General features: G+C 45.4%; 1 protein-coding gene across 1 annotated transcript; it reads left to right on the top strand.

Moving 5' to 3' along the window:
• Positions 1 to 9,613: 9,613 nt before the first annotated feature.
• Positions 9,614 to 100,332, top strand: LOC138663813 (zinc finger protein 182-like). Its single transcript, XM_069750154.1, has 11 exons — positions 9,614 to 9,675; positions 23,001 to 23,149; positions 23,273 to 23,452; positions 23,536 to 23,659; positions 23,742 to 23,839; positions 82,338 to 82,487; positions 82,617 to 82,796; positions 82,880 to 83,003; positions 83,083 to 83,180; positions 83,375 to 83,465; positions 98,563 to 100,332. Exons 2-11 carry the CDS (start codon positions 23,093 to 23,095, stop codon positions 100,092 to 100,094), a joined length of 2,634 nt encoding a protein of 877 aa, XP_069606255.1. The 5' UTR covers positions 9,614 to 9,675; positions 23,001 to 23,092; the 3' UTR covers positions 100,095 to 100,332.
• Positions 100,333 to 144,179: the final 43,847 nt, after the last annotated feature.

Below are 144,179 nucleotides of genomic sequence, written 5' to 3' on the forward strand. Positions count from 1 at the left end.
GGCTGGACCACGGTGAGTCATTGGACGTGGTATATCTCGATTTTTCCAAAGCGTTTGATACCGTGCCGCACAAGAGGTTGGTACACAAAATGAGAATGCTTGGTCTGGGGAAAAATGTGTGTAAATGGGTTAGTAACTGGCTTAGTGATAGAAAGCAGAGGGTGGTTATAAATGGTATAGTCTCTAACTGGGTCGCTGTGACCAGTGGGGTACCGCAGGGGTCAGTATTGGGACCTGTTCTCTTCAACATATTCATTAATGATCTGGTAGAAGGTTTACACAGTAAAATATTGATATTTGCAGATGATACAAAACTATGTAAAGCAGTTAATACAAAAGAAGATAGTATTCTGCTACAGATGGATCTGGATCAGTTGGAAACTTGGGCTGAAAGGTGGCAGATGAGGTTTAACAATGATAAATGTAAGGTTATACACATGGGAAGAAGGAATCAGTTTCACCATTACACACTGAATGGGAAACCACTGGGTAAATCTGACAGGGAGAAGGACTTGGGGATCCTAGTTAATGATAAACTTACCTGGAGCAGCCAGTGCCAGGCAGCAGCTGCCAAGGCAAACAGGATCATGGGGTGCATTAAAAGAGGTCTGGATACACATGATGAGAGCATTATACTGCCTCTGTACAAATCCCTAGTTAGACCGCACATGGAGTACTGTGTCCAGTTTTGGGCACCGGTGCTCAGGAAGGATATAATGGAACTAGAGAGAGTACAAAGGAGGGCAACAAAATTAATAAAGGGGATGGGAGAACTACAATACCCAGATAGCTTAGCGAAATTAGGATTATTTAGTCTAGAAAAAAGACGACTGAGGGGCGATCTAATAACCATGTATAAGTATATAAGGGGACAATACAAATATCTCGCTGAGGATCTGTTTATACCAAGGAAGGTGATGGGCACAAGGGGGCATTCTTTGCGTCTGGAGGAGAGAAGGTTTTTCCACTAACATAGAAGAGGATTCTTTACTGTTAGGGCAGTGAGAATCTGGAATTGCTTGCCTGAGGAGGTGGTGATGGCGAACTCAGTCGAGGGGTTCAAGAGAGGCCTGGATGTCTTCCTGGAGCAGAACAATATTGTATCATACAATTAGGTTCTGTAGAAGGACGTAGAGCTAGGGATTTATTATGATGGAATATAGGCTGAACTGGATGGACAAATGTCTTTTTTCGGCCTTACTAACTATGTTACTATGTTACTATGAAATAAAATCCATGGAAATATGCGTCCAGGGCCTCTCAGGGACCGGCAAAGGCAAAAGCAACCCACTAGCGCGGGAACAGCAGGGCTTGGCCCGGGCACAAGTCCCACAGGACTGCACAAAAGCACGCACATCCCGCGACAAGGAAGGCCACCAAAAGGACCTAGCAACCAAATCTCTGGTACCAAAAATCCCAGGATGACCAGCCAACACTGAACAATGAACCTCAGAAATTACCCTACTTGTCCATCTATCAGGAACAAACAGCTTCCCCACTGGACAGCGGTCAGGTTTATCAGCCTGAAATTCCTGAAGCACCTGCCGCAAATCAGGGGAGATGGCAGAAAGAATCACCCCTTCCTTAAGAATGCCAACCGGCTCAAGGACACCAGGAGAATCAGGCAAAAAACTCCTAGAGAGGGCATCAGCCTTAACATTCTTAGATCCCGGAAGATACGAAACCACAAAATCAAAACGGGAGAAAAACAGGGACCATCGAGCCTGTCTAGGGTTCAGCCGCTTGGCCGACTCGATTTAAATCAGATTCTTATGATCAGTCAAGACCACAACGCAGTGCTTGGCTCCCTCAAGCCAATGTCGCCACTCCTCAAATGCCCACTTCATAGCCAACAACTCACGATTGCCGACGTCATAATTGCGCTCCGCAGGCGAAAACTTTCTGGAAAAAAAAGCAAACAGTTTCATCAAAGAACCATCAGAATTCCTCTGAGACAAAACGGCCCCTGCCCCAATCTCAGAAGCGTCAACATCAACCTGAAAAGGAAGAGAAACATCCGGCTGATGCAACACAGGGGCAGAAGTAAATCGGCGTTTAAGCTCCCGAAAGGCCTCAACAGCCGCAGAGGACCAATTTGTCACATCAGCGCCTTTCTTCGTCAAATCAGTAAGGGGCTTAACCACACTGGAAAAGTTGGCAATGAAACGGCGATAGAAATTAGCAAAGCCCAAAAATTTCTGAAGGCTCTTCACAGATGTGGGTTGAATCCAGTCATGAATGGCTTGGACCTTAACAGGATTCATTTCCATAGAAAAGGGAGAAAAAATAAAACCAAAAAAGAGACCTTCTGAACTCCGAATAGGCACTTAGACCCCTTCACAAATAAAGCATTATCACGAAGGATCTGGAATACCATCCTGACCTGCTTCACATGAGACTCCCAATCATCGGAAAAAATCAAAATATCATCCAAATATACAACCATGAATTTATCAAGATAATTGCGGAAAATATCATGCATGAAAGATTGGAACACAGATGGAGCATTAGAGAGCCCGAATGGCATCACAAGGTATTCAAAATGGCCTTCGGGCGTATTAAATGCAGTTTTCCATTCGTCACCCTGTTTAATACAAACAAGATTATATGCCCCTCGAAGGTCAATCTTAGTAAACCAACTAGCCCCCTTAATCAGAGCAAACAAATCAGAAAGCAAAGGCAAGGGGTAATGGAATTTGACCGTGATCTTATTAAGAAGACGATAATCTATACAGGGTCTCAAGGAGCCATCCTTCTTAGCAACAAAAAAGAAACCCGCTCCCAATGGTGACGAAGACAGCCGAATATGCCCCTTCTCCAAAGACTCCTTAACATAACTCCGCATGGCGGCATGCTCTGGCACTGATAGATTGAAAAGTCGGCCCTTAGGGAACTTGCAGCCAGGAATCAAGTCAATAGCACAATCACATTCCCTGTGCGGTGGAAGGGAACTGGACTTGGGCTCATCAAATACATCCTGGAAATCCGACAAAAACTCAGGGACCTCAGAAGAGGGGGAAGAGGAAATTGACATCAAAGGAACGTCACTATGTACTCCTCGACAACCCCAACTAGTCACCAACATAGTTTTCCAATCCAGCACCGGATTATGTTCCTGTAACCATGGAAAACCCAGTACAACAACATCATGCAGGTTATGCAACACCAGAAAACGGCAATCTTCCTGATGTGCTGGAGCCATGTACATGGTCATCTGCATCCAGTACTGAGGTTTATCCTTGGCCAATGGTGTAGCATCAATGCCCCTCAAAGGAATAGGGCTCTGCAAAGGCTGCAAGGAAAAACCACAGCGCCTGGCGAATTCTAAGTCCATTAAGTTCAGGGCAGCGCCTGAATCCACAAATGCCATGACAGAAAAGGACGACAATGAGCAAATCAGGGTCACAGATAAGAGAAATTTAGGCTGTACAGTACTGATGTGTTGTGAATTCTGTTGTCGAACTCCCTCCTGTGGTCGTGAATGGTACTTCGGCGAGTTCTGTCCATGGACTCCCTCGGGTGGCTGTGAGTGAAGCTGCTGCTTCTGAGGTTCCTTACACAGGTGACGTGGTTTATCCTTTGGTTGGCTGCTCTATTTAACTCCACTCAGATCGTTACTCCATGCCAGCTGTCAATGTTCCTGCATTGAATCAGTTCGCTCTTGGATCTTCCTGGTGACCTGTCTTCTCCAGCAGAAGCTAAGTTCCTGATAGTTATTATTTGTTCATTGTTTCCTTGTCCAGCTGGTTATCATGAATTTGTCTTGCTAGCTGGAAGCTCTGGGATGCAGAGTGGCATCTCCGCACCGTTAGTCGGTGCGGAGGTCTTTTTGCACACTCTGCGTGGTCTTTTGTAGTTTTTTGTGCTGACCGCAAAGATACCTTTCCTATCCTCTGTCTGTTTAGTAAGTCTGGCCTCCCTTTGATGAAACCTGTTTCATTTCTGAGTTTGTGACTTTCATCTTTACTCACAGTCAATATATGTGGGGGGCTGCCTTTTCCTTTGGGGAATTTCTCTGAGGCAAGGTAGGCTTTATTTTTCTATCTCTAGGGCTAGCTAACTCTTAGGCTGTGAAGAGGCGTCTAGGGAGTGTCAGGAACGCTCCACGGCTATTTCTAGTTGTTGTGATAGGATTAGGGCCTGCGGTCAGCAGAGCTCCCACATCTCAGAGCTTGTCCTGTGTGAGTTTAACTATCAGGTCGTGCCGGGTGCTCCTAACCACCAGGTCCATAACACTGATGGTAACAGACCTAGCGACCCTCTTAGTACGCTTAGGGCAATCAGAAATAACATGAGCAGAATCACCACAGTAAAAACACAGCCTATTCTGACGTCTGAATTCCTGCCGTTCTGTTCTACTCAAAATCCTATCACATTGCATAGGCTCAGGACTCTGCTCAGAGGACACTGCCATATGGTGCACAGCTTTTCGCTCGCGCAGACGCCGATCAATCTGAATGGCTAGAGACATAGATTCGCTCAAACCAGCAGGCGTAGGGAAGCCCACCATAACATCTTTAAGGGCATCAGAAAGACCTTTTCTGAAAATTGCAGCCAGAGCATCCTCATTCCATTTAGTGAGCACAGACCATTTTCTAAATTTCTGGCAGTATAATTCTGCCGCTTCCTGACCTTGACACAAGGCCAACAGGGTTTTTTCTGCATGATCCACTGAATTAGGTTCGTCATACAATAATCCGAGCGCTTGAAAAAATGCGTCTACATTCAGCAATGCCGGATCCCCTGATTCAAGGGAGAATGCCCAGTCCTGAGGGTCACCACGCAGCAAGGATATGATGATTTTAACTTGCTGAATGGGATCACCAGAAGAACGGGGTTTCAAAGCAAAAAACAATTTGCAGTTATTTTTAAAGTTCAAAAACTTGGATCTGTCCCCAAAGAACAAATCAAGAGTAGGAATTCTAGGCTCTAAAGCCGGAGTCTGGACAACATAATCTTGGATACTCTGTACTCTTGCAGCAAGTTGATCCACACGAGAAAACAAACCCTGAACATCCATGCCAGAGCATAAATCCTGAACCACCCAGAGATCAAGAGGAAAAAAAAGACAAAACAGAGCACAGAAAAAAAAATGGCTCTGAATTTTTTTTCTTCTTTTGAGATGCATTTAATTCATTTTTGGCCACTTGTACTGTTATGAACTGGTGGTTTAGGAGCAACATGGGACGAGCTCTGAAGGAGGTGGTATCTGTACTGACCGCAAACCCTGAACCTAGCAGCGCAACTAGAAATAGCCGTGGGGGGTACCCCACAAATATTGACGGTGAGAGGAGAGGGAAATAACATATGCAGAAATGAAATGAGATTTTAGCATAGGAGGCCATACTAGCTAGATAGATAGGACAGGACAGGATACTGTGCGGTCAGTGTAAAAACTACAAAAAATCCACACAGAGTTTACAAAAATCTCCACACCTGACTAAAGGTGTGGAGGGTAATTCTGCTTCCCAGAGCTTCCAGCTAACAGAATAAATCTTTGCTGAACTGGTCAGGATATCAGGGAAATCCAAGCAGAGATGTGAATCCAACCAGGAACCATTGACAAGTGGCACTGGATGAAGGGAAGAGCCAGGCATAAAAGCCGAGCAGAAAGACAATCAGTGGAAGCAGCTGCAGACTGCTAAATCCAAGGAGCAGCCATACCACTTAAAACCACCGAAGGGAGCCCAAGAGCAGAACTCACAAAAATGCCACTTACAACCACCGGAGGGAGCCCAAGAGCGGAATTCACAACAATATCCTATGGAGCATCTTATGGGGGCCATAAACCTTTATGGAGCAGTGTATGGGGCATATACTATGGAGCATCTTATGGGGGCCATAAACCTTTATGGAGTAGTGTACGGGGCATATGGATGGGAGCAGCAAATTACAGAACGGTGGCGCAGGATGGGAGCACATGACAGAATGGGGGCGCAGGATGGGAGCAGCACATGACAGAACGGGGACGCAGGATGGGTGCAGCACATGTCAGAATGGAGGCGAAGGATGGGTGCAGCACATGTCAGAATGGGGGCACAGGATGGGTGCAGCACATGTCAGAATGGAGGCGAAGGATGGGTGCAGCACATGTCAGAATGGGGGCGCAGGATGGGAGCAGCACATGACAGAATAGGGCAGCACATGACAGAACGGGGGTGCAGGATGGCAGCAGCACATGACAGAACGGGGGCGCAGGATGGGAGCATCACATGACAGGATGGGGGTGCAGGATGGGTGCAGCACATGTCAGAATGGAGGCGCAGGATGGGTGCAGCACATGTCAGAATGGGGGCGCAGAATGGGAGCAGCACATGTCAGAATGGGGTGCAGGATGGGAGCAGCGCATGTCAGAATGGAGGCGCAGGATGGGTGCAGCACATGTCAGAATGGGGGCGCAGGATGGGAGCAGCGCATGTCAGAATGGGGGCGCAGGATGGGAGCAGCACATAACAGAATGGGGGCGCAGGATGGGTGCAGCACATGACAGGATGGGGACGCAGGATGGAGCAGCTCATGACAGGATGGGGACACAGGATGGAGCAGCACATGACAGGATGGGGACGCAGGATGGAGCAGCACATGACAGGATGGGGACGCAGGATGGAGCAGCACGACAGGATGGGGACGCAGGATGGAGCAGCACATGACAGGATGGGGGCGCAAGATGGAGAAGCACATGACAGGATGGGGACGCAGGATGGAGCAGCACACGACAGGATGGGGACGCAGGATGGAGCAGCACATGACAGGATGGGGACGCAGGATGGAGCAGCACATGACAGGATGGGGGCGCAGGGTGGAGCAGCACATGACAGGATGGGGACGCAGGATGGAGCAGCACATGACAGGATGGGGACGCAGGATGGAGCAGCACATGACAGGATGGGGACACAGGATGGAGCAGCACATGACAGGATGGGGACGCAGGATGGAGCAGCACATGACAGGATGGGGGGGCAGGATGGAGCAGCACATGACAGGATGGGGACGCAGGATGGAGCAGCACATGACAGGATGGGGGCGCAGGATGGAGAAGCACATGACAGGATGGGGACGCAGGATGGAGCAGCACACGACAGGATGGGGATGCAGGATGGAGCAGCACATGACAGGATGGGGACGCAGGATGGAGCAGCACATGACAGGATGGGGGCGCAGGGTGGAGCAGCACATGACAGGATGGGGACGCAGGATGGAGCAGCACATGACAGGATGGGGGCGCAGGATGGAGCAGCACATGACAGGATGAAGACCATATACCAATATAAATGCTCGCCACCTGGGCGTAGAACAGGTTCAATAGCTAGTATAAATATATGTATATATGTGTCTCACAGACATATGTATATATATATATTTAGACTGTATATATGTTTTTAATAATTTTTGAGGCCATGGATCTATTCTATGTCCGTTTTGCAAGCCAGAGAGAAAATTTCGCCGTTCGGATGCCATACGGATGTCACACGGATAATTTGATGCAAGGAAATCGCATCCTCGCACTGCACACGGATCACTGTTTTGTAAACATTTGTGTGATTCTCGTCCGTGTAAAACGGACCGTATTTTTATACGTTGTGTGTGTCCCTGGCCTAAGAGTGGTAACACACTAAATCGTGTAGTAATACCATCAAATATTAACAAATATATAAACACAGAAAGTATATGGATCGAAACATAATATATCATACTCCCTACACACGCACAACTCTGCTCCGTACACCTCGTACACGCACGGCTCCACTCCGTACACCTCATACACGCATGGCTCCGCTCCGTACACCTTGTACACGCATGGCTCCACTCCGTACACCTTGTACACGCACGGCTCCGCTCCATACACCTCGTACATGCATCGTTCTGCTCCATACACCTCGTACACACACGGCTCTGCTCCATACACCTTGAACATGCACGGCTCTCCTCTGTACACTCACGGGTCTCCTTTGTACACCTCGTACAGACACGGCTCCTCTCCGTACACCTTGCACACACTGTTCCAGTCCGTACACCTTGTACACATGGCTCCGCTCCGTACACCTCGTAAACACACGGCTCCGCTCCGTACACCTTGTACACACACGGCTCTGCTTCATACACCTCGTACACACACATAGCTCTTCTCTGTACACCTCGTACACACACATAGCTCTGCTCTGTACACCTCGTACACACACGGCTCCACTCCGTACACCTCGTACACACACGGCTCCACTCCGTACACCTTGTACACACACGGCTCCGCTCCGTACACCTCGTACACACACGGCTCCGCTCCGTACACCTCGTACACACACGGCTCCGCTCCGTACACCTCGTACACACACGGCTCCGCTCCGTACACCTCGTACACACACGGCTCCGCTCCGTACACCTCGTACACACACGGCTCCGCTCCATACACCTCGTACACACACGGCTCTGCTCCGTACACCTCGTACACACACGGCTCTGCTCCGTACACCTCGTACACACGCGGCTCCGCTCCGTACACCTCACACACACGGCTCCGCTCCGTACACCTCATACACACACGGCTCTGCTCCATACACCTTGAACATGCACGGCTCTCCTCCGTACACTCACGGCTCTCCTTTGTACACCTCGTACACACACGGCTCCGCTCCATACACCTCGTACATGCATCGTTCTGCTCCATACACCTCGTACACACACGGCTCTGCTCCATACACCTTGAACATGCACGGCTCTCCTCTGTACACTCACGGGTCTCCTTTGTACACCTCGTACAGACACGGCTCCTCTCCGTACACCTTGCACACACTGTTCCAGTCCGTACACCTTGTACACATGGCTCCGCTCCGTACACCTCGTAAACACACGGCTCCACTCCGTACACCTTGTACACACACGGCTCTGCTTCATACACCTCGTACACACACATAGCTCTTCTCTGTACACCTCGTACACACACATAGCTCTGCTCTGTACACCTCGTACACACACGGCTCCACTCCGTACACCTCGTACACACACGGCTCCACTCCGTACACCTTGTACACACACGGCTCCGCTCCGTACACCTCGTACACACACGGCTCCGCTCCGTACACCTCGTACACACACGGCTCCGCTCCGTACACCTCGTACACACACGGCTCCGCTCCGTACACCTCGTACACACACGGCTCCGCTCCGTACACCTCGTACACACACGGCTCTGCTCCATACACCTCGTACACACACGGCTCTGCTCCGTACACCTCGTACACACACGGCTCTGCTCCGTACACCTCGTACACACGCGGCTCCGCTCCGTACACCTCACACACACGGCTCCGCTCCGTACACCTCACACACACGGCTCCGCTCCGTACACCTCATACACACACGGCTCTGCTCCATACACCTTGAACATGCACGGCTCTCCTCCGTACACTCACGGCTCTCCTTTGTACACCTCGTACACACACGGCTCCATTCCGTACACCTCGTACACACACACGGCTCCGCTACATCCACCCTGTAAACCCCTCTTGACCCCACACAGAAACTTCCCCTCATCCAGCACCATGACAACCAGCACAGCAGAGTCCTGCATACACTGAGGCCCCTGATCATGTGACCCCTGACTCCTCCCCTCCTGTGACCTCATCACAGGTCCTGTGCACAGAGCAGCCATATATGTGGTGTGCGGCTCTGCAGGTGGAGGTAGGTGCTGGAGATTCCCCATTACTAGGGGGGGGCAGTAACCCCTTCAGTGCTGAGACTATTCTGGTGTTTTTCTGTTGTACTCCGTAAGGATCATACATTTTTTATTCCTTTTCCTCTAATAGATATGACCCAAGCAGGGCCGGTTTTAGGCATAAGTTTAAAATGAGGCCCCAAATACTAACATATTGCACATCACACAGAAACATTTTGGTTGTAGTTACATGCGCTGACTTCAGGCCACGTAACGAGAGTGATTAACAACATTGAGGTCATTCGCCGCTTGTTTCCCGGCCTCTGTACTCCGGCTGAGGAATAATGATGGGGACCAATGTGGAATTGCATATTGTTCCAGAACATTTTATGGTAAAGTTAATATCATTCACATCTACAATTCAATGGAACAATCAAAATGGCTCTTGGATAAAAAAATCAAAGCGCAAAAACAGAAAATGGCCAAGTCCTCTAAAGAGGTTTTCTGGTTTCAAAAATCCCTGTCTCCAGGCGCAGTTTTGTTTTTTTAATTTTGCTTTCCTCGCCGTAATCGGGTCCTGTGCTGAGTTTCTGCGGCTTCTCCCAGCACTGTGACATCACCTTGACAGTAAAAACAATTTACCAAAAAACCTAGGTTACTCACTATATATATATTACGTTCTACTGTGCTGCACATTATCTGGCAATCGTTATAGGCAGCTTTGCATTTATAATATAAACTAGATGGTGGCCCGATTCTAACGCATCGGGTATTCTAGAATATGTATGGCCTCGTAGTATATAGCCCAGTGACGTAGTATATTGCCCAGCCACGTAGTATATTGCCCAGCCACGTAGTATATTGCCCAGCCACGTAGTATATTGCCCAGCCACGTAGTATATTGCCCAGTCACGTAGTATATTGCCCAGCCACGTAGTATATTGCCCAGTCACGTAGTATATTGCCCAGCCACGTAGTATATTGCCCAGCCACGTAGTATATTGCCCAGCCTCGTAGTATATAGCCCAGCCACGTAGTATATTGCCCAGCCACGTAGTATATTGCCCAGCCACGTAGTATATTGCCCAGCCACGTAGTATATTGCCCAGCCACGTAGTATATTGCCCAGTCACGTAGTATATTGCCCAGCCACGTAGTATATTGCCCAGTCACGTAGTATATTGCCCAGCCACGTAGTATATTGCCCAGCCACGTAGTATAGTGCCCAGTCACGTAGTATATTGCCCAGCCACGTAGTATATTGCCCAGCCACGTAGTATATTGCCCAGCCACGTAGTATATTGCCCAGCCACGTAGTATATTGCCCAGCCACGTAGTATATTGCCCAGCCTCGTAGTATATTGCCCAGCCACGTAGTATATTGCCCAGTCACGTAGTATATTGCCCAGCCTCGTAGTATATTGCCCAGTCACGTAGTATATTGCCCAGTCACGTAGTATATTGCCCAGCCACGTAGTATATTGCCCAGTCACGTAGTATATTGCCCAGCCACGTAGTATATTGCCCAGCGACGTAGTATATTGCCCAGCCACGTAGTATATTGCCCAGCCACGTAGTATATTGCCCAGCCACGTAGTATATTGCCCAGTCACGTAGTATATTGCCCAGTCACGTAGTATATTGCCCAGCCACGTAGTATATTGCCCAGCCACGTAGTATATTGCCCAGCCACGTAGTATATTGCCCAGCCACGTAGTATATTGCCCAGCCACGTAGTATATTGCCCAGCCACGTAGTATATTGCCCAGCCACGTAGTATATTGCCCAGCCACGTAGTATATTGCCCAGCCACGTAGTATATTGCCCAGCCACGTAGTATATTGCCCAGTCACGTAGTATATTGCCCAGCCACGTAGTATATTGCCCAGCCACGTAGTATATTGCCCAGCCACGTAGTATATTGCCCAGCCACGTAGTATATTGCCCAGCCACGTAGTATATTGCCCAGCCACGTAGTATATTGCCCAGCCACGTAGTATATTGCCCAGCCACGTAGTATATTGCCCAGCCACGTAGTATATTGCCCAGCCACGTAGTATATTGCCCAGCCACGTAGTATATTGCCCAGCCACGTAGTATATTGCCCAGCCACGTAGTATATTGCCCAGTCACGTAGTATATTGCCCAGCCTCGTAGTATATTGCCCAGTCACGTAGTATATTGCCCAGTCACGTAGTATATTGCCCAGCCACGTAGTATATTGCCCAGTCACGTAGTATATTGCCCAGCCACGTAGTATATTGCCCAGCGACGTAGTATATTGCCCAGCGACGTAGTATATTGCCCAGCCACGTAGTATATTGCCCAGCCACGTAGTATATTGCCCAGTCACGTAGTATATTGCCCAGCCACGTAGTATATTGCCCAGCCACGTAGTATATTGCCCAGCCACGTAGTATATTGCCCAGCCACGTAGTATATTGCCCAGCCACGTAGTATATTGCCCAGCCACGTAGTATATTGCCCAGCCACGTAGTATATTGCCCAGCCACGTAGTATATTGCCCAGCCACGTAGTATATTGCCCAGTCACGTAGTATATTGCCCAGTCACGTAGTATATTGCCCAGCCACGTAGTATATTGCCCAGCCACGTAGTATATTGCCCAGCCACGTAGTATATTGCCCAGCCACGTAGTATATTGCTCAGCCACGTAGTATATTGCCCAGTCATGTAGTATATTGCACAGCTCACGTAGTATATTGCCCAGCCACATAGTATATTGCCCAGCCACATAGTATATTGCCCAGTATGTAAAGAAGCTGCGGAGACACCATCACGTGTTTCTCGACGCAAGCAGTGAATAGCCAGGCCTTTCCCCGGGAAGGAACAACCACGGGAAGGGCAGCATCCTATGAAGGAAAGCCACCTATGCCAAGCATGGTATCCATCCACAGACAGCTGTTTCGGGGTTTTTGCCCCTCATCAGTGTGGAGTAGGAATCTGGCTATTAGGAGCAGTGCCTAGTAAAAAGGCTATAAAGGCACAGATGATTGGCCTCGGGGAGACCAAAACATCCAACACCGCGGAGACACCATCACGTGTTTCTCAACGCAGTGATTCCAGAACACTGCCCCCACAGTGTGGAGGGGCAAAAACCCCGAAACAGCTGTCTGTGGATGGATACCATGCTTGGCATAGGTGGCTTTCCTTCATAGGATTCTGCCCTTCCCGTGGTTGTTCCTTCCCGGGGAAAGGCCTGGCTTTTCACTGCTTGCGTCGAGACACACGTGATGGTGTCTCCGCAGCTTCTTTACATGCATCTGCATATTTCCCATAAGGGATGGGGGCAGTGTTCTGGAATCACTGCGTTGAGAAACACATGATGGTGTCTCCGCGGTGTTGGATGTTTTGGTCTCCCCGAGGCCAATCATCTGTGCCTTTATAGTATATTGCCCAGTGACGTAGTATATTGCCCAGTCACGTAGTATATTACCTAGTGACCTAGTGACGTAGTATATTGTGCAGCCATGTAGTATATTGCCCAGTTACGTAGTATATTGCCTAGTGACAAGGTAGTATACAGCACAGAGCCACATAGTATACAGCACAGAGCCATGTAGTATACAGCACAGAGCCACGTAGTATACAGCACAGAGCCACGTAGTATACAGCACACAGCCACGTAGTATACAGCACAGAGCCACGTAGTATATTGGCCAGTCACATAATATATTGCCCAGTTACGTAGTATATTGCCTAGTGACAAGGTAGTATACAGCACAGAGCCACATAGTATACAGCACACAGCCACGTAGTATACAGCACAGAGCTACGTAGTATATTGGCCAGTCACGTAATATATTGGCCAGTCACGTAGTATGCACCATATCCCTGTTAAAAAAAAAAAAAGAATTAAAATAAAAAATAGTTACATACTCACCTCCTGGAGCCTCCGGATCGAAGTGGCCGGTTCCAGATGCTTGTCGCTCGCTCCGGTCTGAAGATTGCATTGCGGTCTCGCGAGATGATGACGTAGCGGTCTCGCGAGACCGTACGTCATCATCTCGCGAGACCGCAATGAATGCAGCGGTCACCGGGTGGTCGCGAGGAGCGGGAGAGACCGGTTCCTGATCCAGGGGGGCCACCGGAGGGTGAGTATGTAACTATTTTTTATTTTTTTAATTAATTTTTAACATTAGATATTTGGCATAGGCAGCATGAATAGTAAAAAGGTGGTCACACAGGGTTAATAGCAGCGTTAACCCAGTGCGTTACACCGCGGTCAACGCTGCCATCAACCCTGTGTGAGCGGTGACCGGAGGGGAGTATGCGGACGCCGGGCACTGACTGCGGGGAGGAAGGAGCGGCCATTTTCTTCCGGATTGTGGCCGTCGCTGATTGGTCGCGGCAGCTATGACAGGCAGCTGCCGAGACCAATCAGCAAATGAATAACCGTGACAGAAAGGACAGACAGACAGACGGAAGTGACCCTTAGACAATTATATAGTAGATTAGTTCTCCTCCAGAAGTTGGCACTTCAATAGGTGGCAACAGAGAGAAAGCTCTCATTCTTCTAATGTGCATACCTTTTTCCAAGGATCATGACCCATCAGTCTCCCTTGAGCTGCACCAGGCAGTTCAGGACAAGAGACTGCCCTGGTAAAGTGCCAGAGTTTTGTTTTCCCTCCATGGTTATTCCGGGTGGCACAGCTCTTGTCCAGGTTAACGTTAGTGGTCAGGTATCACATAGGAAGGTCCTGCCGCTGAACAGCAGCTGCCAGCCCAGGACACAGTATAAATTATAACCCTATAGCCTGCTGCAGAGTGAGGATGGACGGCCATAGCGGAAGAACACGAGAACATGCAGAGCGCAGGTCAGGTCAGTAGAACACGCCTGACTGCTTCTGCCTCGGGGATTGCAGCCGACATTACAATAGATAACACAAGGCAGTGCAGCGCCGCCAGGAAATGCTCACATTGCAGAACAGATAAGACAGTTGCACTTATGTCTGCCTCTTCTGCAAAGCGAAGCACTGCCTTGTGCTATTTTAATTGTAAGCAAGCTCCATTGTAGAACCAGCAGGGGGCCCTTGGAGGAGCGGGGGCCCCAGGCAGCTGCTTGGTCTGCCTGTGCATAACGCCGGCCCTGGAACCAAGTATGAAAAGCAGGAAGTAAGGAAACCTATTGCTCACATAGTACAGTGCCACTTTCTCCCCCCACACACAGTATAATGTTCCCACAGTACTGCCATTTTCCCACATACAGTATAATGTTCCCCCAGTACCGCCATCCCCCCACACACAGTATAATGTTCCCCCAGTACCGCCATCCCCCCACACACAGTATAATGTTTCCCCAGTACCGCCATCCCCCCACACACAGTATAATGTTCCCCCAGTACCGCCATCCCCCCACACACAGTATAATGTTTCCCCAGTACCTCCATCCCCCCCACACAGTATAATGTTCCCCCAGTACCGCCATTTTTCCACACACCGTATAATGTTCCCCCAGTACCGCCATAGGCCCACACAGTATAATGTTCCAATACCGCCATCCCCCCACACACAATATAATGTTCCCACAGTACCGCCATCCCCCACACACAGTATAATGTTCCCCCAGTGCCTCCATCCCCCCACACACAGTATAATATTCCCCCAGTACCGCCATTTTCCCACACAGTATAATGTTCCCCCAGTACCTCCATTCCCCCACACACAGTATAATGTTCCCCCAGTACCGCCATAGGCCCACACAGTATAATGTTCCCCCAATACCGCCATCCCCCCCCCCACAAACAATATAATGTTCCCCCAGTACCTCCATCCCCCCACACAGTATAATGTTCCACCAGTATTGCCATCCCCCCACACACAGTATAATATTCCCCCAGTACCGCCATTCCCCCACACATAGTATAATGTTCCCCCAGTATCGCCATCCCCCCCACACAGTATAATGTTCCCCCAGTACCGCCATCCCCCCCACACACAGTATAATGTTCCCCCAGTACCGCCATCCCCCCACACAGTATAACAGGGGTGTCAAACTGCATTCTCCAGGGCTGCAGACAGGTCATGTTTTCAGGATTTCCTTGTACTGCACAGGTGATAATTTAATCACCAACTCATTATTTGTGTAGGTGATTAAATTATCACCTGTGCAGTACAAGGAAATCCTGAAAACATGACCTGTTTGCAGCCCTTGAGGAATGCAGTTTGACACCCCTGCAGTATAATGTTCCCCCAGTACCGCCATCCCTCCACACACAGAATAATGTTCTCCCAGTACCGCCATCCCCCACACACAGTATAATGTTCCCTCAGTACCGCCATCCCCCCACACACATTATAATGTTCCCCCAGTACCGCCATCCCCCCACACACAGTATAATGTTCCCCCAGTACCGCCATCCCCCACACACAGTATAATTTTCCCCCAGTACCGCCATCCCCCACCACACAGTATAATGTTCCTCCAGTACTGCCATCCCCCACATACAGTATAATGTCCCCCCCAGTATCTCCATCCTCGCCACACACATTTTGATAGTACAAGTTGCCCCCCACAATATGGCACCACCCACCCTCCTTCTAATAAATAAATCCTTCCTTCTCCCACTCCTGGTTATGGTTGGAGTTATAGCTAGGGTTAGGTTTGTGGCTAGGGTTATGGTTGGGCTAGGATTAAGGCTAGTTTTAGAGCTAGGGTTAGGATTGGGACTAGGGTTAAGGTTATGGTTAGGGCTGCGTTAGGGTTAGAGTCAGAATTGAGGGGTCTCCAAACGCAACATGGCGCCCGCAATTGATTCCAGCCAATTTTGCATTCAAAAAATCAACCGATGCTCCTTCCCTTCTGAGCCCTGCCCTCTATACACAACATATTGCACAACAAATTTTGTTCATTTTCTTCTGCTACCCATGTGAAAAGAAAAAAGTTTGGGTCTAAAGTAATTTTTTAGTGAAAAAAAAGTAAAATGTTCATTTTTTTTTTCCTTCCACATTTCTTTAGTTCTTATGAAGCACCTGAAGGGTTAATAAACTTTGAATGTGTTTTTGAGCACCTTGAGGGTGTCACTTTTGGGTATTTTCTTTCACATAGACCCCGCCAAACTCGCTTCAAATGTGAGGCGGTCCCTAAAAAAATGGTTTTGTAAATTTTGTTGGAAAAATGATGAATCGCTGGTCAACTTTTAACCCTTATAACTTCCTAACAAAAAACAATTGTGCTGATGTAAAGCAGACATGTGGGAAATGTTATTTATTAACTAATTTGTGCAATATGGCTCTCTGATTTAAGGGCACAAAAATTAAAAGTTTGAAAATTGCTAAAGTTTCACAATTTTTGCCAAATTTCCATTTTTTTCAATAAATAAACCCAAGTCATATCGAAGAAAAATTACCACTATCTTGAAGTACAATATGTCACGAAAAAACAGTCTCAGAATCACCAGGATCCGTTGAAGTGTTCCAGAGTTAGGACGTCATAAAGTGACAGTGGTCAGAATTGTACACATTGGCCGGGTCATTTAGTACAAAATTGGCTCTGTCACTCAGGGGTTAAACATAGTCTCTCACGTCATTGTGCTACCATGCGCAATAAAGAATTGAAGCATTTGAGAATATTTCCTATAGAGGAGATTCCCCCATCCCCCCCCCAACTACCGGATGGAACAATTAAACTGGAACTAAGTCTTCTGGATTTATAAACTGAATACTCTGACTCCAAATAACATATTTTTTTTTTATGACCATTTCTATCTTCTGACTCCATTTTTCTATGTATTATTTATTTTCATTTAAATTTTCAACACCAATTATTATATTTCCTACTTTTGGTTTCTAACTCATTTTCACTACATTCTCGCAATATCACCAAATCCCCCTTACCCTTCATTCATGTTAGTGGGACTACACAACACTTAAATATCCCCCTATTTTACAAATTCTACTGATGCCAATATGTGACATTGAAATTGTAGACTTCAGTTTTTTGTTAGTCGGTACTAAAAAAAATCCTTTTTCCCCCTTATTTTTCGTGTTCATCCTACTTCTCTGATACTCTCCAGGCTGCCAGAACTCTTCGGTATTCGTTGCATGCTCTTCCACATCTTCTTTTTTTTGTTGGAAGTTTTATTTTATTGGTTGCCACCTCCACACCCAGACAGAATGCGAAATAATTGATATACTCAGGTGGATGGAACCTGTTCTGGTGTCTCTCCTTCTATTCTTCAGGCCTGATATTACGAGCACGCCGCTAGGTTCAAATAGGGGCGGGACCGGTCTCATGGATTCTTTGGAACTCTGGGGGGACTGTTAGGACGGCGTCACACACAGCGTAAAACAATACGGTCCGTATATTACGGCCATAATACGCTGAAAAGTCCCGAAAATAGTGGTCCGTAGCTCCTCCATAGGCAGGGTGTGTCAGCGTTTTTTGCGCATGGCATCCTCCGTATGTAATCCGTATGGCATCCGTACTGCGTGGTTTTCTCGCAGGCTTGCAAAACCAACATACCGCTATAGAAGTGATCCATGTGTCCCAAAAAGAAAAAAAAATATATATATACTGTGTGTATATATATATATATATATATATATATATATATATATATATATATATATATATATATATATATGTCAGTAGACACATATATGTATATATATTAATATTTTTTCCAGCGCTATACAGCTTGAAAGCCGGTAATTCAATTACCGGCTTTTTCTTTCTCCTTCCTAAAACCCGACATGATTTGAGACATGGTTTACATACAGTAAACCATGTCTTCTCTCCCTTTTTTTTGCAGATTCCACACTACTAATGTCAGTAGTGTGTATCTGCAAAATTTGGCCGTTCTAGCTCTTAAAATAAAGGGTTAAATGGCGGAAAAAATTGGCGTGGGCTCCCGCGCAATTTTCTCCGCCAGAGTAGTAAAGCCAGTGACTGAGGGCAGATATTAATAGCCTGGAGAGGGTCCACGGTTATTGGCCCCCCCCTGGCTAAAAACATCTGCCCCCAGCCACCCCAGAAAAGGCACATCTGGAAGATGCGCCTATTCTGGCACTTGGCCACTCTCTTCCCATTCCCGTGTAGCTGTGGGATATGGGGTAATGAAGGGTTAATGCCACCTTGCTATTGTAAGGTGACATTAAGCCAGATTAATAATGGAGAGGCGTCAATTATGACACCTATCCATTATTAATCCAATTGTAGTAAAGGGTTAAATAAAACACAAACACATTATTTAAAATTATTTTAATGAAATAAAAACAAAGTTTGTTGGAGTATTTTATTCTACGCCCAATTCAGTCACTGAAGACCCTCGTTCTGTTACAAAAAAAACATAATAAACCAACAATATACTTACCCTCCGCAGATCTGTAACGTCCAACGATGTAAATCCTTCTGAAGGGGTTAAAACATTTTGCAGCAAGGAGTTCCGCTAATGCAGGCTGCTCCTTGCTGCAAAACCCCGGGGAATGAGGCTAAATATAGATCAATGATCTATATTTAGCTTCATTTGCGGTGAGGCGCCCTCTGCTGGCTGTTCATAGATCGTGGGAACTTACCTAGAAAGCTCCCAGGCTCCCAGGCTTTCTAGGAAAGTTCCCACGATCTATGAACAGCCAGCAGAGGGCGCCTCACCGCAAATGAAGCTAAATATAGATCATTGATCTATATTTAGCCTCATTCCCCGGGGTTTTGCAGCAAGGAGCAGCCTGCATTAGCGGAACTCCTTGCTGCAAAATGTTTTAACCCCTTCAGAAGGATTTACATCGTTGGACGTTACAGATCTGCGGAGGGTAAGGATATTGTTGGTTTATTATGTTTTTTTTGTAACAGAACAAGGGTCTTCAGTGACTGGATTGGGCGTAGAATAAAATACTCCAAAAACCTTTGTTTTTATTTCATTAAAATAATTTTAAATAATGTGTTTGTGTTTTATTTAACCCTTTACTACAATTGGATTAATAATGGATAGGTGTCATAATTGACGCTTCTCCATTATTAATCTGGCTTAATGTCACCTTACAATAGCAAGGTGGCATTAACCCTTCATTACCCCATATCCCACCGCTACACGGGAATGGGAAGAGAGTGGCCAAGTGCCAGAATAGGCGCATCTTCCAGATGTGCCTTTTCTGGGGTGGCTGGGGGCAGATGTTTTTAGCCGGGGGGGGGGGCCAATAACCGTGGACCCTCTCCAGGCTATTAATATCTGCCCTCAGTCACTGGCTTTACTACTCTGGCGGAGAAAATTGCGCGGGAGCCCACGCCAATTTTTTCCGCCATTTAACCCTTTATTTTAAGAGCTAGAACGGCCAAATTTTGCAGATACACACTACTGACATTAGTAGTGTGGAATCTGCAAAAAAAAGGGAGAGAAGACATGGTTTACTGTATGTAAACCATGTCTCAAATCATGTCGGGTTTTAGGAAGGAGAAAGAAAAAGCCGGTAATTGAATTACCGGCTTTTTGCTATATCGCGGCTGTATGAAGTAAGAATATATATACATATATGTGTCTCACTTACATATATATATATATATATACCTATTCTATGTGTACATATTTATTCTACCTATTCTAATGTCAGCTGTCAGTGTGATTTTACTGTACACCGCACTGAATTGCCGGCTTTTCTCTCTAACACCGCTGCGTATTCCTCGCAAGTCACACTGCTGGTCCGTGTGTAATCCGTATTTTTGGGGCTTCCATAGACTTTCATTGGCGTTTTATTTGCGCAATACGGTGACAAACGCAGCATGCTGTGATTTTCTACGGCCGTAGAAAGCCGTATAATACTGATCAGTTTAATACGGCAGATAGGAGCAGGGGCATAGAGAGTAATTGTGCCGTATTTTTTGCGAGTTTTACGGACGTAGTTTCTGCGCTCTTACGTCCGTAAAACTCGCAAGTGTGACGCCGGCCTTACTCAGAGCGACCATGCGCTTCAGCTTCCTCTGGCACAAGATGGATCTACTGCTCACACAGATACAATTGATTGATTCCTCATTAACATGAACAGTGTAGTTTAATGTCACAACACATTCAGTACAATTCAAGTCTCTTAAGCACAGGCTTTATAAACCGTACAGCTGCTTCTTAGAGGCACATTGACTGACAGTCTCTTTTGATTGCACAGATCAAGACTCTTTACAAAAGCACAGTAGTACACAGCATTCCTTCTAGCACAGTGTAATGGAGGGTTTGCTGAGGGAGATTATCCCTCTAACACAACTTCTTCCATATCTTCCTGCTCCTGATAGACTTTCTCAACTCGCAGTACAGGGGGGTTAGCCCAACTCCACTCTGTAATGGAATTCCGTGTCCCTATCTGAACTATTGTGAGAGATAGATCAGACACCACTCATCCCTTTGGCTGCTGCCAGAACAGTAAACTACTAAACAAGTTTCCCCCAATCCTCTTGGTGTTCTGCTAACCACTCCCTTTCTTCTATGACTGTTAACCCTTCTAGTTGCTGGATACTTTTGAAGCACAGCACTTAGCACTACTTCTGCATGTCACACCTATGTGCACGTTATCTGCTTCCTGCATGAAGCCATCAGGTTTTGTATTGATCTCACCAGCACGCTCACTAATTGCTTCATTTCACAACTGGTTCAGTTTTGTCCCCCACAGCTTGTTTGTCAGCATATATCCATCTGCCTTAATGGTGACAGTCGGTAACTACCACAGAATCTAGCTGCACTTTCACTCCAATATCATCAGCCAGTTACACCACAGGCTTAATACTTTCAGATGTTCATTTGAACACCAGTTCGTAGCTCACACAAGATGATACTCAGGCAAATAAACATCGTTTTAATAAGAAATAATGCTTTATTTTAGAGCCACCCTTTTTATACATTTATAATTTTTCCAATCGCTTTAGATCAGGGGTGTCAAACTGCATTCCTCGAGGGTCTCAGACCATGCGTGTTTTGAAGATTTCCTTTGCATTACACAAGGTGCTGGAATCATTCTGTGCAGGTGATTAAATTATCACCTGTGCAATACAAGGAAATCCTGAAAACATGACCTGTTTGCGGCCCTCGAGGAATGCAGTTTGACACCCCTGCTTTAGATGATCTTGTTCATTCAATTCAGAGGTTTTTACCATATGCAGTTTGTTCTATGCAGTGCAATATAAGAGTTTTTGTGATGCATTTGTCTATAAACTTTGACATGTCATGTGCCCAGTTTGTTGTTTCTTTTTTTTTTTTTTAAAGACTGCATATAAGACATACAGATTTGATAGGTCACTTATAAGGTTTTGTCCTGAGGAAGAGGACCCGTGTGACTTTGAAACTCGTTGACTTTGAAACTTATTTGAAATAAATTTTTTTTAAAAATATCATCTTGCTGGCAGTCTTCCTCAGCAGTTCAGAATTTTACTCATGATAGCTGGATTTAGCTATAGGTATATATTACTCCCATCAGCCTACTCCTGCTGCCGCTGATAACCGTGAGAGCAGGCGCCGGCTGTGCTATAAATAAATTAAACTGATGTGGGTTCCCCTCTATTTTCTATTACCAGTCACACAAAACTCACATCTGGGGGCTGCAACCCTCAGCTGTCAGCTTCAGCAAGGCTGGTTATCAAGAATAAAGTGGTGCCTACACAGTTTTTTTTTACAATTATTTAATTCTAAAAACAGCGTGGGGACCCCCATTTTTGACAACCAGCCTTGCTACAGCAGACAATTGGGGGCTGGTAAGGGGCAAATGATATAGGCCCCCCTCAGCCTAAAAATCGCAGCTTGCATCTGCCCAGAAAAGACACATCTATTAGATGCACCAATTCTGTCACTTTGCCCAGCTCTTCCCACTTGCCCTGCAGCCACCACCTGTTGTCGTTGTTATCAGTTGAATATAACTCTCATCATTCTCCCCTATTTGTGCTGATTGCCGGCAGAGCAGGGGAGAAGGATAAGAGCCGTCTTCAGCACCCGTCGCCACGGAACAGAGCTAACTGTACCACTGCTTCTCAGGCACCGGTACATGTCACATGGATGACATCCCTGGGTGTCATTCGTGTGCAGGACGTTTTGCAGCCCGTGCTGCTGTTAAAAACCTGTCAGCATATTTTGCCCACGGACACACGGTCTGTGGAAACAAACTGACGTGCACAGACCCATTCACTTGAATGTGTGTACGTGTGAAAACTGTCACCACACGTATCGTAGACACGGACATGAGAAAGAGACCTAAGTGAGTCGAGAATTAGCACTATGGAAGATGAACTATGAGAAACGTATTCAGCTGTGGCCTAAAATATATGGGATTTATTAGTAGATATATAATTCTTATCATCTACAGTAATTGTATTATTACACAGGATCCTTTATGATGTAACATCTAATCTTTTTCCCTTTCAGATTCCTACAATATTGGATCTGCTCAGTGGAGATTTTCAATATCAGAGGATTTTTCTGATTTACCTATCACGGAGGAAAGGGACAGGGACAGCATGGCGGAGAGGATATTACACCTCACCCTAGAGATCCTCTTCCGGCTTACTGGAGAGGTGAGAGATTCTGATGACGTCACCTTACATCATTCTTATCTATGGGAATAACAGAGAACTGGAGAGGTGAGGACTCTGGAAATGTCTGTTGTGAGATTTATTAATGTGTCTCTCCATAACCAGGATTTCACAGTAGTGAAGAAGTTCGCTAGTGAGCGCTGTCAGGACCTTGTGTCTGAGGGATGGGGAAGAGCCATGAGCCCAAAGACTGAGCCTCCACCTCACATCCTGATATATGAGGACTTCAGTGACAAGAAGATCCTAGATCTCACCTACAAGATGATTGAGCTGCTGACTGGAGAGGTGACACTGCTGGGAATGCTGGGACATTATATAGTAACGCTATGAAGGGATCAGGGTGATGACTGTATCATTGTGTGTGTCAGGTTCCTATAAGGTGTCAGGATGTCACCATCTATTTCTCCATGGAGGAGTGGGAGTATTTAGAAGGACACAAAGATCTGTACAAGGACATCATAATGGCGGTTCTCCAGCCCCTCACATCATCAGGTAATAGACAGGACTAAATACAACGGCCTATAATTATCTGTATGTAAAGAATGAATTCAGTCCCTGTATGTGTTTCCTCCAGATCTATCCAGTAAGAGGACAACACCAGGGAGATGTCCCCATTCTCTCCTTCCACAGGACTGTAAACAAGAAAATCCAGATGTTCCTCAGGATCATCAGGTAGGCGGAGAAAAGGTGTCATGAGATCTCCCCTGTGATCCATGTTTAAAATATCTTGTGTTCAGTCGTCTTTTATCCACCAGTATTACATGTTTTATACTTGTGGAAATGACAGGATTAGCGCTGATCATAGATCATAACATGACATCATGACAGAGAACATAGATTACGACACCTGCTTTTGGGAGTTCTGTGCCTAAAAAAAAAAAGCTCTTTTTCTACTCTGTACCCGTGTCTTGGGGAATACTGTGCAACAAATCCTCTGTGTACTCTGCACCGGTGTCAGGGGGAGTACTGTGAGAAACAGTGGGTGGTTGGAGCTTACCACGCTTGTAAGATTAGCGTCCATGGGAGACAAAACCGGTGGTTGCCATGTCTCCAGCTGGTGCAGCACAGCAAAAATAGAAGGAAAAAAAAAGAGGGAGAGTGGCACTTCCAGTGGCTCAGTAAAACAAGGTGTAACTAACGGAAACTAAGGCACAGATGTTGCAGTGTACATTCCTTTATTGCAATTTTTGTGGAACCAATGGACCACGGTCCAGGGGGCTCGAAAGGGGGTGTGACTATGCGAGTCTCAGACACCTGTAGTAAGTCCCCTCAAACGGGGTTGGAATTAAATGCCTGAGGGACGCAGGTGCCGCCTCCAGTTAGACCCTGGACATGTGGACCCAGTGGAACAGGCGGACTGGCAGGAGTTGCGGGTAGCGGTGAACTCAGCAGAAGGCAAGCGGCAGAACCAGGCAGCAGGCTGGAGTGGGTAAAAACTGGCACCGGGAGTTCAGGCATCATCCAAGGAGACGTAGGAAGGTACGGCTGGCACACTGAGGAAACAGAGAAGATTGGCAGGATACAGGCGGAATACTGGCTCAAAGGTACGGGGAACCTGAGATTACGGGGAACCTGGGAATAGCAACAGGAAACACTTGTTGCTCAGCCACCTCCCTTAGGGCAAAGGTGCCTGAAATAGTATGGGTCACTGGGCCATTGGTTGAGACCCTATCAGGAAATGCTGCGATGTCTCTTTAACCCCTTAAGCCCCAAGGGTGGTTTGCACGTTAATGACCGGGCCAATTTTTACAATTCTGACCACTGTCCCTTTATGAGGTTATAACTCTGGAACGCACAAACGGATTCTGATGATTCTGACATTGTTTTCTCGTGACATATTGGTAAAATTTCTTCTATAAGATTTGGGTTTATTTGTGAAAAAATTGGAAATTTGGTGAAAATTTAAAACATTTAGCAATTTTCCAACTTTGAATTTTTATGCCCTTAAATAAAGAGATATGTCACAAAAATACATAATAAGTAACATTTCCCACATGTCTACTTTACATCAGCACCATTTTGGAACCAACATTTTTTTTTGTTAGGGAGTTATAAGGGTTAAAAGTTGACCAGCAATTTTAAATTTTTACAACACCATTTTTTTTTTTTTTAGGGACCACATCTCATTTAAAGTCATTTTGAGGGGTCTATATGATAGAAAATAACCAAATGTGTCACCAAGTGTGTCATCATTCTAAAAACTGCACCCCTCAAGGTGCTCAAAACCACATTCAAGAAGTTTATTAACCTTCAGGTGTTTCACAGGAATTTTTGGAATGTTTAAATAAAAATGAACATTTAACTTTTTTTCACACAAAATATATTTCAGCTCCATTTTTTTTTTATTTTACCAAGGGTAACAGGAGAAAATGGACCCCAAAAGTGGTTGTACAATTTGTCCTGAGTACGCCAATACCCCATATGTGGGGGTAAATCACTGGGTGCACAGCAGAGCTCAGAAGGGAAGGAGTGCTATTTGACTTTTCAATGCAAAATTGACTGGAATTGAGATGAGACACCACGTTGCGTTTGTAGAGCCCCTGATGTGCCTAAACATTGAAACCCCCCACAAGTGACACCATTTTGGAAAGTAGACCCCCCTAAGGAACTTATCTAGATGTGTGGTGAGCACTTTGACCCACCAAGTGCTTCACAGAAGTTTATAATGCAGAGCCGTAAAAATAAAAAATCATATTTTTTAACAAAAATGATTTTCCGCCCCCAATTTTTTATTTTCCCAAGGGTAAGAGAAGAAATTGGACCCCAAACGTTTTTGTGCAATTTGTCCTGAGTACACGGATACCCCATATGTGGGGGTAAACCACTGTTTGGGCGCATGGCAGAGCTCGGAAGGGAAGGAGCGTCGTTTGACTTTTCAATGCAAAATTGACAGGAATTGAGATAGGACTCCATGTTGCATTTGGAGAGCCACTGATGTGCCTAAACATTGAAACCCCCCAAAAGTGACACAATTTTGGAAAGTAGACCCCCTAAGGAACTTATCTAGATGTGTTGTGAGAGCTTTGAACCCCCAAGTGTTTCGCTACAGTTTATAACACAGCCATGAAAATAAAAATTATTTTTTTCCCACAAAAATTATTTTTTAGCCCCCAGTTTTGTATTTTCTCAAGGGTAACAGGAGAAATTGGACCCCAAAAGTTGTTGTCCAATTTGTCCTGAGTACGCTGATACCCCATATGTGGGGGGGAACCACCGTTTGGGTGCATGGCAGAGCTCGGAAGGGAAGGAGCGCCATTTGGAATGCAGACTTAGATGGAATGGTCTGCACGCGTCACATTGCGTTTGCAGAGCCCCTAATGTACCTAAACAGTAGAAACCCCGCACAAGTGACCCCATATTGGAAACTAGACCCCCAAAGGAACTTATCTAGATGTGTTGTGAGAACTTTGAACCCCCAAGTGTTTCACTACAGTTTATAACGCAGAGCCATGAACATAAAAAATCATTTTTTTTTGCCCCCCAAATTTTTATTTTACCAAGGGTAACAAGAGAAATTGGACCCCAGAAGTTGTTGTCCAATTTGTCCTGAGTACGCTGATACCCCATATGTTGGGGTAAACCCCTGTTTGGGCGCACAGGAGAGCTTGGAAGGGAAGGAGCACTGTTTTCACCGCAGAATTGGGTGGAATTGAGATCGGACGCCATGTCACGTTTGGAGAGCCCCTGATGTGCCTAAACAGTGGAAACCCCCAATTCTAACTGAAACCCTAACCCTAATCCCAGGCCTAACCTTAGCCCTAACCCTAATGGGAAAATGGAAATAAATACATTTTTTTAATTTTATTATTAGTCCCTAACTAAGGGGGTGATGAAGGGGGGTTTGATTTACTCTTTATAGCGGGTATTTTAGCGGATTTTTATGATTGGCAGCCGTCACACACTAAAAGATGCTTTTTATTGCAAAAAATAGTTTTTGCGTCTCCACATTTTGAGAGCTATAATTTTTCCATATTTTGGTCCACAGTCACTTGAGGTCTTCTTTTTTGCAGGACGAGTTAATTTTTTAATGATAACATTTTTGGACACGGGACATTTTTTATCGCTTTTTAAACCGATTTTTGTGAGGCAGAATGGCCAAAAAACAGCTGTTCATGAATTTTTTTTTTTTTTTTTGGGGGGGGGGGGGGGGGCGGGGGCGTTTATATCATTCCTCGTTTGGTAAAATTGATAAAGCAGTTTTATTCTTTGGGTCAGTACGATTACAGCGATACCTCATTTATGTAATTTTTTTATGTTTTGGCGCTTTTATACAATATAAACTATTTATTCTGAGGACTATAACTTTTTTATTTTTTCGCTGATGAGGCTCGTTTTTTGCGGGAGAAGATGACATTTTCAGCGGTACCATGGTTATCCAAGAACAAAGAAAAACTGCGGCACTCACCCCGTTGTTGCTGTGTGAACGTGTTCTTTATTGAAACTTGGCTTTATGGAAGATCATACATCCAGTTAGGCAGCAGGTTTTACAGGAGGGTGCGGTGATGGAGCGTGGACGACAGCCGTTTCGCACTGAATGTGCTTCAACGGGTCCAGGTGACTGATTACAAGACGTCATTTCCCTTTAAAGGGGTTTTAGACGCACGTGAAAACGCAATATACAAAAAAGTGACAGTGAATAAATACATAAATATTAACAGGTAATCGACTCTACTATGCAGACTAGCAATATATACAAATATAGACCCTTTATTACCATGGTTATTTATATCCGTCTTTTTGATCGCGTGTTATTCCACTTTTTGTTATGCGGTATGATAATAAAGTGTTGTTTTTTTTGCCTATTTTTATTTATTTATTTTTACCGCGTTCACTGAAGGGGTTAACTAGTGGGACAGTTTTATAGGTGGGGTCGTTACGGACGTGGCGATACTAAATACCGTATATACTCGATTTTCTCATTTTTTTGGGCTGAAATTCCCCCTCTCGGCTTATTCTCGAGTCATACCCAGGGGTCTGCAGGGGAGGGGAGTCTAATAATATTCACCATCTCCCGGCGCAGTCCCTGAAGGTCCCTGGTTCTCCCGGCGCCGCAGCTTCTTCCTGTACTGAGCGGTCACATGGTACCGCTCATTACAGTAATGAATATGGACCCCACTCCCATAGGGGTGGAGCCACATATTCATTACTGTAATGAGCGGCAACGGTGACCGCTCAGTACAGGAAGAAGCTGCGGCGCCGGAGAACCAGGGACCTTCAGGGACTGCGCCGGGAGCAGGTGAGTATAATGGGGAAGGGGAGCGCTACGCGATATTCACCTCTCCTCGTTCCGGGCGCAGCTCCATCTTCAGCGTCTTCTGCAGCGACGCTCAGGTCAGAGGGTGCAATGACGTGGTTAGTGCGCGCCCTCTGCCTGAACGTTAGTGCAGAAGACACGGAAGACGGAGCGGCGCCTGGAACGAGGAGAGGTGAATATTGAAAGTGCCGGGGGCCTGAGCGAGAAGAGGTGAGTATGGTATTTTTTTTTTTTTTTTTTTTAATCGCAGCAACAGCATATGGGGCAAATGTGTCTATGGAGCATCTTATGGGGCCATATTCAACGTTTGTGCAGCATTATATGCGGCAAATATCTATATGGATCATCTGATGGGGCCATAACCAACATTTGTGCAGCATTATATTGGGCAAATGTCTTTATGAAGCATCTTATGGGGCCATAATCAACATTTGTGCAGCATTATATGGGGCACATGTGTCTATGGGGCCATTATTAATCTTTATGCAGGATTATATGGGGCATATTTTAATATGGAGCATCTTATGGAGCCCATCATAAACTTTATGGAGCATTATATGGGGCTCCTGATTCAATATGGATATTCAAAAACGCTTTACCTACTGATGTCTAAATTAATTTTACTTTTATTGGTATCTATTTTTATTTTTGACATTTACTGGTAGCTGCTGCATTTCCCACCCTAGGCTTATACTCAAGTCATTAAGTTTTCCCAGTTTTTTTGTGTAAAAATTAGGGGTCTCGGCTTATACTCGGGTTAGCTTATACTCGAGTATATGCGGTATGTGTACTTTTATAGTTTTTTTTTTATTATTTAGATAAAGAAATGTATTTATGGGAACAATATTTTTTTATTTATTTAGGAATTTTTTTTTATTTACACGTGGATATATTTTTTTTAAATTTTTTTTAAATTTATAACATTGCCCCGGGGGGGGGGGGGGCATCATGTTATAGGATCAGATCGCTGATCTGACACTTTGCACAGCACTGCATGCAGGGCTGCAGGCTTACCAGCGCTTGCTCTGACCAGGTGCTGGTAAGCCACCTCCCTGCAGGACCCGGATGTAGCCCCGTGGCCATTTTGGATCCGGGGTCTGCAGGGAGGAGATGCTCGGTACAAGGTGAGCACATCGCCTTGTACCGAGGGTCTCAGGGAAGCCCGCAGGGAGCACCCTCCCTGCGCGATGCTTCCCTGTATCGCCAGAACTTTGCGATCATGTTTGTTCGCTGTGTTCCAGGGGTTAATGTGCCAAGAGCGGTCCGTGACCGCTCCTGGCACATAGTGTCGGATGTCAGCTGCGATAGTCAGCTGACAACCAGCCGCGATCGGCCGTGCTCCCCCCGAGAGCGCGGCCAATCGCATATGACGTATTATCGTCATTGGGAATTAAGTCCCAGGTCACCTCGACGGGATAGCATGTCATATGGGATTAAGGGATTAAAAGACCGGGAGCGCGCACCCTTAGAGCCGAACCAATAGACATGCGGGGCATACGCAGGAAGCACCAGCAGACGAGGGAAGCATGGGACCAAGGACAGAAGCCCCAGGGAGTCGGCGAACCCGCCAGGGAAAGTGCAAGAGTGCCGGACCCGAGGTATCAGAGCGGGGAGTGGACCGGGCACGGGAAGTACGGTGGGGCATCCGCGGTAGAGAAGGATCGGACCTACATAAGGATTTTATTTAGCAAGCCATAAAAGAGACAAATAGGGTTAAAAAAACCTGACGCATTTCTGGTGTTCAGGGCGCCCTTAATCATGGTAATTACCACTATTATTATTAGTAGTACTATGATTAAGGGTGTTCTGGACGCCAGGATTCCATCAGTTTTTTTTTAACTCTATTTGTATTTTTATTGGTTAGCTAAATAAAATCATTGTTTTACTAAGCCGCTGGAAGTTCCGCTTTCCCTTTTTTTTCCTTCTGTTGTGCCAAAAAGCTTTTGTGTACTCTGCACCTGTGCCTGTGGGAGTGCTGTGCCAAGAAGCTTCATTGTGTATTGTACACCTGTGCCTGTGGGAGTACTGTGCCTTAAAAACACTTTTTCTGAGGCCAAGTCAAGTTCTTGCTGTTTTATCATCTTGTTGTTTCGTGTTGTCTCATATGGGTATTGCATGCTGGAAATAAGTGTTCCTTTTAGTCACATAGGACATGGTCCACAGCATGCTGGCTTCTTTGACAGATTCAGATTTTTTCTGAGTAAACAAAAATTCCCAAAAGAAGGCAAAATTAATTGATTTAATGATTTAATGCACTTCCACTTTACCATCCGTGTATACACTAACGTCATGTGAGAAGGCCTCATGTGCCAATCTTTTTCCAATCCAAATCACAATCAAGTTTTTTCTTTGCCCCATCTTGTTGTATTTCTACTCAAATGTCAGTATTATCTGAAGGAAATGAGTAGAGATGAGCGAATCCAGACTGTAGAGTTAGGGGTTTCTACCTTGTCGGGTGTTGATGTTCGGATTCTGAAAAAAGTATTGGCATGGCTGTAATTGGCCAACGTACCACGTGACCGAGCATGTGGCACCGCCATTCTGCTCTAATTAGCGCAGCGACAGGACTCAACTCGAGAGAGAGCCAGTATTCGGTTCTGTGTGTACTCTGTGAAAAAGCCTTTGTGGGTGTACTCATCAAAACAGCCTCTTTTTGTGCTTTTTTTCTTATATTTCAATTTGGGGATACCTGAAACATTGGGAACGGCAAATAAAAAAAACAAACTGTGGTGGAGTATAGCAATGGGTGGGTGCAGCTGGTATACTTCTCTGTTCAGCCAAAGGTACCGACATGTCCTGGGGGATCCACTCCTTGCCCATGTTGGCTGTGGACAGGCGGATGCGCCTTTCTGTGATCACACCTTCTGCCATGCTACACGCACGTTCCGATGGTACACTTTCCGCAAGGCAGGCCAGCACCTCCATGGCGTAAAGGGCAAACTCAGGCCATGTGTCCAATTTGGAGACACAGAAGTTAAATGGGGCAGACCCATCACTCAATACGTGGAGACATGTGGTCACATACTCTTCCACCATGTTGTTGAAATGCTGCATCCTACTAATAAGGAATGTATCAGATGGTTATACTGGATGTTGCGGTGTTCTGAGGAAGGTTTTCCATGTTTTGCCCAGGCTAACCCTCCTTCCGAGGTGGTGCCAGTGGCCCAGTTGTATTCGCAACTTCCTACTCCTATTTTGTTTTGTTCGTCCAAAGAACTACCAGCGTGCGCTTGTATTCCCGCATTTTCCGATCCTGCATCAGTTAAGCAAGTAAGGATGGTATGTTGTCCTTGTAGCGTGGATCCAGCTGGATAGCCTCCTAGTAATTAGCACTAATAGCAATCCTTACAACTCTGCGGTCAATGCACAGGCAGAGCAGCATGTGTTGGCTCATGTGTGCTTGGCTGCCCAGACGATGAAAAGCTGTCCTCGGTGAGAGCCTGTGATGCCCGTGAGCTGCTTTGAGTGCTGCCCTGCCATGAACACGGTTCCTCCTCCAAACTGTCCACTGGCTAGACAGTTGTAAACCTGGTCGCTGTTGGTACAGAAACCCAATCTCCGAGCACAGTGTGACGACTTCCTGATAACGATGAGAATGGTCCCTGTTCCTCTTCTTCTTTCTCCTGTACCACCACCTTGTCCATAATCGCCTGTAGCGGTTTTTCAAGGAGGCATAGAAGTGGGACAGTCTCTCCACCATTTGCAAGGTGGAGTTCCACCTTGTTGGAACATTGCATATGAGTTGGAGAGAGGATAGGCAGAAGTGGTGCTGCAGCACAGACAGACAAGCTGCAGGATGAAAATGCTGAATGCTCACACAGATGGACTGCACTTCTGCAGCAGCTCTGACATCTCAAGATAGTTTTTCAGGAAGCTCTGCACAACCAAATTCAGGACAACCACCAGGCAAGTGATGTGCTTCAAACTGTCTAGGACCAGTGCTGCTATGAGATTTTGCCCGTTATCTCACACCAATTTGGTCGTGCAGGTGTTACACTGAAAGGATGAGGAGGTGGTGCAGGAAGCAGAGTAGAAGGCAACATGGACAGAGAAACATCCAGCAATCCTTGATGGTGGAAGGACATGCGCCAAAGTGGTTTCTGAAACAAAATGTCCCTGCCTTTACATATTAGTCCACGTATTGGTGGTTGTGTGGATCTTGACATTTATAGCGTTAAGCTGTGCACACCTAATTTTCTACGCAACATGTTCATGCAGGGCTGGGATGGCATGCCTGGAAAAATAGTGGCTGCTGGGAACATTGGTTCCTGTGATCCCAACATATTGTTACTCCTTTGTAAATCACTTGCGAGTGGGAGGGAGAGGTCAAGACCACAGCAGAAGAGGGAGTAGGAGGAGGCTCAGATCTTTCATGGTTTTTTTAGAGGTGTACTCCACTGCAGCCAGGTCCACCTCCTTATTCACTTAGACCTCAGCTTCTGGTTCAAGATTATTTTTGTATTCTATGTCGTCTTAAGTAATTTCCCTAGCCACATTTGTTTGCAGGGCAATTGCCCTTTTCTTACCATCATTTTGCTGTTCCCTAACCCGTTCTATGACCATTTTACAGCACAAAAGTTTGGGTCCCCATTGACTTTGGAATTAAATTCTGGTCAAGTTCTGATGCCTGATCCGAATTTTGAACTACAGTTCGGCCAACCCAACCATGCACAGGTCCGCTCATCTCTAATAGAGATACATTGTATATAACAGTGTATTTTTATGTTTCTGTATTCTAGAGAGAGTATAATCATTTTTTTACTTCCTATAAAAAAATGAAAATCACACTGTAATTTTTAATGTGCTTTATTAAATAATAAATATCACAAATCTGCAAATAGCATATTTGATGTCCCTGAAATAATAAAGACCCTCACAAAAGTGATCAGATTATTTACTGGGATCGGTAAATGGCGTGATTGATATTCTTTCTCTATTAAACCCATTAAAAAGTTAATACAAAATGTAACACTGAAACAGTCTTCACATATACTGTGCATGCTACTCTTTTTCCTCTGCATTTTATTCTGCAAATTTTCTGCAGGTGTCTGCAGCACATGACACAATAACAATCTTGTTGTGTCTCTTTTATGTGCATTCCCCCTTATTTGATGCTGTGAAGACATGAGGTCAAAGGGTGCCTTGGTCAGCTAACATAAATCGCATGGACCAGGGATCATCCCACCGAACGCCCACTCTCCTTTCCCCGTGGGCATACTGCTACTCAGACAACACAGGGTGAGGGTAAAACCGTGTTGCAATACTTTATTAAACCACGAAACAGGCAAACAACACGTAGAACAGTTCCAGCACAATACCCAAGATGGTGCTCATTACAGAGTCTCACCCTTCCGCTGACTTGGCGCAATAAGAGTAGTTGTGACTTCAGAGCTTCCAGGGCCGACTAGCCCACCTGTGGCACGCACAGAGAGGAGGTAACGACAACCTTAGGAAGATGACAGTCCATTGAGGTACAAGACCAGTTGACTGGAGGGCTGCAACTTGGTTTCTCTGAACATCTCCATGGAGCCAGGTGACCTGTGGGTCCAAATCTTGACTACCACAAATGTATCCATGGTTCAGCGATGGTCAACGGAGCAGATCTGTATTCTTCCAGCCGGGGCTGTGGTGCCTTAAGCTGGTATCCTGTAAAATGTTAAATCTGTGTCTCTCATGATGGAGCCATGATGTCTTGGCTTTTTCTTGTAGAGTCTATATTTCTTTGGATCTCTTGGCAGTCTGGATGTACAGTGGGGCAAAAAAGTATTTAGTCAGTCAGCAATAGTGCAAGTTCCACCACTTAAAAAGATGAGAGGCGTCTGTAATTTACATCATAGGTAGACCTCAACTATGGGAGACAAACTGAGAAAAAAAAATCCAGAAAATCACATTGTCTGTTTTTTTAACATTTTATTTGCATATTATGGTGGAAAATAAGTATTTGGTCAGAAACAAAATTTCATCTCAATACTTTGTAATATATCCTTTGTTGGCAATGACAGAGGTCAAACGTTTTCTGTAAGTCTTCACAAGGTTGCCACACACTGTTGTTGGTATGTTGGCCCATTCCTCCATGCAGATCTCCTCTAGAGCAGTGATGTTTTTGGCTTTTCGCTTGGCAACACGGACTTTCAACTCCCTCCAAAGGTTTTCTATAGGGTTGAGATCTGGAGACTGGCTAGGCCACTCCAGGACCTTGAAATGCTTCTTACGAAGCCACTCCTTCGTTGCCCTGGCGGTGTGCTTTGGATCATTGTCATGTTGAAAGACCCAGCCACGTTTCATCTTCAATGCCCTTGCTGATGGAAGGAGGTTTGCACTCAAAATCTCACGATACATGGCCCCATTCATTCTTTCATGTACCCGGATCAGTCGTCCTGGCCCCTTTGCAGAGAAACAGCCCCAAAGCATGATGTTTCCACCACCATGCTTTACAGTAGGTATGGTGTTTGATGGATGCGACTCAGTATTCTTTTTCCTCCAAACACGACAAGTTGTGTTTCTACCAAACAGTTCCAGTTTGGTTTCATCAGACCATAGGACATTCTCCCAAAACTCCTCTGGATCATCCAAATGCTCTTTAGCAAACTTCAGACGGGCCCGGACATGTACTGGCTTAAGCAGTGGGACACGTCTGGCACTGCAGGATCTGAGTCCATGGTGGCGTAGTGTGTTACTTATGGTAGGCCTTGTTACATTGGTCCCAGCTCTCTGCAGTTCATTCACTAGGTCCCCCCGCGTGGTTCTGGGATTTTTGCTCACCGTTCTTGTGATCATTCTGACCCCACGGGGTGGGATTTTGCGTGGAGCCCCAGATCGAGGGAGATTATCAGTGGTCTTTTATGTCTTCCATTTTCTAATTATTGCTCCCACTGTTGATTTCTTCACTCCAAGCTGGTTGGCTATTGCAGATTCAGTCTTCCCAGCCTGGTGCAGGGCTACAATTTTGTTTCTGGTGTCCTTTGACAGCTCTTTGGTCTTCACCATAGTGGAGTTTGGAGTCAGACTGTTTGAGGGTGTGCACAGGTGTCTTTTTATACTGATAACAAGTTTAAACAGGTGCCATTACTACAGGTAATGAGTGGAGGAAAGAGGAGACTCTTAAAGAAGAAGTTACAGGTCTGTGAGAGCCAGAAATCTTGATTGTTTGTTTCTGACTAAATACTTTTTTTCCACCATAATATGCTAAAAAATGATAAAAAAACAGACAATGTGATTTTCTGGATTTTTTTTTCTCAGTTTGTCTCCCATAGTTGAGGTCTACCTATGATGTAAATTACAGACGCCTCTCATCTTTTTAAGTGGTGGAACTTGCACTATTGCTGACTGACTAAATACTTTTTTGCCCCACTGTATATCTGTATATAGTAACATAGTTATTAAGGTTGAAGGAAGACTTTAAGTTCATCTAGTTCAACCCATAGCCTAACCTAACATGCCCTAACATGTTGATCCAGAGGAAGGCAAAAAAAAACCATGTGGCAAAGAGTAAGCTCCACTTTGGGGAAAAAAAATTCCTTCCCGACTCCACATACGGCAATCAGACTAGTTCCCTGGATCAACGCCCTATCAAGGAATCTAGTATATATACCCTGTAACATTATACTTTTCAAGAAAGGTATCCAGTCCCCTCTTAAATGTAAGTAATGAATCACTCATTACAACATCATACAGCAGAGAGTTCCATAGTCTCACTGCTCTTACAGTAAAGAACCCGCGTCTGTTATTATGCTTAAACCTCCTTTCCTCCAGACGTAGAGGATGCCCCCCTAGTCCCTGTCTCAGGTCTATGATTAAAAAGATCATCAGAAAGGTCTTTGTACTGTCCCCTCGTATATTTATACATTAAAATAAGATCACCCCTTAGTCTTCGTTTTTCCAAACTAAATAGCCCCAAGTGTAATAACCTATCTTGGTATTGCAGACCCCCCAGTCCTCTAATAACCTTGGTCGCTCTTCTCTGCACCCGCTCCAGTTCAGCTATGTCTTTCTTATACACGGGAGACCAGAACTGTACACAGTATTCTAAGTGTGGTCGAACTAGTGACTTGTATAGAGGTAAAATTATGTTCTCCTCATGAGCATCTATGCCTCTTTTAATGCATCCCATTATTTTATTTGCCTTTGTAGCAGCTGCCTGACACTGGCCACTGAATATGAGTTTGTCATCCACCCATACACTCAGGTCTTTTTCATTGACGGTTTTGCCCAGAGTTTTAGAATTAAGCACATAGTTATTCATCTTATTACTTCTACCCAAGTGCATGACCTTACATTTATCCCCATTAAAGCTCATTTGCCATTTATCAGCCCAAGCTTCTAGTTTACATAAATCATCCTGTAATATAAAATTGTCCTCGTCTGTATTGATTACCCTGCAGAGTTTAGTGTCATCGGCAAACATTGAAATTCTGCTCTGAATGCCCCCTACAAGGTCATTAACCCCTTCCCGACCTGTGACACAGGGTATGCATCATGAAAGTCGGTGCCAATCCGACCTGTGACGCATATGCTGTGTCACAGAAAGATCGCGTCCCTGCAGATCGGGTGAAAGGGTTAACTCCCATTTCACCCGGCCTGCAGGGACAGGGGGAGTGGTAGTTTAGCCCAGGGGGGGTGGCTTCACCCCCCCGTGGCTACGATCGCTCTGATTGGCTGTTGAAAGTGAAACTGCCAATCAGAGCGATTTGTAATATTTCACCTAAAAAACTGGTGAAATATTACAATCCAGCCATGGCCGATGCTGCAATATCATCGGCCATGGCTGGAAACACTTATGTGCACCCACCCCACCCCACCGATCGCCCCCCCAGCCCCCCGATCTGTGGTCCGCTCCCCTCCGTCCTGTGCTCCGCTCCCCCGTCCTCCTGTCCGCTCCCCCCGCGCTCCAATCACACCCCCCGTGCTCCAATCAAACCCCCCCGCACTCCGATCCACCCCCCGCACTGCGATCCCCCCCCCGTGCTCCGATCCACCCCCCCGCACAGCGATCCCCCACCCCGTGCTCCAATCCCCCACCCCGTGTTCTGATCCACCCCCCCCCCCCCGTGCTCCAATCCACCCCCCCGTGTTCCGATCCACCCCCCCGTGCTCCGACACCCCCCTCCCCGTGCCCTGATCTCCCCCCTTATACTTACCTAGCCTCCCGGGGTCCGTCCGTCTTCTTTCCTGGGCGCCGCCATCTTCCAAAATGGCGGGCGCATGTGCAGTGCGCCCGCCGAATCTGCCGGCCGGCAGATTCGTTCCAAAGTGAGTTTTGATCACTGAGATATAACCTCTCAGTGATCAAAATAAAAAAAATAGTAAATGCCCCCCCCTTTGTCACCCCCATAGGTAGGGACAATAAAAAAAAATAAAGAATTATTTTTTTTTTTGTTCCACTAATGTTGGGGTTAGGGATAGGGTTAGGGGGTAGGGTTAGGGGTAGGGTTAGGGTTAGGGTTAGGGTTAGGAATGTGCACACGTATTCTGGTCCTCTGCGGATTTTTCCGCAGAGGATTTGATAAATCCGCAGTGCTAAACCGCTGTGGATTTATCGCAGATTTACCGCGGTTTTTCTGCGCATTTCACTGCGGTTTTACAACTGCGATTTTCTATTGGAGCAGTTGTAAATCCGCTGCGGAATCCGCAGAAAGAAGTGACATGCTGCGGAATGTAAACCGCTGCGTTTCCGTGCAGTTTTTCTGCAGCATGTGTACAGCGATTTTTGTTTCTCATAGGTTTACATTGAACTGTAAACTCATGGGAAACTGCTGCGGATCCGCAGCGTTTTCCGCAGCGTGTGCACATACCTTTAGAATTAGGCTATGTGCACACGGTGCGGATTTGGCTGCGGATCCGCAGCAGTGTTCCATCAGGTTTACAGTACCAAGTATACCTATGGAAAACCAAATCCGCTGTGCCCATGGTGCGGAAAATACCACGCGTAAACGCTGCGTTATATTTTCCGCAGCATGTCAATTCTTTGTGCGGATTCCGCAGCGTTTTACACCTGTTCCTCAATAGGAATCCGCAGGTGAAATCCGCACAAAAAACACTGGCAATCCGCGGTAAATCCGCAGGTAAAACACAGTGCCTTTTACCCGCGGATTTTTCAAAAATGGTGCTGAAAAATCTCATATGAATCCGCAATGTTGGCACATAGCCTTAGGGTTAGGGTTGGAATTAGGGTTGTGGTTAGGGTTAGAGGTGTGTTGGGGTTAGGGTTGTGGTTAGGGGTGTGTTGGGGTTAGGGTTGTGATTAGGGTTACGGCTACAGTTGGGATAAGGGTTAGGGGTGTGTTGGAGTTAGAATTGAGGGGTTTCTACTGTTTAGGCACATCAGGGGGTCTCCAAACGCAACATGGCGCCACCATTGATTCCAGCCAATCTTGTATTCAAAAGGTCAAATGGTGCTCCCTCACTTCCGAGCCCCGACGTGCGCCCAAACAGTGGTTTACCCCCACATATGGGGTACTAGCATACTCAGGACAAACTGCGCAACAATTATTGGGGTCAAATTTCTCCTGTTACCCTTGAGAAAATAAAAAATTGCTTGCTAAAACATCATTTTTGAGGAAAGAAAAATGATTTTTTATTTTCACGGCTCTGCGTTGTAAACGTCTGTGAAGCACTTGGGGGTTCAAAGTGCTCACCACATATCTGAATAAGTTCCTTGGGGGGTCTAGTTTCCAAAATGGGGTCACTTGTGGGGGGTTTCTACTGTTTAGGCACACCAGGGGCTCTTCAAACGCAACAAGACGTCCGCAGACCATTCCATCAAAGTCTGCATTTCAAAAGTCACTACTTCCCTTCTGAGCCCCGACGTGTGCCCAAACAGTGGTTTACCCCCACACATGGGGTATCAGCTTACTCAGGAGAAACTGGACAACAACTTTTGTGGTCCAATATCTCCTGTAACCCTTGGGAAAATAAAAAATTCTGGGCTAAAATATTATTTTTGAGGAAAGAAAACGTATTTATTATTTTCACGGCTCTGCGTTATAAACTTCTGTGAAGCACATGGGGGTTCAAAGTGCTCACCTCACATCTAGATAAGTTCCTTGGGGGGTCTAGTTTCCAAAATGGGGTCACTTGTGGGGGGTTTCTACTGTTTAGCCACATCAGGGGCTCTGCAAACGCAACGTGACGCCCGCCGAGCATTCCATCAAAGTCTGCATTTCAAAACGTCACTATTTCACTTCCGAGCCCCAGCATGTGCCTAAACAGTGGTTTACCCCCACATATGGGGTATCAGCGTACTCAGGAGAAACTGGACAACAACTTTTGGGGTCAAATTTCTCCTGTTACCTTTGGGAAAATAAAAAATTGCGGGCTAAAAAATCATTTTTGAGAAAATAATTTTTTTTTTTTTTCATGGCTCTGCGTTATAAACGTCTGTGAAGCACTTGAGGGTTCAAAGTGCTCACCACACATCTAGATTAGTTCCTTTGGGGGTCTAGTTTCCAAAATGGGGTCATTTGTGGGGGATCTCCAATGTTTAGGCACACAGGGGCTCTCCAAACGCGACATGGTGTCCGCTAATGATGGGAGCTAATTTTCCATTTAAAAAGCCAAATGGCGTGCCTTCCCTTCTGAGCCCTGCCGTGCGCCCAAACAGTGGTTTACCCCCACATATGGGGTATCTGCGTACTCAGGACAAACTGGACAACAACATTTGTGGTCCAATTTCTCCTATTACCATTGGCAAAATAGGAAATTCCAGGCTAAAAAATCATTTTTGAGAAAAGAAAAATAATTTTTGATTTTCATGGCTCTGCATTATAAACTTCTGTGAAGCACCTGGGGGTTTAAAGTGCTCAGTATGCATCTAGATAAGTTCCTTGGGGGGTCTAGTTTCCAAAATGGGGTCACTTGTGGGGGAGCTCCAATGTTTAGGCACACAGGGGCTCTCCAAACGCGACATGGTGTCCGCTAACAATTGGAGCTAATTTATTCAGTCGCCATGACAGCACAACGAGAGAGGGGATCCGCCCTTCAGGGACAGGAAACCTCAGACATAAAAAGGGCGGCACCTCACTCCCCCGCCAGTTGGTTTCCTGTCCCTGACAGTGGAACCTCTTCAGGCAGACCTTTTTTGAAGAAGGTTGAAGAAAGAAGTCTTCCCACTCCTGACAGGCCGGATCAGGTAGCGGGGGTCCCCTGCCTCGGCCTAGTCAGGAGGCCGGTAGCACCACACAGCAGGGGGACTGTTAGTGTCGGTGAGAGCAGGAGGAAGCAACCCCAAGGGGTTAGCTTCTAGGTGTCACATTACCTTGTGAGTATACGCCGCCGTGTCTACGTGGCCTCTGGGGTCTGTCCACTCCTGCCTTGGTGGTCCGTCTTGGCCGGAGGACGCTGCCGTCCTCTGTTCGGCGCGTCTGCCCTCGGCGCCGCGGCTGTGACCGGAAGGGGCGTGTCTGGATGACGCAGCGAGCGGCGCCGGGCGGTGGCGCGGCCGCGCATGCGCGGTAGCGTTCTTTCGCCGGCTAATGGCGGCGCCCAGGGGCAGGGGGAGGATACTGGCCGCAGGGAGTTCGGCGCTCAGCGTGGGGCACGGCGTGCAGTGGCCAGAGCCTATCGGTAGTTAATACCGATCGTTGACACCTGGAGGAAGCCCTGCTGACCCCCATCCGGGGGTGGTACCCAGGGGGATGTATTTAAGAGCCGCACAGATGCCCATCCTGGTTCCTGTCCATTTCCTAATGGAGTCACCGGAGGGAACTCCGCAGCTGTGCGGTGAACAGCAGCAGCCTTTGGAGCAGCCACAAACAGGAAAGTCTCAGAGAAGCTCCCAGCGGCGTTCCAGTGGCAGTAGTCGTGCTGGTGGAGCTAAAGCTGCTCAGAGGTCCACCAAATCCTCGGGCCGTAGGAATTCTCCGGCCAAAGAGGACCCCCCGATCACGGTACCGTTTACTTCAAGGATGGGTAAGTGAGCTACGTGAAAGTACGCTTTCTGATTGGTGTCCCTCCTTGTATTCCCTCTCTCCTTATTTAGGGGAAAAAATGTGCTTCCAAAGCTAAACATAGGGAGTGTGCCGTTTGTACAGAGCCTCTCCCAGATGGGCATAAAAAGAAGCTGTGCAGATCCTGCATACAGCACTTAATAGAGGAGGAGGCCCCTGACCTGACGTCTACCCTTAGGGACATGGTCAGACAGGAGATCAGGGACTCCTTAAAATCAAGTTCTCATAAGAAACAATCCAAGAAGAGAATACTAGGTTCATCCCCTGTATCAGAGATGGATTCCGATAGTGTGAGCTCGGATTCTCATCCATCATCTTCATCTTCAGAGGACGTAGAGTCTAGCCGAACATGTCTATCATTAGATAGGATTAATCATCTGGTGAAAGCTGTCAACAACACCATGGGGATTGAAGAGACTCAGCCAGAATGCTCCATTCAGGACATTATGTTCAGGGGCATAGACCGTAAATCCCGAAGGGTTTTTCCTGTAGTGGAGAAAATCAAGTCTCTGATTTTGAAGGAGTGGAAGAAGCCCGAAAGAAAGGGGTCACTTCCGCCAGCATTTAAGAGAAGATACCCGTTCGAGGAAGAAGCTTCAGCTTCTTGGGACAAAGTCCCGAAGTTAGACGCAGCAGTGGCCAAAGCATGCAAAAAGTCTTCTCTTCCATTTGAAGATTTAGGTAACTTAAAGGACCCGCTCGATAGAAAGGCTGATGTGTTCCTTAAAGGAGCTTGGGAGACTTCTGCGGGATCCCTGAGACCGGCAGTGGCGGCTACTTGCACAGCTCGGTCCTTGATGGTGTGGCTAGGCCATCTGGAAGGTCAACTTAAGGATAAAGTTCCTAGAAGTGAAATCCTATCATCTATGCCCATGATCCAAGATGCTGCAGCCTTCCTTTCGGATGCATCAGCGGATTCGGTCAGGCTGGCCGCAAGATCTTCAGCCTTATCCAACGCAGCCCGCAGAGCACTTTGGATTAAATGTTGGCCAGGTGATTTACAAGCTAGGTCAAGGCTATGCGGCATCCCCTGTGAAGGAGTTCATCTGTTCGGTCCGGTACTTGATGAGCTGCTTGAGAAGGCGGGCGACTCTAAGAAGCGGTTCCCTCTATTAAGAAAACCTTTTTATAGGCGTGACTACAGCAGGGGATGGTCTTATCGCCGCAGATCTGATAGAGAACCAAATAGAGATTCATCCAAATATTACAGCAGCAGCAGAAGAAGAGGTAGGGGGTATATGTTTAACACCCCTCGGGACTCGAAGAAAACTCAATGACTAGCGGTCCAGGTGGGCGGTAGGCTTTTAGCTTTCTACCCAGCCTGGTTGAGGATCACCAACAGTCCATGGATACTCAGTATCATTAAAGAGGGATTAAAGTTCCAGTTTCATCAGATCCCTCAGGACAAATTTAAACTAACTCCTATCCGTTCTTCTCCTGCAGAACAGTTGGCGTTGGAGTCAGAAGTTCAGGATCTCAGACAAAAGGGGGTTCTTATTCGGGTACCCACGGAAGAGCGAGGTAGGGGGTTCTATTCCCCGTTATTCTTGGTAAAGAAGCCAGATGGGTCATACCGTACCATTATTAATCTGAGAGGCCTGAATGAATTCTTGCTAATCCCATCCTTCAAAATGGAATCTGTGAAAACGGCAATAAAGCTTCTTTTTCACAAGTGCTTCATGGTGGTCTTAGATCTAAAAGACGCCTATTACCATGTTCCGATACATGCAGATCACCAGCGTTTTCTCAGGGTGGCGATTTCTCTTGCCGGCACAGTGGAGCACTTCCAATATCAGGCACTCCCCTTTGGTGTTGCAGTCGCACCCCGGGTCTTTACTAAGGTTATGGTAGAGGTTATGGCACACCTTCATGAGCAAAACATACTGATAATTCCTTACTTGGATGACTTACTGATCGTGGGGCATTCAGAGTTACACTGTAAAGAGCAGTTAGAGAAAGTGATGGTAGCACTTCGTAACTTAGGTTGGATTGTCAATCTTAAAAAATCGCGTCTTCAACCCTCCACATCACAGCAGTTTTTGGGTCTTATTGTAGATTCAGCTCAGCAGGAATGTCGCCTGCCAGACTCAAAAGTTGATGCTATCCACCGGCTGGCCTCTAGAGCAATTAAAAATCCCGTAGTCTCCTTAAGAAGTGCTATGTCTCTTTTGGGGTCACTTACTTCTTGTTTTCCGGCGGTGATGTGGGCACAGTTTCACTCTAGGTCTCTTCAGTGGGATGTCCTACGTAATTTTCGGCGACTAGGCGCCAACCTAGATAAGAAATTCTCTCTATCCGTAGAGGCCACGGTTTCACTAAGGTGGTGGACGCACATCCCTAATCTGCGTAAAGGGGTACCTTGGACATATCATATATCACGAGTAATAACAACTGATGCTAGTCCCACGGGGTGGGGAGCACATTGGGAAAATAATTACGTTCAGGGTCCATGGTCCCGATCTGAGCAGGACTCGTCTTCCAATCTGAAAGAATTGATGGCGGTGGAACGCGCCTTGGATAGGTTTCTTGTACCTCTACAGGGTAGACATGTTAGAATACTCTCTGACAACCAGGTGACCGTTGCTTATGTGAACCGCCAAGGAGGCACACGGTCTACGTCATTAATGAACGTTACAAATCGTATTTTTCAGATGGCCGAAAATCACCTACTCTCCCTTACGGCCCTTCATATAAAGGGGAAACTAAATACCATGGCCGATTACTTAAGCCGCAACGAGCTCAAACAAGGGGATTGGTCTCTAAAACCGGCTGTCTTCAATCAGATCGTACGGTTGTGGGGATGTCCAGAAATAGATCTGTTTGCCAGTCGAGGAAACAAGAAGCTCCATCAATTCTGTTCCCTAGACCCAAGAGACAACCCGTACGCAATCGACGCTCTTCTGATCTCCTGGAACTTCAGTCTCGCCTATGCGTTTCCCCCTCTGAATCTAATTCCTTTAGTTCTGAGGAAGATTCGGGAAGACAAAGCCCGAGTTATATTAATAGCTCCATTCTGGCCCAGAAGGTCTTGGTTCCCATGGTTAAGAAGCATGTCCATTTCCCAACCATGGGTTCTCCCAGAAATTCCAGACCTCCTCTCCCAGGGTCCAGTTTTGCATCCACGAGTAGCCAACTTACATCTGACAGCGTGGAACTTGAGAGGTCACTTCTGAAAAAGAAGGGATTCTCTCAGAACCTTGTAAATACGCTGCTTAAGAGTAGGAAAGCCTCCACGACTAGCATTTATGTTAGGATATGGAGGAAGTTCCTATCAAGCTCAGGAGCACAGATCGATCAGAAACCTGATATTACTCAGATCCTAGAATTTCTACAGAAGGGCCTAGATTTAGGCTTAGCCACCAGCACCCTTAGAGTTCAGGTTTCGGCTCTAGGGGCACTATATAATTCCAACATAGCTAGTAATCACTGGATAACAAGGTTTTTCAAAGCGGTCACCAGATCCAGGCCGGTTATTAAACAGAGAATAGTTCCATGGGACCTAAATCTTGTGCTCTCGGCTCTAACACAAGCTCCGTTCGAGCCCATTGACTCTGTCCCGATCAAGATCCTGTCTGTCAAAACAGCCCTCTTAGTTGCCCTCACATCGGCAAGAAGGGTTAGTGATCTGCAAGCATTGTCCAGGCAGCGTCCGTATATACAAATTACGGAAGATAGAGTGGTGATGAGGCCTGACCCTCTTTATCTTCCAAAGGTCGCGTCAAAATTTCATAGGTCCCAGGAGGTAATCTTGCCTTCATTTTGTCCTAATCCCTCTAACAATAAAGAACAGAGATTTCATTGTTTGGACGTGCGTAGATGCCTTCTCAGATATATTGCAGTAACAGACGCCTGGAAAAAAGATCATTCCTTATTCTTATCCTACCAGGGAGTTAGGAAGGGGCTTAGGGTATCAAAGAATACGCTAGCCAGATGGATTAGGGAGGCCATATTTCTTGCTTATACCGCAGGTGGCGTGGAAATTCCAGAAGGCATAAAGGCACACTCCACTCGTGCGGTAGCCACATCTTGGGCTGAGAGGGCAGAAGTGTCGATTGAAGACATCTGTAAGGCGGCCACATGGTCTTCTCCATCCACCTTTCTTAGACACTATAGGTTAGATCTAGGTGGCTCCTCCGACCTCACGTTTGGGAGAAGGGTGCTGGAGGCGGTTATCCCTCCCTAGTCACTTTTTTCACTTCTCTGAAAGTCTCTCGTTGTGCTGTCATGGCGACTGAATAAATACGTACGCTACTCACCTGGTAGCAGTGTTTTTTCAGGAGCCATGACAGCACCCTTATATTCCCTACCCTCTTTGTTTATGGGTTCAACACTTCCTTTAGTTAATTCCTAAGTTTAGTCACTGGGTGAATTGTACCATATATTAATATTGTCTATGTGCTACTAACCTAGAAGGTCCTTTCATACTCTGTAAACCAACTGGCGGGGGAGTGAGGTGCCGCCCTTTTTATGTCTGAGGTTTCCTGTCCCTGAAGGGCGGATCCCCTCTCTCGTTGTGCTGTCATGGCTCCTGAAAAAACACTGCTACCAGGTGAGTAGCGTACGTATTTTCCATTCAAAAAGTCAAAAGGCGCGCCTTCCCTTCCGAGCCCTGCCGTGTGCCCAAACAGTGGTTTACACCCACATATGAGGTATCGGCGTACTCGGGAGAAATTGCTCAACAAATTTTAGGATCCATTTTATCCTATTGCCCATGTGAAAATGAAAAAATTGAGGCGAAAAGAAATTTTTTGTGAAAAAAAAGTACTTTTTCATTTTTACGGATCAATTTGTGAAGCACCTGGGGGTTTAAAGGGCTCACTAGGCATCTAGATAAGTTCCTTGGGGGGTCCAGTTTCCAAAATGGGGTCACTTGTGGGGGAGCTCCAATGTTTAGGCACACAGGGTCTCTCCAAACGCGACATGGTGTCCGCTAACGATGGAGATAATTTTTCATTCAAAAAGTCAAATGGTGCTCCTTCCCTTCCAAGCCCTGCCGTGTGCCCAAACAGTGGTTTACCCCCACATATGCGGTATCAGCGTACTCAGGACAAATTGGACAACAACTTTCGTGGTTCAGTTTCTCCTTTTACCATTGGAAAAATAAAAAAATTGTTGCTGAAAAATCATTTTTGTGACTAAAAAGTTAAATGTTCATTTTTTCCTTCCATGTTGCTTCTGCTGCTGTGAAGCACCTGAAGGGTTAATAAACTTCTTGAATGTGGTTTTGTGCACCTTGAGGGGTGCAGTTTTTAGAATGGTGTCACTTTTGGGTATTTTCAGCCATATAGACCCCTCAAACTGACTTCAAATGTGAGGTGGTCCCTCAAAAAAATGGTTTTGTAAATTTCGTTGTAAAAATGAGAAATCGCTGGTCAAATTTTAACCCTTATAACTTCCTAGCAAAAAAAAAAATTTGTTTACAAAATTGTGCTGATGTAAAGTAGACGTGTGGGAAATGTTATTTATTAACTATTTTGTGTCACATAACTCTCTGGTTTAACAGAATAAAAATTCAAAATGTGAAAATTGCGAAATTTTCAAAATTTTCGCCAAATTTCCGTTTTTATCACAAATAAACACAGAATTTATTGACCTAAATTTACCACTAACACGAAGCCCAATATGTCACGAAAAAACAATCTCAGAACCGCTAGGATCCATTGAAGCGTTCCTGAGTTATTACCTCATAAAGGGACACTGGTCAGAATTGCAAAAAACGGCAAGGTCTTTAAGGTCAAAATAGGCTGGGTCATGAAGGGGTTAATAAATGTTAAAAAGAAGAGGGCCCAATACTGACCCCTGTGGTACCCCACTGCTAACCATGACCCAGTCCGAGTGTGATCCATTAATAACCATCCTTTGTTTCCTATCCCTGAGCCAGCTCTTAACCCACTTACACATATTTTCCCCTATCCCCATTATTTTCATTTTATGTATCAACCTTTTGTGTGGCATCGTATCAAAGGCTTTTGAAAAGTCCATATACACTACGTCCACTGGGTTCCCTTGGTCCAGTCCGGAACTTACCTCTGGAGGTTTATATCCATTATTGTTAACAACTGTCCTTCAGAGGTAAAGGGATAAAATGGTGATGAGATCCCATTGTTTGATTATGTAATCTACTTACATAGTTTCTCCTCCTCTGTTTTGCAAATCAACAAACTGGCTGGCCTGGACAATGTGTAATCAACATATCCGCAAACATCATTGTTCAATGACCCTGTATCACTAGTTATCCAGGATAAGAGCACAATGTTACATCAAATGTTAACTAACAAGTCAATATTACAGGCTTATGTGAACGAAAGTCTGTTTTCTTGACCAACCACAGAGAAACACATAAATTCAAAAGTTATCATCTAGATAAGTCTATTCCTCCTGGCTTACTGAAAATAGACGTCTGGTTAATTAACCCCTTAAGGTACCATCACACTCAGCGACGCTGCAGCGATATAGACAACGAGCTAATCGCTGGAGCGTCCCTGTTTAGGTCGCTGTAGAGACGTCAAACACAGCAACTCCAGAACGATGCAGGAGCGATCCAGTGACGTAACGGCGACTCACTTATCGTTCTCGCTGGTTTTTGCTCCATGTTGCTGGCATCGTTGCTTTTGATGTCAAACATGACGATACACGCCGACCTAACGACGAAATAAAGTTCTGGACTTCTAGCTCCGACCAGCGATGGCACAGCGGGATCCAGATCGCTGCTGCGTGTCAAACACAACCAGATCGCTATCCAGGACGCTGCAACGTCACGGATCGTTGTCGTTCTCATTGCAAAGTTGCTGAGTGTGAAGGTACCTTTAGTGACCGAGCCAATTTGGTACTTAATGACCAAGCCTATTTTTACAATTCTGACCACTGTCACTTTATGATGTTATAGCTCTGGAACGCCTCAATGTATCCCACTGATCCTGAGACTGTTTTTTTCGTGACATATTGTACTTCATTTTAGTGGTAAAATTTCTTCGATATGACCTGAGTTTATTTACGGAAAAAATGGAAATTTGGGAAAAATTTTGAAAATTTTGCAATTTTCAAAATTTTTATTTTTGTACACTTAAATCAAAGAGTGGTGTCACATAAAATAGATAACAAATAACATTTCCCACATGTTGACTTTACATCAGCACAATTTTGGAAACATAATTTTTTTTTGCTAGGACGTTATAAGGGTTAAAAGTTGACCACCGATTTCTCATTTTTCCAACAAAATTTACAAAACCATTTTTTAGTGACCACCTCACATTTGAAGTGAGTTTGGGGGGGTCAATATAACAGAAAATACCCAGAAGTGACACCATTGTAAAAACTGCAAACCTCAAGGTGCACAAAACCACATTCAAGAAGTTTATTAACCCTTGAGGTGCTTAATGAGAACTAAAGCAATGTTGAAGGAAAAAAATTAACATGTTACTTTTTTCACCAAAAATTTACTTTGGAACCATTTTTTTTATTCTCCCAAGGGTATCAGGAGAAAATGGATCACAAAATTTGTTTTGCAATTTCACATGAGTATGTCGATATCCCATATGTGAGGGGGGGGGGGGGGGAGCAACTGTTTAGGTGCATGACAGGGCTCAGAAGGGAGGGAGCACCGTTTGACTTTTTGAACGCAAAATTGACTGGAATCAATGGTGGCGCCATGTCGCGTTTGGAGACCACCTGATGTATCTAAACAGTAGAAGCCCCCCAATTCTAACTCCAACCCTAACCCTAACCCTAATCTCAACCCTAACTACAACCCTAACAGACCCCTAACCCTAATCCCAGCCCTAACTGTAATCCCAAACATAACCACAACTTTAACTTTAGCCCAACCCTAACTTTAGCCCAACTCACTTTAGCCCAATCCTAACCCTAGTCCCAACCCTAACCCTAACTTTAGCACAACCCTTACCCTAACTTTAGCCCATCTCACTTTAGCACAACTCAAACCCTAATGGAAAAATGGAAATAAATACATTTTTTTTTATTTTTACCTAACTAAGGGAGTGATTCTGAGGGGTTTGATTTACTATTTTTTTTTTATTTTGATCACTGTGATAGGATCTATCACAGTGATCAAAATGAACTTATACGAAACATTTTCTATTGTTGCCGGGTGCCAGCCGGAGATCTCTGCGGGCTCACTGCACATGGGCCCACCATTTTCTCCCGGAAGAAAACACCAAAACCGCATAATTCAGCAGCGTCTTTAGACTCACGAGTTTGCCGTTTTCATGAAATAACATCAACTTTGTATAAACATTTAGGCCGTGTTCACACGTGGTGTAAACGCTGTATATTTTGTGCTGCTTTTTTTGCACAGAAATTTTGCTGTGTTTTAACTGTCCAAGCAAAGTGGATGTTATTTCATGAAAACTTCTGCAGAGCTGTGTGTTTTTTTTGTGTGTGTTTTTTTCGCTCTTGTCTTTTATGTGGAGCTTAAAAAATGCATCTTAAAAACTGCAGTTACTTTTTTTTTTTTACATCCGATACATTTTTATTTAACCAAATTCAAGGTACAAAGCAATAAAACAAAAATCGCAATGAGAAAAACATTAACAATGGTCATTAGTTTCAGAAATTCCCTTCCCCTTCCCCTCCCCCTCATTACATGCAAGAGCAGCGAATAATGCATGGTATAACCTAAGTTCAGGGTCATCTTCTCTCCACCCAAGGAGTCCATAGTGTCTCAAATGTTCTTATGCCTTTTCTCTTAACATAATTTTTTTTCCATATTCACAATAGAGTCAGACTGTCTGAAAAATTCCCTCAATGTCGGCGGATCTTCATTTATCCAGTATCTGGTGATTAGTTTTCGCGCAATATAAAATAATCTAGCTATTGCCACCTTATATTTATTATGTACCCGGACCTCCTCCACATATCCCAGAATACACACCACAGGATCCCTCTCAATCCTACAACCATACGCTCCCCCAATGGCAGTAAGCACCACTGTCCAATATGAGTTCAGATTTGGACACTGCCATAACATATGGAGAATTCCAGCCCCCTCCACCCGGCACCGAGAACACTCAGAAGTCTGTCTCAGACCCGCTCTATGCAGCCGTTCAGGAGTCCTATATACTCTATGGAGTACATATATCTGTGAGAGTCTGCCCGGTTCACTCAGCGATAATTGGGGTATATATTCCATAATCCCATTTATCTTCCTCTATCCTACCCAATTCTTCCTCCCATTTCCCCTGTGCTCTAATAGAATAAAAGTATGCATTAGATCCTTATAAATGCCCGACACTACCCCTTTTGTTCCCCCCTCGGCGCAGACATAATCAATCAATATATCCTTGTGAATCTCCATATTCATCATCTTGCTCTGCGTAACATAAGCATGCCGAAACTGCCCATATTGAAATCTGCAGACCTCCGGTAGCCCATAATCCTCGTGCAGCTTTCCAAAGGGCACCAGTCCCATTTTAACAAATTCCGGTAGAGTCTTGTTTTGCCATATCGGGGAAAAATTTGTCAAGTGCTCCAAACCCCTAATCTTTTTAATTGGCTCCCAGACTTTATGTATCAGCGCTAAAGTAGGATACACCAAACCCATCTTCGTGCCTCCAACCCCTGAACCAAGGAATTGAACCAGCCCCAGACACATCCCTCTACCCCTCATCTGTTGGCCCTGAGCAGCTAAGTAATAAATCCAAGGGTTCGGAAGCGCCAGTCCCCCTCCATTCTTGGGCCTCTGCAATATCTCAAGTCTGATCCTCGGCTGATTTTTTCCCCCACACAAGATCCCTAAATATAGATTCAATAGTACGAAACCACCGCCTAGGGAACCAGATAGGGGCATTGTGCAAGACGTACAACAGTTGGGGCATCAAAATCATCTTAATCACATTAATTCTTCCCACTACTGAAAGATACAGTTTACACCACGCCCCTACTTTACTCCTAAACTTACTCAGCAGTGGAATCAGATTCAAATCTGCATAGCTCGAAATCAGGAGGGACACCTGAATGTCCAGGTATTTAAACTGTTGCACCACTGCCAACCTACTACCCTACCCGACATTGGCAAATCAACAACACAATCATCTACAGCCATGACAGTGGATTTTTCCCAGTTAATTTTTAATCCCGATATAGACCCAAATGTTTTAATAATATCCATTGCTCTCAACAACGACTCTCCGGAATCCTCCAAAAAAGCAACACATCATCTAGATACAGGGATACTTTCTCTTCTACCAAGCCATATCTGAACCCTTTAACCGAAGCCGCCCTCCTAATTGTCTGTGCCAAAGGCTCCACTGCCAAAGCAAAAAGCAGCGGGGAGAGTGGACACCCCTGCCTAGTCCCCTATGAAGCACAAAACTCCCAGACATTTGGCCATTAACTCTGACCCTAGCGGTTGGGGAAGTATATAGCAACCGTATCCATGAAATAAAGGTCGGCCCAAAACCAAAGCGTTCCAACACCCTCCAAAGATACTGCCAGTCAACACTATCAAAAGCTTTACACGCATCCAATGATTCCACAACCCTACTGCCCCTATTGTCTGACGGCAGCTGCAAATTAAGAAAAAGTCTATGCAAATTAATCGCCGTAGACTTATTTGGCATAATCCGGATTGGTCAGGATGAACAAGATCCTGAACCACACTCGCCAATCGGCTAGCCAAAATTATAGCCAAAATCTTTACATCTACCGTCAGCAACGAGATGGGCCTATAAGATTCTGCCAACCCCGGATCTCTTCCCTCTTTCGGAATGGCCACCACCACTGCCTCCCTCATGGATGCCGGTAATTCACCTCTTAAGACCGCTTTCATAGCGTCCCACACCACCCGACCATCAGCACTCCCTTCATTAATCTGCCAATTCTCCAATTCTTCCTTTATAGTATTCATATTAATATATTCCAGCCATGCTGGATTCAACTTCCACCCAACTCCCTTCCCAATCTTCCCCCCTATCCGTCTAATAGACAATTCTATGGGCTTATGATCCGAAATCACCCTTGGGAGATATTCCATTCCACAGACCAGTTGTGTCGTTAGCTCATATCTATTCGTGAGCGAGACCGATGCGTCGCAGAATAACAAGAGTAGCACAGCACATCCTCATTTCTCACTCTCCACAGGTCCATCATTCCAATCGCTTTAATATAATTCCCAAATGCCGTCAATTTCCTAATACTTTTACCTGCTCTCAGTTTATGTCTATCCCACCCCGCATCTATAACATTATTGAAATCACCAATGATCAGTAATGGTAATCCCGTGCCTTGCTTAAATAATTCCTTGACCTCACATAACTTTTCCCCCTGTATGGCGTTGGTATGTACATAACTACTATACATAGTGATTGCCCATAGATTTTACAAACAACAAAAATATACTGTATTCACTATCAACATGGCTTTCAATTTCTTCAAATGGTGTAGACGCTCCTATTAATAAAGAGACCCCTCTAGCATATGAAGAATACGTGGAATTATATGCTCTCCCAATCCACCTCCACCTTTTCCCGTAGTAAATGAGTCTCCTGGAGGCATAGAACATCTGGCCTCCTCTTGCTAGCATATTCCATGATCGCCGTTCCTCGTGTTCCCTTTGACAGTCCTCTTACATTCCAACTAAGGATTTTAATTCTATCACCCATCATACAATTCTATACATGCAAGTTCCCAACTCTGCAGTTACTTTTTTTAAGTGCAGAATCAAAGCTTTTCTGTGCTATAAAAAGCGTTAGAAACACGGCTTCATATCTGCATCAAAAAATGCATTGAAACATGCAGCAATTGATGCAGAAACAATTGTACAATTGGAAAATCAATTCTCGGAAGAGGAGATTGTCGATGTGATTATAGACCCTCCATTGGGGAAAATTCCTGGCCCAGATGGTTTTTCATCGTTATTCTATAAATCATATAGAGAGCAACTTGCCCCATTTCTCACTAGAGTGTTTAATGCAGTATCAAACTAATTAGCACCCATCTTCCCCTCAATAATACATATTGACCAAGTGGGGTTTATACAGGGAAAAGAGGCATGGGACAAAGTGAACAAAACCATATCACTCATGACGAATGCTCCTGCATCATCAAAACCATTAGGCCTGTTGTCAGTAGGTGCAGAGAAAGCGTTTGACCGGGCACACTGGGGTTTTATGAGGCAGCCCTTAGACAGATTGGCCTGGGACATTGCTTCCTCAATAAGATAATGGCTTTGTATACATGGCCATCGGCTCGTATTAAAGGCAATGGATCTATTTCTTCACCAATAGAAATCCAAAATGGAACCAGACAAGGTTGCCCTCTATCCCCACTAATATATGTAATCGTCATGGAGCACCTGGCTATATCGATCAGAAGGAACTCTACTATACACGGGTTATGAGTAGACCACAACACTTATAAAACTTCCCTGTATGCTGATGACCTTCTACTGTACATATCACAACCACATATTACATTTCACACTCTTATGAAGGAATATGAACGATATGGGGACTTGAGTAATTTTAAGGTTAATTATTCCAAAACTGAGGCCCTAAATATCTTTATCACCAACTGATATACAGTCAGCCACACATAATTTCCAATTCAGGTGGCAACCGAATTCAATCAAATACCTTGGTATCCATGTTTCTTATAATCTTCGTAAGCTTTACTGTCAAAATTACTTTACCCTATTAGAAAAAACACTCAAGACCTCACTGCATATAACAAAAAAAACTATTTTGTGGCTCGGGTGCACAAATGCGTTTAAAATGGATATTCTCCCTAGATTTCTATACATTTTTCAAGCAGTTTCCATTTTACCACCAGCAAACTTTTTCTAAACACTTAAATCCGCCCTAATTAGATTTGTATGGAAACAAAATAAACATAGAATAAAGTATCAGATCCTTAAGCTGGAGTCACACATAACGATATCGTTAACGATATCGTTGCAATGTCACGCTTTTGGTGACGTAGCAACGATCCCGCTAACGATCTCGTTATGTGTGACAGCGACCAAAGATCAGGCCCCTGCTGGGAGATCGTTGGTCGTTGGGGAATGATCAGGACCATTTTTTGGTCGCTGATCACCCGCTGTCATCACTGGATCGGCGTGTGTGACGCCGATCCAGCGATGTGTTCATTTGTAACCAGGGTAAATATCGGGTTAGTAAGCGCAGGGCCATGCTTAGTAACACGATATTTACCCTGGTTACCATTGTAAAAGTAAAAAAAAAAAAACAGTACATACTCGCATTCTGATGTCTGTCACGTCCCCCGGCGTCCACAGGGTTAAAACTTCTTTCGGCAGGAGCGCTGCTAATGCACGCGCTGCTGCCGAGAGCTTCCCTGCACTGACTGTGTCAGCGCCGGCAGTAACAGCAGTGACGTCACCGCTGTGCTCTGCTTTACGGCCGGCGCTGACACAGTCAGTGCAGGGAAGCTCTCGGCAGCAGCGCGTGCATTAGCAGCGCTCTTGCCGAAAGAAGTTTTAACCCTGTGGACGCCGACGGGGGACGTGACAGACATCAGAATGTGAGTATGTAGTGTTTTTTTTTTTTTTTACTTTTACAATGGTAACCAGGGTAAATATCGAGTTACTAAGCGCGGCCCTGCGCTTAGTAACACGATATTTACCCTGGTTACAAGTGAACACATTGCTGGATCGGCGTCATAAACGCTGATCCAGTGATGACAGCGGGTGATCAGTGACCAAAAAATGGTCCTGATCATTCCCCAACCCAACGATCTCGGGTTACTAAGCGCGGCCCTGCACTTAGTAACCCGATGTTTACCCTGGTTACCCGGGTGCTGCAGGGGGACTTCGGCATCGTTGAAGACAGTTTCAACGATGCCGAAGTCGTTCCCCAGATCGTTGGTCGCTGGAGAGAGCTGTCTGTGTGACACTTCCCTAGCGACCACACAACGACTTACCAACGATCACGGCCAGGTCGTATCGCTGATCGTGATCGTTGGTAAGTCGTTTAGTTTGACTAAAGCTTAACTCGCTCCAAAGTGTCAAGGGGAGCAGGCCTACCAGACCTTCGCACATACCATCAGGCCTCCTTGATAGTTTGATTATTCGATTGGCAATATTATTCAAAATCAAAACAGTGGGTAACTCCGCTACACCTTTGAAGCACCTCCCATAGATCGAGTCAAAAGATAAAATATAGATCGCACCTCAGGGGCCTACAGACCATTCACCCCCATATTCTCCAACCCAGAGTTTCTGCCAGGGAATCTGAAAACAAAATTCGAACGCTAGAACGCTTGCTCGGACACCCGTCTATGTCACATATTGACAGGACTCCATTACAAAACATAGACCCACCACAAAACCTCTCTTGGTTAGAATATGACCAGATGAGATATTTTATAAACTTACAGAGGAGGGAGGGACGGCACTCTTTACCGGTCACACTGACTCCTTTTTAAGGGTTGTTTCTCAGAGAATCGCCTCCGACAAACTTGATCCCTCTCATATATAGTTTCCTAAACCAATCATCCTTCTCTATGGACCCTATCTTTATCCAAGTATGGGAAAGGAATTACACATTACCTTCTCGGAAGAAGACAAACAAAAAGCATATCTGGCACAAGCAGCGGGGACAAATTGTTTATTGGGATTTCTGGAGACAGATAAACCAAACATTCCTAGGATGTTACCTCTCCTTAAGCTGGCCACACAATCTGGAGACAAGCTAAAAGAGTAGTTGATATCACTGAAGTTGCGGTGGAAATGCCCCTCTGGCACAACACATACTTTTCATCTCTACAAAAACATCCCTCCTCTGCTTTCTGGAGCTCCAGAAATGTATTAAAAGTAAAATACTTATATAATCAAAATATTCTAATGTCTTTTGAACAGATACATTTCAAAAACCTGACCGGCACATCCAAACATAGACTAAGTGTGAACAGGTGCTGAACCTAGAGTTGCCAACTCGTATATAGTTAAGTAAATAAGGCAGCACACTGCAGCGCTAAAACATATATAAACCTATAAATAAAGTACTAAGACAGACCTCAAAATATGAAAAAATATATATCAAATTTTATTAAGACATACACTTAAAAGAGACCACCATTGATGGTGCACAAGACCAGTAATAAAAGACACCATAGACCTGAGGTATGTATCGTGCACAGTTTTTAAAGCCTCATATATAGTCTACACCTATCATGCCATAGTCAGTGGCGCCAATAAGGCCTACCCTAACAGTACCCGCCGATGGTGAAACCAAAAGATGGCATAATAACACAAACAAAGTAATACCTCCCTTACCTCAGGTCTAATGGTGCCACGTCCCCTACGCGCGTTTCGGCTGCGTCCGCCTTCTTCCGGGGGAGTGGCAACATCAGATCACTGACCAATTAAATAGTAGCCCCCACCCAATCAACATACATACACATCGCGTCATGTGTCCGCCTACCATAGAGCGGCGCATGCTCCGTACCGCCTACACACAGAGCCCGAGTCCCCCACGGCGTCATCAGGCAAGTACGCCCACACAAACGCCCACAGGCGATCTTGTGCACGCCAAGCAGTGTGCTGCCTTATTTACTTAACTATATACGAATTGGCGACTCTAGGTTCAGCACCTGTTCACACTTAGTCTATGTTTGGATGTGCCGGTCAGGTTTTTGAAATGTATTCTTTAGCCTTCTGATCGTGCACTCCGCCTCCTAGCTTCAGGTGTTTTAATTACAGCAGGTCCAATACCCCTCCACAGAGAGAGAGAATTTTAGTCTAGGAAGAGGTTTTCACATGTACCCATTCAGATGGAGACGTTTATTCTCAGCGAGGTAAGGCAAGTTTAGGACCTGGTATAAGAGAGATGCCGTAAAGGGGCTACCAGGTACACATAAAATTGGCCATTTTTATGCGCTAAAAGCTCTCATTTTTCATATTTCTAGTGCAGTAATGCAGTTCAAAATTCGTGTTTTCAAGTTTACATGTTTTAGCGCCGCAGTGTGCTGCCTTATTTACTTAACTTTTGAACAGATACAGACTCAGTACGCAGTCCCATGATCTCAATTGTTCAGGTATCTACAACTTAGGTCAGCGATCCAATCCCACATAGGTTCAGGCACGCATATATCTTCTTTTCCACTGATTGGCAAACTTAAATCACAGGGACCAAGAGGTCTTATCTCCACTCTATACACCTATCTACTGTCAGCAAACATGGACTCTACTCCTTAAAGGAAAACGGCAACTCTTGATTCCTGACATTCAGGAGGAGGACTGGGAGGAGATGCTGAAGTCCTCAATCAAGGTTTCCCCATCGGCTAACAACAAAATGACCCAATTATATATAATCCATCAAGCATATCTTTCACCAGCTAAATTCGCAAAAATGGGTCATTCTCAGACCTCCGAATGCCCGAGGTGCCATGGGTTGGAGGCTGACTTCATACACATGATGTGGAGGTGTCCAGTAATACATACATTCTGGCAGGAGGTTACCACCTTGTCATCACTAATAGCATTACCAATTCCCCTGCATCCCTTGGTGTGCCTGTTTGGGGTTGTGGAAGAAGATAATTGGGACCATTACTATATTAAAATATTTCTCTGAGAGACGCTATTTTTGGCCAGGAAATTAATTGCTCTGAGATGGATGAGTAGTTTACACCCAACACTGAGATCCTGGGTAGAACTTGTCAATTTAGTGATCCTATATGAAAACACGGTCTATCAAAATAGAGAGTGCCCTGGGAAATTCCATAAAATGTGGGACTTCTGGAACTCAACACCCATCACTATCTAACAAGTGCATAAGAATATTGACGTGGAGGGGATGTGCCCAAACCACATTTACAGGTGCGTTGGCTTTTCCAGCAGAAATGCTAATTTTTAGTTATTGTTATGTAAATAGTTATTGGATATCGATCTCCAAGTTTCGTGGTCGACGTTATATGCGATCCAGTAAATGTATACTGAGATAATAAGTTAGAATGAGTGGTTAGATGTATACGAAATATATAACCACAGTGTAACATTGCTGGACGGTTAATGACCAGACATGGGAATCAACACTACTAATTCATACATTTTGTAAACTAGTGTGATAACAAAGTGTACTCCTGTTTTTGGACATGGAAATGTGTTTGTTCTTATGTATATTTTCAATAAACGAAGTTAAAAAAAAAGGCATATCAGCATATCTACTTACCCATAAAATGTCAGGGGCAGGAAATGCCCAAGAAAGAAATTACAAGATTCTGTCAAGGTGGTATCACTACCCGACAAACCTGAATACAGTGTTTCCAGTTGTGCCTGATACATGCTGGCGCTGCGGAATAGAGAGAGGAACAATGCTCCATATATGGTGTAACTGCGACAAAATAAAGCCTTTTTGGAAGGGGTGTATTCAGCCTATCTTAAGATCACAGGGGAGAAGATTCCCCCTGTACCCCAGATAGCCCTCCTTTCAGTACTACCAGGATCCCTTAGATCACAGAAACACGGTCTCCTATGTTTTTGCCTGACTGCAGCGTGCTCGGTGATTGCCAGACACTGGCGATCAATAGCAACCCCATCTATGTCTGAATGGCAGCAAGAGCTGTCAAACATATGCTTCATGGAGGAATTATCCGCAGAAGCATCTGGAGACCACAACAAATTTATCCAAGTCTAGCGACCCTGAATCCTATTCAGGGATTCACCAAACTTCCAATCATTATTTACCTGATCAAAACTATTAGTAGATGACATCAGCTACACAAGCTCTCTTCCCCCCCCCCCCCTTTTTTTTCTCCCTCTCTCTATCTCTCTTTTTCCCCTCTTCCTTTCCTCCTTTCCCTTCCATTCATATGATTAATTTATCTCTTAGTAAAATCATTCAGGACATACAGTTATTGGGTCAATTTTGCGTTCTGGTCCGGTGACCTTAACGGAAATTGTTAATACCCGGCTCTTGTTATTGTTATGCAAGGTATTTCTAAACACATTTAACATCGCATGCCTCGTTAGAACCCACAATTAATCAAAATTTAGATAAGGAATAGTGATGAGCGAATATACTCGTTGCTCGAGATTTCCCGAGCACGCTCGGATGTCCTCCGAGTATTTGTAAGTGCTCGGAGATTTAGTTTTCATCGCCTCAGCTGAATGATTTACATCTGTTAGCCAGCTTGATTACATGTGGGGATTCCCTAGCAACCAGGCAACCCCCACATGTAGTTATGTGGGCTAGTAGCTGTAAATCATTCAGCTGCGGCAATGAAAAATAAAACTCCGAGCACTTATAAATACTCGGAGGACATCCGAGCGTGCTCGGGAAATCTGGAGTAACAAGTATATTCGCTCATCACTAATAAGGAACAGACTTAAGAGAGAGGGGGAAAGAGGAGAAGGGTAAAAAAAAAAAAGAAAGGAAAATGTCATATAATAAAGCTACAAAAAAGTTCTGGCTGCTATGAAGGAACAAAAAATAATCCTCAGGTCCCAACTAGAAATGATCAGGATGCACGGAGGACTTTATCCCAGTCTTGGATAATCAAAACCCGCGGCGGGGACGCTGGAAGGTTAGAGAGTCATGGCCTCCTGTCCAGCCACCAGGTAGCACTGATCTAGATGCTGGACCAGAGTCATGTGAATCCATCGGCTCATCTCTAGTCCCGGATTTGGGTCTACAACCGGCATTTTCAGGTGACTGCTGAATGTCCCTCACTACCAGCGCCTCTCTTACAATTCCTCCAGTTCTGAGACTATTTTGGTGCTTTTCTGTTGACACTTTTTAAAAATCATGACGTTTTTGTTCCTCTTTCTATGATACACAAGATCCAACTATGGAAAACAAGAAGTAAGGCAACATATTGCTCACACAGTACATTGCCGCTTTGTGGGAGCTTCCCACACACAGTATAAAGTTCCCACAGTACCGGCCTCCTCCCCACCACACACATTATGACAGTACAAGTTACCCCCCACTGTTAGGTCTCGAGTTCCCGCTTCTGCACAGGGGGAATCTCGAGCCATCTCCGCTGCGGTCTCCCATTCTTATCCAACCGCAGTGGAGTCTGCTCAGCAAGGACGTCGGTCCCAGCGTCTTGCTCAGTCTCACTCTGTACAGAGAGTTACTGCTGCTTCTTCAGCTTCTGCCATTAAAGCCAGTGCTGGTCAGCAGCGAGCGGACTTCTCTGGGACTAAGTCCTTGTCTGCACACACTGAGCATGCCCAGGGCAAGATCTCCCGTTGGAGATCGAGGGTCATGTGCTCAGGCTCTGCAGCACATTCCATTGGTCCTCTTGGCAGGTCTTGGAAGGGCAAAGTTTCTGTGGCCACTTCCTGTGCTGCAACTATATAAACTGCGCATGACCGCACGGCCATGCGCTAGTGTACAATTGTTAATGTGTGTATGTTGTGAGTGCAAGTCGTCCTTGGATACCCCTACCCTATTGAATGTCTGTTCGCGGAAGGTGTATGGTTGCTATCTAGCGCCCGACTTATCCTACAGCACGAATCACACATTACAGCGTCCAGTTGCACTTCCTCTGTGCTTTCCTTACCCAAGCCTGGGTGGTTAGTGGCGTTCGTCAGTGCGGCACCGCATGCACTCTTGTGCCTTAATATTGTTATTGAGTTTCCTTACACACCCAGTTGCGGTGTTGTGCCAGCAAGGGTCTAATCGGACTTCAATCCTAGTTGGGGTTGAGTTCGCTGACTACTTGCTCGCGCTCTATGTGCGGTACCGCGGTCCTGTGACGCAACAGGATCGCTTCCTTCACGCTGGGTGAAGTTTAACCCACGTGTGTATACTTATGAGTACCGCCATATAGTCCGTCATTACTTGGCAGCAGGTTCCATCTCTGCACGGTGGACCCCGGGCTGCGAACGCACCATACTTTATCTGTCTTATCATTTGGTGCGTTCCGCTAGCCCTAACATTACACTAGCGCCAGGGTCTGGCTAGTAATGACGGACAAACAGCAATCCTTGCGGTATATCCAGCAGCTGGAGGGTAGGTTGGCGGCTCTTGAGAGCGCAACCTCAGCTGTGGATGTTACCGCAGTTGCTGTACAGGCTGCTAGCGTGGCTGCAGCAACCCTGTCCATTGCCACCCCTGCTCCGACATTTTCTCGCCTCCCGCTGCCAGAAAAATTTTCTGGTGATAGCAAATTTTGTAGGGGATTTGTGAGTCAGTGCTTTATTCACCTCGAGCTCCTGGCTGCACGTTTTCCCACAGAGCGGGCTAAGGTGGGATTTATAGTGTCTCTCTTGTCGGACAGGGCGTTGGAATGGGCTACGCCGCTGTGGGAGCGTGGCGATCATGTGGTGCAGAGTGCTCCGCTGTTTCTGAGCACTCTGAAACAGGTCTTTTTGGGACCTCAAGTCACCCATGATACTGCGCTCCAACTGCTGGCATTAACTCAGGGTGAGTCCTTGGTCAGTCATTTTGCCGTCCAATTCCGCACTTTAGCTTCTGAGCTGGATTGGTCGGATAAAGCTCGTATCCCCATATTTTGCAGGGGCCTGGCTGACCACGTTAAGGACGCTCTGGCCACTAGGGAGATTCCTGCCACACTGGAGGAGTTAATAACTGTCTCCACTCGAATTGACCTCCGTTTTAACGAGCGGAGGTTAGAGCGAGCCCAGTGTAGGCAGAGGTTTCGGCTGGCTCCTACCTTCGCCAAACCTCTGGAATCTCCGGTCCTGGTTCCTGAGTCACATGAGGCCAGGGAAGTGTCACAAGCGGGATCTAAGTCCCGGACCGCTTGTGCACTCAAGGTCTGTCATGTTTGCCAGCAGTCAGGACATCTAGCCACCAGATGTTCTCAGCGGTCGAGGAAACGTCAGCGTCTAGTGGTAGTAGGTGGAGGTACACTAGACACGGCGACGTTTGCCTCTAAATTGTCCTTTAAGGGGACAATTACTATAGGCTCATTCTCCCACTCGGTAGAGCTCTGCGTGGATTCTGGGGCGGAGGGCAATTTTATGTCTTCTGCCTTCGCCCAACGTCACGCAATACCCCTGGCTATGCTAGCTCAACCAGTAACGGTACGAGTGGTGAATGGGTCGACACTGCCCTCACAGATAGCACACCAGACCATCCCTTTTACTCTGTCCATGTCGCCATCTCATCAGGAGATTATATCGCTGCTCGTCATTCCTGAGGGAATTGATGAGGTCCTGTTGGGAATACCTTGGCTACGGTACCACTCTCCTCATATCGAGTGGTCCTCTGGCAGAATCCTGGGATGGGGTGAATCTTGTGGGGGTAGGTGTCAGAGGGAGTGCGTTCAGGTTGCTTCTACAGAGGTACCCGCAGATCTTTCCTCTCTCCCCAAGCAGTATTGGTCTTATGCAGACGTGTTCTCCAAAAAGGCGGCGGAGATCCTTCCGCCCCATCGCCCCTATGACTGTCCTATTGATCTCTTGCCTGGTGCTGAGCCTCCCCGGGGTCGAGTCTATCCGCTATCTCTCCCGGAGACGGAGGCAATGTCACAGTACATCCAGGAAAATCTGGCAAGAGGATTCATTAGGAAGTCAGTGTCACCTGCTGGGGCAGGGTTCTTCTTCGTGCAGAAGAAGAATGGGGAATTGCGTCCATGCATAGACTACAGGGGTCTTAATGCTATCACCGTTAAAAATAAGTATCCTTTGCCCTTGATATCTGAGCTCTTCGATAGGCTTCAGGGAGCAAGGGTATTTACTAAACTAGATCTGCGGGGTGCTTACAACCTGATTCGCATCCGTGAGGGGGACGAATGGAAGACGGCTTTTAACACCAGGGATGGGCACTATGAATATCTGGTGATGCCCTTCGGGCTCTGTAATGCCCCAGCCGTTTTCCAAGACTTTGTGAACGATATCTTCCGGGATATGCTTTCCACCTCGGTCGTAGTCTATCTGGATGATATTCTCATCTACTCTCCAGATATTGACTCCCACCGGAGAGATGTTTGCAAAGTCTTCGACCTCCTACGGGCAAACTCCCTCTATGCCAAGTTGGAGAAGTGTATGTTTGAGCAGGAGTCCTTACCTTTCCTAGGCTACATCATCTCTGCCCAGGGATTGGCTATGGATCCTGCCAAACTACAGGCTGTGATGGACTGGCAGGAACCCCATTCTCTTAAAGCGGTGCAGCGCTTTATGGGGTTCATTAATTATTATCGCCAGTTCATCCCGCACTTCTCAACTTTGGTAGCCCCCTTGGTTGCCCTCGCCAAGAAGGGGGCGAATCCCAAATTGTGGTCTGAGGAGGTCTCCAAGGCCTTTAACTCTATAAAGTCACACTTCGCTAGCGCTCCCATCCTACAACGCCCCGATGTTGATAAGCCATTTATCATGGAGGTGGATGCCTCTTCTGTTGGTGCTGGAGCAGTCCTCTTCCAAAAGGATGCTCAAGGTCGGAAGCATCCTTGCTTCTTTTTCTCCAAGGCCTTCTCACCAGCAGAGAGGAATTATTCCATCGGGGACAGGGAGTTGCTAGCCATGAAGTTGGCTTTCTCGGAGTGGAGACATCTCTTGGAGGGAGCACGTTTTCCCTTCCAAGTCTTCACAGACCATAAAAATTTGGTGTACCTGCAGACAGCCCAGCGGTTGAATTCTCGCCAGGCCAGATGGTCCTTATTCTTCTCCCGGTTTCATTTCACCCTCCATTTTCTTTCTGGGGAGAAGAACATTCGGGCCGACGCTCTCTCTCGCTCCGTTGTGTCATCTGCGGAGGAGGAGGAGGAGCCTCGGCTTATTGTCCCCACCGAGAGCTTGAGAACTGTGGCCCCGGTTTCGTTAGTCTGTGCCCCCGGGCAAGACTTTTGTTCCATCCAGTTTGCGACCGGAGGTTCTCTCTTGGGCACACTCGTCCAGGGTGGGTGGACATTTTGGTACCAAAAGGACATCTGAGTTACTGGCGAGGACATACTGGTGGCCGCATATGGCTCGTGATGTCGCAGAGTATGTTCGGGCGTGTGTCTCTTGCGCCAAGAACAAGACTCCTCGGCAACGGCCAGCTGGTTTGCTTTATCCTCTGCCGGTGGCGGACAGGCCCTGGGAGATGGTCGGGATGGACTTTGTGGTGGGCTTACCCAAGTCTCGTAACTGCACCATTATCTGGGTGATCACCGACCATTTTTCCAAAATGGTGCACTTGGTGCCTCTTCCACGGCTACCTTCTGCACGAGTGTTGGCTGTCTTGTTCGTCAAGCATATCTTTCGCCTACACGGTATGCCAGACAAAATTGTTAGTGACCGGGGTCCCCAGTTTGCGTCTCGATTGTGGAGAGAGCTTTGTCGTCTACTCAGTATTGAGTTGAATCTCTCTTCGGCATATCATCCCGAGACGAATGGGTTGGTAGAGAGGGCCAACCAGACCTTGGTCACATATTTACGACATTTTGTTTCTGCCAGGCAGGATGACTGGGCATCCTTGCTACCGTGGGCAGAGTTTGCACTTAACAATGCCATAGCCGACTCCACCGGTCAGACTCCATTCCTCCTAAATTACGGCCAGCATCCGCGTGTTCCTGTGCCCATGCCTGTGTCTTCTGCTGACTCCAGGGTGGCAGACTGGGCTGTGGAGGCACGGGACATTTGGGACCGCACGCAGGATGCGATTCGGGCCTCCAAGGAGAGAATGAGGTCCTCCGCCGATGTTCATCGGCGCCCCGCTCCGACCTTTGCTCCTGGCGACTTGGTGTGGCTCCCGCCCGTAACATCAGGCTGCGAGTTGAGTCCACTAAGTTTGCTCCTCGCTACTTGGGTCCCTTCAAGGTTCTCGAACGGGTTAATCCTGTGGTCTACCGTTTGGCTCTTCCTCCACGCTTGGGTATCACCGACACCTTTCATGTGTCCCTCTTGAAACCCGTATACATGTCCCGGTTTTCCGAGTCATCTGCCGGGACATTGGGTTCGTCTACGGACGATTACGAGGTGAACGCTATTTTGGGGTGCAAGGTGGTACGCGGCAAAAAGTTCTATCTGGTGGATTGGAAGGGTTATGGCCCAGAGGACAGGTCATGGGAGCCTGCTGAAAACATTCGGGCCCCACAGCTCATTGCTGCCTTCGAGCGTAGCGAGGCCCAAGGAGGGGGGGGCCCTAGGAGGGGGGGTAATGTTAGGTCTCGAGTTCCCGCTTCTGCACAGGGGGAATCTCGAGCCATCTCCGCTGCAGTCTCCCATTCTTATCCAGCCGCAGTGGAGTCTGCTCAGCAAGGACGTCGGTCCCAGCGTCTTGCTCAGTCTCACTCTGTACAGAGAGTTACTGCTGCTTCTTCAGCTTCTGCCATTAAAGCCAGTGCTGGTCAGCAGCGAGCGGACTTCTCTGGGACTAAGTCCTTGTCTGCACACACTGAGCATGCCCAGGGCAAGATCTCCCGTTGGAGATCGAGGGTCATGTGCTCAGGCTCTGCAGCACATTCCATTGGTCCTCTTGGCAGGTCTTGGAAGGGCAAAGTTTCTGTGGCCACTTCCTGTGCTGCAACTATATAAACTGCGCATGACCGTACGGCCATGTGCTAGTGTACAATTGTTAATGTGTGTATGTTGTGAGTGCAAGTCGTCCTTGGATACCCCTACCCTATTGAATGTCTGTTCGCGGAAGGTGTATGGTTGCTATCTAGCGCCCGACTTATCCTACAGCACGAATCACACATTACAGCGTCCAGTTGCTGTGACCGCCAGTACGGCGCCGTGCACTTCCTCTGTGCTTTCCTTACCCAAGCCTGGGTGGTTAGTGGCGTTCGTCAGTGCGGCACCGCATGCACTCTTGTGCCTTAATATTGTTATTGAGTTTCCTTACACACCCAGTTGCGGTGTTGTGCCAGCAAGGGTCTAATCGGACTTCAATCCTAGTTGGGGTTGAGTTCGCTGACTACTTGCTCGCGCTCTATGTGCGGTACCGCGGTCCTGTGACGCAACAGGATCGCTTCCTTCACGCTGGGTGAAGTTTAACCCACGTGTGTATACTTATGAGTACCGCCATATAGTCCGTCATTACTTGGCAGCAGGTTCCATCTCTGCACGGTGGACCCTGGGCTGCGAACGCACCATACTTTATCTGTCTTATCATTTGGTGCGTTCCGCTAGCCCTAACATTCACAATATGGCACCACCCACCTCTTAGTAAATAACCCCTGCCTTCCCCCACTCCTGGTGCAGATACAGATGACCCCGGGACACAGCACCGACCTCCTGGATCAGTTTCCCAGGGCTGGAGATGTGGCCCCGGGGCCGGTGCTATAGATGTATGAGGGGCTGTTATCTGCGGGGGAAGCTGTACATGTAATGGAGACATTCTGGGGACAGATTATCCCAGCAGTAGAACTTTTTCTCTTCAGTGAATGGAGCTGGATTTTACCTTGTTGTTTTCTCTTTATAATTTAATGACCCCGTTCTAGGACCCCATTGTTAGGCCCCGGCTGTCATGGCGATATATTGGGAGGTGTCTGGGGAACACATGACTCCCCCTCTCTGTGCCCCAGATATAATGGGGGAGGCTCTCTGCCTCTGTCTTTCTGCCTCAGATACAATAATGGATGCTGTCTTTCATTTTTACCTCCGATATATAGAAGATGTCTTCTCTCTGTCCTCATCAATAATGAAGAATATTTTCTTTATTGCTAAAACTGTGATATTTATTTTTCTTTTTAAGCTTTTTCTCTACAACTCTCATTAGTGCGATCATACAACATACAAGCCTCTGATGGCTCCGTTGATGCCCTGTACTACTGTAGTGCGCGGTATTATCCCTGTCTGTCAGTGTGATACTAATGGCCCCATACACATGCGATCACTGTTGGCCGGACAATCATTCTGCTGATGTCTATTTCTCCCGACTCCCCCCACACACAACTGTTCTACTCAGCCGAGTTTTCCTGTGATCTCTATAAAAATGTCTACCATTTGGCATATAAGGTGCACTATGTGTCTCACACTTCTTGTATGGTGTTGTACAAGAGTTGTTGGTGCCAATTGTATTTTATAACATTTTAACACTTGTTTATTTTTGGTGTTTTTCATGTAATTTAGTAGCCATTCCATCCAACCTGAAAAGTCCTGTATCACCCATAAAAAAAAAACCCCTGTAAAAAATAATTATGAAATAGTAATAAATATCTAATATTATAACACGGGATCTTAACTACAACCAGTAAAAACCTGAACATAATTATTGCCCATTTCAGAGAAACTGCAATTTCACCACAGAATTTGAAAATACATATTCAGACATATCCGTTTCTACCATAAAAACAAATTTGGTATTTCCTTATAATTTATTTATACATTTTAAGCTGTGTGAATGTAACACCCGTAACTATGGAATGGCCCTTAGGGAACTCAAAGCTGAAAATTCCCAAAAAACAGCATATCCAGAATACAAAAAACAAAAACCATAAAACTCTACATGTAGATGTTGGTATCCAATATCTCCTGTCTGCTGTTTTCTCACAAATCTCCTTTTATAAATCCCTCAAACTTTTCTGTGTGTATTAGATATGAGATCTAACAGGATAAAAGATTACAGCACAGGGAAGATGGGAAACTTTCATACAGGCGGCCGGTGGTGATGTAGTCAGTGACGGACTCTGGACAGATGTTTCTAGAGCCGTAGTAGAAGATGATCATCACCATGCAGTAATTATTTCTCCTTTCACGTGTAATGAATACAGTGGGAAAAAAAGTATTTAGTCAGCCACCAATTGTGCAAGTTCTCCCACTTAAAAAGATGAGAGAGTCCTGTAATTGACATCATAGGTAGACCACAACTATGAGAGTCAAAATTGAGAAAACAAATCCAGAAAATCACCTTGTTTGATTTGGCAAGATTTATTTTGCAAATTATGGTGGAAAATAAATATTTAGTCATTAACGAAAATTCATCTCAATATTCTGTTATATATCCTTTGTTGGCAATGACAAAGGTCAAACGCTTTCTATAAGTCTTCACAAGGTTGGCACACACTCTTGGTGGTATGTTGGCCCATTCCGCCATGAAGATCTCCTCTAGAGCAGTGATGTTTTGGGCCTGTCGCTGGGCAACACAGACTTTCAACTCCCTGAAGGTTTTCTATGGGGTTGAGATCTGGAGACTGGCTAAGCCACTCTAGGACCTTCATATGCTTCTTACGAAGCCACTCCTTCGTTGCTCTTGCAGTGTGCCTGTTATCAAAATCATGCTGAAAGACCCATCTTCAATGCCCTTGCTGATGGAAGGAGGTTTGCACTCAAAATCTCACGATACATGGCCCCATTCATTCTTTCATGTACACGGATCAGTCGTCCTGGTCCCTTTGCAGAGAAACGGCCCCAAAGCATGATGTTGCCACCCCCATACTTCACAGTAGGTATGGTGTTTTATAATAATAATCTTTATTTTTATATAGCGCTAACATATTCCGCAGCACTTTACAGTTTTGCACACATTATCATCACTGTCCCCGATGGGGCTCACAATCTAGAATCCCTATCAGTATGTCTTTGGAATGTGGGAGGAAACCGGAGTGCCCGGAGGAAACCCACGCAAACACAGAGAGAACATACAAACTCTTTGCAGATGTTGTCCTTGGTGGGATTAGAACCCAGGACCCCAGCGCTGCAAGGCTGCTGTGCTAATCACTGAGCCACCGTGCTGTGTTCTTTGGATGCAGCATAGCATTCTGTCTCCTCCAAACACAACAAGTTTTGTTCCTACCAAACAGTTCTACTTTGGTTTCATCAGACCATATGACATTCTCCCAATACTCTTCTGGATAATCCAAATGGTCTCTAACAAACTTCAGATGGGCCCAGACATGTACTGGCTTAAGCAGGGGGACACGTCTGGCACTGCAGGATCTGAGTCCGTGGCGGCGTAGTGTGTTACTGATGGTAGCCTTTGTTACAGTGGTCCCAGCTCTATGCAGGTCATTCACTAGTTTCCCCCATGTGGTTCTGGGATTTTTGCTCACTGTTCTTGTGATCATTTTGACCGAATGGGTTGAGATCTTGCGTGGAATCCCAAATCGAGGGAGATTATCAGTGGTCTTGTATGTCTTCCATTTTCTTATTATTGCTCCCACAGTTGATTTCTTCACACCAAGATGCTTGCCTATCGCATATTCAGTGTTCCTAGCCTGGTGCAGGGCTACAATTTTGTTTCTGGTGTCCTCCGACAGCTCTTTGGTCTTCAACATAGTGAAGTTTGGAGTGTGACTGAGGTTGTGGACAAGTGTCTTTTATACTGATAGCAAGTTCAAACAAGTGCCATTACTACAGGTAATGAGTGGAGGACAGTGGAACCTCTAAAGAAGAAGTTACGGTCTGCGAGAGCCAGGAATCTTGCGTGTTTTTAGGTGACCAAATACTTATTTTCCACCATAATATGCAAAATAATTATTGCCAAATCAGACAAGGTGATTTTCTGGATTTGTTTTCTCAATTTTGACTCTCATAGTTGTGGTCTACCTATGATGTCAATTACAGGCCTCTCTCATCTTTGTAAGTGGGAGAACTTGCACAATTGGTGGCTTACTAAATATTTTTTTTCCCCACTATATCTCCTGCAATATTGCTAATGCTGATTCCAGTGTTGGTAAATGACACGAGACTTGGCATTATGGAAGATGGGACTATGAGAAACATATTCAGCTGCCAACTCCGAGGAAGAAACTGCTTGTTGTGTGTAGTGTAAAATATATAGAATTTTTATTAGGTGTTAAAAAAAAAAGAATACTGTTTAGTAATAGATTTCATATGATTCCCGTTATTATCCTCAGTAATTTTATTATTACTTTTTCATAGAATCATAGAATGGTAGAGTTGGAAGGGACCTCCTGAGTCATCTGGTCCAACCCCCTGCTCAAAGCAGGATTCACTAAATCATCCCAGACAAGTTTTTTCTAATATTATTATTATTATTATTATTATTATCTAATATATAAAGCTGAATGTGTGTGTGTGTATGTGTGTGTGTGTATGTATGCAGGGGTGGATTAAGGGTAGCCAGGGCCCCGGGCTGTTCAGACACTGTGGGCCCCCCCCGGTCATGTGACGGGGGTCATGTGACGGGGGTCATGTGACGGGGGTCATGTGACGGGGGTCATGTGACGGGGGTCATGATATACCCGAACCAGATTATTCCAGAAAAATGGCCGGGCCCTACTCTACTGTAACCTATTAAATATTTGTTAGAATCTGCAATACAATTTAGGTATATTTTGACCAATAATATCACATACAAGGAACAAATACCACCGCACCGTGACCAGACCACAAATTACAACCACAGTGATCGAATTATATTACATACAAGGATCAAATACCACCGCGCCATGACCAGACCACAAATTACAACCACAGTGATCGAATAATATCACATACAAGGGACAAATACCACAACACCATTTCCAGACCACATATTACCACCACATAGTGACTGAATACTACAATACTGATCAGTAAAAAACAACAACACAATACTATCACCATAAGTGCCAGTATTCACAGGAGATCTGTACTTAGTATGCAGTGTCTGTGTAGAGGTAATACAGAGATCACTGGTGGTATTATACACAGGAGCTCAATATAGTATACATTGTATAGTGTCAGTGTATAGGTAACACTGACTCACCAGTGACGTCTCTAGGTGAAGTCCTTCATCTTTCAGCCAGCACAGACCGCCATCATTTCTCCCAGCCAGGACTCGTTTCTGCAGGAAATAACACAGTTATCTCGAGCTCCGCTTGCAGAACACATTACTTAATTTTCACAACTTCTACATTACACCACATGAAGAAAAAAAGGTGATATAGTGTCACTCTGCACAGTAACAGGACCGCCCCCCATTTAAAACAGTATACTCAAAAAATAAAATAAATACATCACTGCAGTAATAATATCCCTAAATTAGCCCCTATGGTAATAATATTCCACATCCTGGCCCCGTGTGTCTCATTCCTGGCTCCAGCCATATGTTCTCGCATCCTGCCCTCATGAGTATCCATTCTACCCCATATGATCTCCACATCCTGCCCCATATGTCTCCATCGTATCCATCCTGCCACATGATCCAATCCTGCCCCATGTCTTTAATTCTGCCCCGTGTCTCCAATCATGCCCCGTGTCTACATTCTGCCCATGCCTCCAGTCCTGCCCCCATTGTGTCCAGCAATCTGCCCCAGTATGTCCAGCATATTGCCCCAGTGTCCAGCAATCTGCCCCAGTGTCTCCAGCATATTGCCCCCAGTGTGTCCAGCATTGCCCCCAGACAGTGTGTCCAGCAATCTGCCCCAGTGCGTCCAGCATTGCCCCCAGACAGTGTGTCCAGAATATTACCACCAGTGTGTCCAGAAATCTGCCCCAGTAAGTCCAGCATTTCCCCCAGTGTCTCCAGCATTGCCCCAGTGTCCTCCAGCTCCAGCAATCTGCCCCAATGTCCTCCAGCATTGCCCCAGTGTCCTCCAGCATTGCCCCAGTGTCCTCCAGCAATCTGCCCCAGTGTCATCCAGCAATCTGCCCCAGTGTCATCCAGCAATCTGTCCCAGTGTCATCCAGCAATCTGCCCCAGTGTCATCCAGCATTGCCCCAGTGTCATCCAGCCATCTGCCCGTGTCCTCCAGCATTGCCCCAGTGTCTTCCAGCATTGTCCCAGTGTCCTCCAACAATCTGCCCCAGTGTCTTCCAGCCATCTGCCCCAGTGTCCTCCAGCCATCTGCCCCAGTGTCCTCCAGCCATCTGCCCCAGTGTCCTCCAGCCATCTGCCCCAGTGTCCTCCAGCATTGCCCCAGTGTCCTCCAGCATTGCCCCAGTGTCCTCCAGCCATCTGCCCCAGTGTCCTCCAGCATTGCCCCAGTGTCCTCCTGCCATCTGCCCCAGTGTCCTCCAGACATCTGCCCCAGTGTCCTCCAGCCATCTGCCCCAGTGTCCTCCTGCCATCTGCCCCAGTGTCCTCCAGCCATCTGCCCCAGTGTCCTCCAGCCATCTGCCCCAGTGTCCTCCAGCCATCTGCCCCAGTGTCCTCCAGCCATCTGCCCCAGTGTCCTCCAGCATTGCCCCAGTGTCCTCCAGCATTGTCCCAGTGTCCTCCAGCAATCTGCCCCAGTGTCCTCCAGCATTGCCCCAGTGTCCTCCAGCATTGCCCCAGTGTCCTCCAGCCATCTGCCCCAGTGTCCTCCAGCATTGCCCCAGTGTCCTCCAGCATTGCCCCAGTGTCCTCCAGCCATCTGCCCCAGTGTCCTCCAGCATTGCCCCAGTGTCCTCCTGCCATCTGCCCCAGTGTCCTCCAGCCATCTGCCCCAGTGTCCTCCAGCCATCTGCCCCAGTGTCCTCCAGCATTGCCCTCAGTGTGTCCAGTCCACCGTTGTAAAAAAAAAAAAAAAAAAAAACAAAGTCTCCTCACCTGTCCTCGCTCCAGCGCCGCGGTGAGCTCCCTCCAACAGAGCACACTCGCCGGCGACTGACAATGACGTCAGACGCCGGCGACGTGTGCGCCTGCGGCCGACATCAGCCGCCAGCCTCCAATTGGCTGGCGGCTGGTGTTAACTATTGACGTGCGGGCGCTTGCCCGCACGTCAATAGGAAACCGCCGCAGGCAGCGCCGGAAGGGGCCCGGTGAGCAGATGAGAAGGGGCCCCATGCGGGCCCCCTCTCTCTGCCCACCGGCTACGGCAGGGGGCCGGGGGCGGGCACATAAATGCCGGCGGCGGCCGCCGGCAGCGGCATTCGAATAACAGATGATCAGAGGGTCAACAGTGCGGTAGCCCAGGGCCCCCCCAGACCACTGGGCCCTGGGCTACCGCCCATATTGACCCTCTGATAATCCGCCCCTGTATGTATGTCCGGGATTGGCATCTGCACCGTCGCAGCTACAGCCACAAAATTTTGCACAGTCACACGTCTGGACCCTGAGAGCCTCATAGGCTATGTTGTGAGGCGAAATTTTAACCCCACGCTTTCCAATTCACCAAACAATTTTGCCCCTATCTACATAATGGGGAAAAAAGTGAAAGGAAAAGTGTTGGAGGCAAATTGACAGCTGCCAGATGTGAACAAGGGGGACTTAAAGAATGAGAGCGATGGCGCCAAAGAGTATATACCGTACAGTTGCTAAGGTGGGGCCCCGACATGGGATACTCACCACACACGGGGATATGAACACACACACAAAATGTGCTTGAACACACATCACCCTCAGCACACATTTCACCACACATACACCAACCTCGCCACATAAAAGTCGAAACACAAAAGTCGCCGCTCAAAACTCGCCACATGCAAAAACTAGGCTCACGCAAAACTCGCCACAAGTGCAAAACTCACCTCATGGAAAACTCGCCACACGCAAAACTTGCACACGGAAAAATTGCCACATGCACAAAAGTCGCAACACATGCAAAAGTTGCCTCACACAAAACTTGCACATACTCAAAAGGTACTACACATAAAACTCACCACGCGCAAAACTCGCCATGCGCAAAACTTGCTGCACACAACTTGCTTCACTAACCTGTCACATGCAACTCGACACACAAAAAGTTGCTACACGCATGTTGCCACACAAAACTCATCTCACAAAAGTCGCTACATGCATGTCGCCACACACAACTCAACACACACAACTTGACAAACGAAACTCGCCCTAAAACACACACAAGTCTGGTATTATCCTTCAAAAATAAAAATCTGATTAATAAGCAGACAAACTACAAGAGCAACAAATGTACCATATAGGAAATACGGCAGCTGTCAGTCACATGACCTGTCTTATGTGTATGTGTGAGCTAATATATACTGCCAGGGGGAGGGCTTCCTGTTGGCTGGGGATTTATCAGGCTGCCAATTTAGCTTACAAATACTGAGGTAAAAATACTGACCAAATAACGTGTGAATGCGGTCTAATACAGGAGGAGATGACACACAGGTATATACTATATACAGGAGAGATGGTACACAGGTATATACTATATACAGGAGGAGATGACACACAGATATATACTATATACAGGAGGAGATGACATACAGGTATATACTATATACAGGAGCAGATGACCTACAGGTATATACTATATACAGGAGGAGATGACACACAGGTATATACTATAAACAGGAGCAGATGACCTACAGGTATATACTATATACATGAGGAGATGACACACATGTATATACAGGAGCAGATGACCTACAGGTATATACTATACTAGCTATTGAACCCGTTCTACGCCCGGGTGGCGAGCATTTATATTGGTATATGGTCTCCATCCTGTCATGTGCTGCTCCATCCTGCGCCCCCATCCTGTCATGTGCTGCTCCCATCCTGCGCCCCCGTTCTGTCATGTGCTGCTCCCATCCTGCGCCTCCATTCTGTCATTTGCTGCTCCCATCCTGTCATGTGCTGCTCCCATCCTGCGCCCCCGTTCTGTCATGTGCTGCTCCCATCCTGCGCCCCCGTTCTGTCATGTGCTGCTTCCATCCTGCACCCCCGTTCTGTTATGTGCTGCTCCCATCCTGCGCCCCCGTTCTGTCATGTGCTGCTCCCATCCTGCACCCCCGTTCTGTCATGTGCTGCTCCCATCCTGCGCCTCCATTCTGTCATTTGCTGCTCCCATCCTGTCATGTGCTGCTCCCATCCTGCGCCCCCGTTCTGTCATGTGCTCCTCCCATCCTGCGCCCCCGTTCTGTCATGTGCTGCTCCCATCCTGCACCCCCGTTCTGTCATGTGCTGCTTCCATCCTGCACCCCCGTTCTGTCATGTGCTGCTTCCATCCTGCACCCCCGTTCTGTCATGTGCTGCTTCCATCCTGCACCCCCGTTCTGTCATGTGCTGCTTCCATCCTGCCCCCCCGTTCTGTCATGTGCTGCTGCCATCCTGCACCCCCGTTCTGTCATATGCTGCTCCCATCCTGCACCCCCGTTCTGTCATGTGCTGCTCCCATCCTGCGGCACCGTTCTTTAATTTGCTGCTCCCATTCATATGCCCCATACGCTGCTCCATAAGATGCTCCATAGTATATGCCCCGTATCAGGTGGCGTAATTAACAAATAGCTGTGGCATGAAGTGCCACAGCAATTTGTTACTTGTGCCACCTGATTCCTTTCCGCCGCCATTTTTTTGGTACGCCTGCTGGCGGAATCGGCGCCTGCGCAGTCCGCGCTTTCCGGCGCCATTTTCTTGAAGACACACTTCACACTACAGTGTGTCCTCAAGAAAATGGCACCGGAAAGCGCGGACTGCGCAGGCGCCGATTCCGGCAGCAGGACCAAGAAAATGGCGGCGGAAAGAAATCAGGTGGCGTAAATTACAAATTGCTGTGGCATGAAGTGCCAGAGCAATTTGTTACTTACTTGTTACTTACCATTTTCTTCGTCCTCCTGCTGCCTGAAGACACACCTGCAGTGCGCAGGTGCCGCCATTTTCTTTGTCCTGTGTCTTCAAGAAAATGGCGCCAGAAAGCGCGGACTGCGCAGGCGCCGATTCCGGCAGCAGGAATCGGCGCCTGCGCAGTCCGCGCTTTCCGGCGCCATTTTCTTGAAGACACACTGCAGTGCGCAGGTGCCGCCATTATCTTTGTCCTGCTGCCGGAATCGGCACCTGCGCACTGCAGTGTGTCTTCAAGAAAATGGCGCCGGAAAGTGCGGACTGCACAGGCGCCGATCCTGCTGCCGGGATCGGCGCCTGCGCAGTCCGCGCTTTCCGGCGCCATTTTCTTGAAGACACACTCTGGCTCCTCTGCCTGTGACTGGTCAGTCAGAGGGCGGCGCCGGCGTGCATTAAGCGCGTCATCGCACCCTCTGAACTGTGAACGTCACAGCAGAGGACCTGGGAGACGGAGCCGCACGCAGCGCTGGAACGGGGGACAGGTGAATATACTTACCCTCCTGGCGGTCCCTGACTCTCCGGTGGAGATCTCGGTGTGCGTTCAGTGTTTACGCATACCGCGATCTCCTGGGAGCGTCACTCTGTGAGGCCCAGACTGCATCGGCGCTTGCGCAGTCTATAAAGGCTTCGGACAGAGTGACGCTCCCAGCGTTATATTATAGATACAGGAGGAGATGACATACAGGTATATGCTATATAGAAGATGACATACAGGTATATACTATATACAGGAGGAGATGACATACAGGTATATACCATATACAGGGGAGATGACACACAGCAGGTATATACAGGGGAGATGACAAACAGGTATATACTATATACAGGAGATGACATACAGGTGTATACTATATACAGTGGGGCAAAAAAGTATTTAGTCAGTCAGCAATAGTGCAAGTTCCACCACTTAAAAAGATGAGAGGTGTCTGTAATTTACATCATAGGTAGACCTCAACTATGGGAGACAAACTGAGAAAAAAAAATCCAGAAAATCACATTGTCTGTTTTTTTATCATTTTTTTTGCATATTATGGTGGAAAATAAGTATTTGGTCAGAAACAAACAATCAAGATTTCTGGCTCTCACAGACCTGTAACTTCTTCTTTAAGAGTCTCCTCTTTCCTCCACTCATTGCCTGTAGTAATGGCACCTGTTTAAACTTGTTATCAGTATAAAAAGACACCTGTGCACACCCTCAAACAGTCTGACTCCAAACTCCACTATGGTGAAGACCAAAGAGCTGTCAAAGGACACCAGAAACAAAATTGTAGCCCTGCACCAGACTGGGAAGACTGAATCTGCAATAGCCAACCAGCTTGGAGTGAAGAAATCAACAGTGGGAGCAATAATTAGAAAATGGAAGACATACAAGACCACTGATAATCTCCCTCAATCTGGGGCTCCACGCAAAATCCCACCCCGTGGGGTCAGAATGATCACAAGAACGGTGAGCAAAAATCCCAGAACCACGCGGGGGGACCTAGTGAATGAACTGCAGAGAGCTGGGACCAATGTAACAAGGCCTACCATAAGTAACACACTACGCCACCATGGACTCAGATCCTGCAGTGCCAGACGTGTCCCACTGCTTAAGCCAGTACATGTCCGGGCCCGTCTGAAGTTTGCTAGAGAGCATTTGGATGATCCAGAGGAGTTTTGGGAGAATGTCCTATGGTCTGATGAAACCAAACTGGAACTGTTTGGTAGAAACACAACTTGTCGTGTTTGGAGGAAAAAGAATACTGAGTTGCATCCATCAAACACCATACCTACTGTAAAGCATGGTGGTGGAAACATCATGCATTGGGGCTGTTTCTCTGCAAAGGGGCCAGGACGACTGATCCGGGTACATGAAAGAATGAATGGGGCCATGTATCGTGAGATTTTGAGTGCAAACCTCCTTCCATCAGCAAGGGCATTGAAGATGAAACGTGGCTGGGTCTTTCAACATGACAATGATCCAAAGCACACCGCCAGGGCAACGAAGGAGTGGCTTCGTAAGAAGCATTTCAAGGTCCTGGAGTGGCCTAGCCAGTCTCCAGATCTCAACCTTATAGAAAACCTTTGGAGGGAGTTGAAAGTCCGTGTTGCCAAGCGAAAAGCCAAAAACATCACTGCTCTAGAGGAGATCTGCATGGAGGAATGGGCCAACATACCAACAACAGTGTGTGGCAACCTTGTGAAGACTTACAGAAAATGTTTGACCTCTGTCATTGCCAACAAAGGATATATTACAAAGTATTGAGATGAAATTTTGTTTCTGACCAAATACTTATTTTCCACCATAATATGCAAATAAAATGTTAAAAAAACAGACAATGTGATTTTCTGGATTTTTTTTCTCAGTTTGTCTCCCATAGTTGAGGTCTACCTATGATGTAAATTACAGACGCCTCTCATCTTTTTAAGTGGTGGAACTTGCACTATTGCTGACTGACTAAATACTTTTTTGCCCCACTGTATAAGGGAGATGACAAACATGTATATACTGAGGTGAAAATGAGAGGTGTGAGGTGAAAATGAAAAGGTGTGATTGCAAAATGAGAGGAGTGAGGGAAAATAGTGGAGTGATCAGAAAATGACAGATGTGAGGTCGAAATGACAAGTGTTAGGGGGGAATGAGAGGAGTGAGGGAGAAAATGAGAGGTGTGAGGGAGAAAATGAGAGATGTGAGGGGGAAAATGAAAGATGTGATTGGGAAAATGAGAGGCATGATGGGAAAATAAGAGAAGTGAGGTGCTATAACTAACCACTGATATTTACTATGCCCAGGCAACGCCGGGCTCTTCAGCTAGTTTATTTATATAGCACTATAATCACTTTATCATTTTATAGTGCTAATTGTATGTGTTTTTTGTTTGTTTTTTTTTTGCTACCTGATGAAGGCTGCACTGTAATATTAGCAGCCGAAACGCGTTGTACTGTATTTTAAAAATATTTTAAAAATTTTTTTTTTTTTTTTGAGAAAATAAATGAATTTTTATTATCATTTTTTCACTGGAAGTGGATGCATTCAAAAAATCCGTATGTGCTTAGCGCCACATTTGCTTGGAGTTTATTTTTCCTTTGAAAACGTTCCTCATAGGATATGGGTTGCAGATTGGTAACCATTCTGGTTGCTCTTCTCTGAACTTTCTCCAGTTTGTTGATGTATTTTTATAAAATGTGCTGCCCAAAACTGGACACAGTATTCCAGATGAGGTCTGACCAAAGAGGAGTAGAAGGCAATAATGACTTCACGTGATCTAGACTGTATGCTTCTGTTAATACATCCCAAAATTGTATTTGCCTTTTTGCTGCTGCGTCACACTGTTGACTCATGTTCAGTCTGTGATCTATTAGTATACCCAAGTCTTTTTCACATGTGCTGTTGCTTAGCCCTATTCCTCCCATTCTGTATATGCTTTTTTCATTTTTATTGCCCAGATGTAGTACTTTACATTTTTCCCTGTTAAAAACCATTATGTTAGTTGTTGCCCACTGCTCCAGTTTATTTATATTTTTGAATCCTCTCTCTCTTCTCTAGTATTAGCTATCCCTCCTAGCTTTGTGTCATCAGCAAATTTAATCAGTTTACCCTCAATTCCTTCATCTAAATCATTGATAAAGATGTTGAACAAAACGGGGCCCAGGACAGAGCCCTGTGATACCCAACTTGAGACATTCTTCAAACTGGATGTGCAGCCATTTATGACCACTCTTTGGGTCAGATCACTAAGCCAGCCAGTTGCCTTATCTGTTATGATCCGGTGACCTTGGAGCCGCATGAATAACTTTCACTGGAGTAGGTGGTAACTGTACTGACAGCAAATCCTAATCTGACATTGCAACTAGAAGTAGCCGTGGGGTGTGCCTAACAAACCCTAGACACCTCGTCACAGCCGGAGAACTAAATACCCCTATAGATGGAAATAGGAATACTATCTTGCCTCAGAGCAGAACCCCAAAGGATAGGCAGCCCCCCACGAATATTGACTGTGAGTAGGAGAGGAAAGACGCACGTAGGCAGAAAACAGGATTTAGCAAAAGAGGCCACTCTAGCTAAAATAGAAAAGGATAGGACAGAGTTCTGTGCGGTCAGTATAAAAACCCTTCCAAAAATATCCACAGCAGAATATACAAAAAATTCCTCCATCTAACTAAAGACGTGGAATGTATATCTGCAACTCCAGAGAATCCTACACACAGAGCAGAAATACAATCAAAAATCCAGCACACAGCATGTGTGCCATAGAAAAAAACAGACACTTATCTTTGCTGAATTGGCAGCTAAGCAGGAGAAACCAGACAGAGGTCCAACAACTGGCAAGGACTAATGAATCCTGCAAACCTAAATACCCCAGTCAGAATTGCAATCAGCAGAAACACCTGACCATGACTGCAGCCCTTGGACAACTGCATTACCACCTACAACCACCGGAGGGAGCCCAAAAGCAGAATTGACAACACTTATCCATTCTATACTTAGTCATTTTTTCAATAAGGATTGTGTGAGATACTTTGTCAAATGCTTTGCTGAAGTCAATATATACTATTTCTACAGCATTTCCCTGATCCACCCAGTCATTGATTCTGTCATAGAAGGAAATTAAGTTAGTATGACATGACTTATTAGTTACAAACCCATGCTGACTCTGTTTAATCACTTCATTCTTATCCAGGTACTTACATACATGTTGTTTAATAATTTGTTCAAAGATCTTTCCTGGTATAGATGTCAGACTCACCGGCCTATAGTTCCCTGGGTCCACCTTCTTCCCCTTTTTGAAGATAAGAACATCATTTGCTCTTCTCCAGTCTTCTGGGACTTCTCCTGTTCTCCAAGAATTTTCAAAGATTATGGAGAGTGGTTCAAAAATTTCTTCTGCTATCTCCTTCAGTACTCTGGGGTGTAATTCATCTGGACCTGGAGACTTTGATTCATTTATGTTAGCAAAGTGTTTCCTCACTAACTTTCTGTTTATAAATACAGTATCCTGGATTCTTCTATTCCCTTAATAGGAAAGTGAAATCAGTTGATGTTACATTTTCTTTCTGAGAGAAAACAGATGTAAAATAGGAATTTAAAAGTTCGGCCTTCTCAACATCCTTTCTTACCATGTCATCATTTCCATCCTGTAAAGATCCTATAGCATCTTTGACTTTTCTTTTACTTTTTACATATCCCCAAAATCCTATTTTATTGCTTGTGACGTGTCTTGCAAGCCTTAATTCATTGTCCGCTTTAATTAATCTGATTCGTGCCCTGCAGGTTCTGGAAACAACATTATATTCTTCTTTAGATATGCCTCCCTCTTTCCATTTGATAAACATTTCTTTCTTCCTTTTTTTTTTAATCAGATAAACTTTTATTAAGGACAATCAATGCTAACAAATGACATCAAGCTGTTATTCACAGATAATCATATATTTTATGAACATAACTCCCCCCCCCCCTTTTCCCTCCCTATCCCCCCCTTCGAGACCCCTTTAATGCTTTCCGATATTCCTTCCCCAATTCAAATACAATTGTATAGTATGAACATCATCTATAACATTATGCATCCTCCCCACAATTCTAATTCCATTCTATCCATGGCTGCCAAATCTTTTGAAATACATCGAGTTTATTTCTCTTAGTATATATACTTTTTTCCAATAAAATTATATGGTCCGCCTGCGTAAGAAAGTCTCGTCTAGTCGGAGGCTCCTCCCTGATCCAGAACCGAGCTATCAATTTCCTTGCTATGAATAACAGTCTAGCAATCGCCAGTTTAACCATAGATACCACTGCTATTTCTTCCACATAGCCTAATATACAGACCAAAGGGTCTCTGGGAATGACACACCTATATACCAATTCAATCCGATTCAATACAACTGTCCAGAAGGCAGACAATCTAGGGCAGTGCTACAGCATGTGTAACATGTCTGCCCGTTCCTGCGAACATCATGGACACTCGGAATCAGACCTCAAACCCATCTTGAACAGTCTATCGGGAGTTCTGTAAGCTCTACGAATTACATATAGTAGAGACATCCTCCCAGATTCGCTCATAGAGATCTTAGTCACGTATTCTAAAATAGATTCCCATCTATCATCATTTATCTCTCCCAGTTCAGCTTCCCATTTCACTCTAGACTTGATGGGATGTTTGGCTAGAAAGGTGAATAATAAATCTCTATACACTTCTGAAATTGCCCCCCCTTGTCCCGCTGTTCTCCAAAATGGAAGCCAGCGAGATATCAATCTGGATCTCAATAAGTTTTCTCCGACATTGCGACCGATACGCATGCTGAATTCTTTTATAATGATATAAATTTAAATGTGATAACTGGAATTCTGTTTGTAACTCCACAAATGACTTAAATCCCCCTTGATCCAGTAGCTGACCCATCTTTCTAATTCCTGCCTCTCTCCATGGCCCATAGCCTTTCATTTGCTTAAATTCTTGTAAGTTTATATTATCCCATATAGGTGAGTATTTGGTAAGGCCTATGACACCCCTAATGTGTTTAACTTTTTCCCATACCTTATGAATTAGGAGAACAGTAGGAAACCGAGAACCCAGTTTCAAAAATTGTTCTTTCTTCCTTTTTAGCATGTGTTTAAGTTCTGTGTTCATCCATCCTGGTTTCCTTAAATGTTTCCTATTCTTCCCTCTTTTCGGAATTGTTTTTATTAGTCAGGATTCTTTATGCTGTTACATCGTCATTTTCTCCCCATTAAGGTCCCTATAATCTCGGATCCTCTCAGTGTAGATCTTCTGTGCAAGAGGATTTTTCAGATTTACCCATCAAGGATGAATATGGACCGAGACAAGATGGCGGAGAGGATATCACACCTCACCCTAGAGATCATCTTCCTGCTTACTGGAGAGGTGAGAAATTCTGATGACGTCACATTACATCATTCTTATCTATGGAAATAACAGATGGACAGTACTGGAGAGGTGAGGACTCTGGAAATGTCTATAATGAGATTTATTAATGTGTCTCTCCATATCCAGGATTACACGGTAGTGAAGAAGACCTCTAATGAGCGCTGTCAGACCCCTGTGTCTGAGGCGTGGGAAAGACTTTTTAGCCCAATCACGGGACCTCCACCTCACCCCCTGATACATGAGGACATCAATGACCAGAAGATCCTAGAACTCACCTACATGATGATTGAGCTGCTGACTGGAGAGGTGACACTGCTGGGAATGCTGGGACATTATACAGTAATGCTATGGAGGAATTGGGGTGATGACGGTATCATTGTATGTGTCAGGTTCCTATAAGGTGTCAGGATGTCACTGTCTATTTCTCCATGGAGGAGTGGGAGTATTTAGAAGGACATAAAGATCTGTACAATGAGATCATGATGGAGGTTCTCCAGCCCCTCACATCGCCAGGTAACAGACATGACTAAATTATAGGCTGTGTGTATTATCTGTATGTAAAGAATTAATTCAGTCCCTGTGTTTCCTCCAGTTCTATCCAGTAAGAGGACAACACCAGAGAGATGTCCCCGTCCTTTTCTTCCACAGGACTGTAAACAAGAAAATCCCAATGTTCCTCAGGATCATCAGGTAGGTAGAGAAGGTGTTATGAGATCTCCCCTATGATATATAGTTGGCTGTGAAGGTCTTGTGCTCAGTTGTTTTATCCACCAGTATTATATGTTTTATACTTGTGTAATAAGAACGGTGGAGATGGCAGGATTAGAACTGATCACAGATGTAGCTTCTACATCTGTCTGTGACTTTTACAATATTTGTTTCAGAGTGAAGATCTGACCAATATTAATACTATAGAGACATATGTGTGGGGTGAAAAGTGGTGCAAAGAGGAAATTCCTACATACAACTACCCAGGTGAGTAATAACCACTTATTGCAGAGAAGTCACAGATTCTTCTCAGTCACTGGCTGTCATGATAATGGTGGAGTACGAGCAGGGAGCAGCAAACGGTACTTCCAGTTCTTGGAATCGGGAGCTAGGAATCATAGGGAGAAAAGAGGAGTGGGAACAGTCTGGTTAAGGCCACGTTCAGTTTTTACATCAGTATTTGTAAGCCAAAACCAGTAGTGGGTGAAAAATTCAGAAGTGGTGACGTGTTTCTATTATATTTTTCCTCTTGAGTGTTCCAGTTCTGGTTTGGGCTTACAAGTATTGATGTAAATGCTGAGCATGTGAACATGGACTAAGACAGCGTATATAGAATGTTCTAACAAGTTATAAAATCACTTGTAGAAAAATATCGAGCTTGAAAGCAGAGGCTAATGATTGCCTCTGCCAAATGTCTGAGATCAAAATTTAAGACACCTCAGTTTTAAAAAGTTTTCTTTAAATGTCTATTATTTCTTCCAAAACTCATCTGACAGAAAATATTGGCCCTGAGATAGTTTAGATTGTGAAGAACCAACGAGCCACATACTCTAATGACCTCAGAGAGGTTTCCCCACTAGTTACTCATTTTTTTGTGAAGACTGTTGAGTTTGGCTATGTCAGTAGATGTCTATTTGTCTATAGTCACCGTTTTGTCTACATTAGTTGGTGCCCCAAATACTTTGATTTAACCACTTCCCGCAGACAGTTTTATGTTCCTAACCAGGCCCCATTTTTCAAATCTTGACATGTCACTTTTTGTGGTGATAATTTTGGATGCTATGGCTGGTCCGAACAATGAAAGTAATTGTTACCATCCACCTTTCGTGTCTCCCCTTTTTCCTCATAGGTTGTAAGCTTGCGAGCAGGGCCCTCACTCCTCTTTGTATCTGTTTTGATCTATATGTTTGTTATGCTGTAATGTCTATTGTCTGTACAAGTCCCCTCTAAAATGTAAAGTGCTGCGGAATATGTTTGCGCTATAGAAATAAAATTATTATTATTATGCTTCTTCTGATTCCAGTGATTCTGGATTATTTTCTAGTATAACTACCGTATATTTTCGTGCATAAGCCAAGATTTTCAACACAATTTTTTGTGCTGAAAACGCCCCCCTCGGTTTATACACGAGTCAGTTGTCCAGAAGGCTGGAGGGGGAGCGGCGGAGTAGTGGCAGGAGTCGGCGGCTGTAGCACAGGACGGGGGAGCCACGCATAGCAGCACAGGACAGGGGTGCCACATACCAGGACGAGGGAGCCACACATAGCAGGACAGGATGGGGGGCCACATACAGGAGAGGATGGGGGAGCCACGCATAGCAGTACAGGACAGGGGGAGCCACATACCAGGACAGGGGGAGCCATGCATTCGAGGACAGGGATGAGGGGGACAATACATACCCGGCTTATACTCAAGTCAATAAGCTTCTCAGTTTTCCATGGCAAAAGTAGGTGCCTCAGCTTATACTCGGGTTGACTTATACTCGAGTATATACAGTATATCTTTCTAGTAATCTTGGATTATCTCCTTCAAGACAGAAGTTTATATACGGTATGTCATGGAAGGGAAGGGAAGAATTTCCCGACCAATGCAACATATGTATACTGTACATAATGTAATTCATGGGACCATAGTGACTAAATGCACGTTAACTGCATGTTTCTGACAGCAGGACACCGGGACTCCTAGCCATGGGAGTGGCACCACCTCACACTTCCCTGCAGCTACAATCGCTGTGATTAGCTGTTCAATTCAGATCAGCCAATCACAGCAATTTTAGTATTTCAGGCAATGAAAAAACTGAGGTGCAGCTATGATCAGTGCTGTAACAGCACCTATCATAGGCTGGATCTTAGCAACAGTAGCGTCATCAGCCCCAAAACTGATTTGTGCCATCAGACGCAGCCGCCGATTGCACCAGTCAGTGTGCAGAGTCGCGGTGTGACCTCACAGTGACCGCTCTGCACTTCCTCATTCCAGCTTGGAAATGATGCCGGGTGGTTACTGTGTGGTTCTGCTGCCAGATTTCCTGGGACTTATGGTGCCACAGACTATTTTTGCTTGTGCCATCACTGTTTCTGCTGTTCCTAAAAAATGAAAGAATTTCCTGATCCTTTTCTGACTTGTTCCTGTCCCCAGCTTTTTCCTAATCCACCTATGGAGACACAAGAGTTAGTAGGTGTTCTCGTCTGCTGGTTTGGCATTCTTTAGAAAGACCACATTGACCAGGGCTTATCCCACTGAACTCCTGTTCTCCTTCCCTGTGAGCAGAATACTAATCAGACAAAACAGATTGAGGCTAATACAATGGGGTGATACTTTATTAGATCACCAACCGTGAATAACATGGTATATAAGATGGTGCAAATGACAGTGTTTCACCCTTTTGCTGGCTTGCCGGGAATTTGAACATTTGCTAGTTTAGGGATTCCAAGGTCAACTACCTCAAGCATTGGCACCCCACTTTTATCAGACATCCACAGAGCGAAGTTAGCAGCAAGGTTACGAAGCTGACAGTCCGTTGAGGTATGTGTCCAGGTGACTTGATTATCCCAACCTGGGTTCTCCAAATGTCTTCGTAGGCTCTCTGATGGGCAGTGAATCAAATCTATATTCCTCCGGTTGGAGCCATGGTGCCTTGGCTGCTGTCTTCTAGAGTCTCACTGTAGAAGGAGAGAGGTCCCTTTTATACCCATAGCTGTCCTTCAGGGCATTATCAACAGTTTTGGGGGGAAGATGGGAGTAGATAATCCCTCATTGTTCAAGTGTTCAATTAACCTGCTTATTTTGTCCTTCTATGTTTTCAGAACAACAAGCTGCAGGGACTGATTCAATAGGTAGTCAACAGGCATTCACCAAATTGACAAACATCGATTGCTCAATTAGCCTTCACCTTTGTCCTTCAAGCATAGCAGAACAAATAGCTGCAGGGACTGATACAATAGGTAGTCAGCAAGCATTCAACAAACATCAGTTCAACCTACAAAGTTTTGGCGCATATGAACAATTGCTCATGTCCCTGGGCCTACTGAATAATACATCTGGCATAACTAAGAATAAATGCAGTGTCATCACACCACTACAATACCCCTCTCCCCCCTTCTGCTGCCGAAACTGATCCGAATTTGATTGCACCATTTTTGGCAGTATTTTTATTGTGCATGCATCCTGGAGCCATCAAGCACTGATCAGTGACTTAAATCACTGATCTGCACCTATGCTCGCTTTATTCCAGAATTTACTTTTTTCTGTAAATTTTTTTTTTTTTTTTGCACCACAACCATGCGTTCATTCTACAGCTGCTGAGCGCTGGTCAGTGACAAACTTCCTTTTGTTTTGTGTGTGAAAATAATTTTGATTAGTTGATATGACTAGATTAGGGACAGTAAAAATATATTCTGTGTCTACTACAGTATTTTTACTGAATATAGTGGGGGTTAATGTCGGTGAGTAAATTATCTACTATATAATTGTCTAAGGGTCACTTCCGTCTGTCCTTCTGTCTTTCTTTCTGTCTGTCTGTCTCGCCAGCTGCCTGTCATGGCTGCTGCGACCAATCAGCGACAGCCACAGTCCGATTAGTCCCTTCCTACTCATCTGCAATCAGTGCCCGGCGCCCGCTCCATACTCCCCGCAGTCAGCGCCCGCTCCATACTCCCCTCCAGTCACCGCTCACACAGGGTTAATGCCAGCGGTAACGGACCACGTTATGCCGCGGGTAACTCACTCCGTTACCGCCGCTATTAACCTTGTGTGACCAAGTTTTTACTATTGATGCTGCGTATGATACGTTATTCTCACCCTCCGACATGCGCCCTCTCCTCGGCAGTGCAAGCGGCAGGTTCTGCTGCCAAAGATGCTTTGCGAGAAGGACCCGCCATGACGTCACGGTCATGTGACCGCGACATGATCACAGGTACTGCGCTCATACCAACCCTGGGACCGGAAGGTGAGTATATGTTTATTTTTTATTTTAAGTCTTTTTTTGACCTGTTACATACGTGGCTGGGCAATATACTACGTGGCTGGGCAATATACTACCTGACTGGGCAGTATACTACGTGTCTGTGCTGTATACTACGTGGCTGGGCAATATACTACGTGGCTGGGCAATGTACTACGTGGCTTGGCAATATACTACGTCACTGGGCAATATACTACGTGATCTTGCATTCTTGAGTTTTTGGAGAGTTTCTGCTTGTACGTCTTTGCATGAAGTCAGAATAGCCTCCCAGTGCCGCTGTTTTGATGTGAACTGCCTCCCACCCTCATAGATCTTGTGCTGGATGATACTCCACAGGTTTTCTATAGGGTTGAGGTCAGGGGAAGATGGTGGCCACACCATGAGTTTATCTCCTTTTATGCCCATAGCAGCCAATGACTCAGAGGTATTATTTGCAGCATGAGATGGGGCATTGTCATGCATGAAGATGATTTTGCTCCTGAAGGCACGTTTCTGCTTTTAGACCATGGAAGAAAGTTGTCAGTCAGAAACGCTATTTACTTTACAGAGGTCATTTTCACGTCTTCAGGAACCTTAAAGGGCCTCACCAGCAGTTTCCCCATGATTCCGGCCCAAAACATGATTTCTCCACCTCCTTGCTGACGTCGCAGCCTTGTTGTGACATGGTGGCCATCCACCAACCATCCACTACTCCATCTATCTGGACCATCAAGGGTTGCTCGACATTCATCAGTAAACAAGACTGTTTGAAAATTAGTCTTCATGTATGTTTGGGCCCACTGCAACCGTTTCTGCTTATGAACACTGTTTAGGAGTGGCCGAATAGTAGGTTTATGCACCACAGTAAGCATTTGAAGGATCATACACCTTGAGGTTTGAGGGACTCCAGAGGCACCGGCAGCTTCAAATAACTGTTTGCTGCTTTGTAATGGTATTTTGGCAGCTGCTCTCTTAATCCAATGAATTTGTCTGGCAGAAACCTTCCTCATTATGCCTTTATCTGCATGAACTCTGTCTGTGCTCTGTTTCAGTCACATATCTCTTCACAGTATGATGATCACAAAGTTTTTGTGAAGTATCTAATTTTTTCATACCTTGTCCAAGGCATTGCACTATTTAACGCTTTTCAGCAGCAGAGAGATCCTTTTTACTTCTCATATTGCTTGAAACCTTTGGCCTGCTTAATAATGTAAAACATTATTTTTAAGTAGTTTTCCTTTAGTTAGAATCACCTGGAAAACTAATTATCACATGTGTTTAAGATTGATTTCAGTTATCTATTGAGCCCTGAGACACAATACTATCCACAAGTTTATTTGAAAAACAAAACAATTAAATCTTTATGACACTTAAATCCGATTTGCATAATAATTTGGAACACAGTGTACTACGTGGACATGCATATTCTAGAATACCCGATGCGTTAGAATCGGGCCACCATCTAGTATATATATCTATCTATATATCTAATTGTCTACTGACGTCTGTTTGTGACTTCCGTTTGTCTGTCGCGGAAATCCCGGGTGGCTGATTGGTCCAGGCCGGCCGCGACCAATCAGCGATGGGTACAGTCTGGCTGCGAATTCGCCCTTCTCTACTCCCTCCAGTCAGTGCCCCCTTAGCGGTTTAGCAGTCCGTTAAACAGAGTGCGTTACACCGCGGCATAACGCATTGTAACGCCGTCCGTTAACGCTGCTATTACCCTGTGTGACGATTGGTAATAGCAGGGCAGCATCAATCGTAAAAAGATCTGTTAAAAAAAAAAAAAATCATTATATTCTCACCTTCCGGCACCTTTCCCGCTCCTCGCGACGCTCCGGTCCCAAGAATGCATTGCGGCAATGACCGGAGATGACGTAGCGGTCTCTGTGCTATATACTACGTGGCTGTGCAATATAATACGTGGCTGTGCAATATTCTACGTGGCTAGGCAATATACTACGTGACTGTGTTATATACTAAGTGGCTGTGTTATATACTATGTGGGCTGTTATATACTATGTGGGCTGTGTTATATACTATGTGGGCTGTGTTATATACTACGTGGGCGGTGTTATATACTGCGTGGGCTGTACTGTATACTACTATACATATTCTAGAATACCCGATGCGTTAGAATCAGGCCACCATCTAGTGTGTGTGTATGTATACGTATATATGTATATATATATATCTACTATATAAATGTCTAAGGGCCACTTCCGTCTGTCCTTCTTTCTGTCACGGATATTCATTCGCTGATTGGTCTCAGCACCTGCCTGTCATGGCTGCCGCGACCAATCAGTGAAGGCTGCAGTCCGATTAGTCCCTCCCTACTCCCCTGCAGTCAGTGCCCGCTCCGTACTCCCCACAGTCATCGCTCACACAGGGATAATGCCAGGGGTAACTGACCGCGTTATGCCGCGGGTAACTCACTCCGTTACCGCCGCTATTAACCCTGTGTGACCAAGTTTTTACTATTGACGCTGCCTATGCAGCGTCAATAGTAAAAGGATCTAATGTTAAAAATGATAAATTATTATATACTCACCTTTCCCGCTCCTCGCGACGCTCCGGTGACCTCTCCATGGAAGCGGCAGGTTCCGGTGCCAACGATGGTATGGGAGAAGGACCTGCCATGATGTCACGGTCATGTGACCGCGACATCATCACAGGCCCTGCGCGAGAAGAACCTGCCATGACGTCACGGTCATGTGACCGCGACGTCATCACAGGCCCTGCGCGAGAAGGACCTGCCATGACGTCACGGTCATGTGACCGTTACATCATGGCAGGTCCATCTCGCGCAGGCGTGAAGAAGCTGCGGTACCATGGGACAGGCAGTGACAGCGTTAGGAGCAGGTGAGTATTTCATATTCACCTGTCCGCGTTCCATCCGCCGGGCGCCGCTCCGTCTTCCCGTCCTCTTGCAGTGACTGTGCAGGTCAGAGGGCGCGATGACAAATTAGTGTGCGCGCCGCCCTTTGCCTGAACAGTCAGTGCGGAGAGACGGGATGCTGAGGAGCAGCGACGAGAGGTGAGTATGTGATTTTTTTTATTTTTTTTATTGCAGCAGCATTACGTGTGGCACAATGCTGTATGGAGCACCTATGGGGCCATAAAGAACTGCATGGAGCATTATATGGGGCATCTATGGGGCCATAACTGCATGAAGCATTATATGGGGCATCTATGGGGCCATAACTGCATGGAGCATTATATGGGGCATCTATGGGGCCATAACTGCATGGAGCATTATATGGGGCATCTATGGGGCTATCATGAACTGCATGGAGCATTATATGGGACATCTATGGGGCCATCATGAACTGCATGGAGCATTATATGGGACATCTATGGGGCCATCATGAACTGCATGGAGCATTATATGGGGCCATAAAGAACTGCATGGAGCATTAAATGGGGCATCTATGGGGCCATAACTGCATGGAGCATTATATGGGGCATCTAGTATGTGTGTGTGTATATATATATATATATATATATATATATATATATATATATATATATATATATATATATACACACAAATAACAAAGAAACAGCCGGACAGCACTACTGCCAAAGAATATAGTGGGAACCGCTCACCTGTGTCCTGAAAGCCAAGATGTCCGATCCTGGGTGCCGAGCTCCGCTAGATAAAGTCCACATGTGAATCTCAGAGTAAAGGAATGGAGCGCACTCACTGGTCGTACGGTGCAGGTAACTTTATTCAAACGTAGTAAAAGACATCTTCACGACCGGGGGTGCTGTACAAAGAGTGCGGCGAAGCTAGACGACGGCCATTTCGCGCCTGGCTGGCGCTTCAACGGGTCAGTGAGGATGTAATCAGAGACGCCAGGAGAAATAGGGACAGGTGAGACACATGCTCCTCCCCCCACTTCCTCCCATTGTAAACCGAGCACATCCCACTGCGTGACGAGTCACTTAAAACATAATTAAAAACATGTAAAGCACACCAAATTTTCAACAGAAAATAGCGAACTTTGGAAAAAACATAACAACATCCTACTCATCTGACTGGCAACATGTTATAAGGTAACAATATTTTATGTGTTATTAAATAGCCTAAAGCGTAACACCTCACATTACGTGTAGATGACTATGGGAACGACTATAAGAAAATGGACTCGACTTTGGGAAAATGGCCGCCGCGATCTCTTCTACGCACGCGCGGCATCCCGCGGCCATTTTCCTGAAGCCCCGTGCAGCAGAGCATTCCATCTGCGCACGCGCGGCCCCAGGAAGATAGCCGCCCCCACCGATGACAGGGGGTAATAGCGCAGATCGCGCGTTGCTTCTTCACGTGCGCGCAGTGGATTCGTCACTGCGACATGCGCACACCACTACGCCACCAACGGAAAGCTGGGAAAGAAAAGAGCGATGTCACCACGCCCACCCGACCTGACCAGCCTGATTGACAGGCGAAAACGGCGACTTTGGTAATGTATTTCTCAGCATAGGTGGGGAATCAGGGTACACTACATACACTATAGTAACGCACAGCGCAGGCCCTATTTAACAGTATTTATATCTCAATCTGAAAAAACGGGGTGACAGGTTCCCTTTAACTGAAATTTCACCGACCTGCAGGTACAGGGGGACTTGTACTTTAGCCCAGGGAGGTGGCTTAGCCCCCACTTGGCTACGATCGCCCTGGTGACCACTTTGCCACCACCCCCTAGATCTGATTGGAGCTAGCGTCCATGTCACGCTATCTCTCCATTCAGATGTGCAGGGGCGGAGAAAACCATGGCTGCCTCGCTGTACAGCTTCATGCCTTCTGTGGAAGCTGAACAGCGGGGTGCCTGCATACTGTCCTGCCATATACCGCGATCGCCGCCGTTGCTGCACTCACCGCCGCCACTGCACTCACCGCAACTGCTGCAGTCGCCTCCGCCAGGTACTCCCCTCTGTTTCTCTTCCCCCTTGCCTTGCAATTCCATGCCCCCCCGACCTTTGCTCCCTCCACCTTGCCCCCCGGTGATCACCCCCTGCCCCGGAAATCACCCCCCCTGCTGCTGCTGGCTCCATTTCCTCCTGCTGCATCACACCTTACAGCCCCAGTGATCCCCCTGATCTCCCCCACTGATCGCCCCCGTGATCTTCCCCACTGATCGCCCCCACTGATCGCCCCCCTGATCTTCCCCACGGATCGCCCCCCCTGATCTTCCCCACGGATCGGCCCCTGATCTTCCCCCCTAATCGCCCCCTGATCTTCCCCACTGATCGCTACCCTGATCGCCCCCCTGATATTTCCCCCTGGCCCCTGATCTCCCCCCTACCCTGTGGATCGCCCCCTACCCTGCTGATGTCCCCGCTGATGTCCCCACTGCCCCGCTGCTGTCCTCCCCAGCCCCACTGCTGTCCTCCCCTGCCCCGCTGATGTCCTCCCCTGCCCCGCTGATGTCCTCCCCTGCCCTGTGGATCGCCCCCTGCTCCATTGATGTCCTCCCCTGCCCCGCTGATGTCCTCCCCTGCCCCGCTGATGTCCCCTCTGCCCCGCTGATCTCCCCCTTGCCCTGCAGATCTCCCCCCTGCCCCGCTGATCTCCCCCCCCTGCCCCGCTGATCTCCCCCCTTCCCCCGCTGATCTCCCCCCTTCCCCCGCTGATCTGCCCCGCTGATCACCCCCCAGCCCCAGTTTTCTCATTAAGGTTGGGGCTAAAATTAGTGTTGGTGCTAAAGTTAGGGTTGGGATTAGGGATAGGGTTAGGGTTGGGATTAGGGATAGGGTTGGGATTAGGGGTAGGGTTAGGATTAGGGGGAGGGTTAGGATTAGGGGTAGGCTTGTGTTGGGGTTAGGGTTGGAGTTATAATTGGGAGGTTTCCACTGTTTAGGCACACCAGGGGCTCTCTAAACGCGACATGACGCCCGCAGACTATTCCATCAAGTCTGCATTTCAAAACGTCACTACTTCCTTTCTGAGCCCCGACGTGTGCCCAAACAGTGGTTTACCCCCACATGTGGGGTATCAGCATACTCAGGACAAACTGGACAACAGCTTTTGGGGACCAATTTCTCCTGTTACCCTTGTGAAAATAAAAAATTGCGGGCTAAAAATCATTTATGAGGGAAAAAAACATTTTTTTTTTTCACGGCTCTGCGTTATAAACTTCTGTGAAGCACTTGGGGGTTAAAAGTGCTCACCACACATCTAGATAAGTTCCTTGGGGGGTCTAGTTTACAAAATGGGGTCACTTGTGGGGGGTTTCTACTGTTTAGGCACATCAGGGGCTCTCCAAATGTAACATGACACCTGCAGACCATTCCATCATTCCCAAACGCCCCCCCCCCACATATGGGGTACCAGCATACTCAGGACAAACTGGACAACAACTTTTGGGGTCCAATTTCTCCTGTTACCCTTGTGAAAATAAAAAATTGCAGGCTAAAAATAATTTTTGAGAAAAAAAATGATTTTTTATTTTCATGGCTCTGCGTTATAAACTTCTGTGAAGCACTTTGGGGTTCAAAGTGCTCACTATCCATCTTGATGAGTTCATTGGGAGTCTAGTTTCCAAAATAGGGTCACTTGTGGGGGAGCTCCAATGTTTAGGCACACAGGGTCTCCAAACGTGACATGGTGTCTGCTAACGATTGGAGCTACTTTTCCATTCAAAAAGTCAAATGGCGCTCCTTCCCTTCTGAGCCTTGCCGTGTGCCCAAACAGTGGTTTACCCCCACATATGAGGTATCGGTGTACTTAGAAAAAATTGGCCAACAAATTTTAGGATCCATTTTATCCTGTTGGCCATTTGAAAATGAAAAAATTGAGGCTAAAAGAAAATTTTTCTGAAAAAAAAAAAGTACTTTTTCATTTTTACAGATCAATTTGTGAAGCACCTGGGGTTCAAAGTACTCACTATGCATCTAGATAATTTCCTTGGGGGGTCTAGTTTCCAAAATGGGGTCACTTGTGGGGGAGCTCCAATATTTAGGCACACAAGGGCTCTCCAAACGCGACATGGTGTGTGCTAACGATAGGAGCTAATTTTTCATTCAAAAAGTCAAATGGCGCTCCTTCCCTTCCGAACCCTGCCGTGCACCCAAACAGTGGTTTCCCCCCACATATGAGGTTTCAGCGTACTCAGAACAAATTGGACAACAACTCTTGGGGTCCACTTTCTCCTTTTACCCTTGGGAAAATAACAAAATTGTTGCTAAAAGATCATTTTTGTGACCAAAAAGTTAGTTCATTTTTTCCTTGAACATTGCTTTAGTTCTCCTGAAGCACGTAAAGGGTTAATAAGCTTCTTGAATGTTGTTTTGAACACCTTAAGGGGTGCAGTTTTTAAAATGGTGTTACTTTTGGGTATATTCAGCCATATAGACCCCTCAAACTGACTTCAAATGTGATGTGGTCCCCAAAAAAATGGTTTTGTAAATTTTGTTGTAAAATTGAGAAATCGCTGGTCAACTTTTAACCCTTATAACTTCCTTGCAAAAAAAAATGTTTTTCCAAAATGTGCTGATGTAGGAAATGTTATTTAATAACTATTGTGTCACATAACTCTCTGGTTTAACAGAATAAAAATTCAAAATTTTCACAAAATGTCCAATTTTTTAACAAAAAAACGCAAAAATTATCGACCTAAATTTACCACTAACATGAAACCCAATATGTCACTAAAAAAACAGTCTCAGAATCGCTAGGATCCGTTGAAGCGTTCCTGAGTTATAACCTCATAAATGCACACTGGTCAGAATTGCAAAAAATGGCCAGGTCATTGAGGTCAAAATAGGTTAGGTCATGAAGGGGTTAAAAATGCAAAATCTTTGTCAAATTTACTATAGTGGTTCTTAGTGCTTAGGATCTTTAGTAGTGTGTGGTTCTTTACAATTGGCTGAAGCAGGGAGTTTATTACTTCAGGTGAACTGCACATACACCCATACTGCCAGACTGGATGGTACAACTGGTCCCAGCCACCCTATTCTTAGTGGCTAGAAAGAGTCTGCTGCTCAGAGCTTCTGGTTCCAATGTCTCCTCCATCACAAGCGCCGTCCGCAGAATGAAGGATAGCAGTCACTGGTAATAGAAGCCGACATCACAGGAGCAGATCCCTGAAGAGATGTGACGCACCATTTGCAGAAACCCTAATGTTACAGAATAGCAGGAAACCACAACAGTAGTCTCCAACATCATGTCCACTCTCTATCTGAAACTCAACCTCTCCAAAACTGAACTTCTTTTCCAGCCATCTACCAACCTCCCTAAATCTGACATTTCCCTTTCCGTGCGTGGCACCATAATAACACCCCGGCAATAGGCACGCTGTCTGGGTGTTATGTTTGACTCCATTCTCTCCTTCACATCCCAGATACAATCTCTGGCCCTCTATTGCAGCTTACACCTAAAGACCATCTCTAGAATACGCCCTTTTCTCACCATAGAAACAACAAAAACCCTCACTGTCGCCCTGATCCACTCCCTCCTGGACTACTGCAATTCTCTAGTATTTGGCCTCCCCCTCACTAGACTTTCCCTTCTCCAGTTTATCATTAATGCAGCAGCTAGGGTCGTCCATCTAGCTAATCGGTGTTCAGACGTGGCTGCCCATTCATTATAGAATCCAATTCAAAGTACTTATTCTCACCCAGAAAGCTCTCCACAATGCGGCACTCCCTTAGATCCCTCCCTCATTTCGGTCTATCGGCCTAACCGACCACTGCGCTCTCCAAACGACTTTCGACTAACCTCTGCACTAATCCGTACCTCCCACTCCCGACTCCAAGACTTCTCCCGTGCTGCGCCAATCCTCTGGAATGCTCTACCCCAAGATATTAGGACCATCCACAATTTGCATAGTTTTAGGCGCTCCCTCAAAACACATTTGTTCAGAGTGGCCTATCACGTTTACTAATCAAAGTCATTTTTGATCTGTGTGTGTGTGTATGTGGCCCATTCACTACTTCCATCTATCCCCCATCCCCTGAACATGGCTGGACCATCATTGTAAATGCATCATTATAAATACACACATGTACTTTGAATCTCCCCCACCTCATTGTAGATTGTTAGCTCTCACGAGCAGGGTCGTCTTATTTTGCTTTAATTGTATTGCTAACATTGTTACTTATGACTTGTGTTTGAAACTGTTAAACTGTAAAGCGCTGCGGAATATGTTGGCGCTATATACAGTTGTGGCCAAAAGTATTGACACCCCTGCAATTCTGTCAGATAATACTCAGTTTCTTCCTGAAAATGATTGCAATCACAAATTCTTTGGTATTATTATCTTCATTTAATTTGTCTTAAATGAAAAAAACACAAAAGAGAATGAAGCAAAAAGCAAAACATTGATCATTTCACACAAAACTCCAAAAATGGGCCAGACAAAAGTATTGGCACCCTCAGCCTAATACTTGGTTGCACAACCTTTAGCCAAAATAACTGTGACCAACCGCTTCCGGTAACCATCAATGAGTTTCTTACAATGCTCTGCTGGAATTTTAGACCATTCTTCTTTGGCAAACTGCTCCAGGTCCCTGATATTTGAAGGGTGCCTTCTCCAAACTGCCATTTTTAGATCTCTCCACAGGTGTTCTATGGGATTCAGGTCTGGACTCATTGCTGGCCACCTTAGAAATCTCCAGTGCTTTCTCTCAAACCATTTTCTAGTGCTTTTTGAAGTGTGTTTTGGGTCATTGTCCTGCTGGAAGACCCATGACCTCTGAGGGAGATCCAGCTTTCTCACACTGGGCCCTACATTATGCTGCAAAATTTGTTGGTAGTCTTCAGACTTCATAATGCCATGCACACAGTCAAGCAGTCCAGTGCCTGAGGCAGCAAAGCAACCCCAAAACATCAGGGAACCTCCACCATGTTTGACTGTAGGGACGTGTTCTTATCTTTGAATGCCTCTTTTTTCTCCTGTAAACTCTATGTTGATGCCTTTGCCCAAAAAGCTCTACTTTTGTCTCATCTGACCAGAGAACATTCTTCCAAAACGTTTTAGGCTTTTTCAGGTAAGTTTTGGCAAACTCCAGCCTGGCTTTTTTATGTCTAGGGGTAAGAAGTGGGGTCTTCCTGGGTCTCCTACCATACAGTCCCTTTTCATTCAGAAGCCGATGGATAGTATGAGTTGACACTGTTGTACTCTCGGACTCTCTTTATCCAACATCCGCACAATCTTGCGTTGAAATCTCTTCTCAATTTTTCTTTTCCGTCCACATCTAGGGAGGTTAGCCACAGTGCCATGGGCTTTAAACTTCTTGATGGCACTGCGCACGGTAGACACAGGAACATTCAGGTCTTTGGAGATGGACTTGTAGCCTTGAGATTGCTCGTGCTTCCTCACAATTTGGTTTCTCAGTCCTCAGACAGTTCTTTGGTCTTCTTTCTTTTCTCCATGCTCAATGTGGTACACACAAGGACACGGGACAGAGGTTGAGTCCACGTTAATCCATGTCAACTGGCTGCAAGTTTGATTTAGTTATTGCCAACACCTGTTAGGTGCCACAGGTAAGTTACAGGTGCTGTTAATTGCGCAAATTAGAGAAGCATCACATGATTTTTTGAACAGAGCCAATACTTTTGTCCACCCCCTTTTTTATGTTTGGTGTGGAATTATATCCAATTTGGCTTTAGGACAATTCTTTTTGTATTTTTTTCATTTAAGACAAATTAAATGAAGATAATAATACCAAAGAATTTGTGTTTGCAATCATTTTCAGGAAGAAACTGAGTATTATCTGACAGAATTGCAGGGGTGTCAATACTTTTGGCCACAACTGTAAATAAAGATTATTATTATTAACAGTAGAAATCCCCATAAAGTAACTCCATTTTGTAAATTAAAACAATCAGTGAATTAATTTATAGGAGTAGTGACTATTTTGACACCTGAGTGGCGGCTTGTCATTTGCAGAGTGGGTAAAAAAAATATTAGTATCATTTTTCACCTACTTAACATTTTTTGGTGGCTTTTTATTCCCATATTTGGGAGATATAATAAGCAATCAGTTGAATACCATGTCCCACTGGTTCATGCTATGAGGTCTCCTATTAGACGATTATTATTAGACCCATTTTTATTGTCATTTTGAGTAGAAATATTCAAAAATATGAATTTCAAGTATATTTTATTCAAAAATAATAACTGATTTTATTCTTGGCAGATGACTGTACCAGGAGATCAGAGGAACAAAAAACCTCTTCAATTTTTAAATCAGATGAACTTGAGATCACACAGGATACAATTGAAGTGAATGTCATAACTCCAGATACACCATCATTACTTCACACCAAAGATCTATCATCTGAACCTTTGAAAAAAATCATGTCTTTTGATTTTGATTCATTACAGACTGCTAAGAAACATAAAAGTCAGAAAAGGGGCATTAAAAAAAGAAATGCTTTTAAAGAAAAGAAGCCAATTTCAAGTTCAGAATATGGAAATAGTTTTCCCCTTGAAACATCTTTGGTTAATCATCAAAAAAATCACACCGAGAAGAGATTTTCTTATTCCATATGTGGGAAAAATTTTAACCAGAAATCTGATCTTGTTATTCATGAGAAAATTCATACTGGGGAGAAGCCATATTCATGTTCAGAATGTGATCAATGTTTTAAAGAGAAATCAAAACTTATCAGACATCAGAAAACTCACACAGGGGAGAAGCCACATCTATGTTCAGAATGTGGGAAATGTTTTACCCAGAAATCTTATCTTGTTATTCACCAGAGAACTCACACTGGGGAGAAGCCATATGTATGTTCAGAATGTGGAAAATGTTATGCACACAGATCACATCTTGTTACACACCAGAGAACTCACACAGGGGAAAAGCCTTTTTCATGTTCAGAATGTGGGAAATGTTTTGCAGATAATCCAAACCTTGTTAGACATCAGAGAACTCATACAGGGGAGAAACCTTTCTCATGTTCTGAATGTGGAAAACGTTTTAGCCAGAAATATTGTCTTGTTTTTCACCAGAAAACTCACACAGGGGAGAAGCCTTTTTCATGTTCAGAATGTGGTAAATGTTATAGAGACAGATCATATCTTGTTAGTCACCAGAGAACTCACATAGATGGAAAGCCTTTTTCATGTTCAGAATGTGGGAAGTGTTTTGTATTGAAATCACATTTGGTTAGACACCAGAAGACTCACACAGGGGATAAGCCTTTTTCATGTTCAGAATGTGGGAAATGTTTTAGACTGAAATCTTGGCTTGTTAGTCACCATAGAACTCACACGGGGGAGAAGCCTTATTCATGTTCAGAATGTGGGAAATGTTATGGACACAGATCATATCTTGTTAATCACCAGAGAACTCACAAAGAGGGAAAGCCTTTTTCATGTTCAGAATGTGGGAAATGTTTTGTTTTGAAATCACATTTAGTTAGACACCAGAAGACTCACACAGGGGAGAAGCCTTTTTCATGTTCAGAATGTGAGAAATGTTTTACTAGTAAATCATTTCTTGTTGCACATCAAAGAATTCACACAGGGGAGAAACCATATTCATGTTCAGAATGTGGGAAATGTTTTTTATTTAAATCATATCTTGTTAGACATCAAAGAACTCACGCAGGGGAGAAGCCTTTTTTCTGTTCAGAATGTGGGAAATGTTTTACTCGAAAATGGCACCTTTTTGAACATCTAAAATCCCACTCGGGGGAATCCATTATCATACCTAGACTGTGAAAAATTAATGACTGGAAATTATATTTTGTTGACCATCAATAATAATGCACACAAGGAGAAACTTTATATGTTATTGACATTGTACAAAAAAACATTGTAACAATGCTACTCACTTGGGATATAACAGGAACCGTTTTTATTTAAAGTCTGGCTGGTTTATTTCAGTCCTCATAAATCACACCATTGGAAACTCAAATAAAGCCTTTGTCTAGCATACAATAAAACATAATGCAACAAGTCCTTACAGTATTACTGGTTAGTCCACTTGCCTTAGAGTCAAGCTTTTTGGTTCCTTTGCAAAGGCACTCAATCCAGTAGATCTACACACCTCCAAATACACAGCCCATCTGTGAGACAAAACAGGTCTCATTTTACCCAGTGAACCACACGCAGGGGTGGAGATATGGTGAGCAGCTGCTCATAATTAGAGATGAGCAAATTTGTTGGGATCTCTCCTTATTCTGCAAGCTATAGCACTTACCGAATAAGCTGCAGTGGGTACCCGAATACCTGGAGTACTCCGGCTGATCAGATGTTCGGCTCCATAGCTGCATGTGTCGCGGCTTTGACACAGTCACAACTCCTGCATGGAGAGCTTGTTTGATGCGCTCTCCATTCATGTGTTGTGACTGTGACATATGCAGCTGTGGCACCGAACAGCTGATCAGCCGTACTGCTTCAGGTATCGTGGTTCCCTCTGCCGCTTATTCGGTAAGCTCTATAGCTTGCCAAATAAGGAGGGACCCGAACAAATTCGCTCATCCCTACTAATAATAAACCTGTTGTGGACGATTACTGTAAATCCTTTTAGTCTTACATGCACTATGCATTACTTCAGGTTTATCCCCCATCCACTGTCTCTAACAGTCACCTTACACCATATAACAGACAGTCGTATAATTAAATGAGAAGGGAAATTACTTTAGAACTTACTGTATTTATATGGACTATTAGACGCACTTTTAACAAGAAAAGTCTTGCTAACAATCGAGTGTCTCTTACAGTCTGGTGGTAGCTTCCTGTGATGGAGAATACAAACAGTTTAAATGTCCATATGTAGCAGAGCTGTGTGTATGTAAATGGCCAGCAGTGGTGTGTGTGTGTTTATATATGTAAGATGCAAAATGCTTATTAATGTTCATGCTGTGACACTATATGTAAGTATAACACATGGTACAGAGAATGACTAACAATCGGTTTATTACTTAACTATTTCACTCTTATGCATTACAATTAGTGATATTGACTTGCTTTATACCACCAGGGAAGATTTAATTAGTAGAAAGTAAGAATTTTTTTTTTTACTGTCTAAACCTGGGGTGCATCTTATAGTAAAGTGCATCCATAGCATCTGTAGTGCTGGTGGGTGTGGACACACTGCTCTATGGACCAGGCATACCCTGGAGGCGTGTGAACAAGTGTCTACTGGGTCTTCATAGGACCTCTAACATTGAGCATTGTCTGGGCTGCCGATAGACACCAGGTACCACTCCAGGGCAGCCCAGGACTACACAGCTGACCAAAAGGTCGGAGGCACAGGTATGAGGTACAGGAGGGCAAGACAGAAGCGTAGTCATATGGTCTCAGATTAGGGTAGGCATCATGGGTTCGCTGAATGAAGCCGGAGTCAGGGATGGAGAAGTCAAACAGAGAGGGTAAACAAGGCCATGATGATAACTGGAAACAGAATAAGGAGATGCGGCCTGACAGAGGAGAAGCCACGTGGTGACCTCGGTGAGTAGGGTGGCGCTGAGGAGGCATACGAGTTACAGCGGTGACGCATTTTATAGTCCCCCCAAAAAAAAAAATAATTCAACATATATTCAGTTACTAATATCTTTCATCTAATAAGCAAATAAAAAAGCATTGAATATTTGACATTTTTCTATATTTATTTACAGTGGTCTGATAAAAATGTTTGCCCCTTCTTGATTTCTTAGGCTAGGGTCACATTGCTTTAGGGCAGTCCGTTTAGCGCATAGCGCTACGGACTGCGCTAACGCAATGTCCCAAAAGGGATCGCGTTAGCCGATCCCGCTAGCGCAGAACCCCGAACGGGCCGCAAACGCACATCGCTAGCGCACGCCCAATGTGGGCGTACGCTAGCGATGCATTCGCCATTACAATCAACGGCAGCGTTAACGGACTACGGTACACCACGTTATGCCGCTGTGTAACGTAGTCCGTTAAACATACCGCCATAACCGCCTTATTCTCTTTGCATTTTTGTCCACACGCTGTCAAATGACAGCTTGAGACCATCGTAGGTATAAATTTTACCTCTGGTCACTGGTGTAAGCTGATGGGTCTACTGCACCCATCAGCCAATGCTTGCTGCCGCTAATAACAGCGAGAGCAGGGGCTGCTTATTGGAGTATTCATCGACTGACGTCTGTACTGTAAATAAATAATAATTTAAAAAAACAGCATGGGTTTCCCTGTGTTTTTGATAACCAGACAGGCAAAACTCACAGATTGGGGGTGCAACTCTCAGCTGCCAGCTTCAGCAAGGCTGGTTATCAAGAATAGAGGGGTCCCCACACCTTATTTTTTAATTACATTTTTTTTTTTTTAAAGATGATGTGGGGTCCCCTTCATTTTTATCAATCAGCCAAGGTAAGGCAGACAGCTGGGGGCTGGTATTCTCAGACGTGTAAAGGGTCATGGATACTGGCCCCCAGCCTAAAAATAGCAGTCTGCAGCTGCCCAGAAAAGACATCTATTAGATGCGCTTTTTCTGGCGATTTTCCCAACTCCACTTGCCCTGTAGCACTGGCAAGTAAGGTTCACATTTGTGGGGTTGATGTCACCTTTGTATTGTCAGGTGACATCAAGCCCACAGATTAGTAAAGGAAAGAGGTCTATAAGACACCTATTCATTACTAATCCTATAGTTGTATGGTACATAAAGACACAGCAAGAATAAAGTCTTTTATCCTTCTATATTATTTCAAAACACTCTTTTTCGGTGATTACTTTGTATCGCTGTTCTTACTGCACCCACACACACACAAATGATACACCATTTGACAGGTAAACTTGCAAGAAAATAGCCAAACAAACCACACATCCACGATGTGATCACAAAATTCAGTTTAAACATTAGTTTTCATAAACCTGCAGTAAGGAAAAATGTCCTGCAGGTGGCACCACACTACCCAAAAGGCTGTTTACAGACATCACACACAAATCCTAACATTTGCCTTGGGGGCTTTCCAGCTTGCCTACTCCTTGCCCAGCCGATTTCTGGCACATTGGAGGATTGCAGACTTCACTGCAGGTGACTCGCACATGCAAACACATTTGTAAACATGCACTGCTTTTTTGGTGATTACTTCACCCCACACACAAAATAATACACCATTTGAAAGGTAAACTTGCCCCCTTCAGCAACAAAAGACAAACAAACCACAAACTCACAATTTGATTAATAAATACAGTTTAAACATTCATTTTCAGTAATTTGCAGAAAAAAACAATAATTTGCAGATGGCACCACTACCTCAAGACATTTTTTTAGCCTCTACTTATCAAACCAATTTATTGTATTACCAATTTACATACATAAATACCTCTGTGTTCATCATCTCATTAAATACATTTACATTTGACCAGCTTGATTGTCCTGAAATTGCCTTCACCCTGACAACCAATGTGCGAAAATTTTGCACGGGCCAACTAGTTTGAAATAAAACAAAACACTTTATTTTTAAATAAAAAATAAAATAGTTAGGTGAGTATAAGGCTATTTGCACATGTTCAGGATTTCTTGCAGAAATTTCCTGAGAAACACCTGAAATTTTCTGCAAGAAATCTGCATGCGTTTTTTGCACGTTTTTACCACGTTTTTGGTGCATTTCTTTGCGGATTTTTCCGGACATTTCCCAATGCATTATATAGTGGGAAATCCGCAAACAATCCACAAAATTAATGAACATGCTGCGTTTTTTTACCGCGATACGTTTTTTTTTCGCAAAAAGAAAAACACATCATATGCACAAAAATTGCGGAATTCATTCTAAATGATGGGATGCTTAATGTATGCTGTTTTTTGCGGTTTTATAGCGAAAAAAAACATGAAAAATCAGCAACGTGTGCACACAGCTTAATGCCTAATTCCACTGAATCCCTTATCTTCTGAAAGAAAAAAACAACAATATTCCTTACCTGTCCGTCGTTCTGTCCCACATCGTAATCCATGTCTGGGGGATTAACCGTTTTCAATCTGGACGGTGCCAACATGCGACCGTCTAGGTTGAGAACCACTGGTGAATGAGCTGTTGCAAGCAGAGCATCAATGACTAACAGTGACGTCATCGAGGTAACTGCCAGTCACTGAGGCTGAGTTCCCAGCCAGGCCAATGAACTGCAGTGACCTCAGTGAGATCCCCACTAGCACCGTGAGAAAGTCTCATGGTGCAGAGGCATGTTAACCAGAGTTCAAATTCACCACAGTGAAATTCTCCCAGTGAACTCACCTCTGCACCACTACAGGGCAAGTGGGAAGAGCCAGACCAAGCGCCAGAAGAGGATAGAGTCGCCTTTTCTGGGTGGCAGCGGAATGCTGTTTTTAGGCTAGGGAGTCCAATATCCATGGCCTCTTACCTGCTTGAGAATATGCCCCCAGCTGTCTGCTTTAGCCTGGCTCGTTGTCAAAAATGTTTTTTTCATTATTTAAATAAATAATACGTTGTGGGGATCCCTCTATCGTTGATAACCAGCCTTGCTGACAGCTGAGGGTTGCAGCCCCATGTCTGAGTTTTGCCTGGCTCGTTATCAAAAATACAGGTGAACCCACACTGTTTTTTCTTTTTTTTTTTTACAGCGCAGGTGCCTGCTTATGAATACTCCCCTCAGCCGCTTCTGCTCTCACTGTTATTAGCGGCATCAGGCATCGGCTGATGGGAGCAGTAGTCCCATCAGCTGACACCAGTGACCGGCGATAAACTTTAAACCTACGATCACAGTGCAGGCTCAAATGACAGCATGGGCACTGTGACTGCCTGACAGGCAGTGATGATGATTTTACAGCCGATCAGAACTGGTGTGTGCCGAGCTGTCATGCGCATGACAGTGTGGCAAACACTGGATGTTCAGGCCTCTCATTTAAGTGAATGGGGTCTGAGTACTGTTCTGGTACCAGAAACCAAACTTTTTGTAACTGTTCAGTCGAATCCCCCCCAGACCTGAACATCCAGGTGTCCGCCCATCTCTATCTAACAGACAATCTTTCATCCATCAATAAATGTTTTAACACATGTCAATCCGATGTCATGCTTATACATAAAGATGACACATCTAGCGTCAGAATTGCAGTAGACCTCTTGTAATAGTTGAATTGGTGGCTAGATAGTTTTAAGATATGAAATTGCATTATTTGGTCAACATACCATGATAAATTGCTAGTACGCGAGCCAATTCCTGGTATAATGGGTCTCCCTGGTGTATTAGTAAGATCTTTACTCGGGATGTCACCCAGCTTTACAAACTCTGTGATAACGCTTCTCCTGCGTGTATTTACTCGATTTCTTCCATGTATCTCCCCTACTATGGAACTCTCTACACCAACATATCAGACTCTCGCCTACCATGGAAACCTTCAAAAGGAACCTGAAGACCCACCTCTTCCGACAAGCCTACAACCTGAAGTAAACACCAAACTGCTGCACGACCAGCTCTGACCTCACCTACTGTATCATCACCAGTAGTGTAGCTACTTGGGGGGGCAGAGGTGCTTTTGTCGTGATGCCCTGTCTGTGGTGTCAGGGAGAGAGCAACACAAAGCCGGCTACCGTGTCTGATAGACTGCACAGTGGCAGGCTGCAGTGTATGGTGCTGTCTCACCAGACCAGAGGAGCCTCTTGCAGGCTGAGCTGGCAGCATCTGCAGTTGGTTTCTCTCTGCAGGCTCCGATTGGCACAGGCACACTGGGTTCTAGTGCCCTCCTTACATTTAACTCCACATTTTATGGACCTACCTCACTCCCTGCAAACTTCATTGGTAAGTGTAAATGGAATTTATTAGATTAATTAAATGTAGGCATGTCATGGTCACTGTGGGGTGAATGTGAGAGGATGGGGGTATTGTGGGGGACAGAGCACTGGGAGTGAAGGTGAGAGGATGGGGGTATTGTAGGGGCTACAGGGGAGGGTGACAGGGCACGGGGGTGAATGTGAGAGGATGGGGGTATTATGGGGGCTGAAGTGGAGGAGGGTGAATGTTGCTGGGGATGATTGTGAGGATGGAGGTATTGTGTGGGAGGGAAGACGGTGCTGGGGGTGAATGTGAAAAGGTGGGTGTACTGTGGGGGCTGAAGTGGGGAGGGAGACGGCACTGGGGGGTGAATGAGAGGATGAAATTATTGTGGGGGCTGAAGTGGGGGAGGGGGACAGGGCACTGGGGTATGAATGTGAGAGGATGGGGGTATTGTGGGTGTTGGGGTGGAGGAGGTGGGACAGCACTGGAAGTCTGATTGTTATACTGTTTTATTATGAGATTATACGCACTCCCTTACATGTAATAGTTGCTGTCTTGGGGGCTGGAGATGTGGAGGTCGAGGGCTTTTTATACTTGTCAGCTGGGTCTTTTATAAGTATTAGTATATCAAGCATAGCAATACAGGTTAATAGTGTTAATATGTTAATAATTGGTTAATATTTAAGTATTAGTATAAGAAGGATAAGAATTAGCAAAAGGACGCAGACAGACGGCCGTATAACTCATACGAGGATCACATCTCAATCCTCGAACTTTCGCAACACCTCTCCTGACCTGAGCGTGACAGTGTGATGGATTAATATGCAGCCATCATGCTCAGGTCAGGAGAGCTGATGGTCAGTCCGAGGATTGTGATGCGATCCTCGCACAAGTTATACCGGGTCTGTCTGCCCCCTAACAAGTATAAAAATACAGTAACCACGAGCTGTATTCTATTTAATTATTTCATAATGAGCTATTTATTATAAAGTTATTAAATGCTCGGGATAAATGTCTGCAGTCACTCTGAGACTTCAGACTGCCAAATCATGAGGTGCACCTGCGGTCATGAGACCCCAATACCACTGGTGCGATCAGGCAACCACGTTTGCTATTTGCATGTGTTGACTAGAGAAGTTTGACTTCTCTCAATAGAAGATAATTGGGAGAAGCCGAAAGAGTCTTCATACAACCCCCTGCTCACATCAGCAATGCTGGGGCCATTACTACTGTACATAGGGGGACTCAGGAGATAGGGTTAAGTATTTATTAGGGACTGAAGAAGCATTATTATTTGTAGCGTAGCTACTGGGTGGCAGACGGTGCTCAGCTGGCTGTCAGTCAGTGCCAGCGTCCTGTTACAGCTGCCACGCTATACACAGAGCGGTGACTGAAAACATCCCAGCGCTGCCCCTATGACTGGAAGAGCAAGGCTGCTGGGAGGAATTAAGTTAATTTATTTATTAGTTTTTAATTGTATTTGTTTGTTTACAGCTTTGTCTTACTTGTGATGTCTCTGAAGTTTCTGATGCTATTGAAGTGGCCATTGGAGTTCGGGGAGATGGTTTTCGTCCGTTTCATCCAACAGAAGATTGTTATGGACATTATATGGCTAGCGTTTCAGTGGTACTGAGCCATTTGACTTGGGACTTTTGGACCATAACTTTTAAATTTTATGGACTATATTTTTAATTGAGAGAAAAAATATGTGGAGCATATGTTAATATTTTTATCAAATGTATCAATGCACTATCATTCACTGTCAATGTGTGTTTTTGTATTTCTTGGATGTTTCACTATGTATTGCATCCTATTATATCGAGATTTGTGCATTTTTTCACCTTTATTATTTCTGTATTTTGTATTTTTTTTTATTTCTTTATTATTTTTTAGTCTTTATTTTTTTGTGCAATGTACTGGTGCACCATCATTGACTGTTTCGGTGCGTTATTGTAGTTTATTGATGCTTCACTATTTATGGCATTTGATTGTATTGAGATTCACAGTTGCATTCAATTAGCATTTATTCTTTGATCTTATAATATTTTCATATTTGTACTTTTCATCTTTCACTTACATGTTTTTTATTATTTCTTTCTAAATCTTTGTCTCTGCTATTTAATATTCTTGCTCTCATCAATGGTCCACAGACGCTTGCGCGGTGGTTCTCCCGTGGGCTTTTCCGTGAGTGATCCATTTGGAGGTTTGTGCATGCGCTGTCGCATAGCGACGCACCTGAGCTTGCGTTCCACTGGCAAATGGAAATAGCCATTTATCACGTCATGGGATCACTGCGCATGCGCCGCTTACAGACGTTCTCCGGCTCTTTCATTTTACTTCCTGTGGCTGCCGTAATGATATACAAATGTGTCTTTCTTGTGTTATTGGCTAACTTGCCTTATAAATATACTTACCTCCCTCCCCAACACACGCCTCCTGAGGAAGTGACTATCTCGAAACGTGCGTTGGGGCGGCGGGAGCACCTGCATCACTCACATGTAAGTCTCTCATTTTATTATTATGTATATATGTGCACCTTATGATTACAACACTGGTTGTTCTGGTTCAATACTGGATATTATGTTTGCATATTATATTTAGGTACAAATAAAAAGCACTTTATATATAAATTAGCATCCTGTAAGATTAACAGGTATATTAGCATGCTTTTTAAGCACTTTTTTGCACTTTACATATTTGTGCCGATTTAGATCTTACATGTGAGTATAAGATGAATTTAAGGTCTCCTTAGACTGTTTTTTTTTTTTTTTTTTTGCAGCCTCTAATGTGGCATTTTTGGTATCTGGTTTTTGTTTTGAAAATTCTGTCAAAATTTGGTGAATAAAGATTTGTGTAAATTTTATATATTTAGTACTTAGGCTCTTTTTTCATTGTTACTATCTGTACATAGGGGGACTCAGGAGATAGGGTCAAGTATTTATTAGGCACTGAAGAAGCATTATTATTTGTAGCGTAGCTACTAGGTGGCAGACGGTGCTCAGCTGACTGACAGTCAGTGCCAGCGTGCTTTTACAGCTGCAGCTCTCTATACACAGAGCAGTGACTGAAAACACCCCAGCGCCACCCCTATGACTGGAAGAGCAAGGCTGCTGGGAGGAATAAAGTTAATTTCCTCCCGGCAGGGGGGCTCTCAGAGCGGGGGGGGGGGGGGGGCTGCATGGTGTCAAAACACTATTACCCTGCAGATTAACCCCATATCTGCAGGTTAATAACATTACTTTACATGACAGGTTCCCTTTAAGCTCTGCAGTAGAGCAGGGAGATATGATCTCCCTGCACCACTGCTCTCCGTTTTATAGAACACAGGTCGCGTTAAGCTTGCGGTCTACAGAACGGCAGGGTGATGCACTGGCTAAGTCGCCAGTGCATACACAGAATGTCAGACGGTCACTATACATTTGGGGGCAATCATACAATGTGGGAGCCCATATACAGTGTGGGAGCTAATGGGAGGATCATTATACAGTGTGGACTTCTGTGCATGGCCCTCATAATGTGTGGAGACTACTATTATGAAGTATGGGGCTACTGTGAGGCCCAATAAACATTGTGGAGGGTACTGTGGGTGCCAATATACAGTGTGGGGGTCATCATAAAGTGCAAGGACTACTGTGAGAGTCATTACACTGTGTTTGGGGTGAGCAGTGGTGACATCATTCTATGTAAAGAGTAACTCTGGGGGACATCATACTATATGTATGGGAGCTGTGGGTCCATCATATTGTGTATAAGGAAGCTGTGAGAGCATTATACTGTGTATAGTGGAGCTCTGTCAGCATTAGGCCTCTTTCACAAGTCAGTGTCTCCGGTACGTGTAGTCAGTTTTCTCACGTACCGGAGACACTGACACACATAGACCCATTAGGATCTATGTGTTTCTGCACATGTGCGTGTTTTCACACGGACCGTGTGTCCGTGTGCAAAACAGGTAGACATGTCAGTTTTTTACCAGCAGCACGGACCACAATACGGACAGCACACGTGCACACGGAGAACAGTGTGCACTCTCCTCCGTGTGCACGTACCGCCCGCAGGAGAGACAGCGCTACAGTAAGCGCTGTCCCCGCTGCATGTGGTGCTGAAGCCGGTATTCATCCCTTCTCCCCAGCAGTTCGCTGAAGAGAGAAGGAATGAAAAATCCATGTTTTTTTATTTATTTTCCCTAAAAAATAAAGTGTATGCGTCCCCTCCCGCCTCCCATCCCCTGTGCGCCGGCGCCCAACCGCTTGCCTGCCGGGAAATACTCACCCAGCTCCCGCGATATTTTAGGGGAGCTGTGGGATCATCATACGGTGTATAGGGGATCTGTGGGCTCACCAGACTGTGTATAGGGGATGTACATTGGGAACTCAGGGGACATTATTAAATGTTAAGTGGGCACCTAAACATTATTATAAAGAGGGGCCCTCAGTGTTGTGACCATCAAAGTTGCACAAGGAGTATTATTACATTCTAGGGACAATATATGGAGGGCACATGCACAGGAAAATAATATTTTCTAGGGGGCAATTTTACCATCTGGAGAGCACAAAGGAGGCATCATTACTTTATAAGGGGCACAGTGGTGGCATTACTATGTAGGGCACTAAGAGGAGCCGTTATTGTACCACGCAGCAGGTGCTATAGGACACATTCTGGCTGCAGCGGCTCAGTATTGAGGTATCAGCAGAATGAGTAGTTTGTGCAGGTTGGGGATAGGTGGGGATGGCGCAGGAAATGTGAGAAGTCAGATGTGTCTTTGTTGTAATCTCTGCAAATGAGTCCTGGAGAAGTTGTCATGTCGGTCTGGGTGAAATGGAAAAGACGTGAAAAGTGAACGACTCCGCCAGAAAGAACATCATCTGTAAGTCACCATCTATAACTGTAGAGTAAACTCTATATGTTCTTCAGGACTGGTATCTACCACTGACCATATGGCTGTAATATCAGGGCTGGTCTTTGTATAGATTTATTTTCAATAATGCACATTCATCTTCTGAGGTTCCCCTATACACACTGTAGTAATAATCATTGTTACCTGGTTAGGGGCCACAGGCGGTCACAGAAAAGGGCCCATGTGCAAGAACTATATATGGGTCCTTTGCAGCACAAGAACTCCTAAAAATGCAAAATTCAGCTTCTTTGGAGGTAGAAATGGGCCCCCTTACCTCTTGGGCCCATGTGCAGCCGCACAGGTTGCACTAATGATATGTCTGCCTGTTAGGAGCCCACTCACATGTCGCGTTTCCCCTGAGCTGAACCCCTAGCTTCGCCTCTGATCCTCACCCATCCCTTGTAGATTATGAGCCCTCATGGGCAGAGTCCTCTTTCTTCTTGTACCAGTCGGTGACTCATTTTGCTTAAGATTATTGAACTTTTTTTTATATACTCCTTTTCACATGTAAAGCGCAGTGGAATAAATGATTGTCCGATAATAAATAAAATAATAATAATCTTTTTGAATTTTTGTAGGGTGATAGAAAAAAGGGGTAGGAGGATTTTTGATCACAAGAAACTTTTTTCTTGTGAATGTAATATATTATCCTCAGATGCCTTATTGATGAGGTTATTATACTGTATATTGGAATCAATTTAGGTAGAGGAAGTGAAGGAGTCTGCATCTGATATTATCCTATAAGCTTCGTTACAGTAGTCGGTACAATTTTGTATTACTATGCCACCTCCCTTATCAGCGAATCTGATGACCAAATTTTCTTTACTGCAAAGAGAATGGAGAGCTTTCTTTCTGATGCTGAAAAGTTGTTGCTGTTTTAACGTGGTGGACCTCTATTGTCTCTGTTGGGTAGAATTTTAAAGGGAACCTGTCACTCCCAAAATCGAAGGTGAGCTAAGCCCACCAGCATCAGGGGCTTATCTACAGCATTCTGGAATGCTGTAGATAAGCCCCCAATGTATCCTGAAAAATGAGAAAGAGGTTAGATTATACTCACCCAGGGGCGGTCCGATAGGCGTCGCGGTCCGGTCTGGAGCCTCCCATCTTCTTACGATGACGTCCTCTTCTTGTATTAACGCTGCGGGTCTGGCGCAGGCGTACTTTGTCTGCCCTGTTGAGGGCAGAGCAAAGTACTGCAGTGCGCAGGCGCGGGCCTCTCTGACCTTATACTTGGTGAGTATAATCTAACCTCTTCTTCTCATCTTTCAGGATACATCGGGGCTTATCTACAGCATTATAGAATGCTGTAGATAAGCCCCTGATGCTGGTGGGCTTAGCTCACCTTCGATTCCCATTAATTTAGTTTTCACATCCACATGCTGTTGAGTGTCGGTTTGTAAAGGGGAGGGATTGGAATGTGCCTTCTCGTTATTCATAAAATGTCTGTTTAGCGTCATTTTTCTAGTAAATATTTCAAGATCCAAAAAGAGATCAAAGTCTTTGTGTTTCTTAGTATGGTCATTGGAAGGAATAAGTCATGTGCCAGTGTTTTGTACTGGCCACACATATATTTATACATATAAATGAGATCTCCTCTGAGGCGTCTTTTTTCTAAGATAAACAAGCCCAACTTTTCCAACCTTTCATTATATGAGAGACCTTGCATCCCTTGTAATAATTTAGTTGCCCACCTTTAAACGAACTCTAACTTCTGAATATCCTTTTTACAATGTGGAGCCCACAACTGTATCCCATATTTTAGACGTGGCCTCACAAGTGATTTATAAAGGGGTAACAATACGTTGGGATCGTGAGAATTTATCTCTCTTTTTATACATTGGGATTTAGGGATTTTATCTCTCTTTTCTACTAGTTCCTCAAGTTGTTTTTTTCTTTTCCCTGGTTGGGGAGAAGTCTTGGTTTATGCATCCCTTTTTGGGGATATAGCTCGAGATAAAAAAAGACACCAATTATTGTGATAAAATCATCTATGAGGCAGGATAAATTCCTCCTGTAATTGCTGAGATGAACAGAAAGCATTATTGGACAATAGACAGCAAAGTCTTGTAATACCTGATGAAATCCATTTCTCAAACCATCTAGATGTAAGACTTCTGGTAGGGTCCAATTGTTCCACAAAATTGTACACAAAGTGAGGCCTTCAAAACCTTTTGTTTTATTTTTTACTACAATTTTTGGATAGGCCCAACAGTCAATAGCCTGGATTTCCTTTAGTTTTCCCAAGCAGGAAATTAATCTGTATACTTGAGCTGACATTTCAGTGTGTCATCATTGACATCTATTCCTTGTCCCTCTCAACAACCCCTTAAAGACGTTGTCCACTACTGGTCTTGATGCTCACACTGAGAGCAGTCCTCCTCATACAACACCTGTGCAGTATTGGAATCCCTGGGTTTATAATGGGTCAGAGGGGTCAATAGCTTGAACGTACTGTAATGCTGGTGGGTGTGGACCCACTGCACCATGGCCTGGGCTTACCTTGGAGGGGAATAACTACCTTTTTTTTGCTAAAGACTCTGGTGGTGATAGGCCTGGTCCCAGGTAATCACCAGATACCACTAGTGCCAGTGCAATTCCCAGGACTGCAGAAGCTGACAAGAGGGTCAGAGCAACAAGCGAGTACATACTACAGGAGGGCAAAGACAGATATGTGGTTAGACGGTCCGAGGTTGGGGAAGCAGGACAGGATCAGTAGGCGTAGCTAAGGACAGAGGTAGAGAGGTCAAGCAGGACAGGTAAACAAGCCGAGTCTTTAGCGGGAAGCAGATTACAGGAGAATGCTATAACATGAACAGGGAACGAACAATGTTCAAGCAAAGAGTACTGGGTGGAGCTGCTTAAAATAGGACCTGGTGGCAAGGGTAGGCCGGTGAACCAAATATCTGCAGGACATAACAGGGTTAAATTTCTGCAGAAATGGCCACGCCCCCATAAAGCTAGACCTGCAGAAGCATCACTGCTGAGGAGTGTAGGAGGAAACAAATTCAGTGTCATGGCCTGCAGTGAAGAGAAACTGCACTGTGAGGGGTGCGGAGCTGAGGATACATGCTAGTTGCCACCGTGACACTCCCCTCCTGCTCTGTGACATCAATCCTCAATTAACACTGTCAAAATTTGCCAGTCAACAACGGATCCCCCTACAAACTGCCCATACACATGTCACAGTACCTCTGAACCGCCGCGTAGACCCCAGGTCCAAAAAAAGCTGCAGAATACGCTTCTGTGCCTTTTTGGCCCCCAAGTGTCCTCCTAGCATGGGTGAGCCATGTTGAGCACCACCCTACGGTAGGATTGGAGCACCACCAACTGTTCCACCACATCATCCCAGACTATATCCAACCGGTATAACAACTCCTGGTGGATAACCATACGGGGAAAAACTGTCTCAGCACCTGGCTGCTGAGCTACTCCATTAATTTCCACCACCCTTTCTTGTGCCCGGGCCAGGGTGGGATCCTGAAGATGAGCGGTCCCGAACTTACCAGGAGCCATTTCCACCTCGGGGATTGGGGGGGTCTCCTCGACCTCTTCTGCCAATACCTCTAGGGGAAGCCTATCGGGGTTACATTCTGTCCCTATGTTGGTGACCCCTACGGCAGATATCCCTGATTTGGGATCCTCGGGTTCCGAGCTGGAAATAGCATTCAGCTTGGGAAGGTTCTCCCACAGGGACCAGGACAAGGGCAAATCTCTTCTCAACACATTCTCATGCGGAAGAGTCTTTACCACTCCCACCACATGTCTTATTTCACCACACGGGGTGGAAAACTTAACCTCCGCAGTCGGGTACTCTCTGAGTTCCCCATATATACATACCACCCCCACTTTCCGTCCATTGGGGTTGTCCCCAGCAGCAAGGGACCCATGAACCAGAGTCACTAAGTTCCCTGATTCCAAGAGAGCCTCCGTCTTGTACCCGTTGACGAGCACCTGGCACAGTTGGGGCTCGCTACTGGTGGTGCCTGCAGTTGTGCAGATGGGTTGGGCATACATAAACACTTGGCGAGTAGATCCGCAGTCCATGGGTTCAGTTGTTAGGGGCCATTGGCAACCACATGTCTGGGCCCTTGGCACCGCAAACACTTAATAGCTGAGATGCAAGGGAACCTTGGTCCAATTTAGGGGACACGGGTCTGTTGTCACTCTCCTTCCAGGATACCCCCTCCGTACGGGCATGGTCCGGGTTGGCTCCAGAGGAGGGTCGTAGACTTTTCCCAGGCTCGTGAGCTGGCGGGGCCTTACGTGACAGCTGATGAGCAGTTTCCCGTATAAAGTCCTGAGTGGCTGTATACCACTCACTCAGTCCTATCACCTGGTTCAGAGTGCCAAGGTCCCCTTGACCCAACGCTGTATGGGTGCTGACAGAGCCCTCCCCAGCCTGTTGACCACCACCCTCTCTACCATCTGGAAAGGATTTTATGTCTGGAGCCATTTTTTAACCAACTGCAACAAGTCATATGCCTGAGAGCTGGCGGGATGCAACTCCACAAAAGACCATTGGAATACCCGTTGAGCCCGCACATAAGTATTAACCCCCAGTCAGGCAAGGATCTCACCTTTCAGCATGCCCATAGTCAAGGGCATCGTCCTGACTGAGGTCTAGGGAGGCCTTCTGGGCATCTCCTGTCAGGAAGGGCGCCACCACTTCAGCTCACTGGGTTTATGGCAAGCTCTCCCACTCTGCAGTGCGCTCGAAGACTGTAAGGAAGGCCTCCATGTCATCCTCAGGACCCATCTTCCTCAGCGCTGACTGAACTTTGTACCGTACCTCCGAACGGATTGAGGTTGCTGGTGGGGCCGCCTCTCACATAGCCACGATCTACTGCATTAACAAGTTATTTGTCTGCTCCTACTGCCATTGCCGCTGCTGAGCGAGGACCAACTGTTTCAAAAGTTCCTCCATCTTGTCAGCAATTTTGAGCTGTAGCATTGCTGGCTTGCTTACTGACATGCAGCACACTTTGGGGTATGCCTCAGTTCACACTGCTTGCATTTTCCAACCATATGTAGTGCAGTGGGGTGGGTGCAGTATGACAAGCAGTGACCACAGGGAACGTTCACAGCAAAACATGTTTAATGTCAAAAACTCACAAGTGTGCAGCACTCTGTATCCTCCAGATTGCAGCCGGGAAGCGAGACAGTCCATAAATGCGCCCGGTTGCTAAGGGCAATTGCACCACCGAATACCGCTGCAGGGTGCCCAGAGTTCACTCTGCTGGGCTCTGTGTTAGGCCGGGATCACACACAGCGAGATACGGCCAAGTCTCGCTGGTTAAAACCAAGCTCTGGCACCGACACTCCAGAGCGGAGCGTGCGGCCGCACAGCAATACATGGAGCTGCACGCTCCGCTCCGGAGTGCCGGTGCCAGAGCTTGCTTTGAACCAGCGAGACTCGGCCGTATCTCGCTGTAGTGTGACTCCGGCCTTACTCTTCCACAGGCTAAGCTTTTGAAGAGCAGACTGCTCTGCTCGCTACAAACTCCACACTGACCCACCCAAACTCTGCCTGCAGGGTATTTCCTCTAAACTGGAATCTGTAGCCTTGAGCCACTTGTAAGATCCGGCCTGGTAGAAACCTGGGGGCGGTCGGTCGGGAGGTAAAAAAAAAACAAAAAAACTTGCTCACTTGCCGCCCCCCGCATTGTCCCCGCCCTAGGCATGTGCCCTCGAGTGCCTAGTGGCAAATACGGCCCTGTGTACAACCACATATGGGGTATTGCCACGTCCAGTAGAAATTGTGGGATACATTTTGGGGCCATTTTTACCCACTTCTTGTGTGAAAAATATAAAATCTGGTTCTAATCTGGTAAAAATGTAGTTAATTTTACTTCACTGCCCAATGGTATAAAATTCTGTGACACACCCGTAGTGTCGGTATGATCATTGCACCCCTAGATCAAATCATTGGGAGGTTTAGTTTGTAAAATTGGGTCATTTATGGGGGGTTCTGTTGTTCTGGCACCTCATGGGCTCTCCCTGTGGGCCATGGTACCTGCAAACCATAACAGTAAAATCTGGCGCTCCTTGCCATCTGAGCTTTACATTGTGCCTGAAAAATATTTCCAAATTACAAGTAGTGTGTTGTATTGGCGCCCTCAGGTAAAATGGACCTCAGTCTGTTTTTAAAAAAATGTCCTATTAGCCCTTAGAAAATTTAAAAACTTGGGGTCTAAAACATTTCAGTGGTAAAAATGTAATTTATTCTTTCTTCACTGCTCCGTGGTATAAAATTTTGTGAGGCACATGTGGTGTCAATATGATCACTGCACCACTAGATGAATTCAATGGGGAGTGTAGTTTGTAAAATGAGTTCACATATAGGGGTTTCTGTTGTTATAGCACCTCAGGGGCTCTGCCAATGTGACATGGCACCCTCAAACCATTTATGCAAAATCTGAACTCCAATATGGTGCCTCTTCCCTTTTGAGCTTTGCACTATGCCTCAAAAGTAGTATTTCCCCACATTTGGGGTATCGGCGTACTCAGGACAAACTGAACAAATTGTATGGTGCACTTTTTCCTGCTACCCATATGAAAATGTAAAACTTGGAACCAAAATAACATTTTTGTAGGGAAAAGTTGATTTTTTTATTTTCACGGTTAAACTTTATAAACTTCCGTGAAGCACCTGGGAGCTCAAGATGCTCACCACTCATCTAAATACATTCCTTGAGGAGTCTAGTTTTCAAAATGGGATCACTTGTGGGGGGTTTCCATGGTTTAGGCACATCAAGGGTTCTCCAAATGGGACATGATGTCCCCTAAAGATTACAGAAAATTTTACATTAAAAAATTCAAATTATGCTTTTTCCCTTTTGAGCCCTGCCGTGCGCCCAAACAGTAGTTTTCTCCCTCACATTGGTTATCAGCGTACTCAGGAGAAATTGCACAACAAATTGAATGGTGCAATTTTTATTTTTACGTCTCAATGTTATAAACTTCTGTGAAGCACCTGGGGGTTTTATTTTTACGTCTCAATGTTATAAACTTCTGTGAAGCACCTGGGGGTTTAATATGCTCACCACACATCTAGATCAGTTCCCTGAGGGGTCTAGTTTCCAAAATGATGTCACTTGTGGGGGATTGTCACTGTTTATACACATCAGAGGCTCTCTAAACGTGACTTAGCATCTGCCAATCCAGCACATTTTGCATTGAAAAAGTCAAATGGCACCCCTTCCCTTCCAAGATCTGCCATGCGCCCAAACAGTGGTTTTCTTCCTCATATGGGGTATTGACATGCTCAGGAGAAATTGCACAACAAATTTTCGGGATTATTTTTTTCCTGTTACCCTTGTCAAAATAAAAAAATTGGATGTGAAGTAAATTTTTTGTGAAAAAGTTAAATGTTTATTTTTCCCATATTCCAAAAATTCCTGTGAAGCACCTGAAGAGTTAGTAAACTTCTTGAATGTGGTTTTGAGCAACTTGAGGGGTGCAGTTTTTAGAATGGTGTCACTTTGGGGTATTATATAGACCCCCTCAAAGGGACTTCAAATGTAATATGATCCCTAAAAAAATAATTTTGTTGTAAAAATGAGAAATCGCTAGTCAACTTTTATCCCTTATAACTTCCTAACCCCAAAAATGTTTGGTTCCAAAATTGTGCTGATGTAAAAAGTAGACATGCGGGAAAAACTAAATTACTTGCCGGTAATTGTGTTTAATGGAGTCCACAACAGCACCCACTTGAGAGTATCCGCCCACAGGGACAGGAACCTGCAGAGAAAAAGGGGCAGTCCCCCTCCCCTTCTCAGTTGGATTACAGAGCATGAGAGGAGCCGCAAAATTTTAGACAATCTCCATAATTATAAATCAATATACATGAACATAAACAGCATCCACCAGGAGTGAATCACATACACCCATATATTTTTTTCTACTATGAGTAACTAAGGGAGGGAAGTGAGAGGGTACTGTCATGGACTCCATAAAACACAATTACCGGTAAGTAATTTAGTTTTTTCTTCTTACCACGACAGCACCCACTTGAGAGACTTTCAGAGAACCATAACCTGGGTGGGACCACCGTATTGAGGACAGATCTCCCAAAAACCAAGTCAGAGGGTGATGATAAATCAAGTCTATAGTGGTTGTATAAGGTAGATGGTGAAGACCATGTTGCTGGCTTACATATCAGATCGATCAACACGTCCGCCTTCTCAGCCCAGGAGGATGCCATAGCCAGTGCTGAATGGGCCCTTACTCAGTCTGAGGGATTTTCAGATTTTCACCTTTCGCCGAGTAGGCCAGACAGATTGCCTCTCTGATCCATCGAGATAAAATGCTCTTTGTGACTCCAAACCCATTTCAGTGGCCCCTAAAGGACACAAACAGAGCCCTACTTTGCCTCCAGGGACGAGTTCTGTCTATATAATGCAGGACAGTTCTCCTCACATCTAAAGTGTGGAGTCTCTCTTCCTCAGGAGTATAAGGGTTAGAAAAAAAGGAGGCAAGAAAAATTTCCTGACTTCTGTGAAATTTGGCAACTACTTTAGGGAGGTAGGAAGGGTCTGGTTTCAGCACTATCCTATCAGGAAAAACTAAAAGAAAAAGGAGGATCTATAGATAGAGCATATATGTCACTATTCTAGCTGATGTTAATGCGACTAACAACAGTTTTTAACGATAGGCATTAGTGATGACCGGATATATTTGTTGATCGTGTTTGCCCAAGCATGCTCGGGTGGTTTACAAGTATTTGTGACTGCTCGGAGATTTAGTTTTTGTCGACACAGCTGCATGATTTGTGGCTGCTGGACTGAGCTGAGTTGAAGGTGGCTGGAAGTGGAAAAGGCTTGGATATGTGGTTTGAAGGAGAGATCAGTGTCAAGGATTACCCCGGGGCAGTAAGCTTGTGGGACTGGGGGGAGCCGTTTACTGTAATGGATAGCTTCGTTGGGGGGTCGCATGAGATGGGGGAAAGATGATGAATTCTGTTTTGCCCATGTTAAGTTTTAGAAATCTAGCGGAGAAGAAGGATGAAATAGCGGAAAGACATTGAGGGATTCTGGTTAGTAGGCTGGTGATATCTGGTCCAGAGATGTAGATCTTTGATTCATCAGCATAGGGGTGATACTGAAAGCCGTGAGATTCTATGAGCTATCTCAGGCCAAATGTGGAAATGGAGAAGAGCAGTGGCCCTAGGACTGAACCATGCGGGACTCTGACAGATAGGGGGCAAAGTGAGGAGGTGGTGCGTGAGTGGGGGACGCTGAATGTCTGGTCTGTTAGGTATGACGAGATCCAGGATAGGGCCAAGTCTGTGATGCCAAGGGATGAGAGGGTCTGTAATAATAGGGAATGGTCCACGGTGTCAAAGCTTATTTTTATTCGCGAGAAAGCTTATTTTTAAATGTCATTTTCACAATGAGGAATTAATGAGACTATTTCCAACAGAGACGGAGCAGGAGGCACTGAGTACCTTAGAGGAGCTAGCACGTGAACACATTGAGACTGAGGAAGGTAAGATCCCATATATACTACGATCACGGTCACGTAGATTCCCACCCTTGTCTGCTTGTCCCACTGTGGAGATATTTGTTCAGACTGTATGCAAGGAGTTTGATAAAATTCCTTACTACCCAAAAATAGATAACTTGAATAGTGAAGAAAAGAAAAGTCTGGCAAAACTACGAGAGATGAGTGACATTCTTATTAAACCTGCAGACAAGGGTGGGAATATAGTTATTTGGCCTAAAGTATTATATGAGGCAGAGGCATTCAAACAACTGAGGGTGGAGGTGTGTTACAAAAAATTAACCTTCAACCCCCTGGAGAAATTTTGCAGAGAACTTATGATTATTTTAACTGAAGCCAAGGATTATGGAACTATCACAAAAGAGGTATTTTTGGCGTTACAGATCTCCGAACCAGTGATACCAACATTATATTTATTACCCAAAATTCACAAAAATAGTACGGTACCCCCGGGTAGGCCGATAATATCTGGATGTGGCAATTTTATGGAAAATGTGAATAAATTTATTGACTTTAAATTGAAACCATTGGTAGAGGAATTACCTTCATTTGTGAAGGATACTAATGATTTTTTGAAAAAAGTGGACGGATTATATATAGATGTTGACACACTCTTAGTATCCTGTGACGTAGAGTCTCTCTACACGAACATCCGCCATAATGATGGATTAAAGGCAGTGCAATATTTTTTAAACTCCTCTGCAACATCTGACAATATGAGCAATTTTATTTTAGAACTTTTACAATTCTCATTGACTCACAATTTTTTCCTTTTTAAGGGGTCCCTCTACCTACAGCTCCAGGGCACCGCCATGGGCGCAGCATTTGCGACTGTGTATGCAAATCTATTCCTTATGTCTGGCCTCATGTCATCGATGGAGCGTATCCCCTTGTGGGTGCGCTTCATTGATGACATTTTCTTTCTTTGGCAGGGATCAAATGAACAACTTGATGACTTTATGTGTCAGCTTAATCAAAATTCATGTAATATATATCTGACGTATAAAAGTGATCCCAACTATATGGAATTCTTGGATGTATGTGTCAAGAGAGGAAATGATAATTTTTTATTCACAGACCTTTACCGTAAGCCTACATCTGTAAATTCATTCCTACATGCAACATCATCACACCCAAAGGCTATGATCAGGTCTATACCTATTGGTCAATTTTTGCGGCTCAGAAGGATATGTTCCAACGAGGAGGATTTCATGAAACAATCAATTGACCTTAAGGCCAGATTTTTAGAGCAGGGCTACAGTCATAGGTCAATCAAAAAGGCCCTCAATAGAACCAAACATATCACATGTCATCAGGCCCTCTATTCTACACATACCAAATTGACATTACAACCAGTTAGGTATTGTTATGAACTGGTGATTTAGAACCACAATGGACCTGGTGGTTAAGAGCACTGAAAATGACCTGATAGTTACTAATAACATAGGACGAGCTCTGAGACGTGGGAACTCTGCTGACCGCAATCCCTAATCCTATCACACCACACTAGAGGTAGCCGTGGAGCGCTCCTGACCAGACCTAGGCGCCTCGGGCACAGCCTGAGAAACTAGCTAGCCTGAAGATAGAAAAATAAGCCTACCTTGCCTCAGAGAAATTCCCCAAAGGAAAAGGCAGCCCCCCACATATAATGACTGTGAGTAAGATGAAAATACAAACACAGAGATGAAATAGATTTAGCAAAGTGAGGCCCGACTTACTGAACAGACCGAGGATAGGAAAGATAGCCCTGCGGTCAGCACAAAAACCTACAAACAACCACGCAGAGGGCGCAAAAAGACCCTCCGCACCGACTAACGGTACGGAGGTGCTCCCTCTGCGTCCCAGAGCTTCCAGCAAGCAAAACAAACCAATATAGCAAGCTGGACAGAAAAAATAGCAAACAAAAGTAAAACAAGTTCTAGCTTATGCAGGGCAGACAGGCCACAAGAACGATCCAGGAGAGAGCAAGACCAATACTGGAACATTGACTGGAGGCCAGGAACAAAGAACTAGGTGGAGTTAAATAGAACAGCACCTAACGACTTAACCTCGTCACCTGAGGAAGGAAACTCAGAAGCCGCAGCCCCACTCACATCCACCAAAGGAAGCTCATGGACAGAACCAGCCGAAGTACCACCCATGACCACAGGAGGGAGCCTGACCACAGAATTCACAACAGTACCCCCCCCTTGAGGAGGGGTCACCGAACCCTCACCAGAGCCCCCAGGCCGACCAGGATGAGCCAAATGAAAGGCACGAACCAGATCGGCAGCATGAACATCAGAGGCAAAGACCCAGGAATTATCTTCCTGACCATAACCCTTCCACTTAACCAGGTACTGGAGTTTCCGTCTCGAAATACGAGAATCCAAAATCTTCTCCACTATATACTCCAACTCCCCCTCAACCAAAACCGGGGCAGGAGGATCAACGGATGGAACCACAGGTGCCACGTATCTCCGCAACAATGACCTATGGAATACATTATGGATGGAAAAAGAAGCTGGGAGGGTCAAACGAAAAGACAAAGGATTAAGAACCTCAGAAATCCTATATGGACCAATGAAACGAGGCTTAAACTTAGGAGAGGAAACTTTCATAGGAATATAACGAGACGACAACCAAACCAAATCCCCAACACGAAGTCGGGGACCCATACAGCGCCTGCGGTTAGCGAAACGTTGAGCCTTCTCCTGGGACAATGTTAAATTGTCCACTACATGAGTCCAAATCTGCTGCAACCTATCCACCACAGTATCCACACCAGGACAGTCCGAAGACTCAACCTGCCCTGAAGAGAAACGAGGATGGAAACCAGAATTGCAGAAAAACGGCGAAACCAAAGTAGCCGAGCTGGCCCGATTATTAAGGGCGAACTCAGCCAACGACAAAAAGGACACAGAATCATCATGATCAGCAGAAACAAAACATCTCAGATATGTTTCCAAGGTCTGATTGGTTCGTTCAGTTTGGCCATTTGTCTGAGGATGGAAAGCCGAGGAAAAAGACAAATCAATGCCCATCCTAGCACAAAAGGCTCGCCAAAACCTCGAAACAAACTGGGAACCTCTGTCAGAAACGATGTTCTCCGGAATGCCATGTAAACGAACCACATGCTGGAAAAACAATGGCAGCAAATCAGAGGAGGAAGGCAATTTAGACAAGGGTACCAAATGGACCATCTTAGACAAGCGATCACAAACCACCCAGATGACCGACATCTTTTGAGAGACGGGGAGATCCGAAATAAAATCCATAGAGATATGTGTCCAGGGCCTCTTCGGGACAGGCAGGGGCAAAAGCAACCCACTGGCACTAGAACAGCAGGGCTTAGCCCGAGCACAAATCCTACAGTACTGCACAAACGAATGCACATCCCGCGACAGAGACGGCCACCAAAAGGATCTAGCCACCAAATCTCTGGTACCAAAGATTCCAGGATGACCAGCCAACACCGAACAATGAACCTCAGAGATAACTCTACTCGTCCATTTATCAGGGACAAACAGTTTCTCCGCTAGGCAACGGTCAGGTCTATTAGCCTGAAATTTTTGCAGCACTCGCCGCAAATCAGGGGAGATGGCAGACAAAATTACCCCCTCTTTGAGAATACCCGCCGGCTCAGGCAAACCCGGAGAGTCGGGCACAAAACTCCTAGACAGGGCATCCGCCTTCACATTCTTAGAGCCCGGAAGGTACGAAACCACAAAGTCAAAACGGGAGAAAAACAGCAACCAACGAGCCTGTCTAGGATTCAACCGTTTGGCAGACTCGAGATAAGTCAAGTTCTTGTGATCAGTCAAGACCACCACGCGATGCTTAGCTCCTTCAAGCCAATGACGCCACTCCTCGAATGCCCACTTCATGGCCAGCAACTCTCGATTGCCAACATCATAATTACGCTCAGCAGGCGAAAACTTCCTGGAAAAGAAGGCACATGGTTTCATCACCGAGCCATCAGAACTTCTTTGCGACAAAACAGCCCCTGCTCCAATCTCAGAAGCATCAACCTCGACCTGGAACGGGAGCGAAACATCTGGCTGGCACAACACAAGGGCAGAAGAAAAACGACGCTTCAACTCCTGAAAAGCTTCCACAGCAGCAGAAGACCAATTGACCACATCAGCACCCTTCTTGGTTAAATCAGTCAACGGTTTAGCAATACTAGAAAAATTATTGATGAAGCGACGATAAAAATTAGCAAAGCCCAGGAACTTTTGCAGACTCTTCAGAGATGTCGGCTGAGTCCAATCATAAATGGCCTGAACTTTAACAGGGTCCATCTCGATAGTAGAAGGGGAAAAAATGAAACCCAAAAATGAAACCTTCTGAACACCAAAGAGACACTTTGACCCCTTCACAAACAAAGAATTTGCATGCAGGACCTGGAACACCATTCTAACCTGTTTCACGTGAGATTCCCAATCATCCGAGAAGACCAAAATATCATCCAAGTGGGGGCGTGGCTATGTAGCCAAAGAAGGAAGACGCACCTTGTATGAGCTCCACATATCCTGAGCCCATCCTGCCGTTTGGACCTCGTATTAACGGGCTGTGTTGGTTGGAGCTGGAACCGCGTATCCTCAGGAGCCTGGTGAGCCCTCCGGTCGGCTGCTGCGGGGATCCGAGAAGCTGGGAGCTGTGGTGACCGGGACGGTCAGAAGACTCCACGTGCAGCAGCGGCCATTTTGGGTGAGCGCGCTTCGGGAGACAGGAGGTGGCGCCGACTTCTATAAGTGCCGGGCTCCCTCTCGCTTGAATCGGCGGCCGCCGGACCTTGGCGGTGAACGCTGCGGGACACTTGCGGGCAGGAGCCAGAAGCCCCGAGGCGGTAGGCGACACCTGCAGGGGGCAGCGGCCATCACTACAGCGCGCGCCCTAACAGTAGGGGAAGCGGCGCTTTCTTTATACTTGCGGTGCTGCTTGCAAGGTGAGCACATAACCTGACAGAACAATAAAGGGGCGGTGTGGTGTGTGCCCTGGAAAATTGGGCCCTACGCCCCCCCTCTCAGATAGACATTTCATCTGCCGGCACCATAATATTAGAGGGATTAATCCCCCATCTCTGCTGTCCCCCCCCCCTGTGAAGATTGTGAGGCGCAGGTGAACATTGAGCTGCTGCCTTATAATTCTTGGTTCCTTGGCTGCCTGTTCAGTGACTCTGTTAAAATACAGTCCGGTAATTAAATCTGCTGGGTCCGTGATTAAGGAACGAACTACAACTGCTATTGTGACCTTGTGGAGCCCTTTTAGCTGCCTGCCATGCACCATTCTAAAGGAGCAGGGGCTGCCGATAAGCTAAAGAAATACGCCAGGGACGATCCCTCTGATAATATGCGCACTCTCAGAAATAATCCTGCACAGACCCAACGCAAAGGCCGTCCCTCTGATAGTAATGAGGAGGGAGAACAAGATGATCTGACTCTTAAGCAGGCATCCGAGCAATTAATGCAGGCTATATCCCTCACTAGATCATCTCTTACGGAAAAAATAGAGGACGTTCATACTGAGGTGGGTCGTTTACGACATGATATGCAGGCTATGAGGGGGCGTATTTCGGAGGTGGAAACAAGAGTGTCCCACATAGAAGACACTATTACTCCTATGGAGGCTAAACTGACAAAAGCTTCTGGCTCCGTAAACGCTTGGAAACAAAAGGCAGATGATTTGGAAAATAGATTGCGCCGCAATAATATTCGTATTATCGGTCTGCCGGAGCGTTCGGAGGGTCAGCAACCTGAACAATTTCTGGAAGACTGGCTTAAGACCTCCCTGGGGGACGGATTCTCCTCAACATTCTCAGTGGAGAGGGCCCATAGGGTCCCAACGAGACCTTCTCCCCCTGGAACTCCGCCTCGACCTTTTCTGGCACGCCTCCTCAACTGCAGAGATAGAGATACTACTCTTCGCCTAGCGCGACAGAAGGGCCCTATCAAATTTAACAATGCTACCATTTCGATTTTTCCGGATTTCTCCATGGAGCTTCAAAAGCAGCGGGCGCGATTCATGGATATCAAGAAACAACTCAGAGATAAGAATGTTATCTATTCCATGCTCTATCCAGCCCGACTCCGCATTGTTCATGAGGGCTCCTCTTTATTCTTTACGGATCCAGCGGAGGTAGCTGAATGGTTGCGATCTCTTAAGGGGTCTAATGTGAAAGACTCCTAATTTGGGTTCCTGGTCTAACGGCAAAATAAATAGAGCTCTATGAATGGTTAAAAAAAAAGATGTCAACAATACCGGACGCTGGGTTCAGTGAGGGTATCCCCTTTTTTCTATTTGACCACAGGAGTATGGGACTTTACTCCTCTATTGTTCAAGTTTTGTTTGGGTTGGTTTTATACACCAGTTTTGATTGTTTGATGTATGTGGTTGCCGCCAATATGAGTTCTCTGCTCTGTGGGATGTCTCTGGACCTCACCCGGATAATAATATTGTACATTATTTCTCCCTCTGCATATAAATATGGGGTCTGAGACTGTATGTATGACTTGGAATATACGGGGTATTAAAACTCCTCGGAAGAAAATTAAGGTATTTTCGCAGATTAAAAGGTATCGCCCCCATGTTGTGGCACTAGTAGAGACACATGTGACCAGGGATACAGTTCGATGTCTACAGAAGCCGTGGGTACAGTGGTCCCTCCATGCATTCCATACCAGCTACTCAAGAGGGGTCTCTCTGCTGGTGCACAGGGAGGTTAGATGGGAGGCCAGGGAGGCACGACGAGATCCGGAGGGTCGCTTTGTCTTTGTGCATGCATTCATTAATTCGTGTGAATACGTCATATTGTGTATTTATAACCCTCCTCCTGCTAACATATCAATTCTTCGTATGGCAATGGGCTTCTCCTTAAAATATCCAGATGCGAATGTTATTTGTATGGGTGACTTTAACCTCATTATGGATAACTCCATGGACAGATTGAGATTAGATGACACAACATCCGGAGAGTCCTTACCTCAGACCCCTACCCAATTGGCACTATTTATGGAAGGCAGCGGCTGGCTAGATCTATGGAGAGTGAGTCACCCGGAGGATAAGGGGTATACTTGCCATTCATCTACTAGGAGAACTCTATCTCGTATAGATTATATATTTGGATCTAGTGGTCTGGCATTATGGGTGGATAGTATTGAACATGGCAACAGGGGGATTTCGGACCACAGTCCAGTTATTTTAAAACTTAAATATGGGCTATCCAATAATAACAGATCCTGGAAATTGAACCCCTTTTGGATGAAATTAATAGATTCTAGTGATAGGACGATCGATCAGTTAAATTGTTTTGTTCTAACCCATCCAGAACCCCAGAATCTTGGTTTGTTTTGGGATACCCTAAAGGCATATTTAAGGGGGTGCCTGTCCTCTACAATCTCTTATATTAAAAGGATAACGACGAGGGAGGATGATGAGATGGAGCAGCGGTTAAAGGACTCGGAGGCCACATATATAGCTAGTCAGACCAGTGGTAATAGGGTTGAGTGGCTTACTTCCCAAAGGCTGTATACCCAGCATGCAGACGTTAAGTCGAAGCGTAAATTATTTTTTACCCGTCAGTCATACTTTGAGCTGGGGAATCAGGCCAGTACACTCCTAGCTTTCTTAGTACGCCAACATAACACCTCCAACACAATATTACAGATTCGTGCACCTGATGGCTCATTGGTGTCCTCCACTGATGAGATATTACAATGTTTTCATGATTATTATAAGTCATTGTATAAATCTAGCAGTGGTCTTGACGTCTATGAATGCTTAGATTACTTATCAGATATAACACTCCCATCGTTGAGCACATCCCAACAGGCCTTTATGGATGCTGAGTTTACTCTGGAGGAGGTAGAACAAGCTATAACGAATATGACTGCTGGGAAGGCCCCGGGACCCGATGGATTTCCCATTGAGTTATACAAGAAATACCGAGAGAAATTGGCACCACTTCTATTGAAGGTACTCAGGGGAATATGGGAGGGGGAGCCTATGCCTGAAACCTTCTATGATGCCAATATTGTTGTGCTCAGGAAAGAGGGGAAGGATCCTCTAGACTGTGGATCGTATCGACCCATATCTCTATTGAACGTAGATTATAAAATATTTACTAAAATTCTGGCTACTAGGCTGAACACCATCATATTGGACCTTATACACCCAGACCAGACTGGTTTTATGCCGGGGAAGAGTACCTCTATCAATATTAGGCGGGTTCAGTCAGTCATTCAGTATAGCTCTCTAGAACCGGATAATAAGTGGGCACTAGCATCGTTGGACGCGGCTAAGGCCTTTGACTCCCTTGAATGGCCCTTCCTCTTTGCATGTTTACAGAAATATGGTTTTGGGAACAAATTTCTGAGAGGGATAGGTACATTATATACGAAACCCAAGGCACGTCTGGTTGTGAATAACTCTATTTCTGAGCTTTTTTCTTTACATAGGGGAACTCGTCAGGGATGTCCTCTCTCCCCGGCTCTATTTGCCCTGGCGATAGAAGCTTTAGCAATACGGATGAGGTCCTCCATTGATATCAAGGGAATACGTATTGCGGATCGAACAGACATCATTGGTCTCTATGCTGATGATATGGTGATGTTCATGGATCAAACAGAGGACACATTGCCGAAAGTAATAACGATTATAGATAAATTCAGTAGATTCTCCGGTCTCTATATAAACTGGGATAAGTCTGCCCTGATGCCTCTTTCTCATACCCCAATGGCACGCCTTGAAACTCTCTCGCTGTTGCCCACCGTCTCAAATTTTAAATATTTAGGAATTCATATGTCTCAAAGTAGTCAGTTTGATTTACAATTTAATATTTACCCACTGTTAGATCTGGTTAAATCCAAGTTTGCTGCTTGGGATAAACTTCCACTCTCTGTGGCTGGTCGCATCAATCTGATTAAAATGATACTGCTACCCAAATTGAGCTACTGCCTTCAACACAGCGCTGTGCCTATACCCAAATCCTTTTTTGCGACCCTAAACTCCCTAATCACATCTTTCATATGGGGGAAGGCTAGGCCCAAACTTAAGTTATCTACTCTGCAGAGACCGAGGCAGGGGGGCGGGGCGGCTTTGCCAGACTTTTATTCATATTATCTTGCCGGGCAGGTTAGGATGATAAATAACTGGATGCCCAATAACTCTAATCCTCTTCCTAACTCAGAGAGCCATCTACTCTATTCTGCCCGTATTGATTGTCCACTGGGGTTTTTGGAGCTGGGGGGGGTTGGTGTCCCTCGCTTGCTGCCTCTGCTCCGGTTGGCACGATTAGTATGGGGGCAAATTAAAAAAATCACTAAATTTGTAGATATAGTGGCGGAGATGCCGCTGTGGAGTAACAGTTATTTCCCGGGATTGTTAGACCACCCGTCCGCGGATTTCTGGAGATCGCATGGTGTTCTTTCGGTGGGCAATATACATATACAAGGGGTTTTTATGTCCTTTGACCAATTACAAAATACTTATAACATCCCGAGATCCCAATTTTTCCGTTATCTACAGTTAAGGTCAGCCTTTCAATCTCACATGCGGAATGGGGGTGCGGGTCGAGCTATCTCTTCCTTACCTTTAATAGGAATTCTTAATTCGCAGGGTCCTCAAGGTCTTATATCCTCTTTATATACATATCTGTTATCCGTAGGAGAGGGATCTACTATAGACTTTATTAAAAAGAAATGGGAGGGGCTTCTTCCTGATACACTAGGGGAAGAATGGGAAGATATTTTGGAATCTCCAACTAAAGTCTCCCCATCAATTAATAATAGGATGATTCAATTGTACATCCTATACCAATCCTATCTGACCCCGATTCGTCTTTTTAAAATGGGCCGTCTTCACTCGTCAGATTGTCTGAGATGTCATTCTGGCGATGCAGATTTCATTCATATGATCTGGAGGTGCCCTGTTGTTTTTCATTATTGGGGAGAGGTGACGACATTACTGTCATCCTTGTTGTTGATTCCTGTCCCACTTGAGCCTCTGATCTGTTTATTTGGGGTGTGGGATGCTGAATCCTGGGATCATTATACTGGGATTTTTCTGCGAGAGACACTCTTTTTGGCGCGGAAGGTGTTGGCGTTACGATGGATGGGTGGCTCTTGCCCGACTCTTAGAGCCTGGGTGGATTTGGTAAATTCAATTATCCCATATGAACGAACGTTATATCAGAATAGAGGATGTCCAAATAAATTTGAGAAAATATGGGGTAGATGGAATTCCTCCCATCACACTTTATAGTCTACACTAACTTAATATCTATGTAAAAAGTAGGGTTCTTGGTTTTGGGGGCATCATTTACAGAGTAAAATTTATGCGGAATTCTTTTTTTTAAGGCGGCGTACTGTTAGTAGTTAATGTAGTTAAGGTTATATAATAGGAGACTTATAAGATGTTAATGATTGACATACACCATTTGTTATTTCTTTGTAATACTCCTGAAGTGACGATGCATTGTGATTATTTGTAAATGATGGACATGAATGCAAATGTGTGTATTATTTGATTTATTCTGCAATTAATAAACGAATTAAAAAAAAAAAAAATATCATCCAAGTATACAATCAGGAATTTATCCAGGTACTCTCGGAAGATGTCATGCATAAAGGACTGAAATACTGATGGAGCATTGGAAAGCCCGAATGGCATAACCAGGTACTCAAAATGGCCCTCAGGCGTATTAAATGATGTTTTCCATTCATCGCCCCATTTAATACGCACAAGATTATACGCACCACGAAGATCTATCTTGGTGAACCAACTAGCCCCCTTAATCCGAGCAAACAAATCAGACAGCAGCGGCAAGGGGTACTGAAATTTGACTGTGATTTTATTTAGAAGGCGGTAATCAATACAAGGTCTCAACGAACCATCCTTCTTGGCCACAAAAAAGAACCCTGCTCCCAATAGCGACGACGACGGGCGAATATGACCCTTCTCCAAGGATTCCTTTACGTAACTCCGCATAGCGGCGTGCTCAGGCACAGACAAATTAAACAGTCAACCTTTAGGAAATTTACTACCAGGAATCAAATTGATAGCACAATCGCAATCCCTATGCGGAGGTAGGGCATTGGACTTGGGCTCATCAAATACATCCCGGTAATCTGACAAGAACTCTGGGACCTCAGAAGGGGTGGATGATGAAATAGACAGAAATGGAACATCACCATGTACCCCCTGACAACCCCAGCTGGATACAGACATAGATTTCCAATCCAATACTGGGTTATGGACTTGTAGCCATGGCAACCCCAACACGACCACATCATGCAGATTATGCAACACCAAAAAGCGAATATCCTCCTGATGCGCAGGAGCCATGCACATGGTCAGTTGGGTCCAGTACTGAGGCTTATTCTTGGCCAAAGGCGTAGCATCAATTCCTCTCAATGGAATAGGATACTGCAAGGGCTCCAAGAAAAACCCACAGCGCCTAGCATACTCCAAGTCCATCAAATTCAGGGCAGCGCCTGAATCCACAAATGCCATGACAGAATAGGATGGCAAAGAGCAGATCAAAGTAACGGACAAAAGAAATTTCGACTGTACCGTACCAATGGTGGCAGACCTAGCGAACCGCTTAGTGCGCTTAGGACAATCGGAGATAGCATGAGTGGAATCACCACAGTAAAAACACAGCCCATTCCGACGTCTGTGTTCTTGCCGTTCAGCTCTGGTCAAAGTCCTACCACATTGCGTAGGCTCAGGTTTATGCTCAGATAATACCGCCAAATGGTGCACAGTTTTACGCTCACGTAGGCGTCGATCGATCTGAATGGCCAAAGACATAGACTCATGCAGACCAGCAGGCATAGGAAATTCCACCATGACATCCTTAGGGGCTTCAGAGAGACCCTTTCTGAAAATTGCTGCCAGCGCACATTCATTCCATTGAGTGAGCACAGACCACTTCCTAAACTTCTGACAATATATCTCTACCTCATCCTGACCCTGACACAGAGCCAGCAAATTTTTCTCTGCCTGATCCACTGAATTAGGTTCATCATACAGCAATCCGAGCGCCAGAAAAAACGCATCAATATCACATAATGCAGGATCTCCTGGCGCAAGGGAAAATGCCCAGTCTTGAGGGTCGCCACGTAATAAAGAAATAATGATCTTAACTTGTTGAACTGGGTCACCAGAGGAGCGGGGTTTCAAAGCCAGAAATAGTTTACAATTATTTTTAAAACTCAGAAACTTAGCTCTATCTCCAGAAAACAAATCAGGAATAGGAATTCTAGGTTCTAACATAGAATTCTGAACCACAAAGTCTTGAATATTTTGTACTCTTGCAGTGAGATGATCCACACAAGAAGACAGGCCTTTAATGTCCATCACTACACCTGTGTCCTGAACCACCCAAATGTCTAGGGGAAAAGAAAGACAAAACACAGTGCAAAGAAAAAAAAATGGTCTCAGAACTTCTCTTTTCCCTCTATTGAGAAGCATTAGTACTTTGGCCTCCAGTACTGTTATGAACTGGTGATTTAGAACCACAATGGACCTGGTGGTTAAGAGCACTGAAAATGACCTGATAGTTACTAATAACATAGGACGAGCTCTGAGACGTGGGAACTCTGCTGACCGCAATCCCTATTCCTATCACACCACACTAGATGTAGCCGTGGAGCGCTCCTGACCAGACCTAGGCGCCTCGGGCACAGCCTGAGAAACTAGCTAGCCTGAAGATAGAAAAATAAGCCTACCTTGCCTCAGAGAAATTCCCCAAAGGAAAAGGCAGCCCCCCACATATAATGACTGTGAGTAAATATGAAAATACAAACACAGAGACGAAACAGATTTTAGCAAAGTGAGGCTCGACTTACTGAACAGACCGAGGATAGGAAAGATAGCCCTGCGGTCAGCACAAAAACCTACAAACAACCACGCAGAGGGCGCAAAAAGACCCTCCGCACCGACTAACGGTACGGAGGTGCTCCCTCTGCGTCCCAGAGCTTCCAGCAAGCAAAACAAACCAATATAGCAAGCTGGACAGAAAAAATAGCAAACAAAAGTAACACAAGCAGAACTTAGCTTATGCAGGGCAGACAGGCCACAAGAACGATCCAGGAGAGAGCAAGACCAATACTGGAACATTGACTGGAGGCCAGGAACAAAGAACTAGGTGGAGTTAAATAGAACAGCACCTAACGACTTAACCTCGTCACCTGAGGAAGGAAACTCAGAAGCCGCAGCCCCACTCACATCCACCAAAGGAAGCTCATGGACAGAACCAGCCGAAGTACCACCCATGACCACAGGAGGGAGCCTGACCACAGAATTCACAACAGTACCCCCCCCTTGAGGAGGGGTCACCGAACCCTCACCAGAGCCCCCAGGCCGACCAGGATGAGCCAAATGAAAGGCACGAACCAGATCGGCAGCATGAACATCAGAGGCAAAGACCCAGGAATTATCTTCCTGACCATAACCCTTCCACTTAACCAGGTACTGGAGTTTCCGTCTCGAAATACGAGAATCCAAAATCTTCTCCACTATATACTCCAACTCCCCCTCAACCAAAACCGGGGCAGGAGGATCAACGGATGGAACCACAGGTGCCACGTATCTCCGCAACAATGACCTATGGAATACATTATGGATGGAAAAAGAAGCTGGGAGGGTCAAACGAAAAGACAAAGGATTAAGAACCTCAGAAATCCTATATGGACCAATGAAACGAGGCTTAAACTTAGGAGAGGAAACTTTCATAGGAATATAACGAGACGACAACCAAACCAAATCCCCAACACGAAGTCGGGGACCCATACAGCGCCTGCGGTTAGCGAAACGTTGAGCCTTCTCCTGGGACAATGTTAAATTGTCCACTACATGAGTCCAAATCTGCTGCAACCTATCCACCACAGTATCCACACCAGGACAGTCCGAAGACTCAACCTGCCCTGAAGAGAAACGAGGATGGAAACCAGAATTGCAGAAAAACGGCGAAACCAAAGTAGCCGAGCTGGCCCGATTATTAAGGGCGAACTCAGCCAACGACAAAAAGGACACAGAATCATCATGATCAGCAGAAACAAAACATCTCAGATATGTTTCCAAGGTCTGATTGGTTCGTTCAGTTTGGCCATTTGTCTGAGGATGGAAAGCCGAGGAAAAAGACAAATCAATGCCCATCCTAGCACAAAAGGCTCGCCAAAACCTCGAAACAAACTGGGAACCTCTGTCAGAAACGATGTTCTCCGGAATGCCATGTAAACGAACCACATGCTGGAAAAACAATGGCACCAAATCAGAGGAGGAAGGCAATTTAGACAAGGGTACCAAATGGACCATCTTAGACAAGCGATCACAAACCACCCAGATGACCGACATCTTTTGAGAGACGGGGAGATCCGAAATAAAATCCATAGAGATATGTGTCCAGGGCCTCTTCGGGACAGGCAGGGGCAAAAGCAACCCACTGGCACTAGAACAGCAGGGCTTAGCCCGAGCACAAATCCTACAGTACTGCACAAACGAATGCACATCCCGCGACAGAGACGGCCACCAAAAGGATCTAGCCACCAAATCTCTGGTACCAAAGATTCCAGGATGACCAGCCAACACCGAACAATGAACCTCAGAGATAACTCTACTCGTCCATTTATCAGGGACAAACAGTTTCTCCGCTGGGCAACGGTCAGGTCTATTAGCCTGAAATTTTTGCAGCACTCGCCGCAAATCAGGGGAGATGGCAGACAAAATTACCCCCTCTTTGAGAATACCCGCCGGCTCAGGCAAACCCGGAGAGTCGGGCACAAAACTCCTAGACAGGGCATCCGCCTTCACATTCTTAGAGCCCGGAAGGTACGAAACCACAAAGTCAAAACGGGAGAAAAACAGCGACCAACGAGCCTGTCTAGGATTCAACCGTTTGGCAGACTCGAGATAAGTCAAGTTCTTGTGATCAGTCAAGACCACCACGCGATGCTTAGCTCCTTCAAGCCAATGACGCCACTCCTCGAATGCCCACTTCATGGCCAGCAACTCTCGATTGCCAACATCATAATTACGCTCAGCAGGCGAAAACTTCCTGGAAAAGAAGGCACATGGTTTCATCACCGAGCCATCAGAACTTCTTTGCGACAAAACAGCCCCTGCTCCAATCTCAGAAGCATCAACCTCGACCTGGAACGGGAGCGAAACATCTGGCTGGCACAACACAGGGGCAGAAGAAAAACGACGCTTCAACTCCTGAAAAGCTTCCACAGCAGCAGAAGACCAATTGACCACATCAGCACCCTTCTTGGTTAAATCAGTCAACGGTTTAGCAATACTAGAAAAATTATTGATGAAGCGACGATAAAAATTAGCAAAGCCCAGGAACTTTTGCAGACTCTTCAGAGATGTCGGCTGAGTCCAATCATAAATGGCCTGAACTTTAACAGGGTCCATCTCGATAGTAGAAGGGGAAAAAATGAAACCCAAAAATGAAACCTTCTGAACACCAAAGAGACACTTTGACCCCTTCACAAACAAAGAATTTGCATGCAGGACCTGGAACACCATTCTAACCTGTTTCACGTGAGATTCCCAATCATCCGAGAAGACCAAAATATCATCCAAGTATACAATCAGGAATTTATCCAGGTACTCTCGGAAGATGTCATGCATAAAGGACTGAAATACTGATGGAGCATTGGAAAGCCCGAATGGCATAACCAGGTACTCAAAATGGCCCTCAGGCGTATTAAATGATGTTTTCCATTCATCGCCCCGTTTAATACGCACAAGATTATACGCACCACGAAGATCTATCTTGGTGAACCAACTAGCCCCCTTAATCCGAGCAAACAAATCAGACAGCAGCGGCAAGGGGTACTGAAATTTGACTGTGATTTTATTTAGAAGGCGGTAATCAATACAAGGTCTCAACGAACCATCCTTCTTGGCCACAAAAAAGAACCCTGCTCCCAATAGCGACGACGACGGGCGAATATGACCCTTCTCCAAGGATTCCTTTACGTAACTCCGCATAGCGGCGTGCTCAGGCACAGACAAATTAAACAGTCAACCTTTAGGAAATTTACTACCAGGAATCAAATTGATAGCACAATCGCAATCCCTATGCGGAGGTAGGGCATTGGACTTGGGCTCATCAAATACATCCCGGTAATCTGACAAGAACTCTGGGACCTCAGAAGGGGTGGATGATGAAATAGACAGAAATGGAACATCACCATGTACCCCCTGACAACCCCAGCTGGATACAGACATAGATTTCCAATCCAATACTGGGTTATGGACTTGTAGCCATGGCAACCCCAACACGACCACATCATGCAGATTATGCAACACCAAAAAGCGAATATCCTCCTGATGCGCAGGAGCCATGCACATGGTCAGTTGGGTCCAGTACTGAGGCTTATTCTTGGCCAAAGGCGTAGCATCAATTCCTCTCAATGGAATAGGATACTGCAAGGGCTCCAAGAAAAACCCACAGCGCCTAGCATACTCCAAGTCCATCAAATTCAGGGCAGCGCCTGAATCCACAAATGCCATGACAGAATAGGATGGCAAAGAGCAGATCAAAGTAACGGACAAAAGAAATTTCGACTGTACCGTACCAATGGTGGCAGACCTAGCGAACCGCTTAGTGCGCTTAGGACAATCGGAGATAGCATGAGTGGAATCACCACAGTAAAAACACAGCCCATTCCGACGTCTGTGTTCTTGCCGTTCAGCTCTGGTCAAAGTCCTACCACATTGCGTAGGCTCAGGTTTATGCTCAGATAATACCGCCAAATGGTGCACAGTTTTACGCTCACGTAGGCGTCGATCGATCTGAATGGCCAAAGACATAGACTCATGCAGACCAGCAGGCATAGGAAATTCCACCATGACATCCTTAGGGGCTTCAGAGAGACCCTTTCTGAAAATTGCTGCCAGCGCACATTCATTCCATTGAGTGAGCACAGACCACTTCCTAAACTTCTGACAATATATCTCTACCTCATCCTGACCCTGACACAGAGCCAGCAAATTTTTCTCTGCCTGATCCACTGAATTAGGTTCATCATACAGCAATCCGAGCGCCAGAAAAAACGCATCAATATCACATAATGCAGGATCTCCTGGCGCAAGGGAAAATGCCCAGTCTTGAGGGTCGCCACGTAATAAAGAAATAATGATCTTAACTTGTTGAACTGGGTCACCAGAGGAGCGGGGTTTCAAAGCCAGAAATAGTTTACAATTATTTTTAAAACTCAGAAACTTAGCTCTATCTCCAGAAAACAAATCAGGAATAGGAATTCTAGGTTCTAACATAGAATTCTGAACCACAAAGTCTTGAATATTTTGTACTCTTGCAGTGAGATGATCCACACAAGAAGACAGGCCTTTAATGTCCATCACTACACCTGTGTCCTGAACCACCCAAATGTCTAGGGGAAAAGAAAGACAAAACACAGTGCAAAGAAAAAAAAATGGTCTCAGAACTTCTCTTTTCCCTCTATTGAGAAGCATTAGTACTTTGGCCTCCAGTACTGTTATGAACTGGTGATTTAGAACCACAATGGACCTGGTGGTTAAGAGCACTGAAAATGACCTGATAGTTACTAATAACATAGGACGAGCTCTGAGACGTGGGAACTCTGCTGACCGCAATCCCTAATCCTATCACACCACACTAGAGGTAGCCGTGGAGCGCTCCTGACCAGACCTAGGCGCCTCGGGCACAGCCTGAGAAACTAGCTAGCCCGAAGATAGAAAAATAAGCCTACCTTGCCTCAGAGAAATTCCCCAAAGGAAAAGGCAGCCCCCCACATATAATGACTGTGAGTAAATATGAAAATACAAACACAGAGACGAAACAGATTTTAGCAAAGTGAGGCTCGACTTACTGAACAGACCGAGGATAGGAAAGATAGCCCTGCGGTCAGCACAAAAACCTACAAACAACCACGCAGAGGGCGCAAAAAGACCCTCCGCACCGACTAACGGTACGGAGGTGCTCCCTCTGCGTCCCAGAGCTTCCAGCAAGCAAAACAAACCAATATAGCAAGCTGGACAGAAAAAATAGCAAACAAAAGTAACACAAGCAGAACTTAGCTTATGCAGGGCAGACAGGCCACAAGAACGATCCAGGAGAGAGCAAGACCAATACTGGAACATTGACTGGAGGCCAGGAACAAAGAACTAGGTGGAGTTAAATAGAACAGCACCTAACGACTTAACCTCGTCACCTGAGGAAGGAAACTCAGAAGCCGCAGCCCCACTCACATCCACAAAAGGAAGCTCATGGACAGAATCAGCCGAAGTACCACTCATGACCACAGGAGGGAGCCTGACCACAGAATTCACAACAGGTATATAACTCAGTTTCACGGTCAATCAGAACTAATGCTGGAACTTCTGACCAAATCATGGCCGATCCTCCAAAGTGATCCAATTTTGGCAAAGTTTATTGGTGAGCGTCCCAATATTACATTTAGAAGGTCACGTAATCTGGGGGACACACTAGTAAAAAGCCACTATGTGGGTGATCCTAAAACATCAGCTTCATTTTTAACTAAAACTAAACCACCATGTGGATGCAAACCATGTGGTAGGTGTGTGGCGTGTCCAAACGTTATTAGATCACAGTCATTTACTAATACTATGGGCACCACCACCTACCAGATCAGACACTCTATCTCATGCACATCCAAAGCTGTAATTTATTTCGCCCAGTGTCCCTGCTCTTTAATATACATAGGCATGACAACTCGCCAACTGAAAATTCGCGTTTGCGAACATGTACGGGGAATACAGGCGGCCAGAGACACTGATGATGTTAATTCACTCAAAACAATACCAAAACATTTTAAAATATACCATAACTGTGATGCTTCCCTCCTAAAAGTATTTGGTATTGATAAAATTGAATTGAATGAGAGGGGGGGAAAAATCAATGTACCTCTGGCGAAACTTGAAGCCAAGTGGATATGGCTACTTGATACAGTGTCCCCGAAGGGCCTTAATGAGAATTTAAGTTTTGCCCCATTCCTGTAATCCATGAGCGTAACTTTGAATTCCTTGTACGTTTTGCAAATCTATATATGTAATCTTTTATTTTATTATTTTATTCTTTTTAGTGTGTTTTAATCTACAATTATTGTAAGTATATGTATTTTTTTAGGTACTAATTTTGTCTGAATTTATTTATAGGCTATACTGTTAAGACTTACCGGATTCTTTCCTTCTGAGCCTGATATCTCCCAAGGACGTGTATATATGGAGCTTATTCCCCTTCACCGTTTTGTGTCCAGGACCACGTGACGGACTTGTTCTTTATGCATGTGCGGTCTGATGTGAGATCCCGTCTGGATGCATCCATGGATGCTCATGTGGAAGGTGTTCGGATGTTTCCTTTTTTCCTTGTTCTTTTTTTGTGCACATTTTTTGGCTGTATAAAACAATATTATTGTCAATTATATTAACCCTATATATGTAACTATTATAATACAACATACAACTTTGCTGGTTATTATTTTATATTGAGTTTCATGGATGTTATTAATTTAATATAATGTCTTGTGTACCACTTGAGTTTATGTTACACTTACAAATATTATGTTATTCCCTTTTCTTTGCAATCTCCTATTGATGATTTACATGAATATATATACCAGTACCGGCAGGAATAAGACCTAGGATATCACATATATGGCAGGTATTCTGTGTTGTATATCAACACTACCATAACATCCAGAACACAATCAGGTGTATGTAGATATATATTAAATTGCGTGGATATTTTCCATATTGATGACACCATAACATTGCAGGATATGTGGTATGTCTTAGAATGTGTGATCACACCCCCCTTTCTTATTTTTATGTTGCTATCTATCCCTTATCCATCTGCCCTTGGCCCACCCTTCTTATATACTTACCGCTATATTATTGTGGAAATCAATATATCCCTAGTTCTTATATCGTCCATGTTACGTCCTCGTTGGTGCGCATGCGCCGCTGGGGTCTGGGGATCGCGGCCAAGGCTTCATGGTGTCCTGGTAACTCCGGGAACGTACCTGTGCGTCCGGTCACATGAATCGTCATTCCAGTGTGGTATTTGTGATCATACCCTTTTTCTTCTTTCTTTTTTTTTTTTTATTATTTTTATGTGGTTACCTACCCCTCTATCCATTTACCTTATAAATATTCCCCTTATATACTTACCGCTATATTATTTTGTTAATTAACATATCCCTAGTTCTTATGCCGCCCATGTCGCGTCCTCGGTGGTGCGCATGCGCCGCTGGGGTCCGGGGATCGAGGCCGATGCGTCATGGTGTCCTTGGTAACGCCGGGAACGTAACCTGTGCGTCCGGTCACGTGATGCGTCTGGCCTTGGTCTTCCGGGTCTCCTTGGCGGCGCATGCGCCGACTACACTATGGATGTGATTATCTGCGCCATATTCAAATCTGGGCCCCTATATAAATTGGTCATAACGCCTATAAGATACACACCCCCTGACGAAGGAACAGTGCGTCCGAAACGCGCGTTGGGGTGCCCCTAATTGTCCTGGCTACCCACAGTGGTTTATATACAAATTGATCAAAGTAAGTGTCTTCCTACTTCTACCTACCCTCCCTGCATTTGCACTTTGTATACAGCACTTTAGTTTCTCTTGCAAGATACTGCAATTAAATTTGCTACATTATATGTACATTACGGCACTTTAGGCACATTGCACTTTTTTTCATTTTCTATTCAATTTAGTGTTTTTCACTTATATAATTATATATATAAAAAAAATTTTTATATATATATATTTTTGGTATTTGCAGTAGGTAGTAGGTCTTAGTGGTGACTTCATGGAGATCTAGACTATAACAGCCAGTTGAATTGGGGCACGTAGCAATAATTGGTTACATATATATTGGTATTTATTTATTTTTTCTTGTAATTTTATGTGTGGAATTTAATAAAATTATATTTTATATGATTATATCCTTGTCTTGATTGATTTTTTGGATCTTTTTTACCACGGGAAGAGCTTGATTTTTTAACACGGTGTCAAAGGCAGAGGACAGGTCCAGGAGGAGTAGGAGAGAGTAGTTTCGCTTGCTCTTGCTGGTTAATAGGTCATTGGTGACCTTAGTTAGGGCAGTTTCAGTCGAGTGGTGCGACCGGAAGCCTGATAGTAAGCGGTCAAAGAGGGAGCTGGAAGAGAGATGGGAGGACAGTTCAAGATGAATGTGTTGTTCCAGTAGTTTTGAGGCACAGGGGAGAAGTGATATAGGGCGATTGCTAGATACAGAGGATGGGTTAAGAGAGGGCTTTTTGAGGATAGGTGTGATTAACATGTTTAACATGCATCTGGGGAATAAAAGTTTAATAGACGATTTTATAGACTCCATCTAGGTGTGAAATCGAAGGAAGGTATTCAATTTCTTGAAATTAATGATGATTCTATAAGAACCATCTGGCTTGGAGACCAAGAGCAAAGGGGAATAAAATCTCCTTCCCTCCTGGTCCCCTTCTTTTGAGCACCACTACAGCTGTGCCACGATACACGTTTATATACATGTTTAGACAACAAACTCAGGACCTCCAACACAAAAGTATGCTATTGCGCAGGGGATTTAAGAGAGGTCACTGTAAAGTAATCTGGGGGGATCTGATGAAATTCCAGCTTCAATCCAGATGATAATAGGCTCAGCATCCAGGGATAAGATGTAATCTCCCCCCATTTGTGGCAAAAGAATTTTAATCTGCCACATACAGGAGGGTCAGGGTTAACAGAATTTGTTTCCGCTTTTGGAAGAGGATCCAATAAAAAGGGCACCTTTTTGTTTGGACTCCTTAGTCCCCCAGTGATCTTTGTCTCTATCGGGCTTCCTTTTACCAAATGGCCGCTTCTTGAAAGGCCCTCCCTGGCATGGAATTGCGCACAACTTAGATTTTGAATGTGTGTCACCCTTCCAGCATTATAGCCATAAGGCATGGCGAGCAGAATTTGTGAGATCAGCTGATCTAGCCACCAGGCGTAGGGGAGTCCGCAGAAGAATCAGCTAGATATGCGGTAGCTCCCCTGATCAATAGGATAGAAGACAACAGCTTCTCTCTCCTTTCCTGATCTGTTCTTCTAGCTGATCAACCCAGACCAACATTGACTTTGCTGTGCACGTGCCAGATATAGCCAGTTTAAAGGCCCCAGTACAGGATTCCCATGATCTTTGAGCAACGTCTCCACCTTGCGGTCCAGAGGGTCAGATGGAACCCCAGAGTCTTCTACGAGTAGGGCAGAACATTTAGATTTCGAAGCCACTGCAGCATCCACTTTGGGAACTTTAGACCAGATTGCCAAATCTTCACCGTCAAAGGGATACTTCCTCTTGGAAGATGAAGGGAGGAATCCTCGCCACTCTTGTTTGTTCCACTCTTTCCTGACCAGATCTTTTACCGCTGCGATGACTGGAAATTATTGTCTTTTTTTTTTGCGAGAGACCCGCAAACATGATCTCTGGCGTAGTAGTGGCTTCTTTTGTATCTGAAATTCCCATGGCAGTATTTCTAACCAATTTTACCAGGTTATCGATGCTTTCTATGGGAAAACAGGATCATCCCTCCTCATCAGATGATGATGAATGAGCAGAACAGGCAGACCTAACCTGGTCACTATCGGAAGAGGAGCTGGAGACGGGGGTAAAACTCCTTGTTCTGGTCTTATGCTTTTTAGGTTTGTCTGAGCGTTTTAGGGACTGGAGCTCTTCCCTTATCATTGCTCGTATATCAGTGGACCTGACAGATGATTCATCCTCGAAAGTCTGGCTGATACTCTTCTGAGACAGGCTTTTAGTATAGGTGTCAGGAAGGGGCTGCGAGCAAAAGGCACATTCTTTGTGTTTAGACTCTTTAGCTTTCTTAGCCTAAAGGGGTACACAGAAAGAAGGGGTAATTAGCTTAGTAAGCTGAGCCATTTAACACTCACCCAGTGAAGCTTGCAATGTGGTACCAGTTCTGGAGGTGGAGGCACAGCATGAGTTGTAGTCGGCTCAGATTTCTTGCTCCATCCACTCTTATCGGTGGAGTTGCCCTCTCTGGAGCGCCCACTGCTGCTCTTGGTCTTGCTGTGGATTTGCACTTCCACCACCTGTGAGTGCACTACGGATTCTCCTGGAGAGGACATCCTGCGGGCACACAAGCAGCAGGATGCCGCCGGATTTTATACTGACAGACAGCCCATCCATCTCTCCATCCTGGAATACACCTACCTGGACCCCCAGAAGTGAATCCTGAGCACTTCCGGGTCAGGAAAGCTAAACGTTGTTCACGCGCTGCTACACTTCATATATCCCACACACACATACAGCTTCACTCCGTACATCCTGTACACACGCAGCTGTGCTCTGTACACCTCGTACACACACGGCTATGTTCCATACACCTTGTATACACGCAGCTCCATTCTGGACCCCAGGACCGAGAGTCCGTGTAAGTAAGGCTGGGTTCACATTCCGTTGGTGCAGTCCGTTCAATGCATGCGTTAAACGGACTGCACCAACGCTAGTGCCTTTTTCAAGATCACGTTATGCCATCGCGATAGCATGTGCATAGCGGAGACGGACCAGAAAACGCTGCAGCCCATGTCCGAGGGTCCATCACAGAATGACGGCACATCGCTAATGCATGCCTACAATGGGTGCGCTGAAGCATCTGTTACATTGCGTTAGTTGTTGTGAATTCTGTGGCCAAGCTCCCTCCTGTGGATGAGAGT

Source organism: Ranitomeya imitator, chromosome 2 (genome assembly GCF_032444005.1).
Source record: "Ranitomeya imitator isolate aRanImi1 chromosome 2, aRanImi1.pri, whole genome shotgun sequence".
Classification (NCBI taxonomy): Eukaryota; Metazoa; Chordata; class Amphibia; order Anura; family Dendrobatidae; genus Ranitomeya; species Ranitomeya imitator.

Bases quoted from the DNA above. Each gene is read 5' to 3' on its own strand.
- LOC138663813 (XM_069750154.1), top strand. From the start codon at position 23,093: ATGGCGGAGAGGATATTACACCTCACCCTAGAGATCCTCTTCCGGCTT. The intron at 23,453-23,535 runs GTGACACTGCTG...TGTGTGTGTCAG, and splicing joins TTGAGCTGCTGACTGGAGAG to GTTCCTATAAGGTGTCAGGA. The intron at 83,004-83,082 runs GTAACAGACATG...TGTTTCCTCCAG, and splicing joins CCAGCCCCTCACATCGCCAG to TTCTATCCAGTAAGAGGACA.